Here is a 144,179-nt window from a genome sequence, read left to right as displayed (position 1 = left end):
AAATTGGGTGTACTTCTGGGGTATAACAGTGAGTTTCTCTGTTCCACAGAGTCTTTCTTACTTAGTTGATGCTGCTGGGCAGATATAAACTAATCAAAGTACTTGAAGCTGCCTATGTTATTTCCCCCAATAATTACAATGTACAATTGCAATTGTCACTCACCCCGTTCTTTTATCCATTTACATGGGCTTCAATGTGAACAGTGTGTGCATTCCAAAGTGTTATGCACATTTAACTCTGGGCAGCTCTCTATTCTTGTACATTTGTATTCCATTCCCTCTCATTACATCCCACAGATTGGAAATACAGCTCTCTAAATTTTACCCCAGGGGCAAAACCTGGCTATAGTTGGTATACACTTCTAAAAAGAGTAGCTTACGGTGGAAAGGTAAGATGCTGTAGGAAAATTCAACTCTTTTGTTATAGGTAAGTGGTCAATCTTCTGCCTTCCCTGCTAGGCTGAGCTGTTTCTCTATTAATTTCTCCATTTATTATAATTTAAACCTGTCTTGGATTTTAGCAATCCATATATTATGCATCACATATGTGGAAGTAATACATTTGTAGAACCATATGATAAAATAGCTGCTTATGCATCTTGTAAAAGGGAACAATAATCATATTCATATTTGCTAGAGAATGCCATAAAATGTTTATTAAAATGGAATTTCAACCAATACCAGGAAAAATTATAATTTTTTTTTTTTGCAGAATTCTGTATGCTTTCTGAAGAGCTGTAATATTTACCTCCCCTCACTGGAGTGTTTGGATAATTATTTGTTTGCAAAGCACTTTGTGATTCTTGCATAAAAGGTGCTTTATTTCCTCTGAAGAATGATATGGATGTGCAGCCAGTGAGGAAAATGAAATGAATTTGCTGGGGGAACAATTTGTGCCATATAGCCTCATCAAAACGCATCACTGATAAGTAAAAAATATCACTACGAGTTTATGTTGCCCAGTGCTATTATAACTTATAATGTGTTGGCCATGCATGGTGGGATTTTGTTGTTGTTGTTGTGCCTCCAGGAGGCACAGCACAACACAATCAGCTCACTGGGTGAGGGCTAAAGTAGTTTTTCTCCATCTGTGTGCTCTCCCAATTGTGGGCTGCACTGGGGGCTGTAAGGCCCCCTAACCATAGTTGTGACAGCCCAAGTCAATTATCTCTAGGTGGCAGTGCTAAACAAAATTACTGTGGTAGCACCCAGCTGTTTCTTGGCATATCCCTTATACCCAGACTCTCAGGGAAAGCCTCATTCACTTCCTGTGTTAGGGAAATTCTACCCCAGCTGGTTTCAGGGTGTTTATGATCCATTCATGTGGCTGCAGCAGCTTAAAGAGGACCTGAAGAGGGCAAATATCCCTCTTGCTGATTGCAGAGGGCCAAATAATGGCTACAAACATATTCTGGTGTTAGGAGTTTACCTGGGAAACTATTGCCATCATAACAAAACAATGGCAATCGCTATGTGTCATTTGTCTAAGCAGATATTAGGGATATCTGTCCTGGATTCCATTGTTTCAACAGAATGGAATTGTTTGCATGCATATTGTAGATCTCATGAGGAAAAGTGATGCTCATAGCATTGTTGAAGTGTCTTTATTATACAGCTATGGGATGTATTGGTATCATATTTATTGTCCTGGCTCCTGCTCCTTCAGTCACAAAGATAGGGATAATGGCTGCATCACAAAATGCTCTCCAGCTTTTTTGCATATGTTTCAATATAAAGAATTCCTTAGAATTTCTTTTTCTGCTGGAGAGGAACATGCAGGCCATGAAAAGTAGTGACAGCTCTACTCTCCAAAGGAGCAGTGTCTGCACACACTCTGTGTTATTAGGTAGTTTACTAGAAATGTGTCAAATGCACGTCACAAGTAGGCTAGAGATCAGGGAAGTTAAATGCCCTCCCCCCTTCACCACTGCTGAAGAACACTGGTCTGCTTCCTATAAAATCTTTCTTGGAGCATGCATACACTGCCAATGGGACTATTTTAACTTGCTCAGATTTAATGTACTGTTAATCCTGGGTTCCACTGTGGTTTGAGGCCAAATTCTGTGTTTCTACTTTGATAATATGCTTTCATCTGGGTCTGGCTGAAGCAGTCTTTTCTTGTCATTTCTTATGAACTTACTGAGCATTAAATCACATTGTTTGAATAAGCTTTGTGTCCCACAAATGGTTATTTCACTTTTCCTTTTTTATTTTTATGAAGTTCTGGGCTTTCATTGTGGTTTTGGATACAAAGACAGGTATTATTTCATTTCAGATCAGCTTCATGGTGTGCTTTTTGTCTTTGACTCTGTTAACCTGGGTTGGAGGACAAGAGTTAGATTAGTAATTTTGTTTCCTTCATCCTTTAAGTACAATTTTAAAAGAAAGAAGGGGGTAATAGGTCAAAGGGGGAAGGTTAGGGGTTCCATATGTCACACCAATACATTTTGTATCTTTTTCTAGTTTTAAATAGAAACCTTTATATTGAGAGACGTATATTCCTACATCTCAGATGTTCGTTTCCAAGGATGTTGGTTGATTTAGCTCCCACATCCTCTTACATTTCATATTAAAGCTATTTACATTGGAAATGCAGAATCATGAAACTGAAGTTAGTCATTTATGCAGAAGGAAGAATCCCACAACATTTTAACTTGCATGCACATATACCACCCCTCCCTCCATTTTGGGTCTTCATCATGCATTGGGTTCCACATTTGGCCTATGGCATGTTGAGAAATATGGGCACGTTTAAGTCACAGCAGCCCCTTTGTAAATGTGTGCTGACCAGTCTGTAACACAGCTGTAAGATGGAACTAATTTTTTTGGTAGTTAGCAATAGGACTTTTCTTATTTTCATTAAATATATATACACTCCTTAAAACACACCTAATACAGTAATAACTCTATTAAAGAAATAAATGGACTCTACCCCTCAAACTGTACATTTAAGAGGTCTTCATTGTATTGACCAGCATGTCAGATGTTTAATCCTTTTAATGAAGTGAACTGTCTTTGAAAGGGTAGCAATTGATTTTTTTTAAGAAGAGTCGAAGGCTACAGAATGTATTAAATTATTTAAAATAAAAACTGTAAAGGAGCAAAAGGGCAAGCTTGAAAAGGGATGTGGTTATATCAAAGGATGCTGCTGCAGCATAATGCTGCTGCGTGTTGGTAGAACAGACAGCTGTGCTGAGAGACAATTTTTAGTCAACAGAGTTGCCCACTGATTTCTGCTACACTCCACCACTAAGTTCAGACAACTGTCACTTTTTAGCGCAGGGACTTTGAAGAAAAGCAATTCTCACTCCTTGTGCTTGAACAGGAAAATAAGAAAATGGTTCTCTTATCAGTCCAGGGATATGTTATTTGTGTTGTCATGATTGACTGACAGATATTTAATAAATAATGTCATGCAGATTCTCTCTTGGAAGCTTCAAATGCATCTTTCACCTGGCTGATTATATGAAACTGAAGCTTACAATGAATGAAGGAGGGGAGGGAAAGGAATCCTTCCAAAGGGCAGGAGAAATATACTTGGGGGGATTTTTAGAATTGTTATAAGGATGGAAAGGAACATCTGAACCAAAACATGGAATCTTTTATCTGTGTTAGCCAGATAGTTAACCAGAAGTCAGTTTCCATGTGAGTTCTGTTTGCTACAAAGAGGCACAATTGTTGTTCCCCCCCTCAGTATTGTGTTTTCAAAACCCCAGACTAATCTTTTCCTTCCAAAGGAATATTCCTTTCAGATGACTGATGAATGGAGGCATCCATCAGCTTTTAAGTAATTGACAAGCAGACATCTTAACAGAGGCAATGCATAAAGCAGCATTATATAAGAGCTGACCATTTCAGTACAGTTTGTACCACTGGTGATAATTAGATGTTACAGCTCAGTGGCATGCAGCATTGTTCAGCTCCTAAAGGTATTTCACTTTTATAAAATTATTTCCAGATGTGTATCTGTCCTTGTCCCCTTGGAAAGAAGGAATGACACACACACACACACACAAGGGAAGGACCAACAGATTAAGCTCAACTGCAGAAGAGGCTTTGTGCATTCCAGATGGATTCCCAGTGGCACATAACTTTTCTCCTTAGAGCTCTGAATTCTCCTCACTGACGGTACGAGGTGCATACTGTGAAGTGAGTGTTGCAGTGTTCTTTCCTGCTCTCTCATAAGAAACACAACATACTCTTGAAATGAAACAAACATCACGCTATAATAGAACTTCTGTAGAAGTGTATTTTCATGTCATTGAGGAGGTGTTTGATGTACCCTATGGGTAATGTATCACTAGAGTGAGAGCTACAGAATCACAGCTGTTAAAATATGAAGAATAGAAGTAAGTTGCCAGTACAATGCCAACACTGACCTTTGCAGCCTTTTTATTTGACCAGAATGTATTAACGTTTGAAAGGGCTTCTTATAAAACGTCAAGTAAGCAAGTGTAGTCTTTGTTTCCTTGCCCACCACCACCTACACACCTACCTAATACAGCAATAGCTGGTGTAAATGTAAAATGAGTAAATGCAGATTATTTTCTGTGTCACATTTGGTTCTACTGGATGTTTCCCTATTTGGCTTATATAAATTATTAAAATATCTTATTTATATAGCACATGTCATCTCAAAGAGCCCTAAAGCACCATATAAACTTAAGAAACTAATAAGGCAACTAATAACAAGAATTGCAACCTCTGCTATTAAAATGTAACCTCTTGAAGGCAAATCTTCAACAGGAAACAGCCACACAAGATGACTGTTGAGGGGACAAAGTGAAGAATAATGTATAATCATTTTGCAACTGCAGCCCATCCCCATCTTATTGTGGTACCGGGATGTTGCCATAAAGTTATGGAAGAGACTTTGAAAACCTGATGCTACTGAATACAAGGAAACCAACATGTCATCTCTTGTGGTTTCCAGGGAAGATGTTAAGAAATATGTCACTGCCACATTTAGCATCATACCTTTGAATGTAAATGGCATCCAGAGTTATATTGGGGAAGCTGAGAATTTTCCTTACTAAGAACTTTCTCATATTACTGCTATTTAGGAAAGAAAACTTTCTGACAACAAAAGCATATCTATTGGAGGTTTTGTTTGTTTGAGAAAGGAACACAGGGAGAGCTGGTTGAAGTCTGTTGCTTATTATTAGGGAGATACTCAAATACAAAAGAGATGTGGAAGTATATGAGATAAATGTGCATACTGTGTTGGATCGCCTCACTATCAAGTTCGAGGAGTGAGAAGCTGAGAATTGTTAATGTCTACCATCCTGATGACTGTCCAACTGATAATGAGGATCTTGTTATAAGCATTAGTATACTGCAACCAAACAATTATCTGTGGAGATGTCAATGCCAAAAGCCAACTGTGGGGGAACAGAATGATTGATTTGAATAGAACTTTGCTAGTTAACCTTTATTGCTTGCAAAGATTTAGTTTTCTTGAGGAATGGCACCATAACTTATAAATCAAGATCATATGGCACACAGTCGGCATTCGATGCAACTCAGATGAGCAGCAACATATCTATAAACTGCATATGGAATGTTCTGGAGGGTGTTGTAAGTGATCATTAACCTGTATGCACTTGTTGGAATAGAAAGATAATGCGTTCTCAGTTGATAAATAGGAGGTAGAACTGTTGTAAGGCTGACTGCTCCTATTCACAGACATACTTCAAAATGTCATTTCTCAAATACCTGTGAAACATAACCTTAAGGAAGACCTTAAGGCTTTTGAATCCATTGTGCAGAAATCAGAAGAAAAAAAAAAACAAAAATGAGCATCCCAAGAGGAAGAGGATTCCACATTGAAATGATGCTGTCACTGAAAATCTTAAGGAAAGAAATCAAGTTCGACTGGAAGTTGACTGGAACCCTGGAGTCAGAGGCCAGATACAAATAGAACAATGTCTCAAAAGAGGTCACAGTGAAAATAGCTGAATGTAGATGAAAGCATTGGGAAGAGCCTTGTGAAAGCATGGATTCTCATAGGAAAATGGATGACACTGACATGAACTGAGAACCGATTAAGGCTTGTGATCTAAAGAACACCAGTATCCTGAAAAAAGGAGGTATAGAGGCACTTGATGACAGTGTGTGTGAATATGCTGGTTGAATATTATACCAAGGCTGGCATGCGAATGTACAAAAATTAGGATAGAACCATTTAAAAACACGCCAGATGGATTATTCAGGAGGAAAGAAAATCTAAAAATGTGCACACACCCACGCAACTGAATACCCTGGCTTCAAAAAGATCTTTCTCTTACATGAGCTAGAAGATTCAATCAAGCTCAAACCAAGTAGAACTCCTGGACTGGACCTCATATGTGACCATATAATAAAGCACTTTGGGAAGAAGGCTAAATGCAGGTTGCTGGACAACACAAATGAAGTATGAATCAAAGGAAAGATACCTAAATTGTAGAAGTCAGCAGTTATTGTTCCTCCTTTTAAGACCAGTAAGGACCCTCTTCTTCAGGCAGCTATTGGCTTGTATCTTTAACCTGCCACCTTTCGTAAGATAATGGAAAAATAGTGCAATCAAGGCTTCTATTATGGCTTCTGAAAGAAAGGAAGGTAGAACATAGCTGAATGGCATACAGGCTCTTGCACTCATCTATGTACCTACTGGTGGCCTTCTGTCAACCTTTGCAGATGGATTCCAACAAAAGCAACAGAAGTCCACAATAAAATTCTTTTTGGATCTTTGTGGCATTTGATAGTCTGTCATAATACTCTCTTAATGAGATGGAACACTGGCAAAAGGTACCTCTATGCAATAGATTTCCTAATGTATAGGAAAATAATGGTAAGACTAAATAGTACTTTTTCAAAGACAAAGCCATTAAGGGCTTGAATTCTTCAGGGCTAAGTTTTAAAGAGTAGTCTTCTACTGCTGTACTCTTTTGGACTTTCAGGCCAGCTGAAATCCTCTGTATGCATATATGCAGATGATATTGTGTTTTGCATCATGGATTGTGAAGCAGATTATTGGAGAATGAATTGATCGAGAACTTGGAAATTGTAACTAGCTAGGTAAAGGGATATAAATTCCATCTAAATCCAGCAAACACAAAGTTCACCTGTTTTACCACAGATGGTAAAAAGTTTGACTACAGTCCAAAACTGACATTGGGTGGAGAAGGTATTGCCATTGAGACAAACCCAGTATACCTTGGAGTTATCTCAGCCACAGAACTAAGGTTTGAATCACAAATCGTAAAGATGGCAGCCAAAACAAAGAAGAGACTGAATCACCAATGGTTTATCACTGGCAACCAATTGGGGTTTGTATGTTGGAGATTGAAAACAACATACTGCTTAATATTTTGCCCAATACTTGAATATGCCTCACCTATCTGGTAACATGCTGCTCCCAGTAATCTTGCCAAGATTGATGTGCAGTCACCTGCGCCATTCATACAATAATTGGAGCTGTAAGATCCTGTACGATAGCAGTTCATGAACAGGAATCTGATGTTGAACCTTTTGAAAATCATATAAAATAACAGCTAATTTGGTAGGGAAATCATCTCTGTTCTCTACTTGAATGTCCTCACTGTTCAAGTCTGATCAGATACTGGAAAACAATGATCATCTTCTTTCAAAAAAGTGTGCAAAGGCTACTGAAGAAATGCTACCCACCTGCATCAACAGGTGGAGGAACTTGATGGGGCCAGCAGTGAAAGGAGGACAGTAGAAAGGGAGGGAGACACTCACCAAGGGACAATAAGTCACTCCTCCACCTGGGAGTCTCTGGCCACCATTGGCCAGCTCGGGGAGAGGGATGATGATTGGCCAACCAGCTCCCAGGATTTAGCCCAGCACAGGGTCTGTGTAGAGCCTCTTTTGGCTCTGTTCCAGTGGAGAAAGGGTTAGTCACTAACTTCTAGCAGCAACAGCACTCCTCAAGATCCAGAGGAAGGCTGATAAGCATTCTGGGACACCTCCACCCCGGCATAGGGCTCTGCCTGCTATTGGGGATGATAGTGGCTCAGAGGAGTGCATTCCTTCTGGGTAGGATCCTAAACACTCATACAAGAGGTTCAATGAATAGATTCAGGCTCTGAGTCTAAGCCTCACAGAGGTGAATGAAGCTGACGAGGAGCGGGTGAGTAGCACTGTGCCTCACTCCTATAAGCCACCAGGAGTTCAGTAGGCATCCTCAGGATGCATCAGTGGGTTCTCTAGTAGTCCACAGGTACTGGTAGAGGGGATTGAGAACCTCGGTGCTCAGGGGCAAGGGTGACAGTCTTTCACTTCTGCCTCAAACACTACCCCCACCAAGGGATATTGGGTGATCTTGTAAAGTCACTGGTATGAGTGGTCGACGGTTTGGGCAGCCTGCCTTACAAGAGTGAGTCCTCTCAGAGGAGGGGGTGACACTCGCAGATTTAGGGTGGGACTGATGACCCACAAAGAAAAATAGAGCAATTAGAGAACCCCTCCCTCTTTTCCAGGTGGTATCATTCCTAACAAAACACAAGCAGAAGACACAGCAGATGACACCTCTAGAGCTTATGTGGGATCCCATCACCCACTCAGGAATCATCAGGCAAAAGGTGTTAATAAAAAGTTTAGAAAGGAAATTTGTGTATTTCTCTACCTCGCTGTTCAGGGAAGAACAGTCAGAGGTGGGGACAAATTGCATAAAGGGAAAAAAAAATAAGGACAAACCCCACAGACCTAAGGTGACTCAAACTCTTCAACGTCTTCAGCATTTTGTTTTTCCTTCCTTGGGTATGAGGACTTAATAGCAAGGTCTTATGCCACATATGGTGGGGTAGCATGGTTAAGGTATGACAGAGAATTTAGACTGAGGGCAGCAGAGGATAGTGATTTACCCTGGAATAAAATAGTCCAGGAACTTTGGCTGGAGGTATGACTCTTTATGGCCCTGCCCAGCTGGCATTCTCAGGCAGCAGGCTGCTAGTGCCAAAATCTCCTTTTCAAAATACAGATATAAAAGCCGATGCATACTTTGCAATAATGACGGGAAACATTTTCGTACCCAAGGCAGGTTAAACACTGCTGTAGGATGTATGGAGGTCAGCATAGCGCACTCTTCTGTTATGGGGTTAAAGATGGTCTACCTGATTATAGGAAAGGTCTCAGTGCTCCTACAGAGAGAAGGCAGTGACCATGGAAAAGGCCCATTCTCCGGTTAAGATACAGGAATATGGAATTTGTTACTGGAGTACCCCAGCAAAAAAGACATCTTATTTATGGAATGGATTTTTGGCTGGTTTTCAAATTCCATACAAAGGCGTGAAGTGCCACTCTTTGGCAGAGAACTTGAAGTCCTGTAAAGGCTTTGAGCATATAGAAAGGGTAAAGATCATCTTGGAGGTGGCAGCAAGGAGAAAGGCAAGTCCCTTCCCATACTTTCTAATGCCAGAATTGTGCATCTTTCCTTTGAATGTGTTATATGGAATATCGGCTTATCCATCTCTTGCCCTACCCCTGAGGTTTATTAGTAAAATAATGATGTTGTTCCCCAGCTGTGCTCAATGAAACACCTGTCATTTGATGCTGCAGTAGCCATGGTTTTGAAATGTGACCCTAAGGCGCTTTTGGAAAAATTGAGATGTCAAGCCTGCATTCTGATTGCTTCCAGTGCAACCTAGGGACTTTAACTTGCTTGGATTTCAGTTTGAAGGCCTGTAGTGTTTTGGTAAAGCCATGCCCATGGGATGCTCTGTGTCATGTGCTGCTTTCGAAATATGCAGCTCCATGTTGGAGTGCGCAAAAGTGCACTGGGTGTTACAGGACAGTCTCATGCACAATCTTGATGTCTTCTTATGTGCAGGAAGATTAGGTGTAGTTGTAGACATGTCGGTCCCAGGATTTTAGTGGGACAAGCAAAAAAGACCTCTTATTTATGAGCTCTCAAAGGGGCAAAGGAAATTACTCTGAGGCAACTACAGGTGGTAATGGGGCACCTAAATTTTGCATGTTGGATGGTCAGTCATTTTGTGCTTGTCTGGTGTGTGAAAACCCCACCACTTTATCAGAATGACAAAAGAAATGAAGGAAAACTTAGAAGTGTGGTAAAGATTCCTGGAAGAGTTAAATGGGGGTTTTGATAGGACATTTGGATTGGTTGCTCAAGACCTGAGCTGCAGATACAATCTGGTGCCTGGGGAGGCATAGATTTTGGGGTTTACTTTCAAGGTGAGTGGTGTGCACAAAAGTGGCCAGAAAACTGGGTGTCTCATGGTATTATCCGAGCTTTTCCTATACTTGTGGCAGTATCTAGTTGAGGAGAAAAATTTCAGACCAAGAAAGTCCATTTCTGGGGTGGCAGTCAACCTATGGTCCACATTGTGACTAGACAGTCATCTAAGACTGCTTGGGTAATGAGACTGGTGAGAGCCTTCATTTTACACTTTCTGTGGTTCAACATCCTTTTTTATGCAGAGTATGTCCCAAAGTGGATAAAGCCAAGGCTCACTCAATTTCAGGATGACAGATTCTGGGAACTCCCACCACTGTCCAGCAGGGATCGGTGGGCAATGCCCCAACAACTCTGGAAGCTTGGCTTATGACAGCAGTGGGAATAGTTGAGGACTCGGTTGCCTTGCAGACTGAGAGCCCATAAACCCAGCCGTTCACAATGCGTGGAATTTGGGGCACAGGAAGGGTTAATTGTGGGTGGCCTATACCCCCCACATCATGTAGGTGCCTTTGACAGTGGGCTCCATCCACTGTCTCTGGCCAGCCTGTGGGCCTGTCCTCCTGGAGTAGGTTGGCCATTCATAGTAAGGAAATGCTTAGAAAGGTGGTCCAGGATGGGTGGGTGCTGGTGGGATGACAGGTTACCCAAAACACTTGAAACCCTGCCTGAATTATCAAAGGCTCTGCCTGTGGCTGCATGTCACCATTTTATTTAAGGTGGGAGTGACACCATTTTATTTAAGGTGGCATTTGTTGTTGCCGCCTTAGGAGCTTTGAGAGTGAGTGAGCAAGCTGGTGCCAATGGCATCTGTGGACAGGTTCCACTGTGCATTAAGTGTAACAAATGTGCAACTATCTCCAGGAGTGGACTCCCTGAGCTTAAGATACTCCAAAAACAGACCAGAAGGGAAGAGGGGCTAATGTGGTCTTCAAGGAATGTACAGACGAGTGTTTGTGCCCTGTGAAGGTTGATAAGAGCCTAAATAAAAATCCAGGGCCTGCAGCCAGGCCTGCTGTTGACACACGGTGATGGCAGCTTCCTTACAAGGTACCAATTCAGTGTGGTTTTGAGAAAATACTTGTGCTACTGCTGTCTTGACCTGGGTAAATTTGGTACTCATTCTTTCAAGATAGGGGCAGCAATGTCAACAGCTGCAGAGGCCTGCGGCAGGTGCAGGCAATAGGGCACTGGAAATAAAAGTATTACAGGACTTACATCCACACCAAGGAAAAGAGGGCAGGGGATGGCAAAATGCAATTAACCCAGTGTGTTTGTTTGTTTTAGAAGATACCCAAGTATATGCAACGCTTGGATTTGTGGGCATCCTATATCTCACTAGGCACTCAGAAGGGCAGCCAGGACGGCAGCCAAATCTCAGCTGAGCTTCAGGGCTGACGCTGTTCACATCCAGAAGAGGCATGCAATGGCATCAGCTCATGCCACTTGTGCACTCACTGACACACAAGGTCTGGGAGTAGACCCAGCCCAAGTGTGCAAGGCTATAAAGAAAGGAAATAAGGGGGTCACCAAGATATTCCTGGAGAAAGGGGGTTCAGGGATACAGTACAGGGACCTCCATTACAATCAACTGGTAGTTTTCAGGGATGATGGCTTATATGTGTCAGAGGGAGGTACTGACATATGGCCACAGCATGTGTAGGCATGGATGAGGCAGGTGCTGTGAATCTAGGAGGCATGATTGGGTGGGGAGAGACCAAGTTAGTCACTTGCAACCCCTGTGGCTGGTTTCCAGTGAAGTTAAGAGAATAAAATGAAAGGTTCCCTAGGTTTTAAGTATTGAGCCTTGGGCTTATGTGATAGAGTGAGACGTGGTGGCCCTCACAGGTCAAGGTCCTCATCCTGCTGCACCCTCTGTCCCCCTTAGAGGGCAGAGGGTGCTAGGACTTCTAAAGCGAGCTGAGTTCTGTGGCTAGGCTGAGAGCCTATCTCGAGTTATGGGTTATATGGTAAGGAGCCTTGTAACCCCTATATTGCAACCAAATAAATGCCTAGTGTAGGAGAGTATGGGTGATGGGTGGGTAGTGCCCCTTCCCTATGGTAACGTTTAATAAAAGTTGCAGCTTGCTGCTTAATTCCGTGCATGTGTCTGTCCTCATTCTCCTACTGTGTCTACATCAAATGGAAGCATTTGATGACAATAGGAGGGTAGAGTGCACGAAGATTGGATCAATCTTCAATCAATATGGATTGTTAGCAAATGTCTCTCCCTTTTCAAACCTTGCTCAAAGGACATACGTACTTGGTTATACTGAGGAAAATTGCAGCAAAGACCATACTACAGTATCCGTCAAAAGGCAAACAAATCCACGTATACACTAATTGTTCATCAGACAAATCCTTCAAGAATGGTGGTTGATCCAGTGACGTAATGGAGAGAGGAGTGACAATGGTCAAGGATTTTATTGCCCTATCAAGGACAATGTTAGCTGAAATAGATGATCGAAAGATAAAAGATCTTCTGATTGGTATCAAAGCATTTCAGAAAAAAAAACATCCTCTATGTTGAGAGTGTGGACAGGGCACACTGCAGGAATGAAAATCAATAGAGATTGGACCAAGACACGGCCAGTCGGCAAGTTGTGTCAGGAGCAGGCTTTAACACCTGCCCACACTTAGGAATGTAATATTTTAAGGAAAACTGTGCTCTTCAGCTCTGACCTCTTGGATCAAGCTCTTACAAAAGACCCTATAAGAGCTACTGAAATCATTCTTGAACTTCATGGTCTGATATGATTATTGTGGAACTAGATAAAAACTTCAGGGGGAAATTTTGGGTAGGCTGCAAATTGACTCAATTTTAAATGTAACCCAGACAACTGAGCTTTGAGGGTCCCTTCTAGAATCCCTCAAAATACCTATTTACCCCATAAAAGGTTATATATGTGTTTCTGTAGTGATGTAGATTAGTGTGCAAACTTTAGGGTAAACTATATCGGTGTATAAATATGTGTCCGCAACTGAATTGTTTCATAGAGGTGCCTTTTTAACGGTCAATATTATATTTTGTTTTATCTTGCACCAGTGTTTAATCTGACAAAGGACTTCAGTACATTTGAAAATGTAACCTATTTGTGGTAGATGACAGGTCAATTAAATCCTATAGTGTTGTTTCTGTTTTCTTGATTTGGACGACCGAATCATTAATGCACTAGTGCAATTGATCTTGTTTGCATGCAAACTAATTCATTTTTGAAACTTCTATGGAAACAAAAACTAATCCATGCAAATGATGATGAGTAGCGAACAAAAAGGACCAAAACATGAATGAGCTAAAGTTATTCAGAATTCAAATGGATTTTTGTGAATACTGAGGGATTTTTTTCCATTATTTGACTAGCTCTATTCCTTATTTGGGCTAAACTCCCCTTTATACAAGCTACTGGCATGTCTTGGGTCCACAGATCTAGGTTAAAAATTTCATTTAAAAACAAGTGATCCTGTCAGATTCTTTTTGGTTTCATTTGGGCCAGAAATAGCAGAAGACCTGTCTTTCATGGCGCTTCTGAGCACTTCAGCTCACAGTTCCTTCCAGAAAGAAGTAGTAAAAGGGACTACCAAATAAGTAAAAGAAACAAAGCTAGTTTACTTACACTTGTAGTTTTTCTAAATAACCCTTTAGTCCGTGTTGCCTGATTTACACCTTATGCATCCCAAGGTACAGCATTTTCAGCACCCCTCCCCCACATACAGCTGACCTTCATGTTTTGTGTGTGCACACCGAGAGAGCGGGCAGCAACAGGGGGTTGGGGCAACTGGCTTAGCCAACTCCAGGCAGGAGGAATATGCTTACCCCTGGGCTCTGGCTTCCGGCCTGACCAGGGGACAAAGCCTCAGGAGGAAGAAGAGGAGCAGGGCAGCAGGGCCCCGGTGGGGGAGAGGAGGAGGAGCAGGGTGCGGGGCCAGAGTTCCAGTGCTCATGCGGGGGCCCCAAATTGGCCTGTGCGGTAATCCACCAGTGTTTAGGCACCCTTAGCAGGCTGGCACCTCTATGCATGTCCCTAACTGCAAATCTGGCCCTGCCTGGGAGATAAAGAAGTTTGGTCTCCTGGAAAAGAAATGTAAGTGTACCACCAGGCTAGACATTTCCTGTGTATTGTACAAGAGCCACCCCTGCCCTCCTTGGAACTATGCTATCAAAAGAATCTTTCAGTCAATGAACAGATTATAAGTAGCTGCTGTATGAAGTATATAAAAGATCAATTACCTAGTATTCTTTGGTCTACGTTTCTAGGAGAGAACCATGTAACATGTTACTTGACACCAAATCTTTGTTTCTCTTTGCAATCTTCTATCCTGAGCTGAGAGGCTCCTCTGTTGTTTGAAGACATGACCTGTGTTCTTTTGGGTTGACGGCAAATAAGTTAGGCAAATTTTTTTTGGGCTTCATTTCAAGGTTCACTTCAACTCTTGGGTAACCTCTGAGTTGTAGGTGAAACTAAAGATTTATGTGAATTTGTTAAAAGGCAAAGTTTTGTAATTTTGCTGCTCTTTCAACATTCACAAACTTTAGAGTATAACATCCCTGATTTATCCCAAAATGGCTTTTTTAAAATATATGAAAACTGCCTTTCATTTAAACAAAAAGAACCAAAAATGGAATTGAAAGTCATGAAAATATTGACTATTGTTGAAACTGCATCTAGCTTTGTAGGTGAGATTGCTTTTTAGACTGTGAGCTCTTTGAAGCAAGAACCGTTCTACCTAGTGCCCAGCACAATGGGATCACAATCTGGTGAAGTCATCTACTACCACATTCCAATTGTTAATGATGATAACAGGTGAGAGCTGTGATTAACAGAAAAAGATACATACTATCTGTGCCAAGGAGTTTACAATCTATCACCCTGACTCTGCAAAGACTTATGAATATCCTTATCTATACCACACACTGTGTGGAAGCCCCTGGAAACTTAAGGACCACTCAGTGTGTAAAGTTAAGCATTTGCACAGGTTTTGCAAGATTGGGATGTAGGTCTTTGTCAGATTTTTTTGTTTTTTGTTTTTACTTGATTGTATTATATGGCATTGAGTATATCTTTCTCACTTGTCTGGATGTATTGTCCACTGATGGACCTATGTAGCAGTAATGACATCAGGAAATTTTGAGCTTACTGGAAGTAGTGATTTAATTTAACCAATATAGAACTGAATAAGGAATCAGGTTCTATAGTTGTCAGGGCAGGTCTGTCTCTTAACTTTCTGTTAGTGACCTACTTACTCAATAGGTTCTGATGTACTATAGAATTGCACAAAATAATTCCCTCGCCTGACTTTCTTCCATAACTGTATTTCATTTTGGGTCAAATAGAATAAATTACCACTACACAAGTCACTGATCTGCCCAATATAGTTTCACACCTCTTCAGCTTCTTATCAGTACACAATATTTTTATCTTTTCAACTGATTGATCTAGCATTCTGTCACTGGGCCAATTTCTCCAGAGCCTAATATTGGATTAATGTCTGTGATAACGCATTTTCTCTGCATCACCATATGTTGGACAATGAAGCACAAAATTTGCAAATGGTTCCATAATTTCAATACCAAATATAAACTGTTTTCTCCTTTTATTTATTGTCTTCCCCTTTCTTGCAAAGGATATTTGATTGCATTTCTTAGCTCTAATTGAGAGGAGAATAAAAGCAAACATGTTACTTTGAATGAATGGTGATTTTCCATTACCAGAATTATTCAAGATAATAGGAACTACAGAACAAAGCAGGCAGAAATGGGGATTCCTGGTGGGAATTCTTTGCAATAGAAGTGTTTTTAAAAATAATTAAATGAGATGATGGCATAAACCCCAATAGGAAAATATATACTGTATATAGCGAATATAATTAGTTTTCTGAAAGCTTGCCTCTGGTTTTAGGCTCCATCAATACAGTAACACACTGACCAGTTAGACAAGGTCTTTAAAGCAATTATAAAAGGTTAATTGTACAAAATTAGCATATCTAATGATACTAATGCCACTACATGTGGTACCATGAGTTTTAGCTACTATATGTATTTAATTTATGTACTTATCTATCTGCCATGTACTTCTGAAAACAATGACCTCCTCAATGTCTCCAATACAGAGAAAAGCAAAACTTTTTTCCCTAGCAATTTGAAAATTGAATATTCACTTTGATTCTTTGCAAGACTGTATACGTCAACCATACTGTGTTTTTGTTTGTAGTATATAAAATATAATAGACCTGGCGATCGCAGCATTACATGTCTCATGTAAACATTAAAAAAAAATCAAGTACCTGACCTTTCTATTGGTTTTAGAAGATACATTGAGGAGCCCTGAGGTGACATTTTCCCACTATTACTAAGCTGCAACATAAGTGTCTTTTTTAAAATATGCTTGCTCTTTGTGATTTTTAAGCCTACCCTGACAAACTTGGCAATAGAAAAAAAAGGCTTTCATTTTGCAGAAGAAAGGAACTTGTTAGGTATATGGTATTGCTAGGTAACACCATGTTACCACAATGGAATCTGACTAAGCTTCTAAAGCTTATTCTTTTCTTCTTTTTTTTTCTTTTTTACTCATTCACTTAAAAATATTGGGTCTAGAGGAGTCCAAAGGGGGAAAAAACTTTATCTTCAACTTAAAAGGAAGCAGCAAAAATCATTGATGGTAATGGGATTGGGGAGAGAGAAAAGAGGCAGAGGTGAGGGTAGGAAAAAGAACACAACTGAGAGGCAAGTGGAGAGCAGTTAAGTTGACAAGGTAAGAGAGAGGCTGCAGATGAAAAGGCTAAGTTTGAAATGAAATCAGAAGAGGTACAGATGAAGAGGGAAAGTTAAAGAAACATTCCTATAAATCGAATCTGAATTAACAGATGCTGAGAAGGACAAAATAAAGAAGTCCGCAATATGTATTCAAAACATAACATTTGCTATAAGAATATCAGAAAAGTAATTTCTTACCTTTAATAATTCTTTTCTATACAGGCACATTTGGTACCTGTTATCAGCTGCACTGATATTGGCTATGTTTGAAATGGTAGTATTTGTTAGAAATAATCAAACACGTTGTTGGGAAAGGATTGGAGAGACGGAACCCTTTGTCCCAGGGGTGAATTGGGGAGACACACCGCAAGTGAGCAACGAGAGGGTTACTTTACAATTCTTTTATCCATAACAGTATGTAACTGTATACATTTTCAGCAACGACTCATAGACCCTTATTTGGCTACATTGACACCTATAAAATGAATATTAACAACTACATAATCAATATAATTATACCTGCCCCTGTTTGTTGTTTACAGGATTACCATACAGAGGTCAGGCACATCACCTTAAAACCTATACATTTTACACTAACATTCTTTGGACTAAAGGCATGCCAGGGGGAGAAGGAAGATAATGCTTTCTTCTCACCAATAGGCCTTGCACAGAAATGGTGATAAACTCATCCCCTGCGCAGATGGCCAGGAAGGGAGGAGAAGAAGAGAGAGAACAGACTCTAACTAAAATTCACACCAGTTAACAGAAACAAGGTTTGGCTTGCATTGACCCCGTTCCCTGTAATTTAGGCCTGACCACTTGTCCATCTTTTAACTCTTTATTCTTCTATAGTATTGACATAACTAAACTGTTAAGAACACCACTTCAAAAAGGCTTCATCTTTACTAGGAAATTCAGGACTAGTAATTCATCACCAGCAGCCCCATGAGTGTCAGCACTCAGGGGTTTTTACCATTCGTGTTGCTTATCCCTGCCCTGAACACTATGATAAAAATGCTCAGATCCCCTCAGCACTCCAGCCTTAGCAACTGCTGCCACTAGTAGAACTGCATCAGTGACAAAACATGCCAGTATAGACACAGCTGCTGCAAAAGAGACTCCTGGGTTTTGAATCAGTGCTGAATGAGGTTTGTTCCTGACCATGCATGTAGTTAAAATGTCTTCAGCTCTGATTCAGGTGCTCCCATTTTTGACACTCATTGTCAGAAATGGATAAATTTCATGGTGTAGGCAAGTCGGACTTGCCACTATTTCCAACTCTCAGCTTTGTATTTTAACAAAGGAATAGGAACAAAAATGAGGACCTCTGGGAGATTTAGGAGCTTGTGGAAGTCTTATTTCACTTGCATTGGTATAGCCATCTGGTATTTATGGCCTTGAATAGACAGAAGGGATAGTCTATCTTAACAGTGTGCAGTACCTTACAAGTGTAGGATAACAGAAGTTGCCTGTAAGTCTGCCCAGTGGGGAGGTGGATAGGAAGTTATGTCGCTGACCTGCAAATTGTATTTTATTTTTCTAAAACTGTATGGGGATTATAGGATCTAATCCAGACTGTGGCTATGTTTAACAGGGATGAAAGATTCGCAGGGGTTCTTGACAGTCAGACTGTGTCCTTAAGGTGCTAGTTTGTGTTGGGGGCAGAACAGTGACACAGCATCAAAGGCGGAGCCCTGGGGGCTTGTACCTCAGAATTCATGCATGCAGTGTAGTTGTAACTGTGTTGGTCCCAGGATATTAGACAGACAAGGTGGCCGAGATATCTTTTATTGGATTCTCACATTTTTATAGTCTCTCTCACCAACAGAAATTGGTCTAATAAAAGATATTACCTCATCCACCTTGTCTCTTGGAAGGCATGTACCATTTAGGGGGAGCATATGGGCTGTATTGCTTTGGATGATGTAGCCTGCTTCCCCCAGTGTAGTGGGAGAGGTGGAATAGCATCACCTCCTCCCTGTCCTCAAGTATATTTGCACCCCAGGAGCATGGGGGAGAGAAGTCCCCAAGTACATGGATGTTGCCTTTGTGCAAAATGTGCAACCAGAGAAGGATCTTTGGATTTTCCCTCTGCTCACTCATGCTGAGGCCAGACACAACCTGCCCTTTTGCTATTCCAGCCCTTTTTTTCCAGGAGGAGATTCCAGGATATTTGGATAAGCATAGTACAAACATCTGAACTTTGGGATATTTAACCAATCTGCAACCTTTGAGGTTCTCATGGCAATAAAGCTTAATTGATTGGAAGCTATTAATAGTTTGATTGTGCAAACTGGTAAGGACAAAGAGAAACTAAAACCAGACCTTGGCAACATTCAAAGCCATTTAATGGCTTTTTAATTTTATTTTTTTTTTAGTTCTCTAGTATTTTGCTTTCCTCTGCCCTGTGTGGTTCTGGGTGGTAAAGCCAAAATACCAAGAAAATGGCTATTTTAGATACTAAGAGGACCAAATGGAAGAAAAGTAATCTCACAAGACAGTCTTTTCTTATGAGTTTTCTTACCCAATGTTGTAGATTCAAGAAGCTTAGATAAAATTTGGATAAATCATATTTATATCCAAACCAAACTCAATTGCTATGACTTCTGATTGTTTAATTTTCCTATAACTAGTTAATAGCATGATTTTGCTGTTCATCCCATCATTTCAATTAACAAATTCTTTTTTGTAATGATTCATCCTGTAACCTGAATTTACAAACTTTCAATGGCTTTATAGACCCGAAAAGCTATTATTACTGACTTTTCTTCACCTTGGAGGTGAATAAATAGTACATTCAAACCCCTAACATCAGGTGTAACAGGATAGAATTGTTGTCACAACTGGCCTTTCATTCACATTCAGGCTATGTGGAAAAGCTAAAGCCTAAAGAAAAGCAGAAGTAGCGTATCTCAGGATATTCTGAGATTAATTTGGAAAATAGTCTCTAAATGCTGAGTCTTTAAGTTTTTACCCTAAGTAAAATAACTGAGCAAAATAACACCCCTCCCTCCGCCTTCCCCCAATAGTCTAGCATTGAACCTGTAGCAATTTTTTCTTTGGGAATATGCTTTGCAATTCATGGGTTGATGAGCAGGGGTACTGGTAATCCTGCATTGGTCATATTGTAAAGCCTCAATTCAGGACAGCATTTAATCTCATGCTTAAATTGATACGTATGGAATTAAAAATGTACTTAAAACTAAGGATGTGCTTATGTATTTTCCTGAATAGGGATGCTTTTCTGAATTCAGGCCTAACTAGATGAGACAGAGGTGCAATCTAAGACAGGTACTTCAGCGGTTTTAAATAGATGCCAAAGGAAAATTCTACTTCTTCCCCGCAGGCTTGTTCTCAATGCACCTTTCTGTCCCCTGGAACAGGGGCATTTTAGCAACCAGCCAGGTGTCCAAGCCACTGCCAGCTATTGGGATGGACTACCAATTAACCTGCTTGCTGCTTTTAGCCATTTTCAGGCCTTTACAGGAACTTAGCATAATTAGGCAAACTGGGAAGGGGGGATAGACAGTGAACATGTGAAGTAAGCCTGAGTCTACGTATGCTCTCTCTCTCTGAATATGCTGAGGCAGATGTCTGTGGAAAAACACGAAGTCTGTATATATTTTAGAATTGTCAGTATGTGGAAATTTAGCTATCAGACAAACAGTTCAGACTGCTTTGCTTAACAATATTTTTTTTTAGTGACATGTCTCTGTAACTCCAACTTTTGCCCAGTGATTAATTTGTTTGGTTAGCTATGTAACATTCTTTTGATTGACATGTCTCTGTAACTTTTGGGGTATAAGAGGGAGGTAGCTAGTCTGAGTCAGGCAGATGGCTTCGTGGACGCATTGAAAAGATATCCGGGCACAGACTGAAGGACTGACCAGCCAGAAATCTGTGACTGATTCATCCAAAGACTGCCTCAGACTTGTGGGGATAACTATCAAGTTTTAGGGTACTCTTACCACCTATTGTATTTGTATGTGCTTAAGACTAAGAAGTGAAGACTTCCAGTAAAGGTAATTCCAGTAAGAATTGCTCGAGACCAATAAAGTAAAGCTTTAAATTAAGAGCATTCGGTTTTGACTTGTCTGTACCAGCCACATAGCAGGCGGAGGTACTGTGTTACCTTCGGTTTATTTCCTGATACCGACTCACAGAGACTAAGTTATTGGGTCGAGGAACTCTGGATAGCATTTTTGGTGAGAGGAGGATGTTATCATGAGGTTATTGTGAAAAAACGCCACGCTTGGAAAGGTCTTCTCTCAGATCATGGGCTGCATATATGGGTGAGTGTAGCTAAGGGCTGGCCTGACATGAGTAAATAACACCTGGAGGGAGGCCTATGCTTGAGTCTGATCAACTCAACGTAGCGTTGCTATATGCCAAATTAAAAAAGAAAAATCTGAAGTTGAACTGAGTGTTTTAAATCCCCCCAAAATTAATAAAATGTTCTCCCAAAACTGGACAAGGTAATCTAAATAATCCAAGTAAAAAAATCTAAAAAAAAATACCAACTGTGAGCAGCCATGATCTTTCATTAAAGGGCACAGCACAACTCCTGCTTCATTATTTATTTCAACTTCTTAAGCTACTATCTTCCCCAGTATAAATCCCCAGCTGAAAATTTTCACCTGGTTTGAACTGCCAAATAGGACCAATGAGTTTAGTAGAAAACAAGAGAGACCAGTGGAAAAATTATAATGGAATCTACTGAAACTTCCATTAGAATAGCACTCTATGCTGTCAAATAGTTTAAGGTTCCTACTCACCAGAAGGTACTGCAGACCAGGAGATGGAGGAATGAGCATACACACAGATACATCTCCCTGCCTGATCTCCCAAACACACATGCATTCATATGCACAAGGGGGACACAATAGCTCTTGTAAGTGCAACCTTAATTTAAACACTTATGACTTTTCAGGTTGTAACTCTGAAGCCATGCCATCTTAATATTTTTATCACAGAATTGCAACTCACAATTTTATTAAGTCTTTGTACTCCGCCGAGATGGAGGGTTAGTGGTTTGAGATCTCGGTGGCAAGGAAAGAGCAGTTGGGCGAGCCAGTGCCCACAAGATTTGTTTATTTAAGCTGCTAGCAATACAATTCAAACACTTCCCAAAATGAGGGAGGGAAGCCCCATTCTCCCTTAAGTGTGCTGCCCCAGGAGCGGACCTGCCACATGGCACCCTCGCAGGCCGTGGATCCACGGAGAGCTTCACAGCAGTGTGTCATCCCTTACCCTGATGTAACCCTTTCCCTCATCCTGACAACTGGCCTATTGGTTACTTCTTAATTCATTAAGGGATTGGTTGCTGGCACCTGTTATTCTTTTTACTATTGGTGTTTTTTCAGTGCCCAATCCACTATAAGCTCTGGGTACTTGTTTACTGCTTTAGTTGCTTCAAACCAGTTTTGTGGTTAGCATACTTCTGCTTTATCTCAAGCTCATATCTAGATCATTGGGCCTAGCCTTGCCACTATGCTGTATTCACATCACAATGTCTTCCGCACCTTACAATCTTATGATACTATGTGGTTTCCTTTTAAAAAATTTAAAAAAAGTCACACACACCTCATGATCTCCTGGTTTTTGCCATCAAACTCATAAATTTTACACTTACTCAAAATAGCTGACATTTCCCATTACTTCCAATGGAAGTGAAGCCTGAGGATGCCTTCAGTTAAAATAACTATAATTTTCTAATTGCCTCTGCATATATTGTATTGTATTCCTATTGTTTCCAGTGGGATTGAAACTGTGATGTCTTCAGAGAAGTTGGTCAGGAAGTTGGACCAAGAAACTGGTCAACAAACTATCAGCACATGGAAATGTGAGGTGGAGGGGGAGTGAAAGTGAACAGGTGTGTGGAGGGGCAAAACATACACTAGTCAAGTATGTCTCTGTTTCCCTCTCTGATATGTAGTTACATATTGCTGCCTCTAGTTAATAAGCATAGTTCTTAAATTGATGTAGTAGAGGTGTAGGTCTGTGCTTTGAGACTAGACATCTTGGGTTCAGTGCTCATTGACAACCCAAACAAGGGGCTGTCACAGATGGATGGAGGCTGAGGATGCATAGGGGAACAGAGATTACAGCAGGAAACTGAGGCAGGTCCAGATGAATGGGCATAAAAGATGGAGAATGAGAGGGGTAGGAGACCTCTTCATAGATTGCAAAGCCAGCAGGAATCACTGTGATCTTCTGGTCTGTCTTCCTGTATAAGATAAGCCATAGAACTGCCCTGAAATAATTGCCAGAACATCTCTTTTAGTAAACCATACCATCCTGATTTTAAAATTGCCAGTGATGGAGAATCCACTGTGATCCTAAGTAATTTGTTCTATTCATGAATTATCCTCGCTGTTAAAAATTGTATACCTTATTTCTGGTCTGAATTTGTCAAGCTTTAGCTTCTAGCCATTGGATCATGTACCTTTCTCTGCTAGACTGCAGAGACCGTTATTAAATATTTGTTCCCCATGTAGGTACTTACAGACATTCTCATTACTAAGCTAAATAGACTTAGCCCATTGCTATTTGGTATGTTTTCTAATCTTTTATCATTCTCGTGACTCTTCTCTGAAACCTCTCCAATTTATCAACTTCCTTTTTGAATTGTGGACACCAGAACTGGATACAGTATTCCATCAGCGGTCATACCAATGCCAAATAGAGAGGTATATGGGTTGGGGGGGCAAGGGAGGAAAAATATGAAGGGCAGTGGACTCTGGACTAACATGAAGGGATTATAAGCATGAGGGAAAGACGCAGATAGGATGATAAGTGAGGGGGATGGAGAGAGAATGGCAGTCCTGCCTACCCCAAGCATTAAGGGAAGTTGAATGGAATCCCTTGAATGCCCAACTGGGAGGCATATTTGTGTGGGCATTTAAGATTGAGTTTTGAACCTGAACTGATCATATACAAATGGAAGATGGATGACTTTCTGCTAAAGGCTCAAACTTGAGAACAGATAAAAAAGATCCCATCATTTATTATTTTATTAAATTTATGAGTGTATTAAAATGTTGAATTTTAAGCAAATTTTAGGGGTCTTTTGTGAGTGATGATTTTTTTTTTAAGATACTCAAGATTGGCAGTATTGTTAACAGGGTTTTTTTTTAATTGAATCATTTGAGAAAGTTATGTGAATGTGAAAATAAGTGCTGTAATGGACATTTGTGTGTAATCTTAATTACAGCATTAAAGATGCAGGAATGCTATTTTTAATAGCTGCCCATGTGCATGTGAGTGAGAGCGAGAAAGAATTATTTAGTGTTCGTTTGTAAAACATGGAGCATTGTTAGAATATTGCCTTCAGCATCTAGTGCGCTGAAATCCATTCTCAATCAAAACTCTACTCCATCACTTGTGTTTTAACATTTATTAGGAGCAAAAAAACCCATCAATTTATCAAATACAGCCTTTTGAAAACACAAGACCTAGCTCAAGGTTCTCTGTTATAATATATTAGAGCTCGCCTACACTAATAATCTGAACCCTGTAATTATTAATCATTCATTACAAGCAGAAGAAACCATATGAACATTTAGAACTCCAGAGGACTTAATTATAAACTGTGGCTAGTGTTGTTTTATGATTCCAATAACTATAATCTATTGACTTTGGTTTTACTATAGTTTGTAAAGAACGAAATTGAGTGACTCTTTCATTTTCCTCTGGCTTCAGGCATTTGCTCTCTGTCTTATTTTCTGGTACCATGAAAACTGAAAACAAAGCACAGAAAGTGTAGTTAAATGCATTTCTTCCTATCAGATGGTTGATGGAAACTTGCTATGTGCAAGCAATCAGTGATAACAAATTAATATCAAGTTGCAATGTCCTTTTCACTAATATACTTATAAACATATGGTTACTTTTGTTTGTGGTGTCAGTTTGGTTGGTTGGGCAATACTTAGGCAAAACATAAGACACTTATTGATTCTTAAAGGGTCTTTATTCACAGTTGAGCCAAAGCAGCTGGTGGAGGGTTAGAGAGCACTGAAGTCACCCAAATCTCTGGATATTGCTTTTCTCTGCACCATCTGTGTCCTGTTAAATATTCTTGATTTTTGCCAAGCTTGGGCCAATTTATACATTAAATCAGTTACTCAAAACAGGATTCAAGATGCTTCCGGGGGGCGGGGGGGGGGGGGGAACAGTATTAAACTGCACAACACTTATAACATTAATCATTCATTTTGGAACAAAAAGTTCAAGTTCTGCCACACACATAATCATGGTAAGATGCTAGATTTCTGGATCTCAGTGAGTCAAGTGGGGACGAGAGTTCTCTTTTCAGAACAGTTTACCAACTCCAGAGAAGAGCACCCATCTTCAATTTTGTGAGGTGTTTTCTGAATGTCACTGGGGGAGGGCCTTACAGAGCAGCTGCAGAGTCAGTCCTTATGATAAGTGTTTGTACCTGATATGTACTGTAGCAGAGCAAGGCCTAATGTACTGCCTAGTTACTGTAGTAGTCTAGCATTTCACTGTCTTGTACCTGACTACAAATTCAAATAATCCAACATGAAGCATTACTCCTATGCAGTTCAGAATCCTTCAGTAGTTTAGTATGCTACTGCTGTCAGACTAGCATTTAAATTATTAAATTAAGAGGGTAGAGGTTTAGCCTTCAGAATATTGGCTTTAGTATAAACTGATGATCTGTTACATCATGGTAATAGCTTGTCATCCTATGAGTTCAAGGCAAGTGTCTCAGAGCTGAAAGTTTAAATTTTACTATATTTGTCTAAAATCCATTAACTGTATTTAGCAGTGTTTAAAAAGGAAAAAAACATACTTCTTGACTCTTGAGAAAAAGGAATTTAAAAGCAAACAAAAACTACCACTACTTTTACAAATCTCCTTTCTTCTTCCCAGTTTTCTGTTGTGCACACAAGATACTGCAAGCACATATGCCTATTGAACATGGGACTACTCAAGAATTGGAATGTTTAATAAGAACTGAACAATAAGATCTGTTGGCTTAACAAGATTGTAGTCCCACAAATATTTGGGCTTTTCTTACACAGTTACACAAGTTATAAAGAAACTGATTCTGCTGCCCTTAATCATGCTTTGTAAGTATTTCAATTCATTTCAAAATTATTCTTTGCAAAACCAGTTGATAGTCAGCATGAGTAAGGCTGGCAGTTTAGAGCCCTTGGAGACAGTCCCATACAGCAACGTTTAGGCATAATGCAAGTATTTACTTCCCAAAGTTTAGCCATGTCTTTATCTAAGGATTCACCTTTGTTCCACTAACAGGAGCCAATAACAAAGTTCAGAGCTGAATCAAAATAAAAATTTTTAAATTCGACTAACATTTAAAATTAATTATTTGAACATGTCTTGTTTTAACTGTTTTTCACCTATCACAACCAGTGTTAGAAGCTTCCAAAGGGAAAGAATATAGGACCAGATCCTCATCTGGTATAAACCGGTTTAACTCTGTTGAAGCTTGGATCAAAGCTGTAAATATAACCCTGATCTTTGGTGACAAAGTCATGAATTTGGACTCTCGGATTACCTGGTCAGAGATTAAGGTTTTCTTGTTGTGGTGAAATATGCATTGCTCCATACAAAGAATAATTTGTTTATTATTTGGGATGTGAATGATGTGATGTCTTTAATTGTTCATTTCCTTACACCTCTAAGTGTTTGGGTTTTGTAAGCGTTGAATAAGCGTATGGTTGTCATCAAGCAGCCTTAATTGTTTTTTTAATTCAAGTTTTTGGGGTATTTTTGTAATATAAGAACCTGAGCTGCCAAAGGGATAAATGATTCCCTGCTATAACTCCACTCCATAACTTCAACAGAGTTATACCAGAAATGAATTTGATCCAGTGTTTTTCTGCACACTTTCTTTACTGGGTTCATTAGTTAGACTTTACTCAAAGTGAAAATACAAGTCTTCTAACATTAGTACAGATGATTTCAGAAAATATAATTGCTTAATCAAACAGTAATGACATTTATTAAAAGCTACCCCCATCAGCATGAGATGATGGTCTTTGCATTTTAAAATTGGATTCACAATAGAAAAAAATAATAGCATATATTTTTAAACAGGAAGAATGGAAATACTCACTTTGCTTTCCAAGAGGCAAGCGGGATTGTCACAGGTGGTGCCAATACTTCATGTCAAGTGTTATATCAGAATTCAGTAGAATGACACCACTACTTCATCACTGGGACTCAACCACCTAAATTAAATTGGACCTGTCAACTGCTCTGATTAGGTGATGATGGCTAATTTTCCCCCAACTGTTCATAACCCATCTGATATTTATTGGAGAATTAGGATGCACTATGAATGCCATCTCTGAAATAAAATGATGCCAAGACCTCTAATCTTACATGCTTCTGCTGCATGAGTTTGCACTATTAATGTGAATTCATTTAGGATTAACGGTCATAATATTTTCGAACACCAGACGAATACGGAAATAATTTAAACTTGGTCTCTGCATCATTAATTCAGTTGGACATCAATAAGGCTTAACATGAATAAACTATTAATACCTTATAATTGCCTAGTATTCCATGTTCCAGCCATAAAGTTATTGCATATAAGTAATATTAACACTATTTTCTTTTGAACAAGCTAAGTTTAGCTGCTTTGAAGTCCAGTCTCTTTCTCTATTTGTCTCAGTGCAAATATGGATGAAGAGGTCAAGAAATATTATTTTACAAGAGTATTCTATTTACTCTTACAACTCAGTTCTTTGATAGTACTCATTGGCAATTCCAGAAAAAAAATCACATTGGGTCAAACAAAAAACTAATTTTGTCAAAATTTTAAGTGAATCAAAAAGTCAAAGAAAATTTCATTTATGGTCAAATGAAACATCTCATTTCAATTTCAGGGTTCTTTTTTTTTATTCTTTAATAACATGTTTCAAAAAGAATAACCAAAACATTGTGTTTCAAAAGTGTCAGAACAAAATATTTGGATTTTTTTTTTAATTTTTAGAAATTTTTTTCTCCCAAAAGAAGTCAGCACAATTGACACACATTTTCAAAATATTTGTTGCCAAATCTGCATCTTTCAGCAGAAAAAAAGTTTCATTTGAAAAAATTTCACCAGCTCTACTGACTTGAGCTTGTAGTTCAAGAAATTGTTAAGACATGAAGTTCATGCATTTTAACAATGTGCAGAAATTTGGTCCTACTTACAAAAAAATAAAATAAAAATCATATCCTAAAATACTAGTTGCCCCTTTTTTTTTTTGTAAGAGGAGTTTTGCCCTGCTCTTTTAGTGCAATTTTTTTCCTTACCCACTATTACACTGTGTGTTTTGTACCAGCTAGATGCCATCCTACTCCCATAGGAGGACACATTTCAGTGGTAGTGTACTTATTGGTTTGTGTAGTGATTTGGGGATATTCAGGAAGAAAGGCACTATGTTGTCATAAGTATTGCTGCTTTGCCAAGTGGCAGCAGAATTTGAGGCCTTGCAGACCAACTTCTGTTTTGGAAAAAGTGGTGATTAGTTTCTTATTGTAATTTGTTTATTTGCAAAATGTACAGAACTCTTGTTTTCTCAAACAGGGTGGTAAAAAAAGGCTTGGAGGCAACACCTTCTTTCAGAAGCCTCAGGAAAGGCACCTCTGCCTGAGCTAGTCCTGGGTTTCTCACTAAGACTGCATTGTCTGGAAAGGTGAGACTGGGAATCTACCATGCTTTTGTGCAGCTGCAGCACAGAGGAACCTCAGAGCTTCCATAGCCAGAAAAAATGTGTGTGCTTTAAGCCACACAATACCTTTTAACTTTCTGTGCATGGTTGCTGCATGGCATCTTTAGCACCTGCTAAGAGTTTCACCCTGGGGGCTTGGGCATCAGTGACTCTTAATCAACAAGCCTCTAGGACCTTTCCCCATAACAAAATTATAAAAGGAGTCCACACCAATGTATTATTCTTATAAGTGGTCACCACTTACATTAATTTATTTATATTTATTAATGTGGCATTAGAGTTTCCAGTCAGGAAGTGGGGCCCCATTCTGCTAGACATTTGTCACTGGGCCAACTGATGTGCCCCTCATCACCAGAGGTCACTCTGCCTCAGTTCCCCCCATGCTGCCCCCCAAAGGCACCTCTTTAATAAAATTCCACACAGGCTTTCATGAGTCCAGTGACGACAACTCTTCTTAGGGTCTGGTTTATTAACTTAAAGTTCAAAAATAAGCACAAAACTTTCTCTACACCTTCCTGAGCATTTTCCTCCTTTTCAGCTTCCTACTTCTCTTTATAGGAGAATCAGCTTCTCCATACCCAGCTGGTTCTAGCAATTTACCCCAGACCCCACCCAGGTGTGATAGGCAGGGCTAAGTGGACAGGGCTGGCCAACTCCAGGCCTCTGGCCTTTAAAGGGGAAGACTACCCCATAACAGCATTGTGTAGACACACAAAGAAAAGGCGGTCCCTGCCTGACAGACTTTATAATCTAAGTAAATCATGTCCATCTAGCTATCTACTGTGTCTATCTACCTAGGTCTTTATGCCTTCATCATTGTTCTCTGAAGGCCTGCTCGAAAAGCCTCAGACAGATGTTTGGTTTGACAGCTGAATCTGTAGTTGAGCTCCTAAAGTAAGTTTGAAAATTAGGTTTGCTGATGTTATCATAAATAACTAGCGGTGATTATGAAGTTAAGGACTATAGCTGGGCCTAAATGTATCCATTTCCCTCCTTCTGTTTGAATCTTGCCTAATTCTCTCATTCTGTGATTTCATTATTTTATCCTTTAAACAGAATACCAACAATGTCATCAATATTTTTTGTTTTCCCCCTTGTCATCTGATTTGTCTGTGACCAATCCTCTATAATTTTATCAGGTAGCTGGAAGGGGTAAAGGTTGTATGGACTGGCATTCAAGCTTTTTCCCACTAGCCATAAAATGTATTTTGTCTTTAAATGTTGCTGTAAAAACGGCATTTTGTTTTTCTGTATTCATTTCCGTCACTGACTTCCATACCAAATTCATTCAAGCTAAAACCAAGTTTTTCTAATGATCAGAACTGCAAGCACATCCTCTCTCTGAAAAACAAGCTGAGTTCCTCCTGTCTTGCACCTCATTGCCAGAAATAAAGATTCTGGACTTAGAATTTAGCAGGCAGTTTTTGATAATACATGAAAGACATATATTCAGCTAGCTCTTCCACAGCTACACTGGCACTGAATTGCTGATAGCAGTGAAAGGTTTTGTTAGTAAACGAAGCAGATATGACTAACAAGATGAACAGAAGTACTTCAGTGCAATGACAAGTTAAAATATTTTTACACTAACTTTTCTGACTCTAACAGACAGTTCAATAAGCAGAACGTGTATAATAAAATATTGTTCAGAAAATATTGGATGGAGATTTGAATATTCCATAATGTCTCATAACACATTTCTATAGAATGGTAATCCTTGCATTTGAGCCAAACTAAGCCAGTCAGAGAGGCACAAGATACCAGGTTACACATACTCATCCAACAATTGCTGTAGCCCAAATAACCACATTGCAGCTCCTAAAAGTGAAATGTAGTTACTTTTTCTTTTTCTTTTAAACTAAGTCCTCTGGCAGAATGCTTTCATTAGCTACTGTAGTTCTCAAACCTTTAAAGATTTTTTTTTTTTTTTTTTTTTTTTTTTTGTGCTTGTGCAAAAGTTTCCAACTAAGCAGTAGCTTGGCCTGCAGAAGAAGGAAGAGAGAGAGGGGAAGATAAATCTCTCCCATGCTCCTTGGGAGTTAATTATTTGATAAGGGCTGAGAGAGTCTTAAATATACCTATCAGTTTCAGGTAGGGAAGACAAGAGCCAGGTATGAACTTTAAACTGTAGAACAATCCCTAAGGGTGAAGCAAACTAAGACCAGTTGCAGTCAAAATTTTTTTAAAAAAACTAAACAAAACTTTTGAGCCAGTATGGCAGAATTGATGATGTTATTGCAGAGTTTGTGTTGTATTGTCACCGTTTATTTGCACTGTTTATTACGAGTATCTAATATATCTATAATACCTAAAAAACAGGCCAGCAAAAGCCAGAGGCTCAAAGGTGACCCATCTTTTCTTTGTAGGTGGCAATGTATGCTGGATCATCACGTACACACTGTTGTTGCTCTTACCAGATGGTTTGTCATGGAGGAATGCATCAGCGCTTTCCTTCTCTCAGAGGGTCTCAGTACCCTCTTTGTCTGGGTGCAGTGCTGTGCCTTTGTTTCCCTTCCTGTGCCACTGGGGTAATCACATGCCACACAACTGGGATGTCAGACTAAAATCTCCCTTTCTGCGGTCTGGTTATAAATATTAAATAAGAACTATCCACCATAAACAAAACATTCTCCCTGTTTTATCCAGGATCCCCAAAGTCCTTTCTGATCCTTCCCCCAAGACTCAAGTCATTTGTACCAGGCTCCGCTGTGGCTATAGTCCTCAACCTCCCACCTGGCCATAGTGAAGAACATCCTCACAGGTTTGCCTGAGAATGAGACAATAGCATCCTATATACTCCCTCAGAAAATCAGATGATTCCCAGCCACCAGATAGTTGACTGGGAGAGAACCCCACACCAGTAAAATGTAAGATGACAATGAAAGCTGAGTTAAAGTGCTGACATGCTGGAAACCATGCAGCAATAGAATGTAAAATATGTTGTAATGTTTCAGTTAATAGTGCAAGATGACCATGATAACATCTTGCTTGATTCTGCAAAGACCACAAATTGCCATAGTAACTCATTAATGTAAATGCTGATGAATGTAAGAGGAAGTAAGGGGTTAGCCTATGAAAAACAAGGTACTCTGAAATTAGTGTGGAAGAACAGATAAGGAACTGGGGTGGAAACCATTATGCATAAGCATAAGGTATAGGGAGTAGCAACATAACCTATTATAAAAACTGTATCCTGGCCTGCATACCTTAGGGGAAGGAAAGGCCAGGATGACAACCATTGATGAGACTGATGATGATGATGAGAATAATGGTTGACAACTCAGGGCCCCTAGCAGGAAATGTAAGTGATGCTAGCATGAAGACAAGACATGCTGTGTCACCCCTTTCTTTCCTCTTGTAGTGTAGTGTTGTTAATATTGATTATCTGCTTAGTGGATTCTTAATAAAAGGATGGTTGAGAACTTGTAAGTATATCAGTTGCGCTCACTGTTCCTCATGTTCTAGCGTCTCCAAATCTAATGATATTCTTACTGGTGATTCTCACCCTGGTAATGCTGGTACTGTCATTATTTAAGAGGTCAAACTCTTAACTCTGGTTTTATATTAGATCACAGTGATCTATCTATCAACAATCAATATATTAATTCAGAAATTCATAAGCCTACATAGGTCTTTACCTATGGATGGATAGACCACGTCTCAGAGATACAACATTTTCTAACCTACAGTGCCTAGCATGCTGCTGGTGTTATATAAATAATCTAAATTATATCCAGAATTAGGGTCCCATAAAGCCAGATTAAGGCAATACGGGGCCCTAGGCACAGCATGATCATTCTTGCAAACCATTTCTGTAGCTCAGCCCCCTGTGCCAGAGCACTGCCTCCGAATCAGAGGCCTGCCCACTATTTGGCATGAGAGTGGCAGGAGTTTCCCTTCCTTTCTAGAGAGGCAGGAGCAGCACAATAGGGCTCCATATTTTGCCAAGGAGAGGCAGCTAATGTACGCTGCAGGTGGGATGGAATTAAAACTGTATTGATTCAGTCCACATGGAATAGATAACCATACATAATACTTTGTTCAGTCAGTGCTATTTGCCTTAAAAATATCTCTGTTTTAAAGTTATCCTACTGTATGTTCAGTCTGATCGATGAAAAACAAGCACCCTTCTTAGTGTGAATGTGTATCTCAAGCTCATGGTTTGGTGATGTAGCTCACTAGCCACTAGAGTACAGGTACAGACACAAATTCACAAAGGAAACACACATCAGTCTGTTGCAGAAAGTTGCAATCTATTCATTTTGCAGAAGTTCAGCTGCCACTGAGTCATTCATGCTAGCATTGAAGGTCAGGTATCATTTTAACAAATTAACGTGCCTATAGCTTTCACTCAATAATACCTCTCTGTACGGCATGTTCTCATCTTTTTCTGATGTGATTTCCTGAAGTTGGATTTGACGTGCATTAATAGGGGTGTATACACTCCACCTCCCCACATACACAGAAAGCAACTTTGATATCATCGTTCTTTAAAAGACATTGAAGTCAGATATTTGATAAATACTTAACACAGCACTTTGCTAGACTATGACACATAAGCATCAAATTTTCCAACACCATAGAGCTTGTCTTTTACCTAATGTTTCCATTTTTCTTACTATTTTCATTAATAGACTTTAAGGCCACTTTTACAATTTGTCTGCTACCTGACCTACACTGCTGGAGTTTATTTTCTTTTATTTCTTTTTGTAATACCTACCACATTCACCAAATATATTTCAGGTAAAAAATTGTAGTCTTGTTTTTCTCAGTAAAGAACTGTACTTTGCTCTACAGCTCGAAAGGCTACTTTCTTTTCAATGTCTTATTTAAATTTCTTTACAAGTTAAAAACATTTGACATGATTGACACATCTAGCAGACATTACATGAAATGATAGAATACTAAAGAATTATTGTGGAAATCTCCGCTCTCCATTATTACTTTAAGGATATGATGCTTTACATTCCCTCCACCCAACTGGAAAGCCACGTCCTCAGATGGTGTAAATAAGCATAACTCTGTTGACTTCAATGGAGCTCGGCTGGTTTACATCCACTGAGGATATGGCCCAGATTATGTTTTGCATTCTCGTTGCGTGGGTTTAGTGGGAATTACTGACAGTTTCTATTGCAAATGCTGAAATTGTGCCTATTATCCTTCTTACTCAGTTGTGATTGAGAACTACATATTGTCACGTTTTTGTCATTTGTACAGTTTATGAAAAAATGTGAGAAGGAAAACAATTTGAAACCAGTAACTAAAAAAATGACAAAAGCTTCTTTCTGATTAAAGAACCCTGGATGATCATGGGGAACAGCTTTCAAAAGGAACAACATTGAGTTTAAGCTCTGAGCCCAGTTTTGAAAGACAGGACTCAAGTTTGCCTGTAAAATTCCCAATACAATTTTTATGCATATATACTGCATGCACAATCTTAGAGTTTGTGCCAAAAAGTAAGGGCTCAGTTCACAGCTGCGATGATGACTGTAAGACCCAGCTCTTGGCACAAGTTAGAGCAGCTACAGAGGCTCTAAAATAAGAGAATGGGTCAAATTCAGCCTTGATGTTAAGTGGGGTGCAATGCGTTTGTTTGCTTACACCAGGGAATGATAGGTCATAAATGTCCATCAATGGCTAATGGTCAAATTTACTATTACTAATCAAAGAAAAAGATTAAGGAAGGACAGACAACAGATAAATACTTTCATTTCTAAACACCAAACCATTAACAATTAAAGGAAAAGAATGCTACCGTACTAGAACTCTGGTACAATAAACACTTTAATCAGACCCACAGCCAGATCAGAGACTTTTTCCTTTTATTGGTTCTTAACATTTTTAATGTATTTTGGAAATAAAAAGAATAAAATATACAGAAATGAAAATCAGGAAAAGAAAATGTTGAAACTGCGGGGTGGGATGGCAGAGAGCAAAACATGTTCTGTGATAGACTATATATTATGAGTTTTTATTTTGGAACATTCCCAGTAAAATAAAATGAATCATAAAGTAATAAGGCCCCAATTAGGCATAATAATTGTATCTGACTCAAAATGATTAAAAATATGACAGTCTTTCTACTGCATTAATACTTAATAACATCAGGTGAGTGGGTTTTCAGCATCATCCTAACCAAAACCAAGACACTTCCATCAACCCCATAATTGTCCACATTTTGGCAAGGAATAAAATGACTTTCTGCACCAGGTGAGAAAACCCCTCCCTCCTAACAGTAACAAAGTAGGGTAGGAGAGGAGAAAACTCTCTGCGAAACATAGCAGACTTCCTGTCTATGGAGCCTCAAAAATAACATGTCCTCAAACTGTGGAAGAGGTACTGACTATAGAATTGCTTCCTGCAATCCTGTGTCTGATGGTGTATGTGAAGGGGAATCTAGTAGAGATTTCCACCCCGGATATTAAAGGTTGGAGGAAGAAATTAGGCACATGGGGATTTTCCTCTCCAGTCCTGATGTCAAATTGTGCCTGCCCCTCTGGCTTCACTGTGGATAGGGTTTTATGGCAGAAAGTTCCCAAATGTATTAACAGCCTTCCACAAGCTTCCAAAGCTAAAGGCCAAAAGAAGTCATTTACACTAATAGTGTCACTGAAAACTCCCTGCAGCCAGAACTGAAAAGAGGAAAGTTGCTACTTCTCAGCATCCATGGAAAACTCCCACTAATTAGGCCACCAGGATGGGAATGAGAAGAAAGAAAGAAGGAAGGGGAGAGTCCCCTCACCCCCATCCACTAGCAATGAGAAAATAAGTGAGACCTGTTCTGTTTCTCCTAGCAACTAGAAGGAGCAGGAGCGGGTAGAGGGGAGGGAACGATAACACAAGGGCTTGTCCACAAGTCAGTTAGCATGCAGCAAGCCAAGTTGTAAATATACAATACCATGGATCTACTACCTAAGAGTAGGCAACAATTCCTAAGAGTGGCAACTGACACTTGTTTGGAAACAGACCCTACTGCCCCATAGATACTCAGTTGTTATAAACGGACTTAGCTCCAGTGGGCTCCAGTTGAACTCTGCTGATTAATGCCCGTTGAACATCTTGCCTATACACTTAAAACCCAGAACAGAACCAAAAAAGGGCTTCCTTCAAATGTCTTGGGCAAGTCTATTAATACATTCCATGACAATGTGAAATACATTTGCTGTTTTTTAAAAAGAAAGGTCACTTTAAAAATAATAAATAAATAGAAAAAATAAAGGTCCAACAAGAAAGGGAGATTTATTATCTCCACCCCACAGGTTTCACTAGTGTTTTCCATGGTTTGACTTTTAACCTGTATCAAAATATCAGAAACCGCTTTCAAAGTTTATCAGCTTCCTTGCTTGACATAGTTATCCCTACCTGATGTGCACACATGCTCTCTTCTACTCTAGCCAGTAGTGGAAGGCCAGACATTTTGGCCTCTTACCTGGGATGAGCAATAAATTGGTAATAAAACCCCCTTTGTTTACTTTCTGCCTACACTAGAACTAAATCTGGATGGAGACTTTTTCGAGACTTGGGGGGAAAATGCAACTCTTCTCATTATTTTTCCATCTTTTGCTCCTGTTAGTATTTCACTCTCTTTCTCTCAGATCTATGTAAGACCCTATTCATGAAGCCATTTATAACCTGATCAGACGCTGGAAGTATGAGAAATCTTCCAAGAATACTCACTTTTGAGACTCCCAGCCTAATTTTGCACAACCCAGAGATTTGATGAATATCTAATATTTAGGGTGCTTAACTGTAGCAAATTTAGGTATCTCTCCCAGTATTTTGTCGTTATATGAATTCCCAGGATGGGCCGTAATGTTCTTGTCCATGTCTAAAATGGATGAAAACATTGTTTTTTCACAAGTTTTACCAGCAGCACAAACTTTTTTTTGTCACTGCACAGTTCTAGCATTTGGTGCATTTATGAAAGTGAGAGAAATTTAAAGCAAAGCATTTGAAACCCACACCTGAACTGAGTCATGGATGATAAACAAAAGAAGCAAGAACTGTGAAAAATTCTCTTAAAGTGAAATTCTCCTCTGTGGAGAGGGCTGGCACGAGACCAGTTTGCCACTGAAATACCACTTAAACCCTATTCTAAAGATTTAAATAGGACGAAGTGGTGAATAGGCTGTGCTGCCCCTCAGCAGAGGGTTAATTTTTGCTCCTTGTGAGCAAGCACTGACTTGTTTAAACCTCGATTAGTTCACAACCTTGAGTAGCAGTCTGAAGCATGATCCTACTCCCATTGAAGTTGATGGGGAAGCTCCATCAACTTCAGTGGAGCAGAATCAAGTCACTACAGCATGCGACAATTTATTTAGTTGCATTCTCAGCAAGAGAATACCTGTCCTTTCATAGATTCCTCCTGTATTTTACACTGGTTTACCATCTTTGCCAACTTAAGATCAGGTTGGTTATAACAGCTTTTGTGCAGGAGTGGGGCCCTTCTTCTGTGACTCATTGAGGTGCCAATCACAATTACAGTTTCTGCAGCAGGTAGGGTCTGCTCGCTCTCTGTGCACACCGCTGCAAAGGAACAAATATGATAGCTGTGTGCTCTGAAGGATGATGCAACCTGCACACTCCCTTCGTATGTGGTGAAAGCCTGGGGAAGGCACATACCTTATACGCACAGTTTGGTGCTCAATATTTAGTGAGTCTGCTACATGAGATCCTGATACATTAATGCCATGTTAATTATTCCATTTTCACATGGATCACCTTCTGTTGTTAAATAATACAACTGGAAAAACTACTGCTAAAGAATATACTGAATTTTGAAGAATTTTATACTAAATAAAATGCACCTTTAGGAATAACAGAATATAGACCAAGAAGAGTAATCATGCCTGAACGAATTCCATTGGGATTTTTTATCCTAAGTGCTACTGTGTTAAAATGAGGGAATAAATTACACTGATCCTTTTTCATGTTGCTCCCCTCCCCCTAGTGTAAATCTATGTAACAAAAGCTTCATGTTTATATTCAGGAAACTCGGCTGGTACCTATGAAAAATAGCATCCTTTGTTTAAAAGAGGAAGTGGGATTTTGCCTGTTTGGCTGCCTTTGAATAGAACAGATTGCATGTCTTAGATTGCCTGTCTTTTCAAAGATTGCATACAGGCTGATGGGCTTTACATCAAAATTGTTTACCTTTTATTTTTTTTAAACATATCTAGCCAATATTTTATGGATTGCATCATCTGTAGCGGTTGTTGTTGTTTATTTTGCACATATGTGGTTTTTAGTTTTAAAATTGTTGATTTTATATGATTTTAATTGTATTGATATTTTTCATTTAAAGGGTATGAATTATGTATTCTGACACCATTTGGCTGGATGTTTTCTTCTCCCCTATTGGGTAGTAGTCTCCAGATATTAGCAGTTTCAGCATTTAGCTCAAATACTAATGATCCTGGGCTGTGTTGCTGTGGTTTATACAATCTCTTTTCACATAGCTGCTGATGTAGTTCATCCAACATATATAAAGCCTACATAGGCCAGTTTTCCAGCATATGGTCCACAGCAATCTTTCTCGGCCCATCTGGTACAGGTGTCCAAGCCATTTCAGGTGGCTTCCTTCCAAATTCTGCTCAGATGTAAAGTCAAATTAGTCAAAGTCACCTCACTGATGGAAGTCAGTTTCCTTTCCTTTCCTTTTTTTTTTTTTTTTTTCCCCTTAAAACAAGAACAACACACAAACATAGGCACAGATGGATATAGGAATCATTGTAAAGATTCTAGTAGAAATTCTTTCTTTGGGATAGCTTTATCAACTGATTTAGGTGCCTTACTGTCACTTCAGGCACCTAAGTCCAACATTTAGGTACTGCTGGCATTCAGAAAATCCTTGTTCAGCTGCTTCCTAAAGTCCATGGGCACCTACATTTCCACATTTTAACATCACTAAGGCACGTAAATGTCGTCTGCTGGACATGTGTGCTGCCATCTAAATCCTGACACTAACCAGCAGCTTAGTGACTCATGCCTTAGCCCCAGTGGGTTTCATAAACTAGGCATTCCCTTGATTATCTTTCCTTTGAGATCTGATCTAGTAGGCATATTCTGTATATGTATATGAAATGTCCAGAGGACGATGGTTGTGGTCATTTTGAAATTTAAGCTAATCACAATAAAATAAAAATGGTTGAAATTGAAATGAAACACTTTTAAATGATCAAAACATAATGTTTCAATTGACCTAAGCCAATTTTTTTTTTTTTCAAATTTTCAGTTTGTAAAAAATGTTTGAGGTTTCAACTTCCCAGTTCAAGATGAAAATTTTTTTAATATCTCAAAAATTTTCACAAGATGTGAAAACCTTTTCCTGCCCTGCTCTACTTACCTGTAAACACTAATTCACTTCCATCCCTATGCTTATGACTCATATTTACATCTCTATTCCAGTTCTGTCTCCTTCTGTTCAAACTCTTGTTTGTTATTTGTGTTACTGAAGTGCCTGCAAGCCCTGGTTATGGGCACTGTGCTAGGCACTGTACAGACACAGAACAAAAAGACAGTCAGACTAAAGTCTCAGTCTCTTTCTCTGACGTTTCATAAATGCCTAGCCATCAGCTCAAAATCAAGATGGCTAAAACACAGCTCTGAGTCTTCCCACTCCTGCCCCAGCTCCTCCTTTTTCAGTCACTACGGACACCACTGCCATCCTACCCATCACTTAACCCTGTAATCTGAGTGTCGTCTTCGACCTCAGCCTCTCTTTAGAGCCTCATATCCAGGCTACTCTTGGCAGAAAAGTGTGCAAAAATGACACAGCTAACTGGGTCCCGCCTATGTTGTGGCTCTCCATGCCAGAACTGCTAGGTTCATAGAACCATGTTCATGCAGCAAGTTGGTTGTGCCAAGCCTGCCAGGCTAATGAGATCCTGCTGACTCCGGGTCACTCGTGCCCCATACAGCCAGCTCTGGAGGGCTGAGAGAGAAAGCAGCCCAGATATGGAGGGGCACATAGTCCACATGGCCCACCACTTATTTCTGACAATTTAGTCTGCCTGTTTAACAAGCTGTCAGTCAGCTCTTATGGAAACTGCCTTGATCACCCTCAGATTCAGTAAGACAAAATGGTTAGGCCATGTGGCTCTTCTGTAGCTCTTCCCGGCTCACTAAGGGACCCATTCAAACAAAGAGATGTGCCATATGGCTGCTTTTATAACACTACCTGGTTCGCTGCAAGATCTAATAAGCCAAAAGGCTCTGCCATGTGTCTGTGTAGCAGAGCAGGGCTTACTTTGGAATTAAGGGAGACAAAAAGTCTGTGCAGTGTGAAGGTTTTCCCTGCCTCTTCCTCAAGGAGGGGCTTAGGGAGCATTGATAAAGCTCAAGGAACCTACTTAAGATCATCTGAATAGGAATTTCCCAAGTGTTACACTTATTTCTCTAGCGCAGCAGCAAGTGTGGGTCTCCCTCCAGATTTCCTCATTAGTGATGTTCTATTAACATAAAAGAAGGAGGCCACTTTGTCCTACAGATAAGGAGACAGGGAGCCACATAAATAAGGGCACACTCAGCTGCTCGACCCTGAGAGGATAGTTTGCCTCAGCTTTTTCCCCTATAAATCTGAGAAGCTGGAAAGGAAAGGGAACGAGAAAGGAAAGACACACTACAGATTCTGACCACCAGGGAAATTTCTAAGGATTAAGTTTCTATCTAAAAGTTTTTTGAGGAGTAAGTTGATACATTTCTGAGGAGTACTATGCAGTCTGCATGTTCCCCCAGATAACCCCCTGAAAGGGAAACATGGGAGGAAGTGGGAAAGTAGTGGAGTTAGTTCACCCACAGGTAAATTTGTGATAATTTATATTCCCAAAGTTGATGCAATCTTCATATTGAAGGAATGGAAAGTCTTCATTAAGTTAGGGTTTTTATTTTAAAAAAGCAGTCCCCTAGCACCCCTTCATACAGCTGATGCCTCCATTTCGTGTGCTAGAATCGTGCATATATGGTCAGTATACCTATTGCCCACTGTTCTATGCAGTGTCGTCGTAGCTATGTCGGTCCCAGGATATTAGAAAGAGAATATGGGTGAGGCAATATCTTTTATTGGACCTACTTCTGTTGGTGAGAGACACAAGCTTTTCAGCTCACACAGAGCCCTTCTTCAGCTCTGGGAAACTTACTCAGGGCAAATCTACAGTACTAAATTAAGTCAATCTAAGTTGCACTGATGTACTGCCATCACAGTAACAATGAGTTTTACACTACGCTCCTTGTGATGGCAGTGTGCGTCCTCACCAGGAGCACTTGCACCAATTTAACTGCAAGTGTGAGGCATTGTGGGATGGTTTCTGAAAGGCAGCAACAATCAGTGTAACCAAGGCAATGTCTACACTGACACTGAGTTGACCTAACTACATTGACTTAAGCGCTACGCTTGTTGCAGAGGTGGAGTTATTAAATCTGTGTTGTGGGCGAGTTACATCGCCGGGAGCTAAATTTTAGTGTAAACCAACTTGGAAGAGCTGTCTCAAAGTGACTAGTTGACTAGGTTTTCAGAGGTGTGGCCACTTCCAGCCTTCCATAATTGACAAGTCTAGTTACTGCCCCTAAGAAGCTGCATGCAGTAGTAAGACCTATTGTAATGGATCTCTGGTCTTTCCTGCTTGAAGAAAAAAATTAGATAAAGTAAGATAAATTTTCTTATATCTAAACATTGCAGATTCTTTCTGAATAACATCTCTAAGATATAGTCTTGCCTGTCCAACCACACTGCTAAAACTCTCATCCAGGTTTTCATTTTGTGTCTCAGTTGCTACAACACCTTTTTCTCTGACTTTGACACATTCAACCTTGCTCCACACATATATATTCAGAATGCTTCTGGAAAGATCATTCTCCTAGCCGGTTATTTTGACCATGCCATCTCTCTTTTGGATCCTTCCACTGCTCACCCTTCACTGTCATATCAAACAAAAAGTGCTTGTCTTCACCTTCATGGCCTATCCCTACCCTACTATCTTCTCTTATTTGCTATCAAGATGTCAGCTTTCACATCCAATCAATCCATGATGCCAGCCTTCATCACCCGCTTCCTGTATTTTTGAAACAAGCACCTTTGCACTCTCCCCCTGCTCCTCCTCACACTTGGGAGGAACTTCCCAAAAACATCCACAAAATTAATGCACGAGCCTCCATCAAAACCCTACTTAAAACTTTACTTTTCCATGATTCCTACAAAAAACTTGACAATGGTTAGGCTGCGGGTGTACTAAGACCACTTAATATCATGTTGACCAATAATTGTTAGAAATAATCAAACAGGTTGTCCCGGGGGTGGATTGGGGAGATAGAACCCTTTATTGCCTGCTCGTTCCACCTTGACGCCGCAAGTGAACAACAAGGGGGTTACTTTACAATTCTTTTATCCATAACAGTATGTAACTGTATACATTTTCAGCAACTCCTCATAGACCCTTCTTTGGTTACATTGACACCTATAAAATGATTATTAACAACTACATAATCAATATAATTATACCCACCCCTGTTTGTTGTTTACAGGATTACCATACAGAGGTCAGGCACATCACCTTAAAACCTATACATTTTACACTAACATTCTTTGAAGTAAAGGCATGCCAGGGGGAGAAGAAAGATAATGCTTTCTTTCTACCAAAAAGCCTTGTACAGAAAGGGCGATAGACTCATCCCCTGCGCAGATGGCCAGGAAGGAAGGAGAAGAAAAGAGATAACAGACTCTAACTAAAATTCACACCAATTAACAGAAACAAGGTTTGCCTTTGCCTTGACCCCATTCCCTGTATTTAGGTCTGACCACTTATTCAGCTTTTAACTCTTTACTCTCCTACAATGTCTCATTGTTTCCTTATACTCCCCATCTGTCTGCCTGTCGCTTTTCTTATACTTAGATCATAAGATATTTGGGGCAGGGACTGTCTTTTTTGTTTTGTATCGCAATTTGCACAGTTTGGTCCTGCTGCATGACTAGGCCTCCTAGGTGCTACAGTAGTAATAATACAAATAATAATAATTAATAGTAACATAAATTAAGCTAAACATGAAGTAACTCAATTTACTCCAAGGCTGGTGCAAATGAGAAAAGAACTTGACCCAGATAAAATCATTAATTTTTGCAAACTCAGAAATTGGCATTCTGGAGCAGAGAAATGTTACGCATGTGGCCAGTTCCTTGGTGCTCTTTTAGCTTGTTGTCTGCAATGCTTGAATTTATTTTTCAGCATGTGAGCTCATGGGCAGACTTGGAATGTTTTATGACATGTTCTAAAGCATTTTGGTGATTAACCTCCTATGCTGATGATAAAAAATAGCAACTATATTATAACTAAAGCTGTTTGAATAATTTGTAATGTAATGAAATTCATCACACTGCAGAAAACCCAGGCATGTAAGTCCAGTTTAAGCATTCAAAAACAAGATTTCAGATTGGTGCATACACTTTGTGATGGTTCTCTGAATTTCACCTTTATTTTCCTTTATTTTGTCAATACATTTCCTTGTTCGCTTTGTGATGGGGCTATTTGTATTTAAAAGCAGAAGAACTGTTGATGGAAACAGCCTCTCCATTTCTACTTCTAATGTTGTTTCCACATCTGGAATGTGTTTTTCAAGCTTAGCCTGTCAGTATAATGGTCTCTTATTTTGCTCCAAACACTGCTCCAGGAAATTTTCAATGCTAGCTGTTAATTGTCCTAATCTTTTAGATAGATGAAATAATACACACTTCTCTTTTTATCAGACTCTTCCTAAATTTCCAAATTCAGTTGGATGTTATGCCTAGAAAAGATGGATTATTTTTATTACAGGGGAGAGTGTTGTATTTAAAGTGACCTAACTGAACTTATTCTTGATCATGCTCCTAGCCAATGTATTAGGATAACAGTTCCCATTGCAGATGCTAGATATTAGTGATAAAGTCACAATTAATAATAATTAGATAAATTCAGGGCTTGGGTCCTCCATCCTTACTAGCATAAAAATAACTTTAGTCAGTGGGTAGCCCCACTGAAACCCATGAGTCTCCTTGAAGAGCAAGGTATCAGGTCAATGAGACTAGCATTGAGACTAGAGTAACAGTAGAAGTGATGCCATGGGCAATCAACCAGGACTTTAGGTATGGACTCGAGAGGTTAGCCTGTACTACTGCAGCATCTTCTGCTATTGTTATTCAGGTTAGATAGATCAAAGATACCTCAGGTACGTCTATTTGTGGTGCAGTTAGTCCTCTGACTGCAAAGTAGACAAACACTAAGGATGGCAGACTCAGGTCTTTTGTCTCTTTTTTTGCCTGTGGAAGGTTCACAAGTAGATTGTGAAGCCCTCACACTTATTCATTATCCAAAAGTATTTGACTAGTGTCTTTCTGGCTCTTTACTTAGTGTGTTAATTGAATGTTTGAAATTCCAGATGTGTTATTTAATTGGGTTTGGTCACATGAGTAATATGGTATTGCTTCTGTTCTGTGATTGGCTGATAAAGCATGCACTTCTTATGCAAGTACATTATGTATGTATTTTACACATCACATAAGCTCAAAAGTTTGTGGAAAGTAAAAATAAAAAAGGAACCAAGTGAATTCAATTACAAATTCAAACAAATATTCCTGGAATTTTTAATTTTTTTTATTTTCCCCTTATTTCTACATAGTCACATGTTGGCAATCTTTTATTTTCTTTCAAGTATGTGAGCCCACCTATTTCCTGATAGTGTGAATTGAGCGTATTCAGGTATGCTGGTCAATTATATCAAAATTAGTGAATGTCTTTTATATCAATCTAATTAATGGGAGTGGCTTTATTGGTCTTATTTGTGAATTCAATTATTTTCCAAGACCAATGAAGGCAGTATGTGCTAATTTTCAAAAATAACACAAAGGCTTTTCTGGTGTTACTATCTTTACTTTATTCATCTCCAATGAACCTTGCTACAAATGGATTTAGATTCTATATGTATTTAGTACCTCAGGACAGAGACAGGAAGATGCATATTATATCTACCATAAATTGCTCGTGTGACCTCATCCCACGGAATGGTTTTAAGTAGCTAACTGAAGATTATTGGAGCTACACACTCCTAGACGCCAGAGTCTATATTTTTTAATATACTGGAAGATGTGACCATAATGATTTCAATACAGGTATTTACAATAAGAAATTGGATCAATTTGCTTTTTTCATTTTAAAGGAGACACAATATTTCTATGTACAGTAGCTTCTTTAGGAATGATGGATGTGTGTGTTATTAAACATGCCTTTCTGCTGAGTGGAATAGCTAAGCAACTCCCAGGCCTCCTGGACCAGAATTTCTAGATAATTATGAAACAAACACAATCTAATTCTAGCAGCCATTTTATTCCATTAAGTTATTACAAAAATAGTGAATCAAATGCAGCCAGAAGAATGAAAGATTCTGGTCCACTTTCAGCAATGATGCAAATAGTGGTGTAAATTGCACTTTGGGTTTAAAGTGGCAAAATAATGTAACTTGTATCAATGTAGCCTTCAAGTGTTAAATTACATGCAGAATTGGTTTGTGTGTTTGGGAGGGCTTGGAGGAAGTGGGTGGAATGTAATAGAAAATGAAACCAACAGGAAAGTGTGAGACAAAGCAGCCCCTTCCCATATTCCCCTGCCCCCAACATGTGCATGTATATACACTCATTGACTTGAACACGTCTTATTTTATCCCTTCATCATTTTCTACATCCCCACAAAGGTACATTCAGACTCAGAGGTGCAACTGTGAGGGAGAAACCATGGTAAAAACATATCTTAAAGACAAGAAATTAGGCATTAGTTTTCAGTGCAAGATGGCTCCGCGGGTGGCCAATGCAATTTTGGTTGCAGTAGCTAAACTAACAATCCCTCTCTAAATGGCTCCGGGGTGACTGCAGCTGGAGTATTCTGCACTCAGTTCTGGCTAACACATTTCCAGAAAGAGGCTGACAAATCAGAGCACGTCCTGTGAAAGGCAACATAAACTATGAGGGTTATCTTCATGAGAGAGATAAATAGAGTTAAATGTGCATAGTTTGGTTTAAAAATAAAGGATAAACCTAAATGAATATTTTAATACCAAGAAGAGCAGGATTATATGTACATATATACATATACATCTATATTTACATAGAATATTACAAGAAGTTGTAACATTTTTAGAAGGAAAAATTAGGAAAATGTCAGGAAAAACTCCTGTTAAGAAGACACATGTTTCTGTCTGGTGCTGCCTTTCCTGGGTGATGCCTTGCCACCTCCTAGCCAGTCTTAGCACCTCTGAGAGTTACAGGAATTTTACCAAAGCAGCTTCACTAATAAGAGAGGGCTGCCATTGACTGGTTCTCAAAGGTTTAGCACCCTTTATTGAACATATATACCACACTGTGACCACACACATATATTGCAATCATTTTTAACAACATTAGTGGTTTTTCTTTCTTTCTTTTTTTCCCCCTTTATGTCTTTCTACTTCATGTGTCCCTTTGATCACCAGAAATACTAATAATGCTCAGTGGAGATTTTTGTTAATTTAATATTCCTTATTTATCAATACATTATAATGCACATTATAGTCTGCTATCCTATTATGGTTAGGCACAGCCTATGTTTTAATCTGTTGACACTGAATATACCTCACCTAAATTCACAGACTCTTGTTTCCAAATAACACAACAAGGAGTTGCAACTTAAAGGAATCTGCTTGCTTTCACATTCAAACATTTGTTTGTAAAATCTTCAAAAAGAGAGACTTTTGTTGTTTTGTAAAAGCTCTGACATAAACAATAATCAACATGGCATCTGAATATAAAAGAAACCAAATTGGTTCTTCATTTAAAAGAGGCTGAGGTGTTTATTGAATTCTTAAGAAAGCGCTCATTATTTTCAAGTTTACACAAACAAAATCTCAATTATCACCTACTGTATATCCAAGTTTTAATACTTAATTGACAACACAAAACTATATCTGTTTGCTTAGCTCTCTCATTCGAGTGGTGCTAGAAGAAAAAGGAAGGAAAAGAAAGTAATCAAATAGGAAGGGAATTTCATTATCTGAAAGCCAGTCATTCTTTTTGCAAATTGTGTAGCAATTAACTCAAAACTTTTAACATACACTTGCTACACTTAAAAATGTGCATCCCCTTTTGTTGACCACTCCTGAGCTTTTTAACTCTTTTTTTTTTTTAAACAGGTAAGTTAGAAAAGGTGCTGATATGAAGGCATTTGACGACCTTGTTTGTCACATTTTTCTGCACCTTGAATCAGTCATTCATGTTATTTTGAAGTGACTACAGGACTATAGGAAAATACTGAGCTAAGCAGAAAAGTCGGGGGGGGGGGGAGGAGGAAGAAAGCAACAATATTGAATAGTTTTGCATTGCCAGATAAGCCAGGTTCAGATGGATTAACTTTTTAAACAATCTTCCCAATTTGAAATACAGAGAGAAAAATCACTTTTGGAATTTAGCAGCGAAAAGCATGGCGTGCTGTTTAAACTAGCCTCTCTATTACCTAGTTAAAACCAGCAGCATTTTTCATGAGCAAACTGTACCCGTTTGTATTTGTGTACCTGAAAAGCACAAAACATTAGCAAATAACTACTGCAAGGACAACATAATAAGCTGGGTCCTGACACATAGTGTGTGGAAAAATAGCTGCATCTCATTTGCAGAAATGTCATATTTCACTGTTAAAAAGGAACCTACAAGATGGCTTCAAGATAATGCATATCCTTCTGAGCAGTGGGAGGAAATCAACAAAGGACGGTTTCCTTTCAGAAAGCTTCAGGAGTTGTTGGAGATGGAGACGAGCATTGTTGCTGCCAGAACTCTGCTTAATCCGCACACTGATTAGACTGTCATGAGAAGCTAAAATGAAAAAATATTTCATTCTGCAAACCTGTCATATCCCAACCTGATAAAGCAAAAGCTAGTGATCATGAAACTTAAAGGCATATGCTCTCTGTTGTTTATCTCATAGGGCAAAAAAATCAACAGATTTAATTGGTGGTCATACACCCATTGAGTCTTTTCCTCATATTTTAAAACCTAAGATTGCGTTTAAGGAACCATAATCCACTAAAGAAGACCAATGTCAAAATGCCTGTTGATAAGAGGCTGGTTGAGTGTTTGGTGCTCAGACCTAATACTTTTAAAGAAAAATATAAAATTAATAATAAACTGACAAATGACAAAGAGAAATGGTCCAATTTGCAGTCAATGGATAATCATCAGACCATTATACAAGCAGCAAAAGATAAGAAATTTAAAAGACATTCCCAGATTTTTGCAGTGATTCAACATAAGGTTTGCTTGCAAAGCCACTTTTATAATGAAGATAATTGCAGGCATTAATTCCTTTGAAACTCTCGCTTTGACCGTTGTGATTTAATAGGCTTAATACTTTGTTCATCTTGTGTATCACTGTTTTTTATATTTACATAAAGTACACTTTAAAAACAATCCTGCTTTATAAGACTAAGTTTAAATATGAGGATACTTACTTTATAAATTAGTGTATTGTCAGCATATCATTACTAAGCACTAGAAACACATGTTAAAAAAAATCAGAGAATGGAAATTATAATTTCATTATGAAGGCATTGACTTCAAGTTGCATTTGTGCATGTATTATAGTGGGGCACTGATTACACACTGCTATAATAAGGATTGCTTAACTGTTTCAGTACTAATTCCCTGTTTGTTTCTTCCAGTCACTCATAGCTTTTTTGTAACTTTCACCATTTGAGGTAGAAATTTTCCAGGCTTGGTCTCTTGAAATTTTGGGGTTTTTTTTTTTGGAAAGTTAGAGCAAAAACTGTTCATTCATTTTTAAAGATGAAAACAGTAAAATAAATAAATACAATTTTGGGTATAAAATGAATTCATATTTTTGAGTAGTTCTATAGTTGCTCCAAACCTTAGGTTTTAAAATTGAAATTTGGTAAGGGAATTACTTTCGTTGAGGAGCAGCACACAGTTTTCTGCCAGAGAAAAATGGCTTTGATTTGACTGGGCTGTGAATATTTAGAAATAATGTGGGATGCAATTTTCAAAAATGCTTATCTTTGGTTACCTCTACTATTGAAATTATTGCTAAAACTCCCATTACTGAGTGCTTTTAAGAGTCCCACCCCTCCTGTGTATGTAAGAGATGCAATTATAATTTAAAATGCTATAAAGCAGTAGATAATCTCATTTGACAACAGAATTTACTTTGCTTCAGAAAAAATCAAAATTGGAAACAAAATAAAGTTCTGGACAAATTGAAACACTGTAGACTTATCTCCATCTACAGTGGTGATGCCTACTCTCTTCCACAGCAGTAGAAGAAAGATATGTTGACGTGTGCTACCATGGGCTATATATCTTGAAAAGGAGCGGTGCTTTTGTTTTACTGCAGACCGATCTATTATCATAATGCAAAGGTGTTTGCTGTATCACAGCATATAGAAACTTTACATCTACCACCACTGTATTTGCTTTTTCAATCCTCTCTGTTTCAGTCTCACACTTTTGGTCTTTCTTCTTGTACATTGTAAATATATTAATGTAAAATGGGGGAGGGAGCAAAAATAAAGTAAGAAACAAAAACAAAGAGAGACAAGCTTTCAGGTTTAAAAGGAAGAAGACCTCGATGTAACTCAAAAGCATGTCTCTCTCATCAGCAGAAGTTGGTCCAATAAAAGATATCACCTCACTGACTGTATGTCTTTATTATCCTGGCTACATGCTACAATAACTCTGTAGATGGACAGACATTCTCTAATCAATTGCTATAAAACCTGCGTATACCTAGAATTTCAAACTACACTGTCAAATTGGAAAAGATGTTTTGCATTAGATGTCCAGAGAATTGAAAATCTCTGCCTTATAATGCAAAAGTAACATTGAAATATGAAGTGAAGATAACCTGCAGTTGCCATTTGACTACATGGAGTACATCAGAAGCATGCTCTGTCATCGCACATCAGAAACAATTGTAAATGGCAGTGCAGGGATTGAATGGGAAATGTGTTATTTTATTTACCTGTGCTAAATGCTGTAGGGACATGTGCTTTTAATGGCTTGATTCTCCTTGATAAGCATATCAATTTGCTGCATATTTTTCAAAAGGTACTTATCAATTTGCCCTCACACCAGACTGAAAAAATGACTCTAAAATCCAAAATTGCTAAATGAACTTTGAAAATATATATCATAGTTCAATTTACATTAGCTGTCGCCTTAATCAGTTTGCAATATAGAAAAAGAATCAGCTCCACTCCTGCCTCATATTCACTGACTAATAGGTTTGTAGCTGAAAAGTGGTAAAGGATAATGGGATACTGCTATCTTCTTGCCTGCTTTTTTAGTCATTAAACTGCTTGTGTTACTACTTAATGTGGATCTGTTTACCAAAGCAGCAGTGCAGAGGGGTTGTAGAAGTGACTCAGGATCAGTCTTTCTGAGTTCTGCACAGGCAACGAAGCTCATCCACTGAGGGAAGAAAAGGCCTTGCATCACTAACTAATAATGCTCTCACCCAGCCTCTCATCTCATATCTTGAGTACTGCAACTTCCTTCTTTCTGGCCTTGGAAAATGTAATCTTGCCCTGCTCATATCCATTCAGCATAGATGATGCTGCTAAAATCATTTTCCTAGCCCGTTCCTTTGATCATGTCACCACTGACTTTGTGTCCCTTCACAGCAAACATAAGCTACTTGTATTCAGTTTCAAGACCCTTCCTTGCCTCTCCCCACCCTACCGATCATCTGTCATTTAACAATGAGTTGTCAGCTCCTGCTTATGATCGGCCCATGATGCCCACCTGTTACATTTTTCAAACAAGCACCTCCATGCTTTCTCCCATGCTGCCCCAAATGCTTGGGACATGCTCTTTGTAAACATTCATAAACCTACCTCATTACCCACCTTCAAATCCCTCCTCACAAATCTCTTTTGTTGTGACACATACAAAAAACTTGGTAACAGTTAGGCTGCTGGTGTGCTGAGACCACTGCCTATCATGCTGACTAGTGTTGTCTTATTGTACTCCCCTGTTTGTCTGTAATGACCAGTTGTTTCTTGTCTTATACTTAGATTGAAAGCTCCCTGGACAGGGACTGTCGTTTTCTTCTATTTGTACAACACTTAGCACAGTGAGGTCCTTGGTCCATGACTAGGGATTCTAGATGCTATGGTAATACAAATAATAATGAGGACCACCTTTGTTGCATTCCAAAGGGTTTCTCAATAAGGGTGATATTCATGCCTATACAAAAACCCATGCGTCCCTCAAATCCCACATAAGCCCTGCTTTGAGGTTTTACATGGGACTTAGGTGGTGAGTAGGGCTTTTTCTTGCTATATGCTCAGGGATGACCCTAAGGGCCTAATTCCAAAATCTATTGAAGTTAATGGGAGTATTTCATTCCACTTCAAAATATTTTGGATCAGGCCCCAAATACAAGAATGGCTTTGATGTGGTGCTTCACAAATCAATACAGTTTTAAAGTAGGAGAAAGTGTATGCATGCAGAGGAGTTACAGCTGCCACAGTATTCATTTACCATCTGAAAATGGTAACAGCAAAGACTTTACCAGCTTTCCATAAGATCAAGTATGTATGTGTCAAAAGGCTGGGGGCATAGGAAATAAATGTCCTTTAACTGAAATGATACAAAGGCATAGGTAATACTGTAGTGCATTTTAAAATTTCATGCTGTGGTGGAAATGTTTTCGTTGATTTTGGAGCTTTCAGAAAATAAGGCATCCTTAACTAGCACACTTCTTTCCTCCAAAAATTAGGTTTCTATAAATGTGGTTGAAAAATATCCAACAGCACTGAACTATGTTATATATTCTCCCATTCATGGACATGGTAAGTTATATGAGTGTAATGCTTTCCTTGTGAACATTTTGAATATTTAAATTCTTCAGTTAAATAAGTCCACAGTAAGTAATAGTGCCTGCGGTATAAATTATAATGAATATGGACTCCCTTTGAGATGCAAAATAATCACCATCATAGGCCTTTTATGAGAATATGTCAGAAGCTTCAAATCACAAGAGGTTCATTCTTTTCTGTCAAGTAAGAACAATGCTATTTGAATTGTTTGAAGGAGGCTCTTGACATGGAAAGGGAAACATTGGGAAATGTTACTTAACTGTTGTGCAAGCCCACCAGGGAAAACAGACTTCTACCAAGAATAATTTTTACCAAATATCTCTCAAATCCTTTCTTCTATCCCACAGACTATTAAGAAATAAGAAGAAAATAGGATTGAATACAAGGTGATTTAGGTCTTCTGTTTGACACCATGCATTTTTCATTCAACCAAATCAGTAATGAAGTACCCTGCAGCAGAATTTTCCATATCACATTTTGATATATAGAGATGACAGCGATCTCATTGTTGCTTTCCTTGCATTTAGGCTGCCAAAAAGAGAAACCAAACAGTCTATCCCTTTCAGTTCTTAGCAGCAAATCTCTACAACACACACATGCTTCTACTCAAACAGAAGTGTAAGTCCCATCTTGATTATTAATATTGAAAACTCTTTCTGAGTCAGTTAAACCATTAATTATAGTGAGAGAATTTCTTCTCATGGTGGCTTCTGTATGATTTGTCATAAAATACAGAATGTGCGACTGCTCAAAAAAACCCAAGCTGAAGTAATTGGAAATGAAAACATAATTTTTCTGAGCAGCTGATAGAAAGAACAAGCAGCCTGGAGTTTCTTTTTCACCTATCCATTTCTCTTTCCTATGGGCTGTGGCATATCCCGTAATCCTTTAAGGCCTGATATCCACACCAAATACTGGAGTTTTAAGTTTATCCTTTTATGATACTTCAAAAGCTACTCAACATGATTTGGTTTGATTAATGGCTGGCAGTATTTTAAGAATATGTACTAAAGGACTGCCGAGAGATAATCACGGGAATCAAGGATCTATGTGGTTTTATTTTTGCTGAGCTGTCAATACAGGAATTACCAATGAGTGGAGTGTTTAATTGTAGCTTGGGAAATAAAAAATATATGTATAGCGAATTTGATATCTTCAAATAAGCAGTTTTTTCACAGTGCTTGCTTTACAAATTATATGTAAATGGCTTCAACCTGAAAGATTTGCCTGGTGATTTTTGTTGTTTAAACATATCTGCTTTTTGCAATAAGAGAGAGCAATTTGACTAGAATTTGTTCATCACTTAAAGTGACAGTGTCTGGACTAGAACATAAAATTGTGGACTCACAGCAGCTGTGACCTGCTTTGCAGATAAACATATGTACAGTCCCCAGTTCCTGCCCTTGGTTTGTCTGCGGCACTCATGGGAGGAGGCTGAGTAGAAAGCAATAGTCATATATTTCAGAATCTGTTCACTAGATTAGATAAAACCATGAAGAAGCACTGTGATGCTAAGTTTGTGAGAACCCAGCAGTTGTTGGTCCATAAGGTGGTTGATGAACTGATGAATGTTATTTTGGTTCAGAGGGAATTGGAAGTAAATCAAACTCACAGATTTACTTGAAGGAATGACAGACAGACTTAACCTCCAAGAAGAGAAGCCCTTTCCTCATCCCTAATAATTCCACTCTTCTCACAGATCTCATCATTGGAAGGTTGTGGGAGGTGACAAAATCAGTCCCTTGGGAACCAGATTCTGCCTGCTCCTTACATGGGTCCATAGTATAGGTGTAGCTAAGGATCCTCTCCCCAAGCACAGGTGCACAGTTATATAACAGCCAGATAGAATTGGCTTGAGTTTTCTGCTCCCTCTCTACTTTAGTTGGGGAAAGGAGGAGTCATGTTGTCTCAAATAGGTGGGACTAGTGGAGGGGCTACTCATCAGTTCCTGATTCTCAGTCCTGCGCACTGTCAATGAGATTGCCCCTCTTCATCCCTATTAGTATGTGATTGCATGAGTGATGTTTTAAATTTTCAAATCACTTTGACAATTATTTTGTCATTTGTCTGTATATATTTAATTTCTTTGTATCCAAGTTTTACATGGTTAAAAAGCCAAGCTATGGGGAACTTGCTAGCTTAGGGATATATTGAGTCTCTAACAACTAAGTGATCAGTGTGAATGTTATTGAGCTTGTAATGGAAGGAATCATTCTTTTCTGGCTGTTTGGTGACCTGTGTGAAATGAGTCGGTGAACTTGGGTGGGTGTTCCCATCCATAAAAGCACACTCACAAATGGCACCTATGTTGGAAGTTCCAGGCAAGGGATCAAGACTGGATGAGTTGGAGAGGTGATCCCTACAGAACAGGGTGAGGAACATTGACAAGACAGCATTGGAAAATACCCACTGTTCTGACTGTTCTGTGTTTGATCTTTGAATATAGTGCGTCTTCTTTGAGTGAAGTGCTATCAATCTGGCACTGTTACAGCACTAATCGCTCAGGCCAGCTCCATTCCAATGCCAGAGAGTCTAACAGCAGTGTAATTAGTGTTCTTCTGATGCCCAAGATAGGGAGATGTTAGTCTGAATTTCCCTGGCATCAACTTCAAGCCATTGGATCTTGGTATATCTTTGTCTGCTAGGTTGAAGAGCCCATTATCACTTATTGTTCCCTGTGTAAGTACTTATAGACTGTGATCAAGCCTCCCTTTAGCCTTCTCTTTTTAAGACAAATAGATTGAGATCCTTGAGTCTATCACTATAAGCCATGTTTTCCAATTCTTTAATATTTATCATTTGATATTTGGGTTCCTGAACATTTGTTAGCTTTGTTGCACCTGCTGAATCCTGTACCCTGTCTGATATGCAGGTTTTGAGGGGTCAGAGACTCTTATTTTTCTTTTTTTCTGTTCAGTGCTGTGATGTGGTTTTTGACTGCTACTGTAATATTAACAGTAAATTAATAATTAATAAAGACAATTCATATGCAAATATTAACCTCCACTTCTCCACAAGACACCCTGAGCTTTCAATGCTTAGGTTCCCTCATCTCAGCTGTAGCTATATTCTGGAGTCCGGTGATCATCACTTTTATTTTCTGTCACTGCTGTCTCTCAACTTAATCTGTACACCCATCCTACAAATGCAGTGTGATAGTACATCACCTTTGGTCAGTTTGCCCATAATTGACCTACCCAATTTTAGTCAACCAGAAAGTTCTTCCTATTAAAAGAAAGTGATATCAAGAAGGAAGGTATGTCTAGTGGTTAGAGCACTGGACCAGGCATCTGGAGACCTGGGTTCAATTCCTTGCTAAGCCATAGATTTCCTGTGTGACTGTAAGCAAATCACTTAATCTACCCTGTGCCTCAATTCCCATCAGTAAAATAGGGATAATACTAGTAGTATCTTACTTACGAGCAGACCAGTTTCACAATAAACTCTTTAGTATGAACAGGAACTATGTACAAAGGTGAGGTGGCAAACTTTCTACTCCTTGTGTAGCTGCAGCCTGTGACAGCCCTATCCTGGGCTTCCTTGTATCTGTCCCCAGCTGGAAGTCTGTGCCAGGAAACCAAAGACTGCATCTAGAGTGTACAGGAAGTTGGCATCTCTACACTTCCTGAAGGACTCTATAGCACATATTCCCCTTTTAGGATCCCTTTTTACATTTTGTGAATGAACTAACACACTACCAAATTAAACTATCAAACCATTACAAATACACTGACTTAACTTTTCAGTTTCCTTAAACAGAACCCTAATATGTCTCAAACAGTTACTTAGGGTGTTTTAGTGATCTTCCCAATCTGATGTGTTGCAAACATTCATTAATCAAAGCCTTTTCTAAGGTTCAGTCTTATGATCAACAATAGGGTCAATTTGTGAATGTTTTTCAACTTGTATGTCTGCTCTGACTTCGCTTGCCTCGGCCAAATTGTCAGGTATCTTGAGCAGATGCTTAAAATTCCTTCATAAGATTTTGCTTTCATCTGTGATCACTGAGTATAAGCAAGGTGACTCCCCTTTGTAACCCCCAAGTCTTTGTGTTTTAACTGGGGAAGAGGTCTTGCTTTTTTGTTCTAATATTTTGTCTGATTGTACTTTCCCAGTCTTTTCCTCACTATTATAGACTCCTTAACTATTCTTTAGTTTTTGTCCCATATCTGTTAGGATAGTCTGCAGGAGAGTTCAGCAGGTGACTTTCCCCATTGCAGCAGTATGTCTTTACAGTTGAGTAATGCTAAATATGGTTATTTCTTTCCCCCTTTGCTATATATTCTGCACATTCAGTTTCACATTGGCTTGAAAATATATGGAACTGGATGTCTCATGATGAAAGTCATACGTGTTTAGCAAGGTTTAGGAATTCCCTATTCTTGAACTGTGGTCATTGTTAGTTGTTATTGGTTTTGGAATTCCATGACATGCAAATACAGATTTAATCTGACAACTGTGCTGCTGTGGTATCTTCAAGTGTAACTACTTCTGAGAAATTGGTGAAGTAGTCCATTATAATCAGGTGATCATGTCTTCCAAAGTTGAACATATGAAATCCAGCTTTGTCCCATGAAACTGCAAGTTGTTTATATGGTATCACTGGTTATTTCTACTGGGAATCTTGTACTTCTGACAGGTTCCATATCTGCTCACCATTTCTTTGATATCACTATTTATCTGTAGCCAGAATATAACTTCTGCAGCTCTCCTTTTTGATGTTGTCATTCCCAGGGGCCCTGTGTGTATTCATCACAATATTTTTTTCTCATCACTGTGGAAACCACTATCTGTGTCCTCTTTAAGACTACTCCTGAGATTACTGGAAGGTAATTCTTTTGGTAAGAACAGGAAAATAGGAAATGTTGATTTTTTTCCCTCCTTTTACATATCACTTGTATCACTGCTTGCATCTTTAGCTGTTTCTGTCTTCAGATCATCCCATATGCAAATGATAGAGCAAGTGACACTTTTATCATGTTCATATGTATATTTACTGCTTGTTCCACATCATCAAGCTGTGTATTGTCAGATAGAGCATATGCTCTTGAGAATGTATCTGCCATTAACAAGTGGCATACAGTTTGGAACTCCAGAATCACATCATACTTTTGTATATTCAGAAGTACGCTCTGCTCTGTATCCTTGGTAGTGCTTCTTCAAGTCTCTTTTTCTGTGTTGCAATCTGTGATTTGGGATCCGGTTCTGCTTTGACGCTGCGACCCACAGAGTAAGTCATGAAATCTTGTAAATTCATATGCCAGACCTAGTCTATTTTTCAGTTTGTACATAGATCTACTCTGCAGCTGTCATAGCTGTAGATACATATGAGACTGGCAAGTAATCAGTTCCATGACACGGTAAAAGTACTGCTCCCAGTCTACCTTTTGCGGAGTGTATGATGTCATTCAATGGGTCAAAAAAATTGCGGCACTGGAGCTGAAGTCAGAATGTAGTTTAAATCCATGAACTCTCTTTTATGCTTGGCATCCATGACCATTCATGGACCTTCTGGAGGAGATGTTCTAAATGAGTTGTGCAGGATGTATACTTAGGTGTGAATTTCTGACATAATTCAATGTATCTAGCAAAATTTCCTTTTAATCTTCTGATCTTGGCATGTTCAGTATTGCTTGAATCTTTGATCATCTCCCAGCGAGGTCAGTCTCTCTCCCAAGTATGTTATTTCCTTTGTTTGAAATTGACATTTGACTTTGTTCAGTTTAAGATTATTAGCTCTCACAATTTCCAGTACTCTCCTCAGGCATTCCTGCTGCTCAGTTGCATTCCCTACCCCAAATTATTATGTCATCAATATACACTTTCATGGCTGCTAGATTCTTATTGTATGGTGATGTATTTTGAAATACGAACATATTCCAAAAAGCAATCTTAGGAGTCAGTATCTGCCAGATAGTGCGTTGAAAATACAGATCTTGGCACTTGTAGTGTCCTTACACCCAACACTGTATTCTAATTTGCTGAAGAATGTGGCTTGTGCCATCTCAGACAACAGTTCACTTCTTGCGGGCAAGTGAATGGATTCTCTTTGTTATGTTCTTGATCAGCTCTTTAGGGTCCCTACTCCTGTCATCTCCCTCCTTCTATTTTCTCCACAATTAGTAAGGAGTGAATCTGATTTATTGGTCATTCTAGTCTCCAAATTATACCATTTGTTTTTATCTTTTGCAGCTGTTCCTTTAGCCTCCTTCTTAAGTTTTCTGGATCTTTCCATGTAGCATGAACCACAGGTTCTGCATCTTCTCGTAATCATATCTTGTATGTTACTGGGAGGCATCTATTTCCTGTAAATATATTTTCATATGACGATATTTTCATAATTGGTTCTATGTTGTCTTTCTGTTTCTCGATAGTATATATCCTCTTAACGAGACCAAGCATCTCATATGTGTAGACCAAAGACTTTTGCATACCTCTGTGTACCACCACAAACTCTTATTTTATTGTTTTTCTTCTGTATTTAAGTTTCAGTGAGCACTTTTCTCACACTGGAATTGTTTTTCTATTATAATCTCTCATAGACACTTTTTACTCTTCAACTTTTATGTGCTCTTAACATCTCTCTATTTCATTTTCTGTTATTATGTTTACTTGTGCCTCCGTGTCTATACTGTATGTCACATAAGTGCCATTTGTGCATATTTTAATTAGCGAATCTTTGGCATTTTCAGTCTCTTCCATTACTTTACTTAAGAATAGCTCTTCCTCTTCATCTAAGTATTCCCTTTCTGCACTTAATACAGACACTTCACTGCTTTCTCTGCACATTTGAGCATAATGGTTGGGTTTATTACAGTTTCTACATATTTGCCTGAATGCTGGGCATTTCCTATACCCGTGCTGGTTGCCGCATCTCTGGCACTGGTTTCTGCTTTACCTGTTTCTGTACTTGGCCAATTTAATTTCTGTGAAGTTTTCCCTTGCTAGTATAGTATAGTACTGACAGTCACATACTCTGTGCCTTTCTCTAGGCTTTTTACTTGTGTTTCTATTTGTTCCACTGTTTCACATATCCATATGGCCCTTTGTAATTTCAGATCCATCTCCCTTAGTAACCATCCAGACTTTTCTATTGTTACACCTCAGGACAATCTGACCTTCAATGGGAGAATCTTTTAATATTCCATATTTTTAGTTTTAAGTTTGTGACAAACTCCTATATTTCCTCTTCATTCTGTTTTCTCCTCCTAAACATAATCTCTCATAAATAACAATTTTTTCCAACAGACTCAATGATCTTCATGCATTTTCATTATTTCTTTAAAGCTTTCCTCTCTTTTCCCACCACCATCTGTATGGAATGTGTTCTATACATCTGGGGCTTCTGTGCTTGCTACAAGCAGCACAATCTTTTGCCTATTCTTCAGTTTATTTGCCCCTGTGTCCTTCATATACAGCTCAGATAGGTGTTTGAATGTTTTCCAGACATATTCAACATTTTCCCTGATTCCCAGGGCTGATGGGGTTGTTACGTACAGAAGCTGTAGCAGCCATTGCAGTCATACCTCTCACTGCGTCTGCCAGCCTTTTGTGCCTTCCATTCCTGGAACCACTGACAAAGAGACCATTGTCAGAATAAATCCTTTATTCTGAACAGGAGCTATGAACAGCCATAAGGTAATAAACTTCCCGCTACTCTGTTGCTACAGCTTGCAAATGTCTTGTCCTGGGCTTTGTTGTTTCTGCCATGGCAAGAAATGCGTCCCAAGAAACCAAAAACTGCATTTAGAGAATATAGAAATAATTGCATCTCTACACTTCCTAGAGGACTTACTCCATACCACTATACTTCCCTTCCTCATAGTTGTGAGATAAAAATCCATTAATGATTGTGAGGTGCTTAGATACCACAATGACAAGAAGCATGTAAGCATCTATATATGTAGATCTGCCTGTTTGAATGTTTTTTAGGGCAAAAATATTTTAGTTAAGAGTTGCCAAGATCTTCAGGATCCCAAACAGAGTTTTGCATATCACAAAACTTCTGCTATTGATAATTGCACATATTCACACCATAAGCATACACAATTTGCATAAAAAGATGGCTAACACTACTGTGTAGAAAGAGAAAAAGCACATCTTAATTAAAATGGGGCCACAAGACAGCAACTAAACTTTTACTTGGATGTGTGAGCCACATCTGAAAATAGCCTGTCAAGAATAAGAAGATAGAGTTGAAGTGACAAAACTGTACGGTAAATTTAACCAAAAATAATTGTTTTCTATATGGATAGACTTGCTTGATAATCTCTCACAGAATTTGAACATAAATCTAAGATAAATTTCACTAAGCTGGCTCCAAATGACAGCACCAAAGTGCTTTTTGCAGAGTAAGTTCTCAGCATTAAGACAATCCAACACTAAATCTACTCTTCCTGGGAGATATGAAAATAATTACACTTTCTGCCTGAGCTATGAAGCAGAAAAACATTCTGTTGAGGGATTCTGTAAAGCGTGTCAATTTTCAGTTTGCATGTGTTCTATTTTCAGTGCACAACCTGCTTGGGAAAGCAGTGATTTGAAAATAAAAGTGTTTTCCAACAACTAGGGATCCTGAAAATTAGACATATGCCACACTTCCCTGTGGACGTGCTTAATAATAATAAAGGAGAGGGAATATTCTTCATTCTCTCAAAGGTTACTGAGGAACTGAAAAAGAAACACTTTAATGAATCTGTTCCTTGCTAATTGAACCTTTGCATAGATGTTGTATCATGATTAGAGCGTAAATGTGAAACTTAATGTGAAACATAAATGCTTCTCTTAATGTGAAACTAATCTCTTTTTCATCTTGGACAGAAAAGTTTTCTTTCCTCCAGAGGAAGTTGACTCCATTCTAGATTGTGACATCTCTGGAGACTGAAGTCCTCTCTTTATCCACAGAAGCTGGAGGCACCACTTGTGGAGGTGGGAAGATAGTTAGGTATCCATGTCATGTATTTGTCTACATATTAACATACCAATGATTGATAACTTCACAAGTTTTGTGACATCTGCTGGGAACAGGAAGACCTTCTCTTCTTTTTGAAAAGTGACATATTTTATTTTGATCTGGATAGCCATGAAGGATGGACAGAAGAGACCTTAGTTTAACAACTTAGGAGGACAGTTATACACACATGCACTGCAATATTGACGGGTCCATACCAGAATTGTATACACCTTCTCCTCTCATTTTCAAATCTTAGTGATGTCACTGGGTTTAGCAGCTGTGGCTGTTCCTGTTGTTTCTTTTGCTTTTTTCAGTTCTCTTCTCTACAGAATAGTAGTATAAAAATGTGTGATTTTTCTCTTCCTTCCCAAACTTTTCAAATTGGGTTCTTTATTTTTCCCCTCCAGGTACTTGACAGTTGAAGACTCTCTTGTTTTCCTCTCTGTTAATTATCTTTCCTTAAAAAATGTTGCTACCTACTTGTAAGTAATAAAGGATACACACTTGTGATAGAAAGATTAAATAAAATGATTAAACTATGGGGTGGGGATGCACATGCATATGCCACAGAGAAAGGAAAGTAGTAAGAAAGCCAATTCCAGTATTAAACTTTGAAAGGGTCAAGTTTGCAGACGACACTAAGCTGGGGGAGTGGTAGATACCCTGCAAGGTAGGGATAGGATACAGAGTGACCTAAACAAACTGGAGGATTGGGCCAAAAGAAATCTAATGAGGTTCAACAAAGATAAGTGCAGAGTCCTCCACTTAGGAAGGAAGAATCCCATGCACAGCTATAGACTGGGGACCGACGAGCTGGGCAGCAGCTCTGCAGAAAATGACCTGGGGGTAACAGTGGATAAAAAGCTGGATTTGAGTCAGCAGTGTGCCCTGGTTGTCAAGAAGGCTAATGGCATATTGGGCTGCATTAGGAGGGGCATTGCCAGCAGGTCATGGGAAGTGATTATTCCCCTCTATTCGGCATTGGTGAGGCCGCATTTAGAATATTGTGTCCAGTTTTGGGCCCCCCACTACAAAAAGGATGTGGACAAGTTGGAGAGAGTCCAGCGGAGGGCAACAAAAATGATTAGGGGGCTGGAGCACAGGACTTATGAGGAGAGGCTGAGGGAACTAGACTTGTTTAGTCTGCAAAAGAGAAGAGTGAGGGGGGATTTGATAGCGGCCTTTAACTACCTGAAAGGGGGTTCCAGGGAGGATGGGGCTAGGCTGTTCTCGGTGGTGGTAGATGACAGAACAAGGAGCAACGGTCTCAAGTTGCAGTTGGGGAGGTCTAGGTTGGACATTAGGAAAAAGTTTTTCACTAGGAGGGTGGTGAAGCACTGGAATGGGTTACCTAGGGAGGTGGTTGTATCTCCATCCTTAGAGGTTTTTAAGCTGAGGCTTGACAAAGCCCTGGTTGGGATGATATAGCTGAGGTTAGTCCTGCTTTGAGCAGGGGGTTGGACTAGATGACCTCCTGAGGTCCCTTCCAACTCTAATATTCTATGATTCTATGATTATAATAACAAGAAAATTAAAGGATTGTAGATGATGAAAAAGAGTTCTGACAGCATGTTATTTAAAAGAAATACATCATTTAAATGTACATTGCATAGTAGAAGTAATGAAATCTAAACTTCAACTAAATTATAATGAAAAATTAAAGAAAACACGATGGGAAGGAAATAATAAATAAGAAAACTGAAACACAGATTTTAGGCCAAAGTTTCAAATAACCATCCAAATGTTTGACCTGTTTAGTCATTCCAATGGAATTTTGCTCTTGACAGGCACCTGGCTATCATATTTACTTTGGAAAAGTCTGATTATGTTTGGAAATATTGCAGGAGCAAGTTCAGAGATGAGTTTGAAACTCTAGCACTTAATATTTTCCAATTAATATAAACAAAGCCTGGAAATATAGGTTGATCTTTATGAGACCATTCATCTGTGGATTCCATTTCCACTGTCAGTTGAGTCACATTTTCTAATGTGGTGACTAATTCCTCTATACATTACAATGTAGTTACAGTATGCAGTGTTGTGGTAGTCAAGTTGGTCCCAGGGATACTAGGTGAGTCAGGTAATGTATTTTATTGGACCAACTTCTGCTGGTGAGAGAAACAAGTTTTCGAGCTTACACAGAGCTCTTCTTCAGGTCTGGGGAATGTATTCAGTGTTTTTAGGTGTGACACTCTGAGTATGTTTCCTAGACCTCGAAAGCTTCTCCCTCACAAACAGAAGTTGGTCCAATAAAAGATTTTACCACATCCACCTTGTCTTTCTAATGTAATTACAGTAGTAATGTAGTTACACTGTGGTTATACTTTTTTATGCATGAATTTGTGGCAAATATAAGTAATTGGAAGGTTTGCTACATGACTAAAAATAATTTCAATTTAAACATAATCTAGTTAATATGCTTGCATTCTAAAAATACATGTATTATGAATATCACCGAAGGAGTAATAATAAGTAATTCAACCATGTAGCCAATTTTCGGATTCTTTTACTTGGTTGTAATCAGTTATCCAAAAAAAAAAAGATTGTAATTGCAATGTAACTATATTGTAATTAGTCACTGTCATCAATTGCAGTTAAAAATTTTGAAGGAACATAGAATATAGCCCTAAAGTGGTGACTTCATCCTAACCTAGTCCATCATGAGTCTCCAAGTCTGAGAGTCTCCAAACTGTGAGTAATGATTTTTACGTACAATGCTATCCTGAAATTGTAATATCTAAGTACCACATCTAACTTTACGTTGGATTAAAATTAGAGTTTTAGTGCTTGTCTACATGCAAAAATTGACCAGAATAGTTGTTGCAAAATAAGATATTGCCCAATAGCTATTCTGGTCAATTTCCCCATTTTAATTTTTAATTCTTGCCATGCATGTTTAACACCAACCTTTAATATCTTAAATGTCAAGGTTATTTTTGTGGATTGATTAGTTGTTATATTATAAGCACTCCATGAGTAAGCAATGGCATATCTTGTACCCAAATGCAACTGGTAATTTTCCCCACCAAACAGTGACAGAGCAGAATACTGGAACAGAGATTAATATAGAATGATGTGTTTCTGAGATCAGAGGGAACTTCTGGCCTCTTGCTATTACTTGTTTGAAGTAATCTAAATTGTGATTTAATCTTTAAGTCAAAGGACTTGAGTAGGCTGCAATAATTCCAATATATCTAAAATTAAATAATCTTTAAATACATAAAATAAACTAGAGGAAAGAGAAATAATCAGAAGAGCATTTTCCACTCTTAGGTATTTCACCCAGTTAAATGAAAGCTTCATCAGGCCCCTTTTTTATATATTACTTGAGAGTGATGTTCCCCTGTTCCTCCATGGAGCGTGGTATAACATGGGGCATACAATCATATAACCATTTGCTAATTATAATTAATTCTGCTATCATTGCTTCACAGGGACCCCCAAATCATTACATTTATCATTCAACAACAGGAATATGCATGTCTTGTATTAAAAAAACCCTGTTAAATTAATAGTGATAGTGTGCAACAGAATTAATCCTTGGGCAGGTTTATTCTTTTAACAAGTATTAATGTGGGAATGTCATCATATACAACAATTACTTCTATTGGTGGTGCACAGTAGAATTACTTATGTGTATTCCCTTAACAAATCTAATAATAATCACACATACTTTACAATGCACCATTTTACCTATGTGGCGTTTGTTCATTCGTTCATTCCCTAGTGTAGGCTTTGAGCCTGGTATCTCTTTGAAATGGATTTTTTACTATGCACAAGTTTTAAAGGACAGCATGAAGATCTGTTTCAGTGAAAACATTCATTCTTCTGCCAGATACTCCGTCACTTGAAGGGTCTCGCTGTACTGAATTTCATTTATGAATGTTCAAGATATAGAACTGGGGTGCTTAGTTGCTGACAGTTCCTCACCCATAGGCATATAATATTTTTCATTTCATGTGCTCTATCCTTGCCAGTGTGGAAATAATCAATAACTGCAACAACTGCTCTTCCTGATGTTTTAACCACATTAAAGGTACGTTTTATTATGTGTTTTAAAAAAGACAAAAAACACTTTCTTTCCTTCATCAGTGAAAGGACAGGATGCTATCTATGAAATCCCACCTAGCTAGCAACACAGAAATCCATTTTCACACCATCAACATATTTTAAAACTTGTGTCTCCTTGCTCCATATTTTACATTATATAAATATTTAAATGTTCATTTAGTGCTGTTGAAAGGTGCCAGATTGACAGTCTTGGAGCAACAATGACTTCAATGATGGAGCTGTGCCAATTTATACCAGATGAGAACTTGCCCAAGATATCTAATAGCTACAACAGAATTCAAAGAAGGACTCTCAGCATTTAGATATTCTAAAGATTGATCAGCACCGTTCTTTTGATCCTAGCTTTTCTAGGCATTAATAAATGGATAAAAAGCAGTGCTTAATTTATAATGAAAGAGATGCTGGGTCTCAAGCAATAGTTTTACTTTCATGACTGATGCGGCAAACCCAGAGATGCCCGGGCTATGAACGGCCAAGTCAAGAGGTGCTGTGCCCTTGCAAGCCCTGGCACAAATGAAGCACTGGATGAGAGTCGCCGAATGTTAATTAGATCAGTGACCAGTTACATTAAAAATACCAACACTCCTAAATTAAAGCCATGTTCAATCTAAAAGGGCACACATACCCTATTGATGAAATGTAAAATGCAGGGCTACTTCAAACTAAAGGCTGATCTTTCCCCATTTATGCTGAAGTCAAAAATTGCATTGACTTCAGTGAAAACCGGACCAGGCTCCGTGACCTAAAAACTGAATGGCTACAAAGTGACAACGTCATAACATTTTTTTGGAACGCTAAAGTAACTTGATAGTGGCAGGATCTGAGCAGAATGTTCTACAACAACGGTACTTCCCGTAGCACAGACATGATTAAATACTTCTGGCTGCTGCTGGACTGATGGATGGGGCTCAAGCAGGAAGTCCCATACAAGTAAAATAAATTCTTATTGTACACATTGACTTATTAACGTGATTGTTGATCTCTTGGGGTAGTATTGTGATGGTTGGGTGTTTCTATTTTGCAGTTCTTCAGTTTGTTCATTGACATACCCAGGTAGCATCTTTGTAAACAGTACCACACAGTGAAACTGGTTACTGACAAAGTTAATGAATTAAAAAGAAATGTACACCTGTGTGTAATTAAATTAGATGCGAGAAAAATTGTAGAGATTAATGCATACCAACAGAGCATGTGCTTTTATCACCTCAACTGTCAACTGCAATTTATGGGCAAAGCTCCTCTACAATAATCTATTTTACTTGAAGACTGGAAGAGTACTATATGTTTGATGGCATCTAAGTGTATTCTGATAAATAGCAGCTCAACATAGCTCATCATTGTTAGCCAATACATATGTTAGGTGTTGTATACATCACATTAATAAGTATTGTGTGCATGGGTATTAATGTCATATACATTATAAATAAGAGTTGGGAAGTTATGTTAACCGAATGTATTATGCTCTCCTCCAAATTTTGTTCACCCATGTCAACCATCCCACAATGCTTTGCAAAGCAAATAAAAGGCAAAGGCAAAATACATTAATATTCTGCCACATTACAAGCTGGGGAGATCTCTTAATAGACTAGTACCTGGAATGTAGTATCCAAAAGAGAGATAAGAAAGGCCCAGAACAATGTTAAGGAACTGGGACAAAGTGGTGGGTTGTATTTTAGTGATGTGTAAAGAGTTTTGTAACTTGTAAAATCATCCTATAAATACCACTAGCTGAAATGTGCATCTTTGAAGCACAATTTCTGTGTAAGGTCACCATGCTGCAAGAATTTGTTTCTCAGAAGGAGAGTATGTATGTCTCCTTTTTTTTTGTATTGCTTTGTCTTTAAACAATATATTTGGCCAAGTAAAGATGGTAGGAATAGGACAGTAAGGCCTTGTCCTGTTCCCTGCTGAACTTACCCACCTCCTCTCTTTCACCAATAGAAGTTGGTCCAATAAAAAATATTACCTTACCCACCTTGTCTCTTCCACCCAAGGACGTGCACAATAATAAAATATGGCCACTTTTGGAGGGGCACTTTCTGTGCCCCACGCAGCAGGGGTATCGGGCTCTGTACCCCCACACAGCCGCAGGGCCTGAGGAGCTGGCTTTCCCCACAACCCCTCATGCGGCCCTGACAGCCAGAGGAGCTGTCATCTCCCACCCTAGCTGAGGCAGAAAGAGCTCACTCTCCCCAGCCCGGCCCCAGAGGAGTTCTGTACCCCTGCTGATTGGGGGGTCCCTGCTTGCCCCCCTTTGCCCCTGTTCCCACTTCCTCCTAATCATGTGTGACAGTAATGGAAATGTTATTTACATCATGCCTTGTGGAAAGACTTGTGATATATTTTATAATGGAGAGGGAAGGAGGAAGGTTTAAGATGCAGGGATTTTTATTATATTCTGTTGATTTTGCTATCAATAAGGCTTCTAGACGCTCTGCTGATAGACGCTAATATCAATATAATAAATACATTGTTTTATTTAGCTTGTTAAAACACTCGCTAATGCTTGTCCTTAATGTATATGGTCTTCATTTGACTGTAGCTCATTTTCTTTTTCTTGTCTCAGAGTGTCAACAAAACTAATAATGAACAGCATCAAATTCACTTTCTTCTGGACCTCAGAAGTCTGGGGGTTATTTACAATTAAACACTGGGATTAGAGAACATGCGATCACATGGAGAAGCTGTAGTGAGGCAATTCCTCCTTTTCTAAGAAAATAAGCTGCTGCATAGGAAGGGTCCTAAGCCATAGGTGTAGACTGAGAGTAGAATAAAAAATTAACCTGTCAAAAAAGGAAAACAGCAGCAAAAAATGGCCGTGGCAACAATCTATTTGCTATGCTGGCTCCATATATTCTTATTGCAGACCACAGTGACCTTAGTGAAGAATGATCTTCACCAGTTTCTATGACACTTTCCTGGGTCTGAGCTTTAACTAGGGAGGAGGATATTACTGATTTAGATTCCAAAATATTCAGTCAGTCTGTTTCACTCTGCATTACCCTGCATATACTGTATCTAATCTGTTTCTTTGGAAGGGCCTGCAGATGCCGTTAAGTGATTTATCTCAAGTAACCTCTGTGCTGTGACAGCTCTGAGGTAGCAGTTAGTCCCAATAGTGATAAGAGCAGCCACACTCAGTACAAAGTGCACAAGTGCACAGTTCTGTCAAAGCTGGGTTTGCCAAATAAAATTTTTAATGCTATGATTAATCTGACTTTTTTTACATTATATTCATTAAGGGAACAATTGCAGCTTTGAATGTTTTTCTGGGATAATCATTATCTGGAGCATGGGTGCAAACTTCATGAAACCTACTCAGAGAGAGAGAAGAGTTTATTTTCTTTGTTACTAGAAACCCTTACATTCAAAAGCCGTGGATTGTATTATGAAATGTATTTCATTACATTTTAAAGCCTCCAGCTGACTCTTAGTAGCAATAATTTGAGATAATGCCTTATTAACTGGAATTTTAAAGATCCATAATCCTTGAATATTTTATAAAAATACCCAGAATAATTTGATATATTTTCATGTCTAAGCAATACATTACTTGTTAATGACCATTTTAAATTAAATATTCAAGCAAACAAAAAAGAATAAAAACCAATCACACACAAAAGACCTGCTTTTCTTTTAAAGTAAATGTAGGTTGCAATTGAGCAAACTGTGGGGAACCACAAAACATAAACAATCAGTTATTAGAGGTGGTCAGAATATTTTTTTCCTGTGGACAATTTTGGTGTTTTTTACAAAAATCTGAAAATTTTAGGCTGAAAAAATTAACATTTTGGTTCAAAAGTCCCACTGCAGTGCCTCATAAAACTTTGGGTGCCTTATGCCCTCATTTCCCCACATGTCACTAGGCCCCTGGCCAGTCTATATATCCACATGAATCATCATGATCTTCCCTCTTGCTGTATCACCACAGTGCATCATGGGATCTTCCTGACCATGGTACATGATGGACATGTAGTCTAGATGGGGAACTCTGCCCATACATGTGAATGGGGACATGAGGCACCACCCAAACTGCAACTCCCATGAGACATCCCAGTGCCATTTTCAAATCGAAAATGTTTGGTCTTTGGACGAAAATGAAAAAAGTTTTCAGATATTCAGTTTGTTGACCAAAAGTAAAAATTGTCCATGGAAAGCAAATACTTTTTGCAAAAATAAGTGGAAAAAAAATAAAACTTGGTCAACAAAAAATCTTCACAGACTTTTCAAACATTCCTACAAATTACTTCTCACCAAAATTTCCTGATCATATAAAGTTTCCTCATTTACACTTGCTCAAGCAAAGCGGTAAATAGATCTAATTGAATCTAAGCAATTTATAAGGTAGAAGCAGAAGGGTATCAGTCTATGTGGGTGCTGTTGTTAGAAAGGCGTTTGGTATGGATAGGAACAATTGAACCTAAGTGAGAGACTTTAGCAGTATTGCATTACCTTGTATAGCAGTTCTTCTGGGAGTAGAATTTCAGTGGCCAAAGCTACATGGATGCTGTATTCTACCTCCTGCACATGGCCCAGAGAGGCCTTAGCATTGACTGAGGGAGAATATACCAGTCATCAGTCTGGCACAGTAGCTGCAGAATGGCTCTGCTGCCACTCTACAGCCTGGAGCGAGTGAAGGATTCCTTTCTGTCTTCCTCCATGGAGGTTTTCCAATGGCTAGAGAAGTTAATTGGCTGCTGATGACTGAATGTGGGGCTAAAAGCAAACTTTACAGGATTAAAATTATGGTATCACATTAATCCTTTATCTTCCATGCTTGAGACTTGCATGAGGAAGGTGGTGAAGCTTTTAAAATTAAAACTGTGAAATTTAAGACTCAGTGCTATGTTTAAAAGTTTTGCTGTTCTCTAATGTCCTGTCAGTAGTTAGCACCAGTTTTCATCTAACAATTTGAGTTAAAGTTGGTGATGACCTGTGTCACTTGGCATCCAGAAAGAAATTAGTAAATGTATGTAAAAGCATCCCAAACCTATTTCCCTTTCAATCGGAGTTAGCTGTCTAACGGCCATGTGTCACTTTGAAAATCTCCTCCTACTATTTTAAATCACCGGCTGGGTTATCTTAACTTTTGTGGCTATAATCAGAACCAGAATCCAAATGAATATATATTTTGTTCTCCCTCATTCAGACTAGAGAAAGGCCACTCCTGCAAAGTTTGGAGCTGAATCTGAACTTTCCTAAAATTTTGGTGTGTGGAGGGGTCAGATCTGGGCTTTTGCTACCGGCCCATCTTTTGTCCAGGCAAAAGGTGTTTATTTCTCCATAATATAATTCAGATGCTTTGCTGTGTTTTATGTGTTGTCAAGAAATATTCAATGGCTTTTTATCCACTTACAGTGATTGGAAATTTCCCTTTGCTTTTTTCATTTCTGACCTGCTTGCAAAAGATCTCTCACTCCCATACTCTTATTCATCATCTCTCACTATGGTTGTGACTGCTTTTACATTTGACAAGCTTAGCATGTCACTAGCCATTTTCAGAACCAATATGTACTATTATGTGGAATACTCAGCAAGGGCAGTGAAAGACAACGTAGCTGACCCATATTACCTCATGGATCATGTGTATATCATCTCTGCAATGCACCTTGCCTGTGTCTGCCAGCCACAGGCCTTCACATCTCAAGTCCAGTCTGAAATGAGCATCCCTTGTGTAGCAACATGTTCACCTTTATACATATTTTACCATCTACTCTTGTTTTAGCTGAACCTAGATAATGTTCTGACACTTACAGATTTTAAAATACCTTTGTCTGTCAAATTCCCAAAGCTTCCAGGTACAGAGAAACAGGGATACTTTAAAAATGCAGAAACCATTAGTGAGTATGTGTGCAGTAAGTGACCCAAGAATCTAAATGAATCTTCTTCAGAGACTTCAATATTGTTTTGTTTCCGAACTATGCTTCTTCTAATAAAAAATGCTTCTAGCACTTCCAGTAAGAATGTGAATTAATTTCCTAGCCGAGGCTCCTGTATTGCATTGCGCTCTATGTGGATGGACAGTCACACTCACGTGAAGCACAATGCAAAATCAGGATCTTAGAAACTCCACTTGTTACTGTAAGATTTGAGTAACTTAACTAGGCAAGTTGCAGGGGAAAGTAATCTAATTTTAAAGAGGAACAGCCCTTTTCTGTTTGTCCTTTACTGTTTCTTTATGATGAATAAAAATATATCACTTTTTTCTGCTTAGTTTAAGGAAAACATTAAAACAACATTTCAGGTTGTCACTTTTCTCTCTCTGCTGGAAGATCTTGGTGTTATTGTATGATCAGGCTGTAACATGAGCTGCTTTCCTTCTACCCCATATGAGGGAATGCTGAGTCTGACTATCTGAAACTCAGCATCATTTCTCAACATTGGTGGGAGTGTGGGAAGGGAAGAGGGAAAATTGCAGCTCAAATTACAACTTTATATATAATGGGCAACAACATTTTTAAAATGTTGTTTTGCAGTTCACCTTTAATAGTCACCACCCTCAATTTAAAGCCACAGAGGGAAGTAATTCAGATTTAATAGGTGCTACAGCTGCTAAACAAATGTTTTGTGACCTCCTTTAGAATATTATAGCAAGGAGAAGACAAGCTTTAAATGTATATTCTTAAAATTATATCAGTCCCTCTCCCTCCCCTTGCTTTCACATACAACCTTGTAGGAAACAAGGATTCAATAGATTTGTTACAAATGTTTTTTAGGTAAACTGTTGGTTCAGCAAGTTTAAATCAAAACCACAGGAAAACAAACCACCAATAAATGTAACTAATACAGAGAAGTGCAAAGCCTAATTCTGTGGTAAAGACTTGAAAGCGTATTCCTTCCGTCACATTAGGAACATAGTCTGCCCTTGAAAACTCATTTGAAACTTGGCCAAGGAAATAAAAATCAAAAGACTACCTTCCTTGCTTTGTATTATTCTATTTTTTTCTCTTTAGGTTGCAATTCTATGTCTAGCGGTGCCTTCAGTATTTAAATAATTATTTAGCATATTTACTACGTACACTGATGAAACCATTATTAGGGTGGTGGGGAATATTGCTCAGTATAGTGTCATGAGTGTTCTACAAGATAGCCTAGGTGTTCTCACTGACATAAAATAATTTGATTTCCTCAGCAATAGGTGCGCAGAAAAGGAGTTTCAGTGCCTGAACAATAGACATGAAGAACCAGCCATCCTATTGTTGCTTACTTTCCAGACACGTTAACAAAGGGGCTTCAGTTCATATTTGCATGGCCCTCTTCACCATTGGACTTGTAGACTATTTTATAGATACAGGGTGGAGACAGAATCTGCTGCTTATGCAGCTCCAACTGGCTCAGGGAGCATGATGTCTGCTGGCAAGCAGTATCTGCTGGTGTGTATTTAGTACAGTGTTTTGCCATGCACTGTTACAATGGTGGCCTCTTGCCTTTTCAGTGCTTTTCTTATGTGCCAAAGAAAGTTTGTGTTTTCATTATTAGTATTAATTACCTTGGGTTCTAATCATCAGACCCTCTGACTCTTCGCATGTTAACTGGAGAGATTTTACAGGCTTCTAAATTTTTGAACATCTATAACCTTTTTGAAATTAATGAACCCTACCAATTCCATGATACTAGCTCCCCAGGAATTTGGACTTCAGCTTTCTGGTTAAATGTGTAATATATTCAAATTCACCTTAGGGTTTACCTACTGGCCATGTAAAGAATCTGTTCGAAACTGAAATGAAGTAGATTCTTTTTACTGACTATATTCTGGAAGCTATCCGCCAGAGGCCTTAGGTGAACTGTTGTTAATATAAACTAGAGACAGATAATCTTTGGCTACAGTGCTTGACGTTTTAAGAAAGAAAAATGCTCCAAAGAGAATGATAGTTGCAGATGGCAAGCAGATCACCAACCAAAACACAAGTAGTAATATACAGTATAATATAAAATAGATGGTTTGAATCTCCTGATTCAAGTCAGGAATAGATAAACTGGGTGCCTGTTACCACAGTGTCTGACCATGGACTTGTGGTAAGGTATCCGTGGGGTGGGCAAGTTTCTGAAAAACCGCTATTCATAGAATCAAAATTAGATCTATCAGGTTATGTAGCAAAGGAGATTACAATTCAGTAACTAAAGAGGCATCTGGTGTGGGTATAAGGAAGATGGATCTGACTCCCCTAGATATTTTATATATACATATATAAAATCAATGCCTTTGATATTTCTTCCTTTTCTCCACTCATGTTTCTTAGATGGTAATTCACACTGAGTATTTGTGACCATCCAGGATACTGCAGAAGGATACTGCTGCTACTACCCCACCCACACACACACAACCTGTGCTTGTCCTTCTAGAACCACAAGAAGTCTCAGAACTGTTAGGTCTTTCTCCCTTAAGCTGTTGTGAACCTGAAAGGTGATCCTCAACAACTAGAACCTCTGGGTTCCCTTACCTTCAAAACCCAGTGGGGACAGATGTCTGTAGTCAAACAAGGTAGGTATAAATACCAGCCAATGTTCTCAGCAAGATCAGTGACTCCTAACGTCCTGCTGCACCTTTGATCTTAATCCAATTATCAGCTGGTATTTTAGTTTCACATACAACTTTTTATTACAAGAGGAGAAAGCAATTAAGTTAGAAGTTGTTCTAGATTTGATTCTGACAAATGAGGAGGAACAGGTTGAGAATTTGAAGGTGGAAAACAATTTGGGTGAAAATGATTTCTGAAAAGACGGAGTGCATGATTGTAAGGAATGGCAGGAGGGAAAACAGCAGAATAAAGACATTAGGCTTCAAGAAGGCAGACTTGAGCAAAGTCAGAGAACTGATCAGTAAGATCCCATGGAAAGCAAGTCTAAGGGAAAAAAAGAGTTCAGGAGAGTTGACAGTTTTTTAAGAGACATTATTAAGAGCATGTGATGGGATGTATCAACCCTCACTGGTCAAGCAGGCGTTAACCAATCACTTTGGGCCCAAGAGGCCATGCCCCCTCACCTATGCTCCAGGAAGAGGGAGCATATAAAAGGAAGCAGCTTGGCTCTGTCTGGGATGACTGAGGAGGAGATTGGATGCACGCTGCAGGCTCCTGACAGGAAGCCACCTGAACTCCAGACCATAGAGGCCAAAGGGGACAGAGAGCTACACTCACAAAGGAGCTGCCAGAGCTAGGATAAGGATAGGAAGCAGCCTAGGGGCACATATGTTAATATGGAGACCTGAACCCTACACAGGGGTTACTGATTTCACAGGGCCCTGGGGTGGGATCCAGGGGAGCAGGGTAAGTCCAGGTCCCCAGACCTCACCCCCACCTACCGTGGGACGCTGCAGGTACCCAAGATAATAGGTGCTATTGTCCGATTCTGTGAATGTTAGGCACTACTATCTGAGGCTGCGGATATTAGGCACTATGGCCTGGGACTACTGACACTGGCCTTTAGGACTCACTGCTCTGTTGGAATGAGCAGCTTTGAGGACACTTATCACTGAGGCCTTGCTGCCCTGAGAGGAAGGGCAAGTCGGTGGAACCATGGAGGTAGCACTTCAATTACCAGAAGAGGAATGCCCCCTTTGGATTCCTGGCACCCCCAGAACCCATGACAGGGCACAAGATTAAAATATCCCAATACATAGGAAAGATAGGAAGCATGGTAAGCCACCACACTGGCTTATTCAGGATATCTTCAACAATGTAAAACTTGAAGAAAAGGTCAAATTACTAAGAATGGACATAAAATAATCACACACACACAACGATGTAGGGACAAAATTAGGAAGGACACGGCACAAAACAAGATTAAACTAGCTGGGGACATGAAGGGTAACCACATGTTTTACAAATACATTAGACATGAGGAAAATCAAGGACAGGGTGGGCCCATTTCTCAATGAGGAAGGAAAGACAATAACAGAAAACATAGCAATGGTGGAAGTGTTAAATGCCTTTTTTGTTTCAATTTTCAACAAAAAGTTTAGTATTGATTGGATGACTTATATAGCTAACAACAGTGTATTTGAGGCTCAAATACAGAAAGAACAAAAGAACTACTTAGACAAGTTATATGTTTTTGAGTTGACAAGGCCTGACTAAATACATCCTAAAATACTTAAGGCAATAGCTGAAGAGATCTCTGAGGTATTAGTGATTATCTTTGAGAACTCATGGAGGATGGAAGGACAAAAGAGGAATAAGGACAGCCCAGGAAATTATAGACCATTCAACCTAACTTTGGTACCCAGAAAGATAATGGAGTGAATAATCAAACAAGTAATTTGTAAGCACCTAGAAGATAATAAAGTGATAAGTAATATTCAATATGGATTTACCAAGAACAAACAATGTCAAACCAACCTAACATCTGTCTTTTACAGGGTAACAAGCTTTGTTGTTAGGAGGGAAAGCAATAGATATTATATATCTTGGCAATAGTAAAGCTTTTGATACAGTCTGATGTGACTTCGTCATAAGCAAACTAGGGAAATATAGCCTAGATGAATTTACTATATGGTGGATGCACAATTGGTTGGAATGTACTCAGAGAGTAGTTATCAATGGTTCATGGTCAAACTGGAAGGGCATATCAAGTGGGGTCCTGAAAGGATCTGTCCTGGGTCTGTTTCTTTTCAACATCTTCATAAATTATTTGGATAATAGTATAAAGATTATTTATAAAGCTTGCAGCCAATACCAAGCTGAGAGGTGATGCAAGTACTTTGGAGGGTAGGATTAGAATTCAAAATGATCTTGACAAACTGGAGAAATTATCTGAAATAAATAGGACAAATGCAAAGTAATAAACTTAGGAAGGAATATTAAACTGCACAAATATCAAATGGGAAATGGCTGCCTAGGAAGGAGGACAGCAGAAAAGGATCCAGGGGTTATAGTGGATCACAAACTAAATATGAGTCAACGATGTATTTCTGTTGCAAAGAAAGTGAACATATTCTGGGATGAAGTACTAGAAGTGTTGTAAACAAGACATCAGAAGTAATTCTTCCACTCTGCTCAGCACTGATAAGGTCTCATCTGTAGTATTGTGTCCACTTCTTTTCTCATGCTTTGGGAATGATGTGGAGAAATTGGAGAAAGTCGAAAGAAGAGCAAACAAAAATGACTGAAAGTCTAGAAAACATGACCAACAAGGAAAGATCGAAAAACTTGGGTTTGTTTAATCTGGACACATTATAATAATCTCTTACATATTTGAAGATTGTTATCAAGAGAAGGGTAATAAACTGTTCTCCTGAACCATTGAGGACAGGACAAGAAATAATGGGCTTAAATTGAAACAAGAGAGATTTAGGTGGGACATTAGGAAAAACTTCCCAACTGTAAGGGTAGTCAAACACTGAAGAAAATTACCTAGGGAGGTTGTGGAATCTCGGTCACTGGAGTTTTTTTAGAACAGTTTACATAAGTGGTTTTCAACCTTTTTTTCATTTGCAGACTCCTAAAAACTTTCAGATGAAGGCATGGCTCCTTTTGGAAATCCTAGTGTAGTCTGTAGACCTCCAGCTTGAAAACCACTGAGTTAGACAAACACCTGTTAGGGATGGTCCAGATAATATTAAGTCCTGACTCAGTGCAGGGGACTGGACTAGATGACCTATCAAGGTCCCTTCCAGTCCTCTATTTCTATGATTCTATAAAGCATCAGTTGTTATGAGTAAGCTGTGCACTCATAGGGCAGCATAGACAAATATGCCCAGCTTCTAAAGGACTCAAGTCCTTTCTTCTCCTCACTAGACTCTACAGAAGCATATTACCTATTGTTCTCCCTCTTTTGAGGGAAGAGTCCTGTCCACATTTTGTAAACGGGCTTTCAGTTTCTTCCTTGCAGGTAGCAGATGATTTGAAAAATCTCTCTGCGCTTGGCAGACTATAGAATAGTGAATTATTGTGCCCTCTATCAAAAATGGACAGATCAGGTTATCTGAATTTGTCTGTTGGAGATGGTGTCTTACCTCCCTCTAGTATGTGTCTTATGAAAGACTGCCCATTAAATACAAGGATCACACTCTCCACTGATTGTAATATGATTATCACAAATATTATTTATTTGTATTATTGTAGAGTTTAGGAACCCCAAGCATGTATGTCTGACAAACTGTGGCCAAGACAGCTGAAACTTGTGACAAACTGTAAGCAATATTCGATTGCAACTGAGCTCATCCACTGTAACTTCTTGCATCAAGAAGTCCATCAGCTGGAAGGTGGAAAAAGTGCAGCATTGGGTAGATCCAAGTCACATAGACTTAGGCAAATTTTAATTCAAAACATTTTGATGAAAAATGCTGATTTGGTGACACACAAACATTTTGAGAATTTGTTTTGGTTTTGCCAAACTGTTTATTTCAAAAACAAAACAAAATTTCCCTAAAATGTTTAATTTAGATGCTTTTGAAATTAAACATTTCAATTTTTCATTTCAATATAACTTTAAACTTTGAACTTCCTTCAACTTTATTTTAAAGAAAATTTTAAAATGTCTAAAAATTCTTAATCAAAATGGAATATTTAATTTCAGATCAAATGAAACACTTTGTCCCAAAATGTATGTATGTTTGTTTGTTGATTTTTCCAAAAACCTACCAAAAATTATTTTCTGTTTGACCCAAAAGTAAATTTAAAAACAAAATCAGAATTATTAGCAAACTGAAAAATCCATTATTCTCTTTGCTCTTGTTTCAAGTGTTGGAGCTGAAACTAGGCAAAATTCTGTCAGAATCACCATGCAGGTGAATGTTTATGGGGTGTCAGGGACTTATCTTGAAAATCCTTTGACTGTAGTGGGGGAGAATGGCCCTGTTTGTTCTCCTCTTCCCCTGAAGATCTGAGATAGCCAGCTATGCCTGAAGGGCCAGTCTCCCTGTTCTGACTGAGCTGCACTCAATCCATAACCAGAGATTGCAACTGGGGTAAATTTAGCTTTCTTATTTATGCACAGCTGCCCCTGACCCAGAGGGCTGTTTCAGCCTATAGTGATAGCTAGGGTGTGCTCCTGAAACAACTGGGCAGGGGATGGGAGAATGGGTGATACAGAATTGTGACACCAGTTCTAAATCACCCAACCATTTCCCTTAAATAAAAGGAATCCATTCCCCCTGGTAACCAGTTAAGACAGCTTTCTGGCTGATTTGTGTTACTAGAGTGGGGGGCCAGAATCTGGCCCAAAGAATTAAGGAATTAATTCCGCCTCATAATTTTTTTTTCCAAAGGGCCTCAATCTAGCTTTCATTTTTGTGGATAGAAATTGCTGCCACAATTAACAGCATTTCAGAATTTTTGTGTCATTTTGAACTCTTTACATATCAAATTAATTCTGTTTAAAATTTGGTTTGTAACCAAATTAAAGTGAACTGATTTTAGCTGCCCTCAATCCAATTTACATTAGGAGGTTACACTGATTTGATTTGATTCAGAAACTGATTTAATTGAAGTGGTGCAACTTCTGTGCTTGGAACCAGGACTTTGTGAATGGTACTTAACCTCTGAAGATATCAATGGGTGAGATATTGCACAAATTATGCTTGCTTAGACACATAATATAAAATATAAAATACTAGGTGCAACTTCTCAATATCTGAGTAGGGCATTTGTGTACTTTTAGCATCCTGAAGGCAGGGTGACATTGGGATATAACTTGAAATCAACCCCTTTTTTATACATAAACAATTATAAGCATTAAAGAAAATATAACTTCACTTAACAGTATGTAATGGACATAGTTTGGCTGTGTGACTGTCATTCCATGATTTTCTAAGAAGTAAGAAATCTACTGCGGTGGCTACAGCCCTGTCAGGTGCTTACTTCAATACCAGGTGTGACTTTCATGGGTCCTTGAGAGTATTGGTAGAGAGTATGGCTTCTGAAAGTGACTCTGATACATTGATTTATGAAAATGTTGCAGAAATAAAACAGGAAAGGAGAACAATGGGGCAAGTAAAAGCATGATTCACAACAGCATAAATGCAGAGGCCAAGCCAAATATGTTGGCTTATACATCATATGCTGAAGTTAAGTCTTCCAGTTCTCTTTTGCGGATGAAAATATACAGTGCAGACTGATTCATACCCAGAGCATGCTAATGCTAGTGTGAATGTAACTCAGGGTTAATGTGACTGACTTTCCAGAGGCAGAGACACAGTATCAAACCATATACTGGGCTGATAAATTTATATCAAAATCTGTGTTTTTTTTCTCAGACATAGTAATTTTCCCTGTAGAATTTTGGCCTAAAAATACCTGGGAAAGAAATCTCTGTAGTAACTCAGAGCCCTCCCCATCTAGTGTCCCCTCTGTAGTCTTTGGCGATATTTGCTACTAGCAGACACAGATGGACCGCATGCTATTGTAGGCAATCTCATAATGCCATCCTCTCCATGAACTTGTCAAATTCAGTCTTGAGACCAGTTAGGTTTCTTGCCCTCCCTGCTCCCCTTGGAAGGCTATTTCAAAACTTCACTCCTTTAATGGCTAGAAGTCTTCATCTGATTTCAAGCCTAAACTTGTTGATGGCTAGTTTGTGTTTTTATTCTTGTGTCAGCATAGGCGCTTAATTTAAATAACTCATCTCTCTAACTGGTATTTGTCGCCCAGATGTACTTATAGAAGCAAACATATCTCCCCTCAGCCTTCATTTGGTTAAGTTAAACAAAGTAAGTTCCTTGAGTATCCTTTGTAAGGTAGGTTTTCCATTCCTCTGATCATCCTTTTTTGCACCTTTTTCAGTTTTAATTAATCTTTTTTAAACCTGGGAGACCAGAACTGGACACAACATTTCAGATGGGATCTCACCAGTACCTTGTATAATGATGCGAATACTTACCTATCTCTACTGGAAATACCTTGCCTGATGCATCCTAGGATTGCATTAGTCTTTTTTCACAGCTGTATTCCCTTAGTGGCTCATAGTCATCCTGTGATCAATCAATACACTCAGGTCTTTCTCCTCCTCTGTTGTTTCCAACTGATAACTCTCCAGCTTGTAGTAAAAATTCTTCTTGTTAGTTCCTAAATGCATGACCTTGAACTTTGCATTATTAAATTTCATCCCATTTCTATTACTCCAATTTTCAAAGTCATCCGGATCATCTTGTATGATATTCCAGACCTCCTCCGTATTGGCTATACTTCAGAACTTAGTGTCATCCACCAATTTGTCCCAAGACTGATTCCTTGAAGAACTCCACCAGTAACCTACCTCCAGCTTGACGGTCATCTTTCAATATTGTAGTCTCCCCTTTAACCAGTTCTTTATCCACCTTTCAATTCTCATGTTAATACCCATCTTCTCCAATTTAACTAATAATTTTCCATGTGGAACTGTATCAAATGTATCAAAATCAAACTTACTGCAATCCAGGTGGATTAGATCTACTGCATTTCCTTTATCTAAAAAATCAGTTACCTTCTCAAATATGGAGCTCAAGTTGGTCTGGCATGACATAACTTTTGTAAAATCATGTTGTATGTTACCACAGTTAGTGTTTACGTCTATGTCCTTAACTACTTTCCCTTTCAAAATTTGTTCCAAGACCTTGCATACAACTGAGGTCAAACTAACAGGCCTGTAGTTTCCCAGACCACTTTTTCCCCTTTCTTAAAAATAGGTACTATATTAGCAATTCTCGAGTGGGTAGTCTAGTATGGCAGATGGGCAGCTCGTTCTAAGCAGAAAGCCACACCTTGTCCAGTACGGCTCGACTGGGGGCAGCCTGTTGGTTTTGGTCCATGTGGTGCTTATAGGCTTTTGGTGGACTGCAAGTGTTTCTTGAGCCCCTGTGCACCTAATGTAGGTGGAGGCTAAATTCATGGCGGTAATTATGAATTCACAGGCAGGTCTGGGTGGAAGCAGGGTTGAAAGCCATAGTTTTCAAAGAATGGTCTTTCAATGGATTTTCAAACCCCAGGGACCAGCCCGTCTCCTTCAACCCCCAGTTGCCTACTGGCAGCCCTTTTATAGGTTCATCCCTCTTTAGTTAGGTGGATTGGGCTCACCTGCTCCAATCCAGGAGAGCTGGGCTCAGTCTATCCACAGGGAACAGCTACCTGTGACACCAGGGCTGTGCAGACTTAAAATCCCGAGTCAGGAGTAAGAGAGAGATGGGTCTTTGCCAAGAGTGGTAATGGCTGGGATCCTGAAACTTTAAATGGATGCCCATAAGTCACCATGGAGGGGGGATTACAGGTGCACTTACCCCTGAAATTGTGACAGAACCTATCTACAAAAATGTCAAACTTTTCACGAAGGAAAAACTCACACCTCCAGCTGTGTCATTGCAGTATGTTCTGCTACAGTGAGTCACATTGAGAAGCAGATGTAATTGCTGACATGTTGAAGTGCTTCTATAAGTAAACAGGTTTACAATACTTCTTATTTTCTGACACTATACAGAAGCACTTGAAACTTGCTTCAAGGAGATAAATAGAGAATTGGTCAGGGTAAAGTAAACTCATTGAGGGGAACTGGGTTACAGGGGAGACATTGCTAGCTGTTATGCAAGAGATGACTTATGACATATATCTTGGAAACTGAGATCCCATGATGAAATTCATGATTCACAGCAAAACACTCACAAGCAACGATGCAGACTATTTACTTGAGGTAATGGGATTGAGTGTGAGTATATCTGAACCCACTGTCAGAATGTAAAACATTGAAAAGATCGTCCAGTGTTTTATTATGAAGTAGGATATACTGTAAAAATAGCAATATCTGTGAAAGAGCCCTCCTGGACACAGGGTCATCCATTACTTTACTTGGACAAGAAGCTTGGCTTATATTAAAAGTAACCAATCTACCACTTGACCCAAGGGGGAATGAAGCTTATTTAAAATCTGCCAAAGCTATATTACAGGGACTACATTAGTTTGTACCCTTCAGAGAAGGGTATTTCAACACAAAGTAATATTTATTCCAACTGTGCCATTAAATATGTTGCAGGTTTAGGAACTGATTTTTTAAAATAAAATGCTGGTCTTATACACCCATCAATTATATGTTTAGGATAACGAGAGACTTGATTCCAGTACATATTGAATTTCAAGCTGATGCTGTGCAGGATGCAGAAGGAGCACAGTTAGAATAATAGATCGGTTTCATTAAGAGCAGCATAAGGACAGTTTAAAACCCACAGGAGTAAAACTAAGTCAACGGTAATGAAACTTACATAAAAGTTATGATAAAGCTTAGTGGAATCAATGGCTAAAATATTACCATTGTTGGACTGGTTAGAGACCCTAGATTGATCATATTAAATACTTAAAGTACCATCAGTAAGTGGGAGGGGGGGGAATGCAGAAAAAGGAAATCAACAGATGCAATGGAGATTAGAGATGTACAAGAACTGAAAAATTCTACCTCTGAAGAACAGTAATTTCTTTATCTCAGAACTATTCACAGGTAATCCTTAGGTAATATACTTTGTATTTTGCTCTCTAAGAAATTGATCCTCCAAGGATCTGAGAATTCTGGCCCCAATCACACTTGAGCATGTGTTTATCTTTAAGCACAGGTGCAATCCCATTGAAGTCGATGGGACTGCTCTGTTACTTAAAGCTAAACATGTGCTAAAGTAGTCACTGGATCAGATATTGAGTGGTCAGCACCTTGCAGGATCAAATCCCAAAATTTGAATGAAAACATTTAAAATCTGTTTCTCTTCTCAAACCTGTTTAATTCTATTGACTTCAGTAGAGTTACTTCTGATATACACAACTGCAAAAGAGGAATCAGGCCCTATGCTTTTTGTTGGAGCAACCCCACAAAGTTACATTACAGAAGTCCAGCATGAAATTATTGTAATAAATAAATGACAATTCGGGAACTAGTATCAGGATCAGGCACCAGAGATGGTGTTTACATTATTTGTAAAACATTTCCAAGGCACTTGGCAAAGCATTCTGAGCCTTTCTAACAGTCATCGCACTACTGGTGGCATGCTTCTCCTACAAAAGTATTGCAGATTAAGATAAACCTGAATATTTTATGAGGACTGGCAATTCCTTGGTTAAGGTTGCATCTAAATTTGCAAGAAAAGCAGGACTAAATTCTTGATGGTTAAAATTGAGTTTTGACAACAATTTTTATTGAAAATTTAATTTTCATTGAACCTCCCCCAAAACATTTAAAAAATGTTCAGGTTTTGATTAGTTTATTAAATTCCCTTAATTACTTTGAATTTAGTCTCCAAATTGGACACAACTCTTCAAAAGACAACTGAATTTTCCACCCCATTTTTTCTTGTAGAAAAATATGCAAAATTATCTAAACGTTGAAAACATTTTAAAATAACCCATTTACCAAATTTGCCCCACCAGTAGTTACCTCTTTTTTGCCACCTCCTGGGAAAACAGCCCCCTTAACCTAAAAAACCATCACTTAGCAGACATAGGCCCCTTTTTACCCTTTATACTTAAATATAAAAATAATGATTTACCTAATTCATATGACTCTCTTAGCTGCACCAAATAAAGCTAATTGAACTACTGGAATTCATCAGCTATTTCCTTTCTCCAATGAAACAAGTAGCAGCTGCTTTGTAGTAGAGCTGCAACCTCTGAGCTTCTCTGGCAATGCTGAAGATCTTTAATAACAACATTAAAATAAATTACAAATATATCTATTTAGAGTAAGATAAATTGATCAACAGAAAATTGAAGCCTAGATTCTTTTTATTCTTAGAAAGTATATTTTTTATATCTAGAAAGTATAGTTTCAAATGTTCAAATTTTGGCAAACGATTTGTACTTCTCTCTCCAAGTACAATATACAACATAACTATGGTCATTAATTCTACTTCTATTAAAGTCAATGGCAAAGTTCAAATTGTGTTTAGTGGGTAAACGATGGGGCATGTGGGCTCAATCATGCCCACCTAACATGCCTGCACAGTGGGATGAGGTTAGCAGGCTACCCACATCATCAGTCTGTGCATAGTGGAGAAAGCAACACCACCAAGCTGTTGTTCCCCCTCCTGTGAAGGTAGGTGTGAAAAGCCTGGAGTAAAGCATTGCCTGCACACACCTCCTTATTCAAATTAGATTCAAACACACCAGCTCAGTCCAATCTTATCATGCGGTTTTGGAATCCTGCCCATATAAAAACTTACCCTAGACTGAGACAGATTGTGGCAGCTTGTGACTAGACTAGGAGCTGCAGCTAAAACAGGGGTTAGTCAGAGGAAAGATGCTGTTCCAGCTAGCCTATTTTTGAAAAAAAAAAAAAAAAGAACACTGCAGTGAGAAATTGTTAAAATAAGTGCTATGCTTTTCTCTCTCTCTCTCTCTCTCTCTCTCTCTTTGATTCTCAGGTTTGTTTGTCACACAAAATATATTAAATATAGACTCTACACTCTCATATAGTACACTGGAAATTAGGAAATTGATTCAAGCTGCTCTGTCTGTTCCCTGTGGTAGCTACTGTTCAATATCCACTTACAAGTGTTAAATTTCACCTTGGGTGGGATGCCAGATGAATTTATAGTCTATATAAACTAAAACATACATTTAATATAAAAGTGCAGGTCAACTTATTGGCATTTCAGAAATTTTATGAAGATGCAAGCTGTTTATCGTTGGATTTTGAAAATGTGAAGCACTGTTGTGAGTATGTCTCATTTAAATTTGATTAGGAACACAGTAGTGAAATGTATTTAAATGATTTGCCTCATGATGACTCTGCAATTTACGGTATTTGCTCAGTTTCAGAGGTTAACCTGATGCTCAACCTATTCTGATAGTTGTGTGCAGTTACATTGATTTCCAGTTTGATCTTCCATTCAGGGGCCTACTGGAATGCTGAAGAAATGGGCCAGAACTAGAAGCTAGAATAATATTGCTGATAGAGGTGCCCTGAGGCAAGATAGATATATGGAACTCTTTCCCTCACCCTGACCCTTTCCTCCTCCGCCAAAAAAACCCCCAAAACATTTCTTTACATGGTAATGACATAAGCCAAAGTACAATAATCTCTTTCCTGGGTGCAGAGGTTTCTCAGGTGCAGAATCAGTATATGTATGCTATATGAAGAAGGGCTGCTAGATTTCAAAATGCAAGAAGCTGAGAGAAGGTGAGAGAAGCTGGCATCATGCAGCTGTGGACAGAATAGGGTAGAGGGATCTTCATTGTGTGGCTCTTTCTATCACACACCTCACAAAGGGCAGCAGTCTCTTGTGTTACACTGTTTCTACCAGTCCACCTATCGGCTGGACGGCCATGTCTCCATTTGGCTTATTTCCTGATACCACTTCATATATGGTAAAGTTACCATGAGCTATGGTTGACAGAACCCTGGGTAACAGTGTGATCACTGAAACCTTTTAAACAGAAGAATAATTAATAGTGAACAATACACTCCCAGTCTGCATTTTCAGAGTGCTAATTTGTATTAATTTGGCACATTTTCAGGATTCACAAATATTTTCAAGAATAAATTGTGAACAATGAATAACATGACCACAATAATAATCGTGAGGCAAATTCAACGTGTCTATTTTCTAAAGTAGTCGTGAATCACTTTGAATTATTTCTAATCAGAATTGGATTGGTCAGAAGAGAAGACACAACCTTTATTTTAACTGGATAAGCACTCAGCTCTGTCTGAAGAATTTTTTGGAAATACCTAGTTCATATTGGGCCTGCACAGTTTTTTAATAAAACCACTATATTAAAAACATATCACCTCTTTAATTGAGTTATCCCGTACTAGTAATTGCTGGCTACCCTTAACAGGCATGGTGTATGCGCCAATAAGTTCTTTGATGGTTGCTGAGTCATGTGCGAGAGAGAGTCCCATTCACAGGTATGGTAATGCTCTAGCAATGCTCTGAATCTGAGCAAAAGATTCCTTCCTTCTCTGGTGCCAATCATCACAAAGCTTGATCCAATCCGCCACATGCCTCACTCAATCTATAAGCTGACTCCACCAACCAGAGCAGCATCTGCACTCCTTTCCCAATCATCCAGTCATCTTCTTCAGGCTTATGGCTAACCCAAATATTTTACATGAATCTGAGAACTCGGTAATAAGATGTTGTAGGTTATCAACACTTTGCCACAAGGGCTGCATCATCTGCAAACAACAGGTCCATTATGATGATCTCCTTCACTTTCGTCTTATCTCAGAACTTTGAATATTAAAAAAACCTTCCTCATGTCTAGTACTAAGATTTACATCTTCTTGAACATCCTGGAATGTGTGTTGAAGCAGGAATGAGAAATAAATATTAAATAATATGGGAGCTAGTACACAACACTGCTTCATTCCATTGATGTTAAACGAGTCCAACTCTAAGTTTTCATACATTATGTTGCCTTCATGCCATTGTATAAGGATTTCACAAGGTTTAGCAATATAGGTGGACAACCAAACTTCTTCAGAACAAGGTAAAGCCCTGAGCAACTAATCGTGTCAAAGGCTTTTGTTAAATCTATAAAAGCTATGTACAGTGGAATACGCTTCTCTCTGCACTTTTCCTGCAGTTGTCTTACAGAGAAGACCATGTCTATGGTGGACTTTTCTGAATGGAAGAGATGCTGGCTCTCAGGATAGATTGTCTCAGCTAATGTTTGAAGTCTAGGTAAAAGAATATAGCATAAGATTTTTCCTGTGATGTTAAGAAGAAATTTACAGCTACCCTTATAGAAGATACTTGTTAACTAGGAACTGGACTGAGACCAGCAACCAGGCAATAGTTGATTTCTGTTCAGGGTGTCTGATCTGTATGAAATTATAATTTGGGGGGGACAGGGGACCTTCCACATGTTTGTAGAAGGCCAAGCATAATGTTAGCATTCAATTAAATCAACTTGAACCACTTTTGAAGCAGTGACTTAGAAGTGAAAGGTTTCATTTCCCATTACATATAATTTAAGCCATTCAGTCCCTGTGCATGAGGAATTTTTAATCACAAATACCAGTGGGAGTGGGGAGTGATAGCATATGTTCTGTCAAATAAAATTCTACAAATGCTTGGGAGGAAGCTTCTTTGTGCAAGTGTTTGGTAAGTAGAAATGATGTGGGGCACTCCAGAGTTACACATGATTTAAATCAGGGTGATCATAACTGCCAAAACTCCTCCTAGATCCCCTTGTCAGAAGACAATAAGGAAGAATATACTTGACAGATGGAAGGAGTGGAGGCTTTTGTACGTTTATGCCTTTTTTTTCTGATTCAGATGGTGATCACAGTTACGAGTGGAGGGCCCAGAAAGAGCATTGCTAGTTTCTCAGCAACCAATCACAGTTTTATGTCAGACGATCCTATATTTCTAAGAGTATATTTGAGAGGGAGGAGTGTGTCAGTTTTGAGTACTTAAGGAGACATAAGAAACAAGAATGTACTGGCTGCAGCAAGATTTCAAAAACACTGGAGTTTCTCCAAGGGGAATGAAACCTACTGATAGAGTTTATGATATAACTTATAGGGACTAAATCAGCTGCTCAAGTCTAGAAATAAAGATTCCATAGAGATCAGACAAACTTTTAAATTCTGGAATATTTCTTAAGGCTAGAGAGGAGAAGAGCCTTTCTAAACAGCTATGTAGCAGTTCTGGCTTCATTTTTCTACACTACTCTCCCTGCATACAGTATAACTTACTGTCTAGTAGTGCCTTTAACTAATCCAGTGAAACAAAAATAACTGAGTTTTAGAATAATAACTTTTTGCTAATCTGTCAGAATGAAATAGACAATGAAAGGTGTATCCAAGAGCTCTTATTGACTGCATAAGGCTTAAGGCTTCTTTGTTGACATTGAGTTGAGTATCCAAAGTGTCTGAGTGGCTCCATTTTTAAAAGTTCAGTCTAAGGCTATGGCTACACTGACGGCAGCAAATTTTCCACCATCAGATCGATTTCTCTGGATCGACTGAGCGGTCAGTGCAGACCTGCTCAGTCAATCCAGAAATCGACGTACTAAGACCAGCTACGGAAGTAGCGTAGCTCTGTGTCCCGTCGGCACAGCACAGTGCAGATGGAGCGCAGAAGAGAAGCTCGGTAGTCGACGGGAGTTATGCAAGTTTTCTGTGTACTTTGCATAACTCCCATCGACTGCCGCCAAATCTCACCGGTAAGTGTAGACAGGGCCTAAGAGAAAACCCGGAAGAGTATGAATTCTCTTTATGTGGAAGGGTAAAGCTCAATCTTCATATAAAAATCTCCTTTAATATTAGAAGGGATACTGAGAATAAAGCTACAGGATATGTTTTCAGTTCTCTTTATTTAATTGGGAGTGCCTTTCAAGGCAATGAGAAAAAGAATAAACCTTCTCAGCACTGCTTTAAGCAGTCAGGTGATCAGGAATTAAGACACTATATATAGCTATAGATGGTTTGTCAACAATACCAGGTGTGATAGCCCATCTGTTTATAATATTAAGAAACATGAAGGAGTCAACACTTCTTTTGTTCTGAACAAAAAGTTAATTTTGATATGTTATGAATCAGTGATTCTGTTTCTCTAAGAGAAAATACTGAAAAGCTACTTCCCCACTCACATCTTTCAATTTGAGATTTTAAGTGTTGCTGCTCATTGAGGCATTATTCCTCACACCCTGTCTGTCTCCTCATATTAGTTATAGGCATGTGCAACTGTGTTTTAATGATGAATATCTGACTTCTGGGAGTTGGGGTTATACAAAAGGGTTTCTCCTTGGGGGTCGCTCCTTCAAAGGGAATGAATGCATGTTCCAGAAATCTTGGGTCTGACTCTGATCTCGCTTACACTGGTGAAAATCAGGGGTTCTATAGTAATGTAAAACTGGTTTGAGAGGAGAAATAGGGCCTTTTACTTAATTTACTTTGTTCATCATTACACAGCGGATGTGTAGTCCAGTGTAGTCAATGGGAGTCTTTCCATTGATTTTAAATAGCTATAGAGCACTCCCTTTAGGTCTCATTCTGACAGCCTTACACACATTACAGGGGACTATTCAACACCAGTAAGGCTGGCTGGCTCTATAGCAGTTGTAGGTGTAGCTTATGTTAGGGGATGGGTTTTTTGTTGTTGTAATTTTTTTTAAGAGAGAACCGAATAGGGCTCTTTATTGTTTGGGTAAGAATGGAATTTTAAAAAATAATGTGAGCTGCTGCTTTTTTTTTCCTAATTATTTTTCTCTTCAGGCCCTAAATTGTTTAACCATTTGCAGTTAAAGAATGTGGAGATGGAATGCTTAAATCACTTAATCTGATATCTTCTTTGGTTGCTATAGTGATTACCCATCTGCTTATAATATTTAAAAATAGTGATTCAGTGTTCCTTCTTATGAGAAAAAGGATTACTAATCCATAAATACCAAAGTAATCTGTTTTTCCCCTGGGTTTAATATATTGGAAAGATAAGGAACAATTTTAAGAAGAAAAATAAGTTTCTATTAGAATCATATATAAAATGCTCTTTCTCCCCAGACTTTCTGCATGTTTGCATTCTGTAAGATATATCAAATAACATAAGAAAACAAATCAGGAGAAAAACATAAAAAATCCTTCATAAAGCTCAAAGTCGGGTACCAAGATAGTTGTCAGTGATGGGATTGTGGAAGTTGGATGGTGGGGATTTTCCTATCCAAGTAAATTCAGCAAGTCATCACAAATGTATTTTAATGTATTTCCAGGACTGTTATCTCAAGCTGTACCATCTCACTAGTTCTCAAACTAAGCTAGGTCAGGTTGAGTAAGTAGATGGATATGAGAGTTGCAATAAGTGTTGATGATTCAGTAGTAAGTGGCATTATTCTCTCTGAGTCAGTAGTGAACCAGTGATCCAATCACTGTGGAACTAGAGAGGTCATCTTTCAAATGAGACATTAGAACAATATTCTGACTACTTCTGGTGATTTAAAGATCTCATGGCATGTTTTGCAAGCAACAAAACTTTTCTCTACTTTTGCTTTCTATGCTTGGACCCTGGCTTGGAGGGAGTTACAATCAAACTATGAATCTTGATTTATATCTAGTCATATTAAACTAAGTTAATGCAAACTAAGATCTTTTTATTTTATCACTTTAAATCTAATGACCCCAAGCTATATGTTTGGCACAGCACCTCTGAACAACTGCATCTCTTTGTTACAGTTCTTCTCCAATGTCCACAGTCTCTTCAGCACCTCGCTTCCCTGCTCCTTTTCATGTTCCCTGTCTCTTCTTTCTACTCCCCATTCCATTGTTCTGGGATTTTTTGTGTTTTATCATGATGTGACAAGTATATTTAACTCTAGTACCTTGGTCAGATTCCAATCTTTGTAACTGCATTTTGCATACCTAATATTAATTCTTTGTGTTTCTAGCACACCTGCCATCTTAGGACATCAAAACACTTTACAGATTTTAATTACAGACAAGTAATATCTTCTGGGCAGGGACTGGTTAATCTTTTGTCTGTAACGTTCTATGCATGCCTATGGCACTGTAGAAATAATTTTAGCTTCAGTGTCTGTGAGATACGGAAGTATAATCATCCCCACTTTATAGGCCCACACTCAGTGCCCAGTAAGGCACACAGTGAATGTGAGTTGTGCACAAAGTTATACAGGAAGTCTGTGTCATAAAATTCAGGTCTCCTAATTCATAGTTCTACTCTTTAATCATAAGCCCAACCCTCCTTCCTTATTCCTCCTATAATTTAAGTTATTGTTCACTTCCTCTCCTTTGAAGTGTTGGCTGGGATTCATGTGCCTATGCTGTTGGAAGAAGTTGCCACATTTCACCCTCAGGATGGCAGCATTTCAACCGTGGGTAAAATTATTCCTGTTTTATGTAGACATGAAAGACTAAAAAGCTTAAAAGACCAACCTCCTTAAGTCTACCACTGTAATGCAGGTTTTCCAGACCTTGAAACATTCTTGTAGCAATTGTCTGAACCCCATCCACATTTTCAACATATTTTAAAAAAATATCACTATCACAACTAATCATGATTTTTCAGTAGTGGTCTCACCAATGCCATGTACACAGACAGTAACATTTCTACTTCTCCTTGATGTTCCCTTGTTTACTTATAAAAGGATTATTTTAGTATTTTTAGCGACTGTACCACACTAGGCGTTTATGTTCAGTTTATCTAGAGTGACCCCTGAGTCCTGTTCAACATCAGTGCTTTCCAGGATCCTTCCCCCCATTCCATACATATGACCTACATTCTGTGTTCCTCACTGTATTAGCATGTAATTGCCTGATTAAAATGCATGGTACTTGATTGCACCCAGGGTGACAGATATAGCTATTTCCTGAAATATGCTTGAAAGACCTTATGGTATTAAGTTTATGGATTATTGAGGGCTGGTTTTGAATGCAATTTCTTTATGGGGAGATGTGACAAATATTGAAACCCAACACAGTGTCTTTGGGGCTCATTGTTTTAAATTAGTGGTTTATGTATGATTGTGTTCTGTTCCATGAGGGAAGGCTACCACAGCTCAATCAGCCAGGTTGTAACCCCTTCAGAGAGGTACCACCTCCTGGGGAGGCTCACATATCCTAGTTCAGACTTCCTTCTCCAGAGACCAACAGTCAAAGGAAGAACTTTTGGACGTATAGCCTGAGTTTAAACTGATTCAGGGCCTTCTTTATGGTCCAGCAAACGGACAGAACTTTCTGTCCCCGGGGAACCCCAAACATTTCTGGGCAGGGTTGGAAGGATTTTGGCTTACTGAGGCCCCATAAGACATGTGGGTGATCTCTAATAAGCTCTTGGCTTATTTTTAATGTGCATTCTCTGTGCTTGCTTACAAAGAGCTGTGTGGTAACTTATAACTGCAGGTAATTACATTGTTTGTAGCATTCAAAGAGAAAGCAAAGCGCAGACCCTGGCCTGTGTGGGCAGTTTGGCTCGCTGGGGATATCACAGTGTAGGCAGGGAGCTGTGCAGTATGGGAAAATGCAGATCAGAAGGGAGAGAAACTCAGGTCTCCACCCAAGAGAGGTGACACCTGAGATGCTGCGAGCCTAGAGCAGGTGCACTTGGTGGACCACAACGAAGAAATACAGGAGCTGTTGCTCTGAACTGTGTGACACCCAGTTTAACTTGCAAACCAGATCAGTATGTATAAGTGAACTGTGGTTAGCATTATTTGCTTTTTAACCAATCTTGGCAACATCTGCAAACTCTATCAGCAATAATTTTATATTTTCTTCCAGATCGTTGATAAAAATATTGACTATCATTTGGCAAGAACCAATCCCTGTGGGGGACTCCACTAGAAACACCTCCATTGGATGATGATTTGCCATTATTTATTGACAGCTATCAGTTAGTCAGTTTTTAATCGTTGAACTATTCAACTTTTAATTAAATGTTTAATATTAAAAACAAAAGGAACCACTCTTTCCACATGAAATGTGGCATGTATGATAAAAGAATCGTTTTTCTTCTAGGTGTAAAAAGCCAAACCCTTTGTTATTCATGAGTTTGGGAGCTACAGGTAGTGACTGACACTGGAGACATTTTTCAGTGATGGTCAAAAATCCCATACATTTTTTATCTATTTTTGACTTTAAATATACAGTCAGTTAGCCACTAAGATGACCCAATACCTAAAATGAGGAGGGTTGTAAAGTATCAGTTGAATAAAACATGACCCTTTGATTTAAATGGGTTAATAATAATAATTGTTGTTAATAATTTGAACTTATATGGCTTTTTGGGTAGAGCCTCTTGAAGCACTTGACGAGGTAGGTAAGTATCATCATTTCCATTGTTCTAATATTAATCCCAAAGGGTTCATCATCTGTCACTAACAGTGCAATATAAAACAGCTGATTTAGTTTCCTTTCACTCACTGTAGAAGCAGAGCACAAAACAGTCCCTTTGGCATGTTCATCAAAACTGTGATCTAGCTTATTAAAATGCAGAGATCCTAGTGTTTGCCTTTTATCGGCAGTCCGTCATATCTGTATGATTTGAATCTCATTAACCCTGTATCCAGTCTCTCTTTAGAATTGTTTCCCACTTTACAGGCAACTAATTCAATAGACACAACTTGAAGTATGGCATGTAGATTCCTTGTGTAAATTTCTGTGATAACATTTGAAACCTTTTGCCTTACCTGTAATGTAGTCTTCATGCTTAATTTGAGGGCATAGTGCACAATTTGGTGTTGTTCAAAATTGCATTCCTTTTGTGTGAAAATCATCTGTTCTTATGGAGCATAGGTATATTTCAAAAATATATATTTGATCTCTCCCTTTTTCTGATCTCCCTGTTTGGAATAGAGGGTTTGGCAGTGGGGGGTGGGGAGGGTGTTTCTTGGCATTCAAATTTTGAATTCCCCTGCATTGCTCTAGTTACTTTACTGCCTGTGCTTCATCACCCTTTAATTTCAGTTCTTTTTTGAATTGTTGTTACTTCTCTTGCAGGATGCTGGCTATAAATACAATATTTGTCAGCTTTTTTTATATCTCTTCATCAAGCTGTTTAGTGTAAGGTCTGTTCCAGTCGTCCATGAACTACTAGGTGCCAAATTTTTTGAGTAGGTTGGCCACATAATCATAACAGCAATATAAACATCTTTCAAACCTGGTGATTATTAATAATTAATACAATCTTCCAATTAATAATTAAAATAGAGCCAATAGAAACATATTTTACAACTCAATTGTCCCCCAATGGGCCATGCACAGAGGGAGCCTGCTACATGTGAATTCCTCTGTCTCCATGGAAGTGGGAGAACTACTGGATTCCCATCACCATGCTTTTCTACTGGGGCTGTGTGCGGAGGGAATGCTTGAATTCTGAAGGGCAAGAGTGGCTCGATCAGGGGAGAGCTCATTCTCTGCAGTATTGTCCTTTGCTGCAAAGAAACCATTGTTCACCTTTTTTTTGCCCCATGACTTGAAGCTGGGAGGTTTCCAGGTGAAAGTACAGGCAGGACACAATAATAATAATGTGCTGAAAGCAGGACAGATTGACCAAGGATAAAAGAAGGAACTGCTTTTCCAACCACAGGGCTGAACACAATGGTGCCTCTACTGGGATTTCTGCAGGTTTTGTTTCTTGCCATTTCTGTTCAAGGCAAACAGGACTTGTCTATGTATTGCAAATAAATTAGACTGGAAACAGGAGTGATAAACCCATGTGGATAGAGAAAACGGAGAGAGCCCAGTGAATTGAAATGGCTGAGTTCTACACAGTTCTCTTTAAGACCCCGTTATTTATAGATGACAGTGATAAAAACACAGCTTGAATTGTATAGTCTCATGGGCCCAGATTTTTAAAGGTATGTGGGCATTGTGGCACTCAGTACTGCAATATGTAACTAATTATAGGAGCCAAAATATCATTTTCAAAAGTGATTAAGGATCCTAAGTGCCTAAATTTTATTGACTATTCTATTCTATCTGTATAGGTTCTACACCTCTCTGTTCACCGTAGTGTCTGAACACCTTCCCAAAGTGCATTAAGTGATATGACCAACATCAGTCATCCATGGGTGATTCTGACACTCATTGTCTTCCCATAAGAAAAATTGTGTGTGCAATGTAATTTTTTTATAGGTTTTGCTGTTGTTTTGTGTGTGTGTACACAGTGCTTGTATTAGACAGGGCAAGATAATTTACAGACTTGAAAATTGTTGAGCCTCATGATAAAATATCAAGCGCCTCACAGCTTGTGGTGTCTATGGAACAGTCCTTGGCTGGTGACAGAAGAACAAGTTTCAGTGTCAACAAACTTTTTTGTATCCATCATTTTAGACATGTCTGATACTGGAACCAGCCCTACTGGTGAATGGAATGATTGTGAACTTCCTCCTATCTAGCCAGAAGTTTGATGGATTCTATGAAAGAGACTCATTCCTACAAGGGTTGAATACTTGCTAAGTAGTGCTATGTGTTCTCAGTTCTCAATGAAGTTAATGGGAATTGAGGGTAGTCAGCACTTTGCAGGATTAGGCCCTTGGCTGGCTGAGAATATCATGATTTTGGAGATGGATGTTAAAATTCTAAAGGTTTTTTTTTTAAAGATTTTTTTAAATTTACTTTTCTCTTAGTTCCTTAGTCCAAAGTATATATGTTTATTCAAATATTTTCCTTGTTTTTATTTCTCTAAACCATTTTAAATGTAGAGATGAACCCCAAACCAAAACCAAAGGTCTGAACACTGCTTGATCTCGCCACCCTGATTTTTGGGGTCTTCAAAATCCAGATGTGTATCTAAATTTTGCAGCTTACCCCCATCCTGATTTAAAGCATTTATTTAAATGGACAAATTCTCTGATTAAATAACTTCATTAAAGCCATTAGAGTTACATTAGCAAAGGATTCAGCTCCAAGTATTCACTCCCAGTACCTCTCAATACCAGTAAAATCTCTCAATTTTTAGTTCATTACGTAATATCAATCACCTGGATTCTAAGTGTAACTGCTATTTTCTTTCCATAGGAATCTTTTTTTCTCTCTAAAGAACCACAGATTGATGACTCAGACATAGGAGTAACAAAAATGATAGAACAAACACTAGTCAAGAGTTCATCATTCATGAACTCCTCTTAGAAAACATTTATCCTCCCAAGTTATTATTTCTATGTGTTCCTCTGACATAATATCAGGTAATAATATTTACAAATCAAGAAATCATAGGGTACATCTATACTGCAATAAAAAACATGCACTGAGTCTCAGAGCCCAGATCAGCAACTTGGACTCATTGGGCTTGGGCTGTGGGGCTAAAAATTGCAGTGTAGACATTCAGGGTCAGGCTGGAGCCCAGGCCCTGAGACATTCCTCCCTCGGTGGGTCTTCAGGCCCAGGCTCCAGCCTAAACCTGAACATCTACACTGCAGCTTTATAACTCAATAGCACAGACCCCACAAGCCTGAGGCAGTTGACCTAGACCATCCGTAGCTGTGCCATAGGTCTTTTATTGATGTGTAGATGTGACCATAGACAATAATATAATGAAAATATCAAAGGTGTTTAAAATTCCAATTTGATATGGAAACAGAAATTAGTATGCTCTTCCAAAAAACGAACAGGGCATTATATGGCTTAAATATGACACATGGTTGTGGTGAATTTAGCAATTATATCCCATGGTGAGTAAATGAAAAGACATGAAAGAGGGAAATAGCATGTCAAAAGCCCATAGACTGAAGTGGCAAATTTCATATTTAGGAAACTTATCTGATCTTTTCTGTTCTGATCTGATCATGGAATAATCAGGAAGAAAATTCCTCAGAATAAAATAAGTAGAAATGGAGAAAAGCCTGATTTTTTTTTAAAACCATTATGCAGAGATCACAACATATCCTGTCCAACTAATAGCTGTTAGCCCTCAGGTAATTCAGAAATTCCTCTGATTTTCCACCTGTGCTCTTTAATGTTTCAATATTCTGAATAATTTTTTACTATTTTATTCATCAGGTCTACAAAAGCTGTTATTGGAGTTGTTTGTGTGGAAGAATTCTTCCACAGACACTTGATTGCAACTTGGGATATTCTACATGATGTTGGTAAGGGCTGGGAGTTTTTATTATCCCTATTGTTAGTATTACACTAGTCCCAACAGGCCCAACAGTATTGGAGCCACATTGTGCTCAGCATTGTACAATCACAGTGTGAGAGACAGTCCCTGCCCCAAAGATACTATGATTTAAATAGACACAACAGACAAAGAATGGGAGAAAGTGAGTATTATCCCCATTTTCAGATGGAAGCACATACATGGGATTTTCAAATACCTTTGGAAGCCGTAATCCCCTTTGAATATCCCAGTCAGAGACAGTCAGTAGCACTTAGGCTTCTAACTGCTTCAGTAACTTTTGAAAATGGGAATTAGCTGTTTAAATCACTAAGGCCTTTCAATGTTGATCAGAGCAATGTCTAGATACCTTTAAAAATCAGGCCCATATCACTTGCCCCAGGTCACACAGGAAGTCTGTAGCAAATGGGGAGACTTAAATCAGACACCAGTTCAGTATCTTAACCACAAGACCAGCCCTGTTAATTTTTTTCAGCAACTGTAGGCGTAGCTCTTTCATACATTTCTCCCTGCCTGGCTGTATTTACTTCTGCACCAGCTTTCCAGTAGCTGGTGACTGTTGCATTTGTCTACAATGGGATGTCTCCCATCTCTAAGAGGACTTAACATTTTCAGTTTGAAATATTTCACTTTTAATAGTTAAAGTGAGATTCTGTCTTTTTTAAAAATACAAAATATTACTGCAAATATAATCAATATCAGAAAAAATGAGCCCAAGCTGCAAAATTCACATTTTTATAGAAATTTTGAAAGCTACTCCTACTTGCAAAGTAACAAAGAGAGATATGAAAGGTTATGGTAGGGTTGTTCCAGGGTTCTCTTCAGGGCCATCACTAAGACCTTATTTGTATCATTAAGTATTGCTTAGTGTATTGAATTTATAAACAGTAATGCAATTTATTAATTAATTAGATTAATGCAAATTAGTAATTTTAATTAATTAATTAATGCAAATTACTAATTTTTCTTTTGCTAGAATTGAGAGGAATCACCAAGTGCTTTTATATCAGGGTCAGCAATTTTAGAAAAACTGGGAGATGTCTTCATATAGGAAGAAGCTATAACAGCTTCTTCCAGGGTGCACCAGAAGGTGGTGGTGAAGTGGGTATGCCACATGTCACTGATGACTGAACTTCTCTGGCCAATTTATGAAGCAGCATTAGTATGTTCCTCAGAGAAGGCCTTTTTGAAGTAGAAAAGAAATAAAGGACCTGATCCAAAGCCCACTGAAATCAATGGAAGGATTTTCATTGATTTCAATGGACATTTGAACAGATTCAAAAGGAGAAAATCAGAGAATACCATCTGACAACCCATACCCTCCCTCTCACTCTCATCCCAAAAGCTGGTTCTAGTTTGTGAGTCAGACTGTATTCTGTACAAAATTGTATCCCATCAGTGGGGGGGGGGAGGAAAGGAATCTTTGGTAAAATTAACCAAACTTGTTCTGCATTTCTAAACTAATATAAAAATTATTGTCCATTGGAAATGTATTATATTGTTGTAGGAAATTTAAGGCAAAACAATTTCCCTTTGTAGCTTTTGCTGGAAATAAGTTTATTATAACGCCACATAAGCAATAAATCCTACAATTCTTTCCTATGATGTAACTAGTGAGTATTACAAATCATAGCCTCCACACAAGCTCTTTTTGTTCAGAAAGAAACCTCTAACAAATAAATCATGTCATTTAGGCAGTGACTTTGCTTGTGGGCTATAGAGAACTCCACACAACAGGGAGCTCCAGCAAGTGATTGTATAAGTCCTTCCCAAGCATCCTAGTGCATAGGGTGTGTGACTTTGACTGGTAGAACTTAGAGATTCCCTCTGAGGAGTGTTCTCTGCACTGTCCTATCAGGTGGGAGAGGCCACATCCCCTCCCAGCTACAAGAGGGCAGGAGTTCATGGGGAAGGACCTCCTTTGAAGCAAGGAACTCTCTTGCTGAGATGTTCCCCCTCTTCCTGGAAGCACTTTTCCTGTAGGAAGCTTGCTGCCATTGTCTTGAGTCCTCTGAGACACAGCATTAGTTGTAGAGTGGATCCCAAGAGTGCTAATACAGCTTTGCCCAGTTTCAGTGGGGACATCTGATAGTAGCATAGGGAATGATGCTGTAATACACCAAACCCGTCCTAGGCCCACATACTCTTCAATTGAACTCTTCAGAAGGGAGAAGGGAAGGGGGGATGGTGTTTGGAGATGCTTCTAGATGTTCTGGGAAGACATCCACACACAGAGGGTTATCATGAAGGGAAGACCAGGAGTAGAAAAGATCCCCAGAATTTAAGAAGAGAGCAGAGGAAGGGGCTTATATTCCTACAGCTGTCACATTATTTAACTTTATACTTTTAAAATAGAAGAAAATTATGAGAACTCAAACATTAATGCTATGCCAGTTCAAGCATCACCATTTGTTTTTATATTGTGTCTCTGTTGGCGGTCTCAAATGCAACATGATTTCAAATAAATTAATGATAATAAAGAGCTGCAAAGGGTTGCAGGATTATGCATGTATAATTGCTCTCTCACATTTACAAAACAAATATAATTGAAGCAGATCCAAATTACAGAGGATTTAATAGGAGCTGGTAAGAGCATGATTAATGGGTTGTTTATCCTGACCCTAAGGCTTGATGGGAGTCACAATGTGTAAGAGAAATAAAGATTATCATGTAATAGTGGCACAGCAATAATGATAAACTAAAGGCTGATGAGAAAAACAACATGAGTAGATTCGGTACTTTATGAAGATACTTCTGAGAAGAAAGGGATTGAAAACAGTGCCTACTTGAAAAATGACTACTTACAATTAATAAGGCAATGAACAGCTCAAGCTAATTTGATTATATGATAGCATATACGGAGAAAAAATGAGATTGTCTGGAATAACTGATTATAATTTTGAAAGGGGGAAAAGATGGGGGGCATAGGTTGTATAAAAATATTTATAAATTAATATCACAAAAGTGCAGAAAACAAAACCAGGCATTCAGTTCACAACACAATGATACCTTTTGGGATACAGGAATAAAGGTGCACCTGACAGATGTAATCCTGCCACTTTTATGGTTTAGGGCCCCTCAGTATCATTTATATAAAATATATAAGTAGCAGCACTACTTAACATCTTGTCTAGTCTAATGGAAATTTATAATTTATTGTGTGTAATCCCAGGAAGAGATAATAAAAAGAAAACTATGCAAAATTGTCATGTGGTGTAAAATTTGTATTCATGGGAGATACAGAGAGAAAGAGATCTGTGCGTGTCTTCCTTTCATTTCAAGGAGATAGACAGCTCAGGATCACTATACCACAGATATCACAAATGAATAATAAAGTCTAGTATAAACCATAATACCGTAGCAGCCATTTATTACATTATCAATTAACATTTAGAGAAGACAGTGATCCAGAAAGTCATATTTACAGCATGTATTCCTGACATAGCTTCTGATCAGCTTCCTTGGATATGGAACATGTCATTTTAATTGGATCAGGAGCTGATTCTTCAATAAGCCAAAGCACAGTTTTTTATACACTATAGTTCTATGTGTGTTATGTCTGCAAAACATTGACATATGAAAGGAAATGTATTCAACACCACCAGAAGAGAAGGAACTTCTATGAGTGACTGTCCATGTACATTGGTGTATTGATACAGAAACAAAGCATTGAAGGTAATGTTTCATGAAACTAACAATCCCTGTTGAAAAGCAAGGCAGCTAATCGTTCTGCTGGGAATGCAGCTGCAACTACTGTTAGTTAATGTAGTTTTTTTAAACATATGCAGAAACCAGTTAAAGCTATTTATAAGGGTAAATTTGTCCCCAAGAGTCAGAACCAGTTCATAAGCTTATACAATTCAGAGACAGTGGCAAAGCAAAATAAATTCTGTTTTCATTAAGGCAGTTTTGGTTTAGTTTAATGAGAAATATAATAACTCCTCTTTTTAGAGTGCAAATAACAGAGGTTTGATGCTTTCACTGATCTCCCTTCCCTTCAAAGAGAGAGGGGAAGATTGTACTAGAGATGAGAGCTAGCTTGACGTTTCTGATAGACCATTACTGAGAGGCCGTGAGGATGGGAGTCCCTGCTTGGAAAAATAGCTGTGTTAAATACTATATTACAGAGCTTACCCATAAAGATCCTTCAAAAGCAGTAATCTCTAGGGCTAGCAGATAAATCTTAAAGATATTTAGCATTTAATTGTTATAGTGAAGCTATTTGAAGTGGATCACAGCTAGAAAACTAGTGTAGTGTCTTACCCTCTGGGGAGCTAGCAAGTGCATTTCTGTCATGTGCTTTGATCTGAGTGTAGGTGACTATGGTTGAAATGAAAGTGTGGAGTTACTGGATCTCAACATGCTCAGCTAGAGGTTACATCCCTGAGAAGGAAAACCCAATGAGAAAATGTTTGAGTGACCTATCACAGTTCAGCTGCCACACTAAGTGGCTTTGGACAATGATCTAGTGAGTAATAGCTCTGGATTGGAAACATAATAACTGAGGGTACTACATAGGGGTGGAGCTGGTTCCATAATATGCTGAGGCAAGAAAGCAGTGTCTTCTAACTATTTCCTAGGTATAGTATCCTATACATTTATTTTAATGCCTTTCATCCTAAATAATCACTCAGAGCCCTACAATTTCTATATGGTCCATACAGTGCCACCGCAAGGCAGTTCCCTTTCTCAGGTAGAGAACAACAACCGACTTGCATACAATACTTTATAAAACAGTGTGCAGGGAGAGTAAATTTTGGCCAAGGACCCTGGGACAAACTCCTGTTCTTATAAAGAGTGACCTATGGTCTTTAGTGTCCACTTATAACAGACAGGACCTTGGTTTTTAAGTTCTCATACGAAGGATCTGATACCTAGTGCTTAATTTTTCTGCCTGGGAAGGATGAAAAGTTGAGTTGACCCTGCTGGGATGTAAACCTGTGGTTCCAATAAGTTTAGCTATTGCCAGTAGGATGCTCCTTAATTATCTAATGCTACTGAATTTCAATTATATATAAAAATTAGATTAGTGCTCAAAGGATTGTGTCCCCATTGTAGTGGGTGCTGAACAAACACACACACACACAATCCCTGCCCTGAAGAGCTTACAATCTAATATATCATTTACTGTCAGTTCCAACCAGCTATGTAACATGGTCACACGGACAATAGAAATAAAGCTTCTCCTTTGCTTCTAGGTATACTTGGTCCTGCCTCAGTGCAGGGAGATGGACTAGATGATCTCTCATGGTACCTTCAAATCCTATATTTCCATGAGTATATTAAAGTCACTTTCTTTTTTGTCTGTATTTGGACATCAGTTTTTTAACTTCAGAGCACATATATTGTATCACAAAGAATGAGCGCAAAACATAATTCTAGAAAATTGAGGGAAAGAAACACTTTTCTATACCTAATTAACTACATGCACTAGTAAATGTTAAAATAAAAAATATAGAATAGATTATGTGAAATTTAGAGCCAGAGAAAGAATGTATTTCTGGATAGGAACAGAGTGAGGGGCAGAATTGCAGTCTTTATGAAAAAAATATGTATGCAACATTGTAAAATCAGATCCTCAAGTCACAAGAGCCTATTGCCAGGCAGTAGTGCTTTCGTAATCCTGCATCTGTTGTAAAAAGACCAGACGGGTACACACAGAAATAGAAAGCTTCTGAGAAAGGGTTTGAGTTTCATGCCTTGCTTTAATAACAGTATCAAGCTCTGTTTTGAAGTAGATCAGTCTTCTAAGCAGGAGTCCTGATGGTGCCATCAGGCATCTGAATTCCATACAGTGTTTGAAAGCGTGCCAGTTTGATGGCCATTAATTGATAAACTCTGAGAATACAGCACTGTATGCAGGAAAATTACATAAAGTATGAGACTTTCTTCATAGCACCTTACAATGTGAAACAGCAGAGGGAGCTGTCAATCTTCACAGAAACAAAGGCATACAGTATCTAACATCAAAGATGGCCATTTGTTATCCAGTGATTAGTCAGTGCTATAATATACACATTACTTTAGATGCTGGGGGACGGTCAACTTGCTATTTTAAATTTAGTCTGCAATATTTCACAAGGATTATTTTTTTAATTTTAGGTCGTTGGCAGAAAATAGAATAAATCTCCTTTTGGCTACTTAGGTCTTGAACTCAAAACAGCATTTACAGTAGTGGTGCCTAGAATTCCATTTGGCTCCAAAGTATTGGTGCTGAAACCAGTGTGCACAGTAGTGTCAGCTACAAGAATTAATCATACTGGCAGATTTAGCACCTATAATAGAAAGAGCCCAGCTTATTCTGCCCATAAACTTTGCAAGATGCTGGCTGAGCAGCGAACAGCCTTTCTAAATCCTTTTTCTGGCTTTGAAACACAAATATTCCCTCCATCCCTTTCTTCTCCAGCAGCCCTGGGAATGTGAATAGCAGCCTTACTAAGGTAGCAAGATTTGTAAGTGAGACTACTGAGCCATTGTGAAGGGTTTCAGTTACAGAGTTTTTAAGCCCTGCAAAACGATCATTATATCAGAACAGACAGAGTTATTCAGTGTCGACTCGACGCTATTTGAGATGTGGTACAGATCATTTTTGTCTTCACTTGACTGCTAATTTGCTCAAGGCAAATCTTTTTAAAATCATGTTCAGCGGTAAACTACATAATGGCAAAAAAAAACAGGTAGGTATTCAATCAAGGGAGGTCTTCTGAGGAATAAGATGTATTAGTAAAAAATAAAATATTTTAAATTATATACTAATATTAACATGACACCTACAATGTTTTCCTAATTAGCATTGGAAGTTTATGGAAATCAACAGGAGTTTCAACCATCAAAACCCTGGGGGGAAAAAATGTTAAACTTAATAATGACAAAACATAGATTTCTTTTTAAAAAAGGAAATAACTGTGTGTTGTTAAAACTAAATAGATAAATACACTGTTTCTGCCTATTGAATTACTTACATGTTTTATTATGTGTTGAAGTTGTGTTTGGGGGTAGGGAAACAAGTGGAAATATTATAGGCAGAGGCATATAGCTCATGTAACCTCATGCATTAAGTCAATCATCTCTACAATAACAAAAATCATGAGAAATATGTTCCTTTTTCCTTCTCTCAGCATCTTTGGTCCAATTTTATCTGTTGTTTTATTATGGTTCATTGAAACTTGGATTATCACATAAGAAATAACAACAGTGAAAGGAAATGGGGAAAATATTGCTCATGCACTCTGAAAAGCAGTTGTAGGCTAGGTTTGAGATTGATTTATTATTTTCTAGTTTTCCTCAAACTATGTAAGATGAATTTGATCCACATATCACTCAAGAGAGCTAAACCCTTCAAATTTTAATGAGCTATTCCTTAAATTAAGCTATGGAAAAAGCACTAGATAACACACTGCAAAATCTGTCATTTTAAAGAGTAAGTAAATCTAGTCATTCAGGAATTCAAACCAAGAGGGGCTTTACATGAAAAACTTAAACATGTTATGAAGGAGCTTATATAGTACTGTAAAAGTGCATGAACTTTTCTGTATCTAACTCAGTACAAGTAATATAACAGTTTAACTCTGCCGATTTTTTCTAGTGTTATTTAACTGGGGAGAAACCTGAGCACAAAAGCCTTATTCATATCTTATATGAGATTTATTTATATTTTGTCTTCTTTTATTGGAAATTTCATAAACCAAATTTTACACATGCCAGGAATGGAATAAACAATTTAAAAAATCATAAAACACTATACTTTATAATAATATGAAAGCAGATAAATCCACTCTTAGTCTCTCTGTGAATCAGTTTTTTATCTGTAAAATGGAGTGTCAATGTGTTTCCTTACCTCACAGAAGTGTTGTGAGGATAAATTTTTAAAGGTTGTGAGGAGTTCAGATACTAAGGTGATGGGAGGGTCATATAAGTACCTAAGAGAGAGAGAGACAATGGGCCTATTTCACTCCTGCTCACATAAGGAAATGTAGTCTTAGTCAGAGTTCTTCAGAGTGTTGTGCCAGTGTTTGGAAGATGTGGGCCCTTTAATGTGGGCTTTCAGTCTTTGCTCAGTGTCCATGTTCAATTACTATATTGTCTTTGCCTTTCAGTGAGCATGTATGCATGAACATCTCTCGGAAGTAATCTACATTTAGCATAACCAGTCCTTTTTGCATTTATGCATGTAGGAACAAGATCTCAACTTTTCTGCCTGGGAAGAGGGCAACATCAGCTGTTTCTCCCACACAATCCAGTCCTTCATAGAGTGCTTTTCACAGGGAGCAGGGCTGAGTGTTTGTGCTGGGCTTGCAGAAACAAAATGTCTCCCCACCAACCCCATAGAAATGACCTGGGAAAAATAACATAGCCTAGTGTTGTATTATCTTTCCTTGGAGCCCCTTCATGGTGGGGAACCTCCCATTTAAAGATGATCCCTGGGAGCTGTAGTTAGGGTACTCCTTGATAGTGAAACTGTGTTACCAGAGAACCAAGGACAGCAGGAAATGATGGACACCTCTGCTTAGATGGCTCTGATCTTCTGAGGATACTAGGGAATCTATAGGGTTTAGGATGGACCCAAAGTGCCTTGTAAAGGTGGGGGCACCCCCCTGCAACAATGTAGAAGAAACTTTGCCAATGGAAACTGAATGAGTTTTCTTGCCCTTTAACTTCTCCACAGGAAGTTGTACTGTTGAGGAAGGGAGACTCTGCTGCTGAAACCCAGTATCATTTCATCTTTGTTGGAGGGCTAGGGAGAAATAGCTAATTCTAATATATGAAAAATTAATTCTATATTCAACTCCTGATTTTGTTGGACCAAAAAAACTATCTGTGTGATATGAGACACTTTTTTTAGCTGGGGTACTGACAAAGTTAAACTTTCTGTACACTATGTGCTTGAATACCAAAACATGTCTTTTCACAATTCTTCCATCAACCTAATCTTTGTATAGTCCAAACAGCAACTTTTTTTGTCTACAGTGTTACCAGGAATAGATTTCTGGACTTATTGCAATGGTTTGTTATAACAATGACAATTATTAGAACATTGCATTGGTATGTTGCTATTGTCTGGGTTTCTTCTTGTCTCTTTTTTGCCAGCTTTTCTCAGCATTAAACTCTTCAAATAGCTTTAACTTGATCATTATAGACCACCCACTTACCAGTGTCTCACTGCAGCTGTATCTTATTCTTGTGCAGGCATTGAGTTTTGTTCTATTATTAGTATAAACATGGCAATAACAAAAGGAAAGGAAGGGTCTTTAGGTTGTAGTACAGGATTGAGAATTGAGCCCTGTATTTTGTTCTCTGTTTTGCTACAGCCTTCCTGTGAGGCCTTAATTAAGTCACTTGGACCTAATTCAAAACCATTGAAGTAATTGGCTCTAAGGAGATTTGGATGAGGTACTTGTTCTCTTTATCTTTATTTTCCCATCTGTAAAAGGGGAAGAATACATATTTGCCTCAATGGCTGATGTGAGACCCAATTCAATGAGTGGACTGTTCTAATTCTAGTAACAGCAATGAGAAGCATATTCACATCAAAGTCTGCATTGCTCCTACTTAATGGAACAGTACTCTAACCACTCTGATATTTAGTTAAACTGAGAATTGCATACTCAATATAAATAATTTCTCAAGAAGAGGAACATTGGTCCTCTGTACAGCACTGGGCAGTTACACCATGCAATTTTCAGTTGGCAATAAAATAATGTTTTTCCTTTGAGTACTCACCTATTTAGTTGTAATTTTCATATTATCCATATCATGACTTATCTTAGCTACTGATTCCAAATCTTCCTAGAAACAGTGAAGGAACTATTGCCTCAGAATGCACAATTTAACCTCAAAACTCATAATTCTAGCCCAGGTGCAGCTTAAGTGTCCATGATAAATGACTAAAGGTCAGTGGTGAGAAGTTTGAAATTTGGCAGCTAGATTTTGACTTTAGAATTGTACTGAAGGCAATGATCACTGAAAATAGATGATACAGTTCCATCGACCTCTCCATTTCTCCCAATTTATATTTGCTTAGGTCACCGAGTGACTTTTTTTATCCTACAAAGGGCCTTGGACCACATTATCGTACAGTGTAAATCAATACAAATCCACTGAAAGCAATGGAGCTATGCTGATTTACACTAGCTATGAAGATAGCCAACAACCACACACAATTGCCTGGACATGGAGGGACTCAGAATCTATTCCTCCAAACTTCCTGAAAGCATATTTAAAGTAATTTAAAAAGCAACACATTAAACAACATAGCCTTGTATATGTGGTCAAATGCCGCTTGTCTTATTCATAGGAGTAGCTCATTTATTTCTTTGGAATGATAGCCATGAGTCAGGTGTGCCGGGTTGGGACTGGAGCATGTATATAATATTTTAACAAAAACATCTTCTGTATTTTTATCACTTTAAATGTTCAGTGAAACAGTCACAATAACTATGCCAGAATAACTACTATAACTACCTCATTCTAATGATTAGCAATCCTAACTGCTTTGTTTCTAAGGTTCCTTTCATTTTTCACATTTTTTATTTTCCCAGAATCACTGCGTGCCAAAATTTGAAGCAAACACAAATTATTTGAAGCAGTTAAAAGAGGCTATTTGAATGGACATAGCAACTTTGTAACAAGATACTGTCCACTTAGTCTATCATTTGGCAGAAAAAATAATTACATTTTTTGAAAGGTCTTCAATTCATATTAGATATTCATAAGTCAAAAAAAATCCTGAAAAGAATGGCAGTTCAGCATGTAAATCTCAATGTTATCCACATGTGAATTGCTGTAAAATGAGGAATAAATGTGATGGAAGCACTGCTGTAACAGCTGCATAAATCACCTGCTCTATCTTGATTCTTGTTGCTGTGTAGGTTTATCACAGGAAAAGGGAAGTCAGCTTTCAGTGTAATATCATAATCTGCAAACACTAGCATTTCCTTTCTTTCCTTAGTCTTTCACATAGTGTAAACACATGAAGGTGGTATTCATGTATGACGTTTATGTAACCATAATATACATATATTCCTTTAGTTCTGCAAATAGGTACAAAATCATGAAATAAACTGCAGCACCTTGGAGTAGATTTCATTTATCTGACACTTTTGATTAGCATTCAAATTGGAAAACAAAAATTTATGGCATGCCTCAAAATGCCCTGAACCTGCAGTAATTAGCAACAATGGCATAGCTGCCTGTTGCTCCTTCCTCTTGCTTGCACTTTGGGCCAACATGGCGCCTAACATTCCAAACCTCTGTGCAACTTTCAGACTGTGATCGGGTGCCTGAGATGGATCATACTAAGGGAACATTCAGGGCAGAGTGCAAGAAATAGGGCAGATAATCCCCAAAACTGATGATTATTCTACAATTAAATTCACCAAGCCAGTAAGAAAAGGGCTTCTACAGTACAACACTGGTTAACAAGAAGCCAAACCCAGTCCCCTTTAGACATTCCAGCCCTTGGTTCCCATCCGGACAACCAAGTCTAATATAGTGAGTGGTTACTGAAACCATTTCACCATATGTGAGGTTCTTACTAATCCCAAAGGATCAGACAGGTCAATTCCCAGGTCAATCTATATTTCAGATCTTACCCAGATATCACACTACCAACCAATCTTTACTAAACTAAATAAAGATTTATTAAGAAAAGAAGAGAGTTAAAAATGGTTAATTGTTCATATACATACAAATGATTGAAAGTTCTTATATCAAGTTTGTAACCGTGATGGAATAGACTGCTGGCTTGAAAATGTCTCTGGTAACCTCCAAAAGATTGGAAGGTCCTCAGTCTATAGTTTAAGATGCTCTTTTTAGGTGTAAATCCACAATCCAGAGAATTAGAACAGGAAAAAGGCAAAATGGCGATGTTCCAACTGCAATTTATAGCATCTGCCACGTGCATGGAAATTTACTATCCCCCGAAAAAGCCCACAGCCCATGTGCTTGGAATATTAGTGGCTCAAGATGGAGTCCAAGGTCACATGAGCAGATCACATGCCTCTACATATTTTGCTGAATCACAGGTGTTGGCCATTAGCTCTTTGATGTCTGCGGCATCTGCAGGAAGACCTACAGGGTCAGATGAGTTTCTTCAATGGACCATTGTGAGAGTGGAGTGTCCTTAATGGGCTATCAACACATAGCTGGCTAGCCCTGATGTAAATCTCTCTGAGGGTGTGACCCAGGAATACAACACATATTTAAGATATAGGTACATAGCAAATATTCATAAGTCCAAATACAGATTTGATACATGCATATAAACAGTATTATCATACTTAGCAGACTGTAGCTTTTCCACTAATACCTTACATGACCTACTTTGTACAAGATTTATTACAACTTTGTAACAGTAACTCTATTAGTGTAACTAGTCATTTTTATACAGCATCACACAAACGTACACAAATTCTTTTTTTATTTTTATTTTTTTTGTAATTTTACAACAAGCAAACAAATAAATAAAAGACCCTCCCCATCAAATGTGGCTGAGATAAAAAACAGATTTTACAGTTCCACAGTACGTACTCATGGATCAATAAAAGTTCCACCCTAGCTAGAAATGTTTCCTTTATGCTGCAACAAAGCTGAAATTTCTAGCTTTCTGGTGTGGCTGTGTAGACATACAACAGCCATTTCTTATCAGTTCATGAAACATTGCACATTTAACATTACAACTTGTAGAAAAAACTATATAAGCAATTTTTACAGGTTTTATAACACATTAATCATATTTTAATGTTCTTCTAAATGTTATACAGTTTAACTACCTGGCTCCATAGGCAAAAAGATACCAAAAAGCCCCTATATAATTTCTAAAGATCTAAAGAATGTTCTAAAATTGATAAATGAACAAAATACACAATGAGGTGTGACAACAGTACTTTTGGATGACCTGCCTAAATTCATGCCCCTCCTCCCCCCCCCCATCAAGTACTTTATAATAAACACATGTACTAGTGTTGTGCAGAACAGAATATTCAAAGCAAAATTCAATCTCTTTTTGATTAGCTGTTTTCACATTTCTTATTAGAAAACTACAAGAAGTCCAACATTAGAGGGAGAGGGGGAGTTGTTTAATTTTGCAGATTTTCACTTGAAAATTGAAAATGCCCAGTTTTCTTTCAAAAATAGCCCTCTTTTAGGACAGATTACACATGATCAATCTTGAAAATAAACACTGTCCTGAGATACTCTTGCTCCTTTTGTTTGTTTTTTCATTTTTTTTCCACCAGGATTATTGGGCTCATTGCTATGGTGAAAGATGGTGTTAAAAAACATCCCAGATCAAGTCTCAATTAAAAGTGGGACCTTTCAGAGCTGCTGCTATTGTAAACAATACTGACTGAGAGACAGGATGACTAGATATAAAGTAAGCTGAAATGCAAAAAAATACACTGTTTACTTGTCGGGAGATCTTCTGGCCAAAAATAGACCCAAGCAAAGCTTTTCTGAGCGCTCTTACATGTCCAAACAACAGGAAATCAAGGAAAGAAACACTTAGTTGAAGATAACTGTGTTTGGCCTATGAATTGTCCCCAAGAGTTTTTACTATGGTTACAAGAGCAGTTATTCACATTCTAAGGTACACAGAAGTGAAAATGCTTACTTGCTTCACAATATTTTAATTGTAACAGAAACAGGTGAGTTGCTAAGTTTGCTTGTCTCAAGCATAATTATTTTGATATGGGCCTTAGAACTTCTTGTAAATAGAGATATAAAATAATATACTCCTTCTCTGAATTTATGTCAACTGGGCCTCTCAGTGAACAGTATGGATAAAATTGTGGCTCAGCTGAAGGCAATGGCAAAACTTCCAGGACCTTAATTTCAAACATTCCCTTGTCTACAGGAAAGCCATAACAACTGTTTGTCAGGCAGTGCTGCCCACTCTGTCCATACCCAGAGGTGTTTGGCGAGTTCTGTGTATGTTTCCGATAGCTCTGATCTACAGCTCCTCTAAGTCCGCTCTGTTACAGAGGCATCCCAAAGTGCTCACCAGACACAATGTTAAAGGCAAACAGATGGCCAGCCCTCATGATCACATCAGCCCTTTGAAATGTAGCAGGAGAGATGTCTTCTTGACTGCTTGGATATCCCCTCAATTTCAGTACCTGCTTCCTAGCCTTATCTATACCCCAGGGGGAAAAAAAAGAGCTAGAGATGAGATAATGAATGAAAGGGTACACATGTACCCCCTGACTCTTCCCCACAGGCTGTCCAGACCATGCTGTCAATCAAGAGCATGGAGAGCACAGAAATAATTTTGTCCAATAGACCTTCTCCTGCTGACAGCTACCGCCTCTCATGAGACAGACGTTATTAAGCCAACAGGCAAGCTCTCTCCTGTTGGCTTAAAGCATCTCCACCACAAGCGCTACAGCAGCCACCGCTATAAATTCTGTAGTGTAGATGTAGTCTTAGTCCCAATAGACCATTCTTGTCTGCCACATTGTTCAGTATTGTCCTTTGCTCATCCAGGTCCACAATAATATATAATCTTTGCATTTAATGTAGTGGACTCTAAAGCTACTTAAGCTTAATTCAATAAGGGTTTTCAAGGATGCTGCAGGAAACTGCCATATCTGTCACAAGTCTAAGGTTTATGTCATGTTTCTGTAAGTCCCTGTCTTGGGAATATTAAAATTCTTTTTTTGTTTTAAAGACACCTTAATCTTGTTTCTTTACAATTGATTCAAAATCAGTTAGTCTCACGCAGTTAGCCCTCCTTATATGGGGTGGGGTGGGGGAACATGGGTTGTTCTGAATGAGGGAAACAGAGTATTCCCCTCAGGATTTAAAATGGCAGAACAAACCTATGAAAGACAGTGTCATTATTCCCCTCAAATAAACAAATGACCTGTTCTCAAAATCAAAGATAATCTGTTTATACACAGCTAGCTTCCTGAGTGTACTGAGAGAGCTGTGTGTTTATTTTAATTATTTCCTTTAAGAAAAAATTAGCTTTTGGAAAGTCAATCCTACAGAGTTAAGACTGGACACATTCTCACTTTACAGGAATGGGGGGAGGTGACCGAATTTCCCAGTTTGACTAAACTGGGTACTGAAATGCTGCCATTTCGCTTACTAGCAAGCTGCCCTTCCTGTTGTGCCAATCAAACATTGGGTGGGTTTTTAGTAAACAGTGAGTTGCAATACTATTGATCCAAATAATTGCCATGGCACATGATATATGCCTGTGTCCGGGCTACTTGCTAATCAGTTCCTAGCATGAAGAGAAGTAGAAAGGAAACTCTTCAAATAAGCATGGGAAATCTTTAATGCATGCTTTCCCACAAACAGAGATTCATTTTTCTTTTTACATCATAGGGAAACTAAGATGTACAAAGAATTCTGGACATGAAATGTAAGCGACCTGTCTAGCAGAGTACAGGTGGCCTTTTATATCAACTTGTCTATTAGCATAGGAAAATATGTCCATTGGAAAACATCACTTTATACAATAAAAAAACCCTGTTCATTGATTTCATAACAACTAATAGCAGGCCTTTGGAAAATACATACCTATAACCAGATACCTCATCAGTTGAGGAAATTATATGAGAAGTGATTAAAGAAAATGTGAGTCAGGAAGGGCATATGGACAATCAAAACTGCACTTCCACATAAACACTTAGATGCTGCTGCTTCTATTGGGAGAACAGATTCTAGGACTTGGCATCTGTATCTCCCACAGTCAGGTGTCTAGTTTGTACAGTCGCAGCTGTCAAAAACATTGCTAATGAAAGTTAAAGCAATAGAAGTTGGGTGGTGAAATTGAAATTGTGAACATATCCCCACTTTCGATTGTTGTCTAATTATTTGGTATAAAGATTAAATAAATATTACGTGCATGTGTAGGTAAGTGACTAAACTGTAAAGGAATTTTGATAACAGATGCTTATTAGCACTGGAGAACAAACAAATGTCATGTAGTTTATAAGGCTTGTAACAAATTACAAAAGGTGGTTTGATGCACATACCACTGGGTCATGTTTATGTTCCAGACAATAGATGCTCTGATGGGATGAGGTGCTAGGGTTCTGCATAAAAATGCAGAGAGAGCTGCTTCTAACTCATCCTGGCAGACAAATCTGGTGGGTCTTATTTACTCAACTCAGCAAAACAAAAGGGTCTTTCTAAGATCCAGGAAACTAGGGTCCGAAACAGTAGGGTCCTGTGGAGACAAACTAGAAATGATCAAACTCAAGAAAAAATTCAGGCTAAGATTTGTTTTTTACGGTAACAACAAAGGCAAAAATCAGGAAGGAGGTATTTTGAATAATATCCAGTGTGTGTTTACACTGTATTAGGAACAAGCTACTGATTTACATGTGATATATATATATAACAGAACCTTTATTACTATTGTAATAACAAGTCATAGAAAAGTCATAGAATCATAGAGTTGAAAGGGACCTCAGGAGGACATCTAGTCCAACCCCCTGCTCAAAGCAGCACTTACCTCAGCTAATAATCCCAGCGAGGGTTTTGTCAAGCCGAATCTTAAAAACCTCTAAAGATGGAGATTCCACCACCTCCCTAGGTAACCCATTCCAGTGCTTCACCACCCTCCTAGTGAAAAACTTTTTCGTAATGGCCAAACTAGACCTCCCCCACTGCAACTTGAGACCATTGCTCCTTGTTCTCTCATCTGCCACCACTGAGAACAGCCTAGCTCTATCTGCCCTGGAACCCACTTTCAGGTAGTTAAAGGCTGCTATCAAATCCCCCCTCATTCTTCTCTTCTGTAGACTAAACAAGTCTAGTTCCCTCAGCCTCTCCTCATAAGTCTTGTGCTCCAGCTCCCTAATCATTTTTGTTGCCCTCTGCTAGACTTTTTCCAACTTGTCCACATCCATTTTGTAGTGGGGGGCCAAAAACTGGACACAACACTCCAAATGCGGCCTCACCAATGCAGAAAAGAGGGGAATAATCACTTCCCGCAATCTACTGGTAATGCTCCTACTAATGCAGCCCAATATGCTATTAGCCTTCTTGACAACCAGGGCACACTGCTGACTCATATCCAGCTTCTTATCCACTGTTACCCCAAGGTCCTTTTCTGCAGAACTGCTGCCTAGCTCGTCGGTCCCCAATCTGTAGCTGTGCATGGGATTCATCCATCCTAAGTGCAGGACTCTGCACTTGTCCTTGTTGAACCTCATCAGATTTCTTTTGGCCCAATCCTCCAGTTTGTTTAGGTCCTTCTGTATCCTATCCCTACCTTCCGGGGTATCTACCACTCCCCCGCAGCTTAGTGTTATCTGCAAACTTGTTGAGGGTGCAATCTACCCCATCCTCCAGATCATTAATGAAGATGTTGAACAAAACCGGCCCCAGGACCGACCCCTGGGGCACTCCGCTTGTGACCGGCTGCCAGCTAGACATGGAGCCATTGATCACTACTCGTTGAGCCCTATGCTCTAGCCAGTTCTCTATCCATTTTATAGTTCATTCATCAACCCATACTTCTTTAACTTGCTGATAAGAATACTGTGAGAGACTGTATCAAAAGCTTTGCTAAAGTCAAGGTATATCACGTCCACCGCTTTCCCCACATCCACAGAGCCAGTCACCTCTTCATAGAAAGCAATCAGGTTGGTCAGGCATGACTTTCCCTTGGTGAATCTATGTTGACTGTTCCTGATCACCTTCCTCTCTTCCAAGTGCCTCAAAATGGATTCCTTAAGGACCTGCTCCATGATTTTTCCAGGGATTGAAGTGAGGCTGACTGGTCTGTAGTTCCCTGGATCCTCTTTCCTCCCTTTCTTGAAGATGGGCACTATATTTGCTTTTTTCCAGTCCTTAGGGACCTCCCCCTGTTGCCACGAGCTTTCAAAGATAATAGCCAATGGCTCTGAAATCACATCAGCCAACTCCCTCAGCACCCTCGGGTGTATTGCATCTGGCCCCATGGACTTGTGTATGTCCAATCTTTCTAAGTAGTCTTTGACTTGTTCCTTTAGCACTGCGGGAAGTTCACCTCCTACCCATTCTGTGCCGCCCAGTGCAGCAGTCTGGGAGCTGACCTTGTCTGTGAAGACAGAGGAAAAAAAGGCATTGAGTACTTCAGCTTTCTCCACATCCCCTGTCACTAGGTTGCCTCCCCCATTTTGTAAGGGCCCACACTTTCCCTAATCTTCCTCTTGTTGGTAACATATCTGTAGAAACCCTTCTTGTTCCCCTTCACGTCCCTTGCTAGCTGCAACTCCAATTGTGCTTTGGCTTTCCTGATTTCATTCCTGCAGGTTCGAGCAGTATTTTTATACTCCTCCGTAGTCATCTGACCAAGCTTACACTTCTTGCAAGCTTCTTTCTTGTGTTTAAGTTCACCACAGACTTCTTTGTTAAGAGAAGTTGGACGCCTACCATATTTGCTATTCTTTCTGCACATTGGGGTGGTCCTATAGATCTTAATAGCAGGGAACCCTATAGTTATAGGAATTGTATATGGTTCCATCCAAATTACTCTATAAACCTATAGAATTACCTGGAGATGAAACCAATAAGCTTCTATAGAAACTTCATAGGGTTTGAAATAAATTACTTTATAAAACCTATTATAGACTTAATCCTTCACTCATTGAAGTCAATGGTTAAACTCCCATTACAAGTGCACGATTAGGCCCGTAGAATTTGATAGAAAATTTTAATACTTTTATAGGTTTTTTTTTTATTGTTTCTGTATTTTTAGCCCTCCTATAGAATTTTTTTGCATTTTATAGGATTCTCCAAAAATATCTATAGAAAGGTGATTATTTTTATTAAATTCTATAGAACTTCTCCATAAGGAGTACTGGTTGTTAACAATGCACCTGAGGTTTCTGCCCAACCATCTGTTTTGCCAGCACAAAACCCACTATTTGCACTTGCAAATAGGCAATCCATATGTCGGAGGGTTTATAGGTCACCCTAGTGATTTCTGTGAACTTAAATTCCCCAGATAGCAAGATCATGTGGCTTAGACCTCCTCTTGGAATTTTAATTCTCCATCTCCTGCAGTCCTGGGGATCTAGAGCAGATGATTACCATAGCTTTTCTTTTATTTTCTGTTCACCCAAAGTAGTCTGAGCCTCCTCTATTTTCATTTTCAAATAGTACCTCACTGGCTTTGCAAACCTTTTTTCTATGTAGTTCCGCCCTCATTTCTCTTTGTCTCTTTTAGTGTTTACATTCCTGTTGTCAGAAATATCTCACCAACTGTTAGTGTTATGCCCGTACAAGAGTGTTTTGCATTATATTGTTTTAGCATTGTACTGAAATATGCATGATTAGCACGGAGTGACTGATATCCCCCCAGTACCATCATAAAAATGAGATGTGTATCTCATAAGACTATTCCAGGGAGAGATGTTTTAAATAAATATTCTTCCTCACTTACAATCACTTATCTTGTTTGTTTCCCTTTCTCCTGGCAAATGTGTAAAAATGCTTAGGTACAGTAGTACTCCCTTTTTATTCACACATTTTGCATGGGATCTCTGATTTCCAGCTTCATGATGGAGGTTTGCACCAGATTTTTTAAAGATAGGATAACTCATTACAAACCCCAGGAGGGAGCAAAAGGGGAGGAAACCTCTACAAGATTCTCTGCACAGAGATTTCTATGGAGTTGTAAAAGGAGCAGTTTTCCACAGGGCCTCCCCAAAAACCCAGGAAATGGCTCCCCCTACAGAATCGCAGAGTTCACCTGAGGTCAAGGCTAGTAGTATCCTTTGTACCCCTCACCTATCCTGTTCCCTGGCAACATTGCTCCCACATTCAGTGTCTCAGTAACTCCTTTAAAGGAGAACTCAACTGTAGTGAGGGTTCACAAAAAATAATGAAGACTAGAGTTGTCTCCTCTATTTGCCTTGAGGACTGTGGACCTATTAGGGTAGGTTGTGCATCCCCTCTTCAGTTTGCCTACTTCCGCCAAATGGAATCTTGAACCCAGGGAACATCCTATGCAGTCTCTCTGACAGCATCGCCTTCCACAAAGGAAGAGGAATGTTTATGAAGGGTACTCTATGTACATGGACTTTGGGGTGATGGGCTGGCTTAGTGTTTTTAAGTAATTGACGTGTAAATTTGTACTAAACCATGTTTCTATAATCATTATTTTATCAATTTTTAAACAAAATGTTTCAATAATCTCAGAGTGGAATTTGAGGAGTTGGTTCTATCTGCGTAGGTATGTATTGGCCCACATTACCATATCATCTGAATGCCTCACAATCATTAATAGATTTTATCCTCACAACACCCCTGTGAGAGAGGGATGTGTAATTGTCTCACTTGTACATGCAAAACTGATAAGAGATGGGTAGATGAAGAGACTTGCTAAGGTCACACAGCCATTCTGTGGCAGCCCTGTGAATTGAATTCAGATCTCCTGAGTCCTGGGTCCTATGCCTTCAGCGTAAGACAGTCCTTCTATGCCAAAGGTTTTAACCTGTAAAGCTTTAACTGGACCAGATTATCGGAGGGACCACTTCTTTGCCCATAACGTACTACCATAGCTGAGATCAGCAGAAGCACTTCTGCTGGAATTCCTGTGATGGGATGTTCATCCCACACCAGCCCCTGAGGGGTTAAGGTGACTCGGTGGACCAGTTAACTGCCTAGGCTTCACCTGGAGGAAAAGAGCTAATCCCCAACTCTGGCCACAAGGAGGTGTCCTAGCAGTGAGTAGAGCGTCTTGTGGCTAGTCCCTCAATACAAAAGTGAGAGCGAACCGCTGCAGGGTCTTTTCTGTGAGCCATCCTTGGCTTTGGAATTAACTTTTGTCCCCTTTGTCTGCCAGAGCCCAAATTTGTTAACTGTCAGGGAACACTGCAAAGATCATCTGTTTTCTCTCTTTTCTCATGCTATTAAGAAAGGGTGGACAGAGGTAGATATATTTAATAGGCAGTCTGTTGACATTATTGTGTGACTTTAATTTAAGAGATAAGTGACTGGAGCACAGGATTGGCATCTACAGTTACAATATAGAAATTTGAAGAAGTAAATATAAATGTCAAAGAGTGCTGGATTTTTGTTTTGTTTAACAGTTAAAATACAGTACTTTTAAAGTGGGTGTTTGGAAACTGTCTGAGTGCATGTCCAGAAAGTTTCCTTGAGTATTATTCAGTAGTTCCATTGGTAGTAAATATTCTTATCCTATTGTTTAAAAACATACTCTTTATGGAAATATTGTCAACATTTACCCTTAACATTACTAGGCTTTCATAATAAGAAATTAGATATGGAAGAGAGTTTTTAGTTCACTTTGTCTGTCCAACAGCCAGTTCAGGATTGTTCCCTATACTATTTGAGTTTAGTCTATATAGATTCTTATGCTGTTTTCATCACTGTAATATTCTCCAGTGTTTTTATAGGCTGTATTCCGCTACTGAAATTATTAGGTTTTTACTTTTCTCAGAAGATTGTTTTCCAGTCAAAGTGATTTCACTGTAAGGAAATTCCCCAGCTCTCTGCTATGGACTCACTGTGTGACCTTGAGAAAGCCACTTCACCTCACTATTCCTAAAAGTGCTGTCCAGAGAACAATTCCATTTCACAACAATTTTTGAGGTTGTGAAATTTTGTTTTCATTCCAATGCAGAATGAAAACTAAACCTCTCAAACATTTTTGGAAATGGAATTGTGACATAAAGAACATGTATTTGATCTAAGTCTCTCTCTGGAGAATCCATTCTGGACCTCAGGAACCTTAATGTCAAAAACTTAACTGAAATCGATATGTCTTCAGGAAATATTTTGATTTAGATGCAATAGCAGTTTTTGACAAAAAGCATTTAATTAAGAATGTTATGACCAATTCTAATTCCTCCCATTCCCCTTCTGTAAAAGTTAGCTAATGATACTCAACTTTGTTAAGCACTTTGGGATTATTGGCTTAATAATGATACGTAAGTATAAAATATCATTTATCATAGAAAGTTTCAATAAACCTCTCTCTAAATTCAAACCTCATGAATACCTAAACAAACACAGGAGGTCACATTGGGATTCTTTTCATCTTTAGACATTCAGAACAAATACATCATACTTTTCCTTGAGGACATGGACTTTGTGATGTGTAAGCTTCACATCACCATAGGTTTACATAGCAATATATTAAAGACAGCTCCTTTACCTAAATAGCAACAGCCACATCTTCCAATGTGGTCATTGATATGGATGCCTCAGATTTCAGGTGCTCAACTAGATACACTGTGGGCTTGATTCTCAAATGAGCTGAGCAGTTGCAGATCCCATACACTCACGTGGATTTTTAGCTTCTCAACAATTTGGAAAAATCAGGCCATGGGGTGTCAGGATGTATACTCAAAAATGGAGGGACCCACATATGGCCACTTTCGAATGTTTTGTCTGTATTGCCTCCTCTATGCAAAGAGATCTAGAGAATTTATGTATTTAACTGTACAATGTTAATTGTCTTTTAACTACATGGGATGTACAGAGCTAAGATTTTGAAGAGGTCCATCCCTTTCTCAGATACAAATTTAAAAAAGTACGAAATAAAACAAGTACCATGTTGATTTTAGACCTATATAATCCTCTATGAGCTTTCAACTGTTCACCCACTCTGGGAACAACAAACTATTGCATACCCTTGTGTAAGTACCTCTTCCTACTCCACTGAGCTGTCTCTTCATTTGATCTACCACTTATCTCACTGGGTAACTGCTTGTTTTTTAACCATTATTTTTTAAAGGCTTTCTTTAAAACACTCATCATATTATAGTGCTAATGGAAAACTTCAGTGCTTTATTTGGAATCCTGAGTTATTTGCATTTTGCCTTGTAATTTATCCAGCCCACAATTGGATTATTGCCTCGTAAAACAGCACAAAACTATCATTGCTTCATTAGAGATACACAAGGGCACTGATTTGCACCTCATTTTTATGTGCATGTATTGTGCAAAAAAAGTACATACTAGCTACAGGTGGTTTGGATTGGCTATAGAAGTTTTGTTTTGCCTTAATTCAGTTAATAATGTGTTTTTAATATAAGGATGACTTTTTATTTCCAATTGCCATTTGCACTAACAATATGATGCATATCTGATTATGTTAACATTTCACATCACAGAATGCAAAGTGACATTAACTAGATCTGACACAACTTCCTGATGAGTCAAGCCCAAGAAATTTTAAAAGATGTAATGTATTTAAAAACTCAATGCAATGATACCTGCAGATGATCAAGACCTTCCTTCCCTCACTTTCTTGTTTAGAGCCCAGTACCAGACTTTCCCAAAGAAATGTTGATCTCTCTCTCAATTGGGAATGTCTTCAATACCAGTATATCCTTTAGATTGGAAGGAAGATACAGAGTATGAGAAATATTCGAAGGTTTTTGGCTAACACCTGATCCTTTCTGTTTTAAGCATCTGTTAAAGGTCCATCATATCCAACCAGTACGCTGCAGCCCTTCCTTGGGTCCAGACTCTGGGGAAGGCCACAGCACCTTCCTAAATGGGGAACAGCATCTTCGAATGAGTCGTAGTCCGGGCCCTTAGGCAGGGCAGGCGGGCAGTGGCTCCGCTATCTGTAGTGGTACGGAGGAATAGGCTTTCCTGGGGTGGCTAGGGAAGGGGGGAGTGGGATGGAGGCCCATCCGTCTCCACTGCATCCTAGCCCAGTGCCCTAGCAGCAGCAAAGGCATTGCCACTGAGTTGGCAGGGCTCCTGCCGCGACACGCCAATGGAGTCTTGCCCCTGTCTCAGCCACGGCTATGGCTGTCCCTGGGCCACTTCCTCCCCATATCCCCAGGTACCTGTCTCGTCAGGGTCCTCAGGGTCACTGGGGTACTCGATCCAGGGTAGGCCCATCAGTCCCTCCTCATCCACAGGTGGCAAGGCAGGGAGCTCCTCTGCGAGGGGCAGCTCCTCCAGGTTATAGGGCTCATGGGACAGCTGAGCATCAGGTAGCTTGTCCAGGTCCCATCCCATCTCTGCAGGCTCGGCATCAGGCAGCTCGTCCAGGTCCCGTCCCGTCTCTGGGGGCTCAGCATCAGGCAGCTCGTCCAGGTCCTGTCCCGTCTCTGGGGGCTCAGCATCAGGCAGCTCGTCCAGGTCCCATCTGGCCTCGGGGAATATCTCCCATCCGGGTTGCTCAGGGGTCTCAGTCCAGTCCCGGGGTTCTGTGGCCTGGTCTAGCTACCCAGTCTCCAGGTCCTGAGGCAGGATTGGGGAACGGTGGGGGTCTCTGCTCTGGGAGGCGGGCGTCCCTGGTGTCGGGTCGGGTCAGGTCGAGTCGGGTCGGGTCGGGTCGGGTCAGGTCGGCTCAGCTCGGGCCTCAGCCAGCAGGGTAGCACATCAGCCTCCAACAACAGTCTCCTCTCTACTGAGCCCTGGGGCCTGCCTTTTATACTGCCCCTTCCGGGAAAGACTCCGCCCCCGCTGTGGCTGATTAGGCTGATCGGGTGGTCCTATCACTGCCTGGCCTTTTGGTTGTCAGGCAGACTGGACTGCCGGCCCTATCACAGCCCAACTTTTCTGTTGCGAGGCAGACTTGGCTGTTGGGTCTGCTTTGGTCCTGCCAGGTCGCTGCGGCCCTTCCTTGGGTCCAGACTCCAGGGAAGGGCACAGCACCTTCCTACAGCATCCCCAAGGTGTTCAACAGAGAGGGGGAACTTTATTACAGATGTGCAGAATGTAAATTATTAGCCTATAAAAATGACATGAATGCTTACTGATAGAGATGGGCCCAAGCCAGAGAATTAAAAATCAGGAGCAGCCACTGCCATAGCCCATAAAAACAGGCTCTCCTCCCAGCAACCCCATCACCACTCACTGCCACAAGCTTCTCAGAAGCTAGAGTAGCAGGGAGCAGGGCAGCCCAACGCTGCACCTGGGCCTAAGTGGCTCCCACAGCACTGGGATTGAAGATGCACAAGCCCTGGTGCCAGTGCAGGGATGAATTTACCCCTCCATCCTTAATTAACTCACATGTGCATAGATATTGTCAGGTCTATAGTGTCATTATTATTATTATTATATAATATGTTAATTACGGAAGCATTCAGAGGCCCTGGTCAAGTCCTGGCCTCGTTGTGCTAGGTTCTGTACAAACATGAAAACACAAGCCTTGCCTCAAAGTGTTTAAAATCCAAGACCCTCATCCTGCAAACACTTACGTATGTGAGTAACTTTATGCATGTGAGTAGTCCCATCAATATAAAGCTGCAAGTGTTTGAAGGACCCAGGCCTAAGAACAGTATTTTAGAACAATGCCTGTTCCAAAGCTCCCTGTTGGACAGCACATTTACAGCACCCTAGAAACGACTTAAAGGAGACTATTTCACTATAACACTGAACTGCCTGACTGCTGTGGAATTAGGCCAAATTCTTAATGCTATTTTAATATAGTTTTCTTTTTTAATCACTAGAGGCATTACGGTCGATCATATTTATGACTACTTAGGGGCTTTTACGTATGCAGATTATTTAGCTGGCACATATGTGCACTAATGAAATTTTACTAAATATAGAGCAAATTGTTATGCAGAACATTTTTCTCAATATTTTTAGTATGCATATCCATACTGGGACTTTATGTATCCTATTAATTACATTATATTAATTATACTATAGCAAATTTTTTTTTATATAAAGAAACAATTGTAAAGAGACATTTTTCTGTAATATTTAATGAGACAAACACAAAGATGTTTGTGTTATAAATTGCATTGCTTTACCATTTTAAATTACAGATTTCCCACATATTTGTATAAGCCCCTTCCAATTGAGTCACTTTTGATGTTTAAAGTGGATTTGTATTCATTGTCACTAATTAATCAGACAATTGGAGTTGGTTCAAGCTTTATAAACTCGTTTAAAACAGAGCTGTAAGGTGACCACACAATTCAAGTGACCATCTTAAGTTAATTGGGCCTTGAAAGGAGAGTTAGACCAAAATGTTATTAGCTGTAATGTTGAATATTTATAAAAGAAATGATGAAGGAGACTTTTTAACTTACCTATTTGCTGCCTGAATCAGAATAAGGAATGTGGGATACAAAACTGATTTTTAATATTTATGAGCTAAATCTTGCTTTTACAAGACTTAAAAGAGAAATAAGCAGGGACTATGAAAGGAGGAAGGATGAAAGATTTTTATTTAAGTTTCCCTATCTGAATGCAGGCTGAAATGTCTGATTAATAATAGGATGTAAATGACAGAATACAATAGTTAGGATTCTGATTAGGTATGATTTAGTATGCAATAAATATTTGCTGAATACATTATTCAATTTTTTTTTTTGAAATTATTAACTTACTAAGTTATGTGACTAACAGTTTTTGACCAGCTACATAGCTGGGCATCCGTTGCAGCCTCCGTGATGCTCCCCAAGGGTACCCAGGATTGTGAGGTACCTCACCACTACCTGCCTTTAGCATGAAAGAGTCTTGTCTGTGTCTGTTGTGGCTCAGCTTCCTGAAACCATCAGCCTCTGGCATCATAAGCACTACCTTCCAGGCCTCTGGAGCCCTCACTCTCTCCGTACAGATAGTGACAGGCACACATCAATCTCTGACTACTCAGCCTTCCCTGCAGTGTCCGGCCCCTTATCCACTCAACACAAAATAATCAGGCCTGCTGTTCCCGAAGGAACAGTCCACAGCAGCTTGTAAGATGCAGCTTGTAAGATTCAACTTAAGAGCACCACTTTGCTTAACAGCACAGCACTGAGATACATTTATAATGAAAACAAGAAGAAGTTTATTCTCAAAGACTAGAGATTCAGGGGATAGTGAGTAAGGATATTGGAAACAAATGGTTACATATAAAACAAAATCATAACATGCTCTGAAGAGACTAAAGTTAACTAACAGAATAACCTCCTGTTTAAGACTTTTCTCTCCCAAAATCCTCTTCAATGTTTTCAACCAAAGCTGGCTCAGACCCCACTTTCATTAATACAAATATGCTGTCTATTTACTTCCAAGGTGCAGAATGCTAGGGTGCTGTCTTTGACTCCTAGGTGTATCCCCAAAGTTCATTGTCTTTACTTATAGACTGAATAGACCCCTGTGGCTTGTGTATGTGGGGTGGGAGAGGTTTGTTCTTTGTTTTATTTTTGTTGGTTTTCTTTTTCTTTTTCTTTTTTTTTTTTTTTGTCCTCTGCTCCTTTTTTGTTGACTTAACATCTATTCATTCACATTTCAGTTCTTATGTAAATGGGTCTCCATCCTGTCTGGAGGAATATGTCTAAGACATGTCACCTTTTGGTGACCTGCTTTTAACCTACATGTTTAAGAACATACTTTTCTGGTACAGATACATAACTCTTCCCATAATACCTGTACATCTATTTCACAATGATGTTGATGACCAATGTGACAGTCTTTGGTGAACTAGAATGTTCATACCAAAATCAGGAGACTCCTCTGCACCCTCTTATCAGTTGGTATTAAAAGGTTCTTGGGTCACAGTTTCCCATATTGTGCCTCTGCTTTCCATTATGCCCCCATCACCTCTCTTTTGTCCCTCTTTCAGCCCCTGACCTCTCCCCCCCCCCCCCCAAAGGATTCTATATTATTGCAGTTGGTGACCACTGCTTCTCCCTACCCACCACAATGGCACTATTCGGGTAAGTCATGCCTCTCAGTTTGAGGGAGTTCATTAGTTTTTAGTCCTGAAGTTCATTACATTGCACACAGATTTGGAGTCCCCTCAGTTTTATTGTTGAGTGGTTTACCTCAGAAATGAAGAATCACAAAGCAGCAGTGGAAAGAGTCATTAACACTAAATGAACAAGTCCCACAGCATTTTAAGCTTCCTGTGAGTCATTTTTATAGCCCTAATTTTTGGGGTCTCACATATTTTGTCCCATATATAGTGACCACAGTTGAGAGATATGTGGCTGGGTTGTACTGAGAACACAGGAGAGACATTGGCTTTCCTCAGCAGCCTTGGTGACCAGGAGGAATCATTGCAGAATAAAGTCTTTCCAGTCCCTGCAATGATGCAGGATGCATGAGATTCCAGAAATGTGGCAACCTGCTTGGAATTTAGATGGAGGAACGCAGGTTGCAGGAGGGAAGAGTTTGCGGGAGCCAGCTGGAACTCAGTTTGTATGCAGTAGCTGCAGGAACAGAATCTCTGTAAATAGTTGTCTTATTAAGAGCCCATTAACATTTAGAACATGGAGTCCACTTCTGTTTCATGTATGGCATGCTAGACAAGCTGGACTATGGACAAGTGTGTCAGGGTTGGGGTCAGCAAACACGTGAATGTCAAAAACAATGTGTGACACCTGGCATCTCCCTGCTGCCTTTCTGAGAGAATGGGAAGGGAGCAAGGATTAGAAAGAGAGATCACAAACCCGCTTGCTTCCTTGGCATTTAGCACCTGAGGAAAGAAGACAATAAAACACCATTAACACTAGTCAATACTTCCAAGACCTCCCCCCCACCTAGTTTCAGAGCCTGGTCTCCAGGCCAAGTGGGAATATCTACTCTGCTACATTTAGCTTAGTAGCACAAGCCCAAGTCATTTGATGGGGGCTCTGAGACTTGCTGTTATGGGGCTGGGAGGTTGAAGTGTATACATACCCTGTGGGGACGGGGGAGTGGCAACCTTTACATGTGATAAAGTGAATACCTCTTTTGCCGCCTGAGAGAAAATTTTACAGTGTGGCTCGTGGGCTTTAGCTTATATAACTATTATTTTTCCATTAGCACCAACTCATTTTTGTCGTGTATATGTGACATATACATGTACATATAATGCTGCTGCTGATACAGCTGTTGCTTGCTGAATTTCTGGGACTTACTTGGTAGAACAAATTTCTGCAACCTCAGTCCATCCGCACAGCATTCAAACTTAAACGATATGAAATGAAGACAAAGGATAGCATTTTTAAAAGCACTTCAGTGACTTAGAAGCCAAAGTATCATTTTCAATAGTGACTTAGATTATTCAAAATGTTACACTGGGTACTGGTTTTATCATGCTTTCTTTGATAAACTAGTGCATGTGTGTGTGCTTGTGCTTGTGTGTACACACAGGTACACACACAATTAGCAGTGTAGAGAGGTCCTGGTAGAGAAACCCCTACTTAATGGGAGGCAAAATAAAACTGACATTTTGAGGGATTGCTGCTTCCATCTGTCTCTTAGGAAGTAACATTTTACATCTCCCTTTAAAAAAAAATTGCAAAGTCCATGAGCAATTTCAATGCAGAAATATAGTAGAAGCTCCAGCTAATCAGATATGTTTAATCATTTAAAAATAATTCCCTGTAAAACTAGTCTCTCCAAAACGGTTTAAGAACTAGCTTGTATATATACAAACACCTGATCCTTTTTTCCAGTATTCGTGTATTTAGTATGTATGAGTAATAATGCTATCCACATTAATATTAGCAAGGATAAAAAGTAATAGTGAACAAAGAATTCCAGAGAAGAATGGATCATTATATATAATAGGAAATGATAGGAACTTTAAAAAGAAAAGGATAGTATTATAATATTTTCACTAATATTTTGCTTGCTTTTTTTAGCTACTGCTGCATATTGAGGTTTTCTTTGAGTTATCTACAGTGATACACAGATCTGGTCCCCGAGTGATTCTAATTAATTTAGAACCCAGCAATTGTCTTTCCAATGTGCATAACCTTGCATTTGTTACCATGGAATTCCATTGGTTATCATGAGGATTATTCACATAGCTTTCAGTCCCTGTGAAGTTCCTTACAGGTTTCTCAAGTTTTGCCAACAATCATTTTGTGTTATCTGCATGTTTTCGGCCTCCCTGTTCACTCCTGGTTTTAGATCATTAATACACTCAACAACCTCAGTTCTAATATGGATTTGTGTGGCACCCTATTGTTCATATTTTTTATCATAGTGGATATTGACTATTGAGTCCTACTCACTGTTTTTTGTCTCTGAGCCAGTTTGTAATTCATTACAATACTGTACCTCTCATTCCATGATTACTTGATTTTGTTAACAACCTCTTTAAAGGAATTTTAGATACTGTTTTTTTAATCTAGATAAATTATGATGGCCAGTTCTCATAGATTTATATATTCTAAGGCTAGAAGGGACCATTGTGATCATGTCTGAACTTCTATATAATACAGGTCATAGAACTCATCCAAAATAGTTCCTAGAGCACATCTTTTTAGAAAGACATCCAGTCATGATTTAAAAATCTTCAATAATGCAGAATGCACCACAGCCTTTGATAGACTGTTCCAATGGTTAATTACTCACTGTTTAAAAACATATGCCTTATTTCTAGTCTAAATTAGTCCACTTTCAGCTTCCAGCCTTGGATTGTGTTGTACCGTTCTCTGTTAGAGAGAAGACTCATTATTAAATATTTGTTCCCTATGTAGGTATATGTAGACTGAAAGCAAGTCACCCTTTAACCTTCTCTTTGTTAGACCAAAAGAGTTCTATCTATTTAATTTATCACTATAAGGCATTTTTTAAAATATTTTAATTATTCTCATAGTTCTTCTCTGAACTCTCTCCAATTTATCAACATCCTTCTTGAATTGTGGGCACCAGAGCTGGACACAGATTTCCAGAAGTGGTCACAGCAGTTCCAAATACAGAGGTAAAATATCCTCTGTATTCCTACTCAAGATTTCCCTGTTTATACATCTAGGATCATGTTACCTTTGGCCTTTTTGGCCACACCTTTTGTCACACACCTTTTTCAGAGTCACTGCTTCCAAGGATAGAGTCACCCATCATATAAGTATGGCCTACATTCTTTGTTCCTAAGTCGTATACATCTATATTTAGCCATACTAAAACACATACAGTAGAACCTCAGAGTTACGCACACCTCAGGAATGAAGGCTGTTCATAACTCTGAAATGTTTGTAATTCTGAACAAAAAGTTTGTGTTGTTCTTTCAAAAGATTACAGCTGAACATTGACTTAATACAGCTTTAAAACTTTACTATGCAGAAGAAAAATGCTGCTTTCCCTTTATTTTTTTAGTAGTTTACGTTTAACACAGTATTGTACTGTATTTGCTTTTTTTCTGGTCTCTGCTGCTGACTGATTGCATACTTCCAGTTCTAAATGCGCTGTGTGTTTGACCAGTCAGTTCGTAACTCTGGTGTTCATAACTCTGAGTTTCTGCTGTATCGTTTGCTTGTGACGAACTTACCAAGTGATTCAAATTACTCTCAGTGACCTGTCCTCTTCATTATTTACCAGTTCCCCCAATTTTTGTCATCTGCAAGCTTTATCAGTAATGATTTAATGTTTTCTTCCTGGTCATTGATAAAAATGTTAAATAGTGTAGAGCCAAAAACTGATCCCTGTGGGATCCCACAGAAAAACATCTGCTTGATGATTATTCCTCATTTAGAATTAAATCTATCAACCTATCAGTTAGCCAGGTTTTAATCCATTTAATGAGTACATGTTAATTTTATATTGTACTAGTTTTTTAATGCAAATATTATGTTATACCAAGGCAAATGACTTATATAAGTCTAAATATGTTCCATCAGCACTATTACCTTTATTAACCAGACTTGTAAGTTTCATCAAAAAAGATACCAAGTTAGTTTAACAGGATCCATTTTCTATAAGCCCAAATTTATTTTTATTAATTACATTACCTTCCTTTAATTCTTTATTAATCAAGTCCTGTATCAGCCATTTCATTATTTTACCCGGGATCAATGTCAGATTGATAGGCCTATAATTATCTGGGTTTATTCCATTTACCCTTTTTAAAACATTGGCACAACACTAGCTTTCTTCCAATGTCCTGGAAGTTTTCCCAGTTTTCCAAGACTTAATGAAAGACAACATTAACAATCCACCAAGATTCTCAGCCAGCTCTTTTAAAACTTTTGGATTCAAGTTATCCAGACCCACTGATTTAAAAATGTTTTATTTAAAAATGTACCCACTTTTTAACATCCTCCTGAGACATTAGTGGAATTGAAAGAGTGTTATATGATAGGACTACATAATCTGTTTTTTCCCCCAAATACAGAACAGAAATATTTATTGAACACTTCTTTTGTGCATTATTACTGATAATTATGTCATTCCCATCTAATAAAAGGCCAATATCTTTGTTTGATTCCTTTTATTCCTAATATACTTGAAATCCTCCTTATTTTCCTTAACTCTGTTTGCTGTAGAGTTTTCCTTGTGTCCTTTTGCGTCCCTAATCAATTTTCTCTTTTATTCATATTCATTACTATAAAAAATACATAATATACGGGAGAAGAGGGAATAAATATTGATAAATAGCTAGGAATTATGAAAATTGATAAGGGAAGCAAAAGGACGTAAGGAAAGACGTAAGGACAGCAAGCAGAGTTAAGGAAAATAAGGAGACGTTCAAGTATATTAGGAAGAAAAGGAATCCTAACATTGATATCGGCCTGTTATTTACCATTAGTTTTTAATTCTGTGATCAGTTCCTCTTTATTTGTCAAGATGACTTCCAATATAGAAATCCCCTGTGTTAGATACTGCACTTTATCTGTGACTTTGTTGGCATGCACAAATGACATTAATAGATTAGAAAGGCTTGCCTCTCCTTACAAGAGCTATGCCTACTTGCCCTATGTTTATATACAAGGAAATGTTATGTATCCTAAATGAAAGCTTTGAATGTCCCCTTTCATTCATACACAGCTCCCATTTCTAGCCCTGCAGTGTCACACAAGACATTGGAATTTAGCCATTACAGAGTGAAAGATGGAATATTGTCTGTCCAGGCCTTGGGTCAATGTAGTTTGGAGGGAATGCTGCTGGTTTAAAGGGGGAGGGAGGCAAGAAAACAATTTTGTGACAGGATAATTGTTCAAGTTAAATGCAATTTGTCATGAGGCTCTCAAATGTATCATTTAGTTCCATAAATTATGTGATGTGCATGTTTTGGTGTGTGTCTATAAGAGAGAGAATGATACTATCTTATAGCCTAATATAACTGAATCAAACATGTATCTGAAAATCTGTTAAATCATTAGCTGAGGTTGTATGAAAACCGAGGGCATATTTCACATTCAACTTTAAATATTTCAAAAGCCTTATCTTAACATTCCCAAAGTAATTGCATTATAAAATCAACACATATTTGGCAACCCAGCACATTCTATTAGTAAAGTCACAGTTATGAGTCAAATGAGCTCTGGTAATTTTTACTTCAGTCATGATCACTGGCTAAAAAGGTTTACAAGCAGAGTTATAATAATGACCATGTGACTGGTAAGTGTGTGACTGGATATTTATGCCAAATGTTAAAATACTGTTAGAACCATAATAATGAGCGCTGACACAAACAGAGATACTCAGGTGAAAGGTTTTTTGCAATTGGTTTGATAAAATATTCAGTTATGTAACAAGTATACTGTTCAGCAAAATAATAACACAAGTTGTCATGGCTCCAGGCATTATCCTTTTTGTTATATTACGTGTAAGTTCAACTATCTGTTGCCTAGCTATTTTTTTACCATGCTTCTTTTGAGTCATGGATATAACTGAGGTTTGATATGGACAAATAAATTCTCATCCCTTTTCCTTTCTCTCCTTTTGTTAGCTTGATTGTTCTTAATATTTAAAAAATTTAGAAAGGGATCTAGATATTTAAATGGGCAATTTTAAATGAGACATGGCTAGAATTAACTTGGCCCTCCTTTTAAGGCTCCAGTAGCTCAAGTTATTTGAGTTAGAAGAAGCAATAATTGTATCTTCTTTAACTTGAGCTTAATGAGATAAATGATATAAGGGGTCAAATCACTTCCTTTGTGTATTTAAAGGAAATGAAATGGGAGCCCATATCCAGGGGGTTTGGTTCACTGCTATTCTACATTATGTCTTCCAGCAGGCATAGTCTGCAGTGGAGAGTATGATGGCTGGGAAACGTTGTGGAGATTGGACTCTGCAAAGATAACTTTTTTTTTTCACTTTATTCTTCTAGCCCCATCCACTAGTTTGTGTTGCTTTTGCATGTACACATCTCCTCTCCATTTTGGCTGCTAACAATATATTTTTAATATTTGGCTTAAATAAAAGCCATAGAGATGGAGTTTCTGCTGTTTCAAGGAGTAGTGATTTACCTTGCTAAATGCTTAGTTTATTCCCTTGAATTCCAATGAAACTAGTTATCTACACAAGCTATTTCCCTCCACTAATCTCAAGCCCCTCACCATGAGTGTGTCTCCTTCCATTTTGACTAGACAGCTAAACTCCAGCATGGCCAAGGAGGGAGGAAGGGGAGGAAGGAAAGCATGCAGGCAGGCAGGCAGGCATGCATGCTGCCATGTTTCTCCTTTCTTCTCTATGCACCATTCCCAGCCTGGACATAATTTCTAGCAGTTAACCTCCATTTGATTCTTCTCCACTGCACTCTGTTAATTAAAGCATGAAGAAATAGTGATAGGCAAATCAATGGCATCATTTGAATATATGAATCCAGCACCAGCAACCTGAATTCTTGCATTTCCTAATATTTAAATACTTGAGTCTGCAACCTTACCATTCTTATTATATAGTTTATAGATAAATAGATGGATGTGGAAACTATATATGTATCTAAGATGTGTTTAACCTAGAATTAGAAAACAATGCTTTTGAATTAAAAGAATAGTTCTAACAGTTTTTACTATCTCTATATTCTCATTTGTGTTCTAACTGAAGGGACAGAGTAGGTATAGTGTTCACTATTTACCAACCACCAGGAGCATAGCTTAACCATTTTACATTCACATATTGTAGTCCTACTGTCCCCAGGAGTCTTGGACTGCTTTACCATGCTTCTGTAATGAGAATATTCTGACACATTTTCATTATTAGATCAAAAGGAGTGGGACATTACATGAAGTCACTTACAAATGAAATATCAAAATTGGCTGGAGTATACAATTTCATTCCAATCAAATATCATTCTCTTTTTCAGAAATCAATAGAGAAACCAAAGAAAGGAGACAAAAGGGTCTGAAATTAATACAGCTAGTGAAATCAGACTTAAAGTAGGTTCATTAATACATGGTTGACTTGAATAAATGAAACATAGATTTTATAATGTAGAATGCCTTTTGGAAATATCTACTTAATTTATAGAGCACTTTTTTAAAGTATTGTTTAACTTAGGCTATTATATATTGAAACATATACTTGTTGTTTCATGTTGAAATCTGCATGAGATTCATACCTACAAATTTCCATTCACTTAAAAAAAATCTAGTCTTTTTATTTCTTAAAGTTGATAGAAGCACTGCATCTTGAGATTGCTGCCTTTTAGGTAATACAATTCAAAGTCAATTGGGGGCATATAATTGGATTAGTGCTCATTACTATTGTCATAGGCTGTGACACATCACATGAACTCCTTATTAGCAACCAGCAAGAAGTAAATGTGTGAGATTGCCCAGTGTCAATAAAAGTTAATCAGTCTTCATACATCCACATGCCAAATCCTCTTTACCTTTAGGACATGTTCTCAAAGAAACTGCTTACATAACAACAGATTAAGGAAAGTAAAAATACTCTAAAGAGTTGTCTTGATTTGCCTATGTGTAACACAGTATAGGTGCTCCCAAAAGCAAATGCCTAGCTGTATTTAGAAAATATTATATGAGTGATTGGGATAGCCCATCATTTAAAGGGGTTGTTCATGTGGAGCCACAAGAGGAATTTTTATAAAACCCTGTTCTCACTTACTATAGAGTCTTCCAAATCTTCTGAAGTGAAGCAAACAAAGAAACAAAAAAGATCCAGTAGAACAGGGTATTCTGCCACTTGTACAGTTTCATGATTACCAAGGTAATTCCATAATCACTAGATCTATACAAAATTATACTCTTGATGGAACTCAGGCAGCCACACAAAAGCCTTTTGATTGCAGTGGGCCACATTCTGCCGCCTTTACTTATATTGAGTATATCACACTTATCGAGAAGCCTCACTGAAGTCAAGGGAGCTGCTCAAGGAATAAGGTACTACATACTGACTGGGTAATATTCTCGACCCAGACCTGGGCCCTTTCTGCACTGCATCAAAGGGCTGAGGAAGCATAATGGTGCCCAAAAAACATTGAATGTAATCAGGGAAGAATTCCCCTTGTAGAGGAACTGAGGAAGACTGCTATCAGTCTGCCTTCTAAGGATCGCCTCATAAGCCCTTTAGCATAAGAGACATGCTGATGGGAGAAGGGCAATGTTAGGGCTGGAGTTATAACATGTATCACAGCCTGAGACAGGTTGCCTTAACTTAGATAACCCCTGAAGCAGCCCAGAATGGGGAGTGTGCAAACATGAAGGTATCTTAAGCCCCCTTAAGTCTCTTAAGCCACCTTCCCGTGCTTCTGTAAGAGGCACTGCACAGAATTTCACCTAGCGTAAACAAGGGTATCACAGTCTTGTCTTCTAATTAGCAATTTTTATTTAACCAGTGATGTCAACAAAAGTTTATCACATATTAAATGTAACCAAAAGAGATAGGAGTTACAGCTGCTACTTTTAGATCCTGTCAGCTTTTTTCAGCAAAAACCAAAGGCAGCTCTCCACGCAGTGCTATCTGAGCTGTATTGTTCTGATACAAAGAGGTGAGAATAGTGTTTTGGTCCTGGAAAAAGATATGTTGTTTGTGGGTAGAGTGGTAGGTATATATTTGGGGTGGGAAAGGGTTAACAAATGAATTTTTGTGAAACGGAAAAGAGAGCATGTACTGGGTTTGAGTGAGAGATCCCAAAGTTCAAAGCTAAAATAACTGCTCTAAAACTGGTAAACTGATTGTGTCAAGGTTCATTAAAGGTGTATTCCCGCATTTTGCATAAGCCTAACTAACCCATGCAACCTTGAAAAACATGTAAGCCACAAACAAGGTGGATGAATCTCAATAAAGAGAGAAACCTATTACCCCCTAAGGAACAAACTAGGCATATTTCAAAAAAACCTTGAAGATTGTACAAAAAGGACAGTGCATAAATTAAAGGCTTTCAGAGGCAACTCTAACTTTCAGCCAAAACTAAGTTTTGCTGCCTTATTCAGCTGGCTGGTCTTTAATTGTGCAGCTCAATGAAAATCATTTATAGTCATAAAATGCCTCACAACAACATGGCAAAGGCACAGGCTGCAATGTAATCACTGTGGGTAATCACTATAAACTGAGGGAGATAATAACAACTGCTCAGCTACTCTGAAATAATTTACTCATAAAAGAATCTTCATTAAAATAATATTAAGGAATGTTTTCAATGTGGTGTATAGGGATTTAGCTGCATGGTTCCCTTTAATCAGTGTAACTTGTGGGGCTAAATCCACGCACATTGCAATGAAAATTTGCACTTAAGATTTTAACTTAAATTCATAAAAGGAAACAAATTCAGGGTGAAGACTTCACTGTGTTGTGCCCACTTACTGCTAATAATATGGAATGAAGAGATTAGCACATTACACTGTAGTATAAACATGAAGCGGTACCTAACTTCTTTGAAGTGCTTAAGGAGGGAACGAAGGCTTACCTCATGTGCAACAATGATAATAACAAACAGAGAAAATGTCAGCTGAATTTTGTGAAATGATTCTATAATCTGAATTACTCATACAATCAATTGTAATACTATGAAGTTAGTGAGATGCAAGAATAATTGCCCAGAATTCAAAGAGAAAGGGATTAAAATTATTAGGGCTAAAATAGCTTGTGACATTTCTTAGGAAATCCAGTGAAAGCATCTACTCAAGTCTAAGGGTGAGACCGAAAGTAAAAACATCTGCCTTCCTTGAAAATATCCATGATATCCGTGGAAGCCACATAGAAGCTTATTCAAAAGTGTGGGACCAAAAGCTAGTCAATTAATTCTTCAGTTATTTTGCCACAGACTGGTATAAAAGAACACGAACTGGACCAGAGTAACACAGATTCCTCTGATAACAAACTCAGAAAATAGCTTGTTTATCCCCCCTCTTTTTTTTTTTTTTTTTTTAAACACAGCAACGATAAAGGAAGGAAGAAAAGTGTCAAGTATCTCCAGGCCAACACCACCCATACAAACTGACAGACCGTGTGAAGGAGGTAGCAGGTCACAGTAAGACAGGCTTTACTAATGTTACACCTAAGAGTGACTGGAACATGTTATTTTTGTACTTTAGATGTTTTTTAGCCCTAAGTGGGAGCTGTTGCGTGTTTGAAAAAGCAAGCCACTTACGCAAGCACCTACATAAGGATTTAGTATCCTAATTTTAGGGACTCATTTTTGAAAAATCTTGGCCCTAATAACCATCTTTCACTAGGCTATAGTGCTTATGTAGCATTTATGTAGGGGTATAATGTTAGCAGCTGTTGGTATGACAGGCTTTTCTATCTCCCTTCTAAAGACACCAGGGGGCCATGAAGCTGAATATACACCTTTGACTAAAATTGGTCTTGACTTCAAGTCCTTTGGTGGGAGTCAGTCCTGCAAAGTGCTGAGCGCCCTCATAATGGGAGGTAAGGGTACTCCGCTCTTCTCAGGATTGAAACCTGGAGTAATGAAAATGGACTTAAACATTTACTTAAAATTAATCATGTGCTTAAATGCTTTGCTGAATTGGAGACAGTTGCATTTGCATATGTCCATATCTTTGAAGTTTTGATTTGCTGTTTCTGATGGTGATAATGAGACAGATGTGGAAACTTAGTATAAGTGGTTATTTTGTAGGATAATACACTAAGTTAATTTTGTGTGTCGTAACAAGGGCTTATATATTTATTTTAGGATTCCATCTTAATGTCATAGCGCCAGAACTCGCTAAGAGTCCAGATAAGTGACAAGAGCCGGATCAAATGAGCATTTCCCAGTTATGTCACTGTAAAATGAGGGGCTAGCTGGCAGATTGATAGTCCTTCAAAAGATATCATATTGGATCAGGGGAGGGCAGGGCAAACTTGCCAGCACTCGAGCAACTTCACATGGGATGAGAATAAACAATTGTTCCCCAAACTCATTGGACAGTGAGGAGGCATTTTTGCCTTCCACAGCTATCTAAGAAACAGTCCCAAGACCTGGGGTAAGAAAGTAAAGAAGACCCATTGGCCTACATTGGCCCAGTTCTTCTTTGAGATTCATAGTAACTTTGGCTGATATTGAAACCTGAAAGAAGGTGCACTTCCTGAAAAGATATGCACAGATATAATTCAATGTTGAGCATCAGACTGAAATGATTGTAAAATGGGCTGATTTAAAGAGCATTCTTTGGGGGGGGGGTTTGATGCATTTGCTCAATACAAATAAAATATTTAACTTATAAAATGTATATTCTATAGAGCTGAAAAGTGTTTTTTATAAAAAGTTTTGCTCTGCAGTTTGCAGATTTTTTGGCAAGTTTACAAAAACTTCCATGAAATCACAATATTTCTACACAAATAAAAATCTTCCTGAATTAGAGCTCTCAAAATTTAGAAAATTTTTGCAAAAATTTTGAAATTTCAAAGTTGTTTGCATACTGCAACATTCAGAATAGACCCATTTGCCAATTTTTGCAAAACTTTAATAATTTTTAATAAATGTTTATTGAAATGTTAGAAATTTGCATAAAAACTGTTTCTGAAGAACTATTGAATTTTTCATTTATTAAAAAAATGTTTTTCTTGAAAAATTGGCTTTAAATAAATGAAAATATTCAATAATTTTAAGGTGATACAAATTTTCTAAATCTGAATCAATAATATATATATTATCATGGAAAACACAAATTATATTATATATTTTTATATATAAAATTATGTATTATATATTTATGTAATATATAAAATATTATAAAACACAACATTTCATTAATATTGAGACATCATGTAAAACTGTTTTTGGAAAAAAGGCCATTTTTCTACAAAAACACTTGAGTGAAAAGTTTTGACCACCTGTACAATTTGACCACCTGTAGCACCTGTACAATTTGAGACCCTACTAGATACATTAATTGATTCCCTGTTTAAAATTACATTTAAACATTAAATTTTTGCAATTACACTACAAGGCCCTATATACATTATTCTACACCCTGTACCATGTATTTTTAACAGCCACGCCTAACATTTTCACCACATCATGAGTTAGGGAGACAAGTATAATCAACCTCATTTTACAGGTGCTTAAATAACTTGGTCAAGTCCACACAGAGCCTTCTCATATCAATCTTTTTGACATACATGATGATTTTCATAGTAGAATATTTCTTAAACAAAATAATGAAAATTTTCAAATAAAAAAATGCTCCTCTTCCATTCCCATGGAACAAAAATGACTTTGACGTTTGTGTTTCACTATAAAAAGTTGTAACTTTTTGACCAGTCATACTAACAATATCTCCTACAGAGAGCACAAATAGGAATGGAAAATTTCCTCCTGCATTGCTCCCCTCATTCTACATTCCTTATCAACTCCTGGATTCATAGGGTAAGTCTACACTTGGTGCTGGGACTGTTATTCCCAGATCATGTAAACATACTCATACTAGCTCATCAAGCTAGTATGTCTATGCAAGCCGAGAATCACACCACTAACTCCAAGTGTAGACATAACCGTGGATTATAAGGCCAGGAGGGACCATTGTGATCATGTAGTCTGTTCTCCTGAATAACACAGGTGATAGGACTTAGATTAATTAATTCCTGTCTAAAGTATATTTCTTAGAAAAACATCCAATCATGATTTAAAAATTCCAGTGATGAAGAACCCACCACAGTTTATTCCAATGGTTAATTACCCTAACTGTTCAAAATTTGCACCTTATTTCTAGTCTAAATTTGTATAGCTTCAACTTTGAACCATTGGATCTTGTTATACCTATTTCAGCTAAACTAAAGAGTCATCTATTATCAAATTATTGTTCCCTATTTATGTATTTACAGACTGATCAAGTAACCCCTTAATTTACTTGAAGTTAAATATATTGAGCTCCCTTAGTCTTTCACTAAAAGACATGTTTTCCAATCATTCTCAGGGCTTTTTTTCTGAATCTTCTCCAATTTATTAACATCCTCCTTGCATTGTGGACACCAGGACAGGACATAGTATTCCAATAGCCGTTGCACCAGTGCCAAATACAAAGGTGACATAATATCCCTACTCCTACTTGATATTTGCCTGATATTGCATCCAAGGATCACATTAGCCCTTTTGGCTACAGCTGTACACTGGGAGCTCATATCTAGCTGATTATTGACCCTGAGCCCCAAGTCCATTTCAGAGTAATTGCTTCCCAAGTTAGTGCCCACCATCCCATAAGTAATGTCTTACATTCTTTTTTACCTAGATGTATGATTTTACATTTAATCACTTTAAAATATGTATTGTTTGCCTGTGCCTAGTTTACCCCGGGATCCAGATTGCTCGGTTTCAGTGAGCCGTTCTCGTCATTATTTAGTACATTCCAATCTTTGATGATTTTTGTTTTCTTCCAGATCATTGTTAACTAGGATAAGGCCAAGAACCAATCAATTTGAGACCCTACTAGATACATTAATTGATTCCCTGTTTAAAATTACATTTAAACATTAAAATTCCCTATTTAAAATTACATTTTGAAACCTATTGGTTAGCCAGTTTTTAATTCATTTAACTCCACATCTTAAAGGTTCTTCTTATTAATAAGCATAAAAACTGCTTGTTCTCTTTACCATAACTTCACCTTTCACTTTCATGTGGCTTTTGTCCAGGACTTTGTATAGGGTTAGGATTAGAAGTTGTGCTACTTGCCCCCAAGGTAGGCTTGGGGGCAAGATCCCTGCATACTCAAAATCACAGAACTTTGTAAGCTTAAAATCAAATTTGTTTAAACAAACAAAAAAAAACCCCAAAACAATCCACTGTGCTAGGAAGATACCTTGTGTTGCACATTTCAGTGAATGGCAATTTTTTATGACAAAGTTGCTCGAAAAACAATGCTTGTGGACCTATCATGCAAGATGCTGAATATCCTCCATTGAAATCATCGGGATCTGAAGACACAAAAATGTTAATGTTAGATATTCAATTATATTCACATTCCCTACAATACCAGAGGCATTAATGTGAAGAGGAAGCTGTGCATATAAAGCTCTTATTGTACCTTTTATTTTTAAAGCACTGTTATAAGCACTTTATTTCCATTACATGATTGACACAGTAAGTATTTCACTTTAATTGGCCCTTCTTTGATTTATCACTATCAGGTTGGGAACACACCATTAGGCCATTTGTAAGTGAAAAGCAGAGTATTATACATTTGACAATGCTTTTAATGCTAGCTCCCAATAAGACCAAGATACCTACTAAGAGTTCATATCACCATTTGATCTAATTAATGAATTAGACCAAATTGCAAACTCCCCCTCTGAGCAGGAATATAGCCATCATCATCCCAAAGGTCTCTGGAGCCATCACATTGTCATGTTTTCCTGTACTGCAACTGTGTGAACAATAGGATTACAGAGTCTAAACTGGGGAGAAGACCAGGCAATCTCATCCCATCAAAATATAATTGCCTTGACCATCTCAGCTCATTACTTGCAATATAACCAGAGCAGTCTATGCAGGCCATACCAGTATAATCATACGTTAGGCAAACAAGGGACTATTTCACATCTTGCTTTCAGATTAAGTGAGTAGTCTTTTGATATTGAGGTTTGAAAAACTATATTAAGGCTCCCCTGCTGTCACTGCTGTGCCTCTCATATAGAATATATTATATTTCCTCCCCAAACCTGTTCAATCTGCTTCTGAGAAGGTAGTGACCTACCACAACCTGAAAATATCAGTTCCAACTACTGATACAACTTATGTCCTCCTGTTCTGAAGGATATGCTCTCTATTTTCTTAATCATTCTATATATTATTAAAATGCTTAAAGATTCCCAGCACAGCCTGAATGGTTCAATATCATTTCAACCCTTACCATTCTAAAAGGAATCACCCCTAGTTAGGGTTTTTGTATATATAATTTTAGAAGGCGGCAGGGAGTAACAATTAATCCTGACATATTTTGATACATGATTATTTTCTTGGCATTTTGATCTGGCTCAAATGAGTTCTTTTCAGCTCCTACACTGTATATCACATGTTTTACATTAGCAGCTATAACTCACCATGCCATCTGTCTTTATCAACACCTAGCTTGCACAGATGTTGATGTGAAAATGTTGGAAATCAACTTTATTTCTGTTCCATCCTATACACCATATTAATAGTAACTTGCATCATATCAACAGTTAACACTTACTTCTGTTTGTTTCAAGATTTTTTGAGTGGGTTATAACTGTCTTTAGTCTCTTCAGTAGAATAAAATCCTATTTGAAAAAAGTATTTAAGAAAATAAAATTCTTACTGTAAATCCCAAATTATATACTACATGGTTAAAGCTGATATGATATGTAAACTAATTCAACACCAGAAGGAAAATCTAAAACTACTTAAAATACTGCTGACACTGATGTTATGATCTGGGGCATTTCAAGGTTATTTTTTTTTATATTCGTTTTTATTTTTGGTTTAGTGCCAGTAAGCTGTTCTGTCAAGAATCAGAGTTTTAATGAAAAATAAACACAATGAATGGAGTCTTGCCAGGAAAGTAGATATAACAATCTCTTAGAATGGATGCAGGCTACTACAGCTTTTGCCAAGATGACTTTTTTCTTTATATGCGTAGTGCTTATATATTGTATGCATATATAGTCTAAGAACTCTTTATTCTAGCTGCTTTAATTAAACTGACTTATCAGGGACAGTTAGGAACCCTGTCACAGATAAGGAAATTCTGTATTGGTTTAGTGCTTGCATGTGTACATATATGTGGTTGTGAGATGATTGCTATTGATTTATGCCTAGTCTACACTAAAAACTTACACCTCTGAGCAACATAGTTAAGCTGGCCTAAGTCCCCATGTAAAAATGCTAAATCGACCGCAGGATTCTTCCTTAACTTAGCTACCCCATCTTAGCATAGGTAGTGGAACCTCTCCTATAGAGGGGAACCCCTTGGCATAGGTAGTGTCTACACTGAAGCGCTGCGGCAGTCCAGCTACAGCACTACAGCTTGACTGCTGTAGTTTTAAGTGTAGACAAGGCACTATAAATCTAGATGTTCTATTGCCCTGTACCTGACATACTCCTCACACCAGTGCAAAGTGAGTATAAAATGCTACTAAATCCAAAAAGTAATGATTTAAGCCAAAGCAAAGTGAATATAAATGACTATACAAGATGCAGGATAGTGAGAATCTGGCCTATAGTAATTTTTATGTATGCATACTTATATTATTCATCCATAAATTCATGGACACACATCCATAGCAAGTTCCATAACTGTCCCAAGTAAAATATGAGTATTTTTGTAGTACTTATAAGACTGAAGCATGAGGACATAAGGTTGTAAATAGTTAAATCAATAGTTATTAGAGATGTGTTTGCATGAACAGGTATATCTGTGTGCATACCAGATGGTTTAGTATGTTACAAAGATTTTGAGTATCTGGTTGGGGTGGCTATTTTATTTTAAAGTGATGAAGAAACATATTTTATACCACATTTTGCAAAAAACCGAAAATGCCTATTTTCAGTGTGTTAAAGTTCAATTAAATGCTTAAAATTGCCTTTTATATTCTGCCTCCTATGAACCAGGTGTCTTAATTGCCATGAGTCCAACTGTGGGAAGTTCGGGAGGGAAAAATTATAACAAACACATTTTAGAACACATCTGAACATTGCCTTAAATAGCTTTCCTATACTTTGAAATGTTTTTTAACTCCAATAGTGAACTTTCAAGGGCTAAAACACAGCATTAAATTACCCTTCCTAATGGTACACATCTGCTATTTCTAGCCCCAATGATTCACAAGTCTTTTGAATGACCTCAATGGAGTTACAGTCATTTACACTGGCAGAGAACTTGGGCATTATGTTTTGATTCCTACTGCTCATCCCTCTTTTTTACTATGTTTAATAATTATATAGTCATTTAGGCATGAACCTTGAACAAAAAGGCTGGTTTGTCCAATCTGCTGTGATTGCTTTCTACTGTGTAAGTGACCTTTCTGTGTCTTAAGATGAGCATTGGAGAATTCCCTCTTTGCGAAGGAACCATTCTGGAGGAAACCTGATGGGAGGTAGCCCTGTTGCCCCTTGTGCTAGCCATTTCCCTAACCCTGTAGAGATCAGGTTGGACAGAGTAGAGAATCTGTCCTTGGGCTGGTAAGCCCTGGCTGTTTGGGAGGCTAGCGTGGCCCCAATGAAGTCTATTCGCTGGTGTTAACATAGACTTTTTTTGATTGATGCCAAGCCCAGAGACTGAAATAGAGTTTGGGCCTTGATGGTTGCTAACTGGACCTTTGGGCAGAGTGGCCCCTGAGGACTCGGTTGTCCAAATATGAAAAGATGACAATGCCCCATTGATGTAGGTGGGCATCTATTACTGGGAGGACTTTTGTAAAGACTGTCAGGGCGATGGAGAGGCCAAAAGGGAGAACATGTTATTGGTAAAGTTCCAAGCCTATGACAAAATACAGAAAGCTCTTGTGGGAGGGATCGATAGCCAAATGAAAGTAGGCATCATGGAAGTTGAGGGCGATGAACCAGTCCCTTGGAGCCAAGGATGGGATTATGGTAGCTAGATTCACCATCCTGAAGTGCTGAATAGGATGTAGGTGTTCATTTTCCTGAGTCTATTATTGGCCTCCTACAACTGCCTATTTTGGGAACCAGAAATATATGGACAGAAACCTCTTCTGACAAATGTGTGTGGGGGGGACTAGCTTGATTGCCTCCATATGAATAGGGGGTGGACTTCAGGAGATATTCATGAGAGGGGTCTCATAGAGGGATGAGATGAGGGGATACGTGGGTGGGGTAGAAGAGAAATAAAGTATCCAGTAGTGACTGCCTCTAGGATACACTTGTCTGTAGCGAGAAGCTCCCAGGCAGGTAGGAGAGTTCTTACCTTTGGTGTTGCGGCAATTGTTCAATAAAATGAGTAAAGTTTGAGAAGTTGTTATAGTCATATTTTGCCATCAAGGCCTGGTGTGACTTGAAACTGAAGGGCAATCAAGAAATAATTTTTCCTGCCTAGGAGAACTTAATGTTTAGACTCCTCAGAAGGAAAGGATCTGCAGTGTGTTTGATGGTTCCTTTAATTGATTGCATCTACCACCTTGGATGGAATGTAAAATGTTTTTTGTCCGCCTGTTTGCAAGTGGGTGAAATAGTGGCAGTTGTCCACCATAGAATATGTGCAGATGATAACTGTGCCTCACTGATGGGCAAGGCAATCTTATTTCGGAGGGGTGATATATAAAATGTCCGCCATGGGATGCTGAGACTTCTGAAGGAATCTGTAGGTATTCTATTAGACATTTCACTACTTCTTGGAAGGCCCTAAAGTCATCTGCATCAGAGGTGCATTAATGGTGGCATTACTGCCTCTTGAGGGGAGGAGAAATATTTAGCTGAAGGGGGTGACCTTTTGTTGTTTGGTGGGTCTTGATCTTCTTGTCCCAGTTGATATCCAAGGTGTTCCTGTTGTTGATTCTTGTGGGCTAGTACTCTATAAAATTGGTCACAATGATATGTCCATGGATTCCAGTGGACCCACTGTGGAGGTGGATGGGGAAGGGTATTCGTGTCCAGTGAACATGGGGAGTCTGCTGGGCTCTGGAAAGTCCTCAGGGTACATTCCTAGAGGAGTGGGGTGGTACGGTGCTAAGACATACTCATATGGAAACCTCAGGGTCTGAGGATGCCATCATCCTTTGAGTTGAGTTGAGGGATTTCAGGCACCAGTGCAGTTGCCAGTAACAGAAGTAATGAAACAGATACTGTTCTTGTAGGTAAGTGTTCAGACACCAATCTGCAAACAATTAAAATTAGTTGGGAGGGGGGAAAAGGAGATAGTATGTCTGCATAGTATAGAGGCACACATATAAGGCGTGGTTTGCTTGCAGTTGGTCCCAGCAACTCACTCAGCTGTCACGAGTCGCTCCAAGTAGCTATGTGTGAACCACAGAGCCACACCTCTGGATCTTGCTTTTATTGACAGGTTAAACCTAGTGGTTTGTACTTTATTTTGTTTGTATATGTCCATGTAATCACATCATAATCACTTCCACCTAAGATACCTCTAATTTAGTCCTGTGCTAAAGTTCTCATAATCTATCAAGGTAAGGTCTAATACAGAATTCCTCCATGCAGTATGCAACAGTTTTTGAACTGGGAAATTGTCATATATTGTATTTAGAAATTCAGAGGCAGCATGCAACCTAGACCTCCAGCATAAGTCCCTGAGATTGAAATCACCCATGACAACAAAGGGTTTTGCCCCCCACAGGGCATAGAAAAGTGCTTAAGATGTCGATCATTCTGTTCTCTAGTGTGATTGTAGCAGATATCAACTAGTACCTCATTTTGTACATTGTGTAAGAGAACATTAATCCATAAGTATTCAAGATCATTTGATTCTGAGTTGTCAATGACTCAGAAATAGGTTATTTCATTTTTTGGTATAGCTCTACTCCACCTCCCCTGTTGCCCACTCCAACCCTCTTATATCAGTTTTAACCACTGATTTTCAACATTCCTACCAGACTTCAGGAATACCATACTAAGCTGACTTTATGTTTAGAAAAGAGAAATTCCAATTCCTCTTGTTTGTTGCCCATGTTCCTAGCATTGGGGTATAGCCAATTAAACTTATCTTCACTATCTTTGTTAAGATCTTGATTTTGTGGTAAATGAGTGTGCTCCCACTTCTCACCCTCCCCTTTTGTTATCAAAGTAATAATGGTTTGCAACACCTTTAACATTTATGTTGTGAACCACTGCTATGGATAATGTGTCTGTGCAAGAAAATGTGTTGATTGTATATTTCTCTTGGTCCATACCTGAAGCATGGATGTTGCAATATATCTAATTGATTGAGGTTGTACTATAAGATGACATGGTATAAGAATGGCAAAATGACCAATACAAAACAGAATAACAGCAACTGGATTTTTAGAAAAACCTGTCATGTCTTCCTGATATTCAGGGTTGTTTTGGTCTAGCTGATATATTCACTAAAAAGGGGAAAATATGAATTACCATGTGATTTAAATCTACAGCTGGGTGAACAATTAACAAATTATGTAGAAACAGTTCCTTTGAAAAATATTGTGACATTCTTTGTACCCATTGTATGTTTAAATCTATGTGTAAAATTTATTCAAGATCATTTTCA

The sequence above is a fragment of the Emydura macquarii genome, unplaced genomic scaffold (assembly GCF_026122565.2).
Source record: "Emydura macquarii macquarii isolate MOO-44397 ecotype Brisbane River unplaced genomic scaffold, CSIRO-AGI_Emac_v2 contig_1451, whole genome shotgun sequence".
NCBI classification, from domain to species: Eukaryota; Metazoa; Chordata; order Testudines; family Chelidae; genus Emydura; species Emydura macquarii.
Note: the sequence above shows the minus strand (reverse complement) of the source record.